The 107,673-nt window shown below is 37.0% G+C and overlaps 12 protein-coding genes, 1 long non-coding RNA gene, 1 other non-coding gene and 1 pseudogene across 24 annotated transcripts; 5 read left to right on the top strand and 10 right to left on the bottom strand.

The window, feature by feature from the left end:
* Window positions 1–776: 776 nt before the first annotated feature.
* Window positions 777–848, bottom strand: TRNAN-GUU (transfer RNA asparagine (anticodon GUU)). Its single transcript has one exon. It is a non-coding gene; the product is annotated as a tRNA-Asn (tRNA).
* A 9,502-nt stretch (window positions 849–10,350) lies between these two features.
* Window positions 10,351–12,240, top strand: LOC113724716 (GDSL esterase/lipase At4g01130-like; annotated as a pseudogene).
* A 633-nt stretch (window positions 12,241–12,873) lies between these two features.
* On the bottom strand, window positions 12,874–16,223 carry LOC113728160 (uncharacterized). 4 transcript variants are annotated; one of them, XR_003457982.2, is made up of 5 exons: window positions 15,674–16,205; window positions 15,437–15,582; window positions 15,141–15,216; window positions 14,561–14,644; window positions 12,874–13,538 (listed from the first exon to the last, which is right to left on the bottom strand). It is a non-coding gene; the product is annotated as an uncharacterized lncRNA (long non-coding RNA). The 4 variants fall into 4 exon arrangements; XR_011839684.1 differs by having other exon boundaries at window positions 14,229–14,644; window positions 15,437–16,223; XR_011839685.1 differs by having other exon boundaries at window positions 15,141–15,235; window positions 15,437–16,213.
* A 1,427-nt stretch (window positions 16,224–17,650) lies between these two features.
* On the top strand, window positions 17,651–20,610 carry LOC113728159 (GDSL esterase/lipase At4g01130-like). The gene is made up of 5 exons (XM_027252690.2): window positions 17,651–18,013; window positions 19,037–19,255; window positions 19,461–19,615; window positions 19,836–20,106; window positions 20,205–20,610. Exons 1-5 carry the CDS (start codon window positions 17,758–17,760, stop codon window positions 20,471–20,473), a joined length of 1,170 nt encoding a protein of 389 aa, XP_027108491.1. The 5' UTR covers window positions 17,651–17,757; the 3' UTR covers window positions 20,474–20,610.
* An 858-nt stretch (window positions 20,611–21,468) lies between these two features.
* LOC140035792 (uncharacterized) lies at window positions 21,469–22,843 on the bottom strand. Its single transcript, XM_072077191.1, has 3 exons — window positions 21,992–22,843; window positions 21,747–21,882; window positions 21,469–21,662 (listed from the first exon to the last, which is right to left on the bottom strand). Exons 1-3 carry the CDS (start codon window positions 22,841–22,843, stop codon window positions 21,469–21,471), a joined length of 1,182 nt encoding a protein of 393 aa, XP_071933292.1.
* Window positions 22,844–33,621: 10,778 nt separating this feature from the next.
* On the top strand, window positions 33,622–36,951 carry LOC113728157 (protein CURVATURE THYLAKOID 1A, chloroplastic). The gene is made up of 5 exons (XM_027252688.2): window positions 33,622–33,951; window positions 35,647–35,735; window positions 36,025–36,132; window positions 36,320–36,391; window positions 36,596–36,951. The coding sequence occupies exons 1-5, from the start codon at window positions 33,786–33,788 to the stop codon at window positions 36,659–36,661; spliced, it is 501 nt and encodes a 166-aa protein (XP_027108489.1). The 5' UTR covers window positions 33,622–33,785; the 3' UTR covers window positions 36,662–36,951.
* Window positions 36,952–37,959: 1,008 nt separating this feature from the next.
* On the top strand, window positions 37,960–38,981 carry LOC113728156 (uncharacterized). The gene has a single exon (XM_027252687.2). The coding sequence runs from the start codon at window positions 38,103–38,105 to the stop codon at window positions 38,853–38,855; it is 753 nt and encodes a 250-aa protein (XP_027108488.1). The 5' UTR covers window positions 37,960–38,102; the 3' UTR covers window positions 38,856–38,981.
* A 2,357-nt stretch (window positions 38,982–41,338) lies between these two features.
* Window positions 41,339–42,848, bottom strand: LOC113728158 (eukaryotic translation initiation factor 1A). Its single transcript, XM_027252689.2, has 2 exons — window positions 42,455–42,848; window positions 41,339–41,738 (listed from the first exon to the last, which is right to left on the bottom strand). The coding sequence occupies exons 1-2, from the start codon at window positions 42,707–42,709 to the stop codon at window positions 41,556–41,558; spliced, it is 438 nt and encodes a 145-aa protein (XP_027108490.1). The 5' UTR covers window positions 42,710–42,848; the 3' UTR covers window positions 41,339–41,555.
* A 1,461-nt stretch (window positions 42,849–44,309) lies between these two features.
* Window positions 44,310–50,748, bottom strand: LOC113728155 (BTB/POZ domain-containing protein POB1-like). 3 transcript variants are annotated; one of them, XM_027252686.2, is made up of 6 exons: window positions 50,182–50,748; window positions 47,532–47,657; window positions 46,453–46,574; window positions 46,304–46,367; window positions 45,808–46,087; window positions 44,310–45,404 (listed from the first exon to the last, which is right to left on the bottom strand). In XM_027252686.2, the coding sequence occupies exons 1-6, from the start codon at window positions 50,438–50,440 to the stop codon at window positions 44,591–44,593; spliced, it is 1,665 nt and encodes a 554-aa protein (XP_027108487.1). In that variant the 5' UTR covers window positions 50,441–50,748; the 3' UTR covers window positions 44,310–44,590. The 3 variants fall into 3 exon arrangements, with proteins under 3 accessions (XP_027108487.1, XP_027108485.1, XP_071932707.1); XM_027252684.2 differs by having other exon boundaries at window positions 44,372–45,404; window positions 47,532–47,678; window positions 50,182–50,580; XM_072076606.1 differs by lacking the exon at window positions 50,182–50,748 and adding an exon at window positions 49,779–49,910 and having other exon boundaries at window positions 44,372–45,404.
* Window positions 50,749–55,530: 4,782 nt separating this feature from the next.
* Window positions 55,531–59,158, bottom strand: LOC113728154 (uncharacterized protein At5g41620-like). Its single transcript, XM_027252683.2, has 3 exons — window positions 58,553–59,158; window positions 57,882–58,004; window positions 55,531–57,196 (listed from the first exon to the last, which is right to left on the bottom strand). Exons 1-3 carry the CDS (start codon window positions 58,934–58,936, stop codon window positions 55,766–55,768), a joined length of 1,938 nt encoding a protein of 645 aa, XP_027108484.1. The 5' UTR covers window positions 58,937–59,158; the 3' UTR covers window positions 55,531–55,765.
* Window positions 59,159–64,534: 5,376 nt separating this feature from the next.
* On the bottom strand, window positions 64,535–67,177 carry LOC113728153 (F-box/kelch-repeat protein At3g61590-like). Its single transcript, XM_027252682.2, has 2 exons — window positions 67,039–67,177; window positions 64,535–65,963 (listed from the first exon to the last, which is right to left on the bottom strand). The coding sequence occupies exon 2, from the start codon at window positions 65,945–65,947 to the stop codon at window positions 64,733–64,735; it is 1,215 nt and encodes a 404-aa protein (XP_027108483.1). The 5' UTR covers window positions 65,948–65,963; window positions 67,039–67,177; the 3' UTR covers window positions 64,535–64,732.
* A 12,384-nt stretch (window positions 67,178–79,561) lies between these two features.
* LOC113728150 (uncharacterized) lies at window positions 79,562–82,484 on the bottom strand. Of its 2 annotated transcripts, XR_003457981.2 has the most exons (10): window positions 82,209–82,484; window positions 82,048–82,113; window positions 81,823–81,928; window positions 81,161–81,203; window positions 80,926–80,998; window positions 80,428–80,515; window positions 80,126–80,182; window positions 79,961–80,039; window positions 79,741–79,858; window positions 79,562–79,633 (listed from the first exon to the last, which is right to left on the bottom strand). XR_003457981.2 is itself a non-coding variant. In XM_027252680.2 (9 exons), the coding sequence occupies exons 1-9, from the start codon at window positions 82,277–82,279 to the stop codon at window positions 79,845–79,847; spliced, it is 597 nt and encodes a 198-aa protein (XP_027108481.1). In that variant the 5' UTR covers window positions 82,280–82,484; the 3' UTR covers window positions 79,562–79,844. The 2 variants fall into 2 exon arrangements, 1 of the variants encoding a protein (XP_027108481.1); XM_027252680.2 differs by having other exon boundaries at window positions 79,562–79,858.
* A 2,671-nt stretch (window positions 82,485–85,155) lies between these two features.
* Window positions 85,156–90,967, top strand: LOC113728149 (uncharacterized). 3 transcript variants are annotated; one of them, XM_072076603.1, is made up of 4 exons: window positions 85,156–85,423; window positions 85,544–85,576; window positions 86,356–88,419; window positions 88,949–90,967. In XM_072076603.1, exons 2-4 carry the CDS (start codon window positions 85,556–85,558, stop codon window positions 90,773–90,775), a joined length of 3,912 nt encoding a protein of 1,303 aa, XP_071932704.1. In that variant the 5' UTR covers window positions 85,156–85,423; window positions 85,544–85,555; the 3' UTR covers window positions 90,776–90,967. The 3 variants fall into 3 exon arrangements, with proteins under 3 accessions (XP_071932704.1, XP_027108480.1, XP_071932705.1); XM_027252679.2 differs by lacking the exon at window positions 85,544–85,576; XM_072076604.1 differs by lacking the exon at window positions 85,544–85,576 and having other exon boundaries at window positions 86,339–88,419.
* Window positions 90,968–91,433: 466 nt separating this feature from the next.
* Window positions 91,434–93,333, bottom strand: LOC113724715 (mediator of RNA polymerase II transcription subunit 21-like). Its single transcript, XM_027247589.2, has 3 exons — window positions 93,246–93,333; window positions 93,090–93,174; window positions 91,434–91,959 (listed from the first exon to the last, which is right to left on the bottom strand). The coding sequence occupies exons 1-3, from the start codon at window positions 93,331–93,333 to the stop codon at window positions 91,521–91,523; spliced, it is 612 nt and encodes a 203-aa protein (XP_027103390.1). The 3' UTR covers window positions 91,434–91,520.
* Window positions 93,334–93,732: 399 nt separating this feature from the next.
* Window positions 93,733–105,515, bottom strand: LOC113728148 (uncharacterized). Of its 3 annotated transcripts, XM_072076602.1 has the most exons (15): window positions 104,465–104,499; window positions 104,129–104,215; window positions 102,895–102,977; window positions 102,011–102,120; window positions 101,631–101,681; window positions 100,675–100,846; window positions 99,800–100,117; window positions 99,462–99,665; window positions 98,190–98,675; window positions 97,883–98,092; window positions 97,079–97,267; window positions 96,201–96,373; window positions 95,402–95,554; window positions 95,192–95,270; window positions 93,733–94,574 (listed from the first exon to the last, which is right to left on the bottom strand). In XM_072076602.1, the coding sequence occupies exons 4-15, from the start codon at window positions 102,034–102,036 to the stop codon at window positions 94,122–94,124; spliced, it is 2,514 nt and encodes an 837-aa protein (XP_071932703.1). In that variant the 5' UTR covers window positions 102,037–102,120; window positions 102,895–102,977; window positions 104,129–104,215; window positions 104,465–104,499; the 3' UTR covers window positions 93,733–94,121. The 3 variants fall into 3 exon arrangements, with proteins under 3 accessions (XP_071932703.1, XP_027108478.1, XP_027108479.1); XM_027252677.2 differs by lacking the exon at window positions 102,895–102,977 and having other exon boundaries at window positions 104,465–105,515; XM_027252678.2 differs by lacking the exon at window positions 102,895–102,977 and having other exon boundaries at window positions 96,201–96,364; window positions 104,465–105,513.
* Between the last annotated feature and the right edge of the window lie 2,158 nt (window positions 105,516–107,673).

The raw sequence follows: 107,673 nt of genomic DNA, 5'->3' as shown, positions 1-107,673 counted from the left end.
AAAGTAATGAAAATTAATTGGATTGGATAGGGCCTTTCAGATCCGGCGTGGGCCAGTCAGTCATGAGTCACCAACGAGTTTTTGTCCTTTTAAGGTCTGTTTGGTAGGGAGACCTTTCCCCCTCGTCATTTCAGTAGTATCTTTTTCTAACGATTCAAACATAAAGTCAATTATGCCCTTGTTAAGAATTCTTTTGACGGGCCAATGGAAATCGGTCCTGCAGGTGACAATTGGTGGGCTTCTCTTTGTCTCTTCGTGGGGTTACGGCACATCCGGGGCTTGATCTTATACCCCTTTTTTCTTTCCTCTCTTCTTCCGTGGAAAAAATCTACCGGGTGTTTCGGTGGCTTGAGAATCTAAATTTAGAACTTCTAATTTTTAGAATGTCAACTTTAGATCCGTTGTGTATTAGAGGAACTTCTAATCCGTTGTATCCTAGGAAACAGATCACAAGTACAAGTATTAGTAGCAGAACAAAAAAGCCTTCTTATATCTCGCGGCAATTGTGACCTCTCGGGAGAATCGATGACTGCATCAAAGATGCAGTGCTAGTACTAGTACATCTTAGAATTCTTAATTGTCTAGTTGTAAATAGCCCCAGGACTATGGAACAAAGGATTATCCCGGACCTACACCGAGGTATTAATGGTGATTTTCAAATCTCGCAGAATGTGATATGATGAGATAGAATGCATAGACAATGAACGGGTTACCTACTCTTAACGGACAAAGCGAGCCCCTTTATTCTGAATTAAAGAATTCAGAATAAATCAAATATCTCCAAGTAGGATTCGAACCTACGACCAATCAGTTAACAGCCGACCGCTCTACCACTGAGCTACTGAGGAACAATGGGAGATTAGATCTCATAGAGTTCAATTCCTGTTCTCAACCCATGACCAATATGAGCTAGAAGCTTCCTTCGTAACCCCCGGAACTTCTTCGTAGTGGCTCCTTTACGTGCCTCATTTCAAAGGGAAACTCAAAGTGGCTATAGCCTACTTAACCTCGAGCGCTCTACCTGTAGGGGATAAATCTGTTTTAAGGAAATCATGCTCACAAGTCTCGAATTGTTATTTTCATCTCCACCTATTTCTTTCTTTTCATTTTATATTTATTCTTTCCTATATTATACCAGCCTAATTTTGATAACATATGCCAACCTTTACAATTATTGAATAATGTGGCAAATAAAAATTAGTCGTGCCCTGCTTTTTATTTTTGTTTTATTCCTCATTTCTTAACAATTTTATTTGTTGGATGGGTGTGGTCTCTACGTTTGTATACAACTCGGACCCGTTAAAGGCTATCCAACACTTAGCACTTGAGTTGAATGGTTGAACTTACCATTTATCAGTTTGAACTACCTCTAATTATAAATCAATCCGAGCCGTACTCTTCCTTAACCTTGTCAATGTAGCGCTGGAAGCGCATTTGGAGCAAAATATCAACCTTCGTTCGATGTTGGTCCCTTGAATTTTGGTTACATAAAAAACTGTTTGGATTGTGAATTATTAGAGATATTTTTACTGTAGAACTTTTTGTGATGTGATGTATGTGAGATAAAAAGATAATTGGGAAAGTAAAATGGTGTATTGGAAATTGTAATGATGATGTAAGCAAATAAATTTTGAGAAATAAAGCCCAATCCAAACAAAGTATTACACTTGTTCCAAATAAATGTCATTGGTTATATGCTACGACAACCTGGTCTTACACTTGTTCCAAATGATTCCGCGGACAGTGGATTTTGGACCACGACAATTGTCAAAACATTACCATAGATGCAGAAAACTGCATAAAAATATTAAGGCTGTATATAAGTCAACATAAACATAAGTATTAAGGCATTGTTTGGATTGTGATTTTTAAAAAAAAATTTATATTTTTTGTGAACATATTTTTTTTACTTTACATATGTTAAATTATTATAGTATATATATATATATATTTATAAAATTTTAGAAAATAACAATTCAAATAGACATATAAAAATATTACAATATTTAATAAATAAATCTTTTATGTATTAACATGTTGAAATTCAAATTCAAATGAAACGATATTTATCCAAACCTATCAATGGATACACTGGGAAAGGATTAATCCATCTTGGGTTAATCCTGTGTAGAACTAGAAGTGGCATTCTACAATTAACCCATTCAATCTTTTTTTTTTTTTTTTTTTGATATATTATCTCATTCAATCTCGAAAACAAACTGAAACGGATAGCTACCCCATGATTGCTGAGATACCTCAGTCCCAGTCTGACTGGTTGTCTGGGACCGAGGAGGGTAATTAAGGTAATTTGAAGATACCACTTATTCCAACGCAGAGAGCACTCCGTGTCAGACACATACCGATTTGACTAGGACTCTCAGCCTAGCCAGGTCGAATCACCACCGTTGATTGTCGTGTTTCTGTAAGTATATCACTGCCCAAATTCTTTCCCACTCGTGTCACAGAGGACCACGTGTAAACGCAGGGATCCCATAACCCTGTAGATTAACACACTCAACAAATCCACCAGGCACCCCACCATCTCCTCTTTCTGAATCCAACCGCGGACGGAGGTTCAATCCTACGGCCACACTCCACCCACGCCACCCAGGCTAGCATCTCTGCCAAGCCAACCACGTCCGAAAAGCATCTTTGGTCATGTGGCCTTGCTTGCAAAGCCATTTTTCATCCAAAAAAAATTATTTTTTGTACGTTTTCGATAAACATAATTTTTTAATATAAATATATCAAATCGTTATAATATATTTTTTACAAAAATTTTAAAAAGTTACAATCCAAACATTTTAGTTTGTTCAGGTGATAATAAGTTTTTTTTTTTTTATAATCACACATCTAATTTAATCTATTTCTACTTCTACTCGATCCAACTGAGTCGAAAAAATCGACAGGAACTAAATTACCAAATCGGACAAATGCATCATGCACCCGTGTAGATTTAGAAAAAATCACATATATAGTGACACATTGATGAGAAATAAAGTTTAAATCATTGAACTTTCACCCCACAACTTATGTGTTGGCTAACTCCTCCAGAGAAAGTTGGATAATAAGTTCGAGTCACCTTTTTTTATAATTTGTTTAATTAATAAGATTAGATTAATTTACTTTCCTAATAAAAAGTATATTGTATAGGACTTCTATGTAAAAGTTGCGTTAGCAAATCATTTGTTGGAAGAAATCAAACTTAGGGTACATTTCATAAACCTGAAATTTGAAATGTAAATTATGATTCTTGATTTTATTAATTTATTAAATTGTTAAGTATTAAATTTGATACATTTAAATATATATTACATTAAAAAATGGGTGAATAACTTATCGCTTATTAATTTAGTACGATTTAATTAATTTAAATATTCTATTTTTTGTTATCAAATGCATATAAACATATTATGATCTGAATCCAGCATATGAACATATTAAAAATCTAAACCCATTAAATTTTACTGTTGAATTAAATTATCAAATATGTGTTGAATTATATTATTAAATAAGTATGGCTTTCTTTGGAAAGCAATTTTTTCAAAGAAAAAGTTAATACGTTTTTCATGAATGCATTTTTTAATTATATTTTTATTTCATATATATCAAATTATTATAGTAAATTTTTTATAAAAAAATTCAGAAAAATGCAATCTAAATAAAGCCTATTGATTTCTCCGAATAGTTTGTCATGACCGGTGGTGATCTAAGTCAAATTTATCAAATTTTTTTTTTCAACAAAAATTTAAAAGTTTTTTTTTTTTTTTTTAAGAAGAAACTAAACATAGTGGACGCACAAAGCTTTTTGCTATGTCGGTGAAATGGTGGTCCGACGACTAAAGGGTGGCCCGACGACTGACGTGTCCCGTGCACAACGGTTGTGATGGGTGGGCCCCTCGCCGCATCCCAGTAATGCGCAGGCCAGCTCACGAGGTCACGACTCACGACCTTCTAGATAGGATAGAGAGGAGGAGGCAAGGAAGGGGTTGGCCCACGTGTCATCACTCTAGCTCCACGTGGGCTCCTCCACGTGCTTGTCAATTATTGGTTAAGCCTTCCGTACGATATTCATTAGATTAATGCACGAGACAGGTAAGCTCAGTGGCGAAGGAGGCGTGACGTCAGGGTGGGTGTACCACGTCAGGCCAATCGTGGCCGTCGGAGGAGGGGCTCGTGATGGACGGAGATGCGTGTTTGGCGGTTGATGGAGAAAGCGACATGTAAATCGAAGCGGTCTGACGTGGTACCTTTTTTTTTTGGATCGTTCCGACAGGTTGACGTGTCTTGAAGGCACATGGGTTTACTTAAGGAAAGCATGGTGTGGGCCCTCGTTGACGTGGACCGTAAGCAAATGTTTGGATCCGATCTTTGACAAATGACAATGGTTTAGCGTGGACAGCGGACAGTGGACAGTGGCCTAGAATTTCATTTTCCGTTTGCCGATTCATCCGATTTATTATTCTCAAATGGCGTGAAATTTCAGGTTCGTTTGAAGCAATTAGATATTTTATTTTTTCAAATGTTACAATCCGCCGCAATCGCTGACCAACTATGGTGCAATCGAATCGAAGAGAACTCAACTTTGTTTTGCATTACTTAATCTTGTGTTTGTCGAACTCAATCGAACTTAATTTAAATTCAATTGAATTTAATCGAATCTAATTGAATTTAGTAAATATAAATTTATATTTTATATAATTTGAACCATTAATAAATAGGCATTTTATACTAATAAGTAAAAAATTATATATGTATGTGTGTTAGGCCTGTCAATCGGACCTAATGAACCGGGTTTTGATGAGTTCAAGCTCAGCTCATTTAATTTGAAATATTTTCAAGATTCGGGCTATGAGTTTCGGGTTCGTAAATGTGAAGCTCATACTCAACTAACATAATATTTGGGTTGAGAGCCTTAATCGGGTTTAGCCCATGCTCACTTATTACTCCTTAATTTTCTTAATATAATTACTATAACTATTAAGTTGTAAAACTAATTTAACATTTACAAGACTATAATATTAAAACTAAACATGAACAAATAATAGTTCTTAAAAAGTATATAAACCAAAAAATTTTTCAACAATATTTATATTTAATCCATTTAAAATGCATGAAAAATAGTAATAAAACATGCGATCACAAGCCAATACATTTTTAAAAATTGAAACTTTTTTTTATAATCTTGTGATTTAAATCCAAATATGCTTGATGATTTTTGTGTTTGTAGACCAAAAGAAAATCAACCAATAATATGCTAATACAAAAATTTACTCAACCAATAAGAAAAATTAGAGATTTAGTTATGCATTACTAATATTGGCTCTCATGAAAAAGTCTTTAGATGTATTTTTGTGTTTTGTAATTTATATATATATTTAGTATTTAGTAAAAATATATTTGGATATATAATTATACATAATATCAAAATATAAATATTATATATATATGTAATTAAAGGGCCGGGCCTATATCGGGTTTGAGCCTAATAAGGCCCAAGCTCGGCTCACATTTAATTCGGACCTAATTTTTAGATTCAAACTCAGACCGGCTCACTAAATGATCGGGCTCATCGGGCTTTCTGTCGGGCTGAACGAGTCGAGTTCGGGCTGGCCCAACCCCATTGACAGTCCTAATGTGTGTGTATGTGAAACTCAATTAAGATCAATAAGTTTTTTAACTTTATATATTAAACTTGAGTTTGACTTGTAAAATAAATCAAATTATTCAAGCTCATGTTTGAACTCAGTCAACTTGAGTCTTGATCAAGTGAGTTCCCGACTCATTTATACCAGTAATTCTATAATTTTGGCAATGTTTAAGGCTTGTTCAAGTTGCCATTTTCAAGAGAGTTTTGTTTCTTAAATGTTTTTAATGTTTTATAATCATTTTTTATCTTATATGTATCACGTCTTAAAAAGTATTACAGTAATTTTTTCTTCAAAAACTCCTCGAAACATGGAATCCAGATAGGCTTTTAAGAGCTCCATTGTTTGCTTTTCCTTGTCTATCAACATATTTGGCGCATCGCTTGTGTTATTCCCTCTGTCTCAAAATTTTTTGCTACATTTTGAGCTTTTAAATTTTTTAATAATATTTGCTTGATTGTGATATTAATGTTTTTGTGATAGACTTTCCCTCTAAAATTAAAATTTTAAATTTGAATATAGCACGAAACATATGTAAAAGTGTGGATGATATTTAAAGTGTTAAATGCACTAAACCCTAGTGAACTATGCCTCCTATTTCACCTTACCCCTTAACTTCTTTAATATGCATTTTATCAATTTTTTATTTTTTTGAACAAAAGTACCCTTGCTATATTTTTTTCTCTTCTACTTTATTTTTTTTATACATATTTTTTACCCTTTTTCATGCCACTATTTATTGACAAACTATATGACATTAGAAAATCCTATATCCCTTTCTAATATAATATATATATATATATATAATATGGCAACTTAATTACCTAAACAAATATCAACAAACTAGAGTACATAATTTTTAATATTTAAAACTGAATACCTAATAAATAAAACAACTACAATTTTTATTTATCTTTATTTTTACTAATTGTTAGGAAATGTTAATGGGACTCTCTTATTGTTAAAAAAAAATCATTTAGAAATTTTGATTGTACAAATTAAACAAAAGTACTTCTATCCTTCATTTAATTTTGCATAATTATTTTTGAAAAATAATAATTAAAATAAAAATGCAAACATCTTATTCTCTGGTATGAGTAAAAAAATTCAAGAACAATGTCATTAACAAATAAGGGAGTGCCATTAATATTTTTCTTAGTTTTATTTTGATCTTGTTATTAGTCACTTTTACTATAGAATTGTGATTTCACATAACTAACATATATTTTTTATTTTTACTAATACTAAAAGTTAAACATAAAAAGGAATAAGTTCAGATAAATTAAAAATAATATTCAAATAATAATAATAAAGCAAAAAAAAAAAGAAGATAGTCACGTGAGAGAAAAGAAAATAAAAAAAATGTAGAAAGGGACAACATTAACCAGAAAGAAAAAAGGGGAAAAAGTACTAAAAAAATAATCAATATTGGAAGGACATTTTTGTCCTAAAAATATAAAACATGGAGTGAAATGGATATAAAGAAATTTAGGGGGTAAAGTGCAATTCGCTGGAGTTTTAATGCATTTAACCCAATTTAAAATAAGAGATCAAATGTAATTTTGATTTTGTTAAGATAACAAACATATTGAAGACACCACGCATTAAAAAGCATAATACTTTTAGTGAAACAAAAGATTGTTACAAATATTTTTAGAATTAACATTTGATTAAAAAACATAAGGGGGAAATATGCCTTTCATGAATCATTGCTTCAATTTGTATTTTTTAATGATAATAGTGTTTTATATTATACTCCCTCTATCACATTGAAAATGTCATACTTTTTATTTTGGAATGTTCCAAAATATTTGTTATCTTGCTAAAGTCAAATTTCTTTTTTTTTCAATATTATCCCCACTTATATCTATATTTCATACTAAATTCAATTTTGAAATTTAAAAATTTGTGGATGATTTTAAAAACAAATCCACTGACATCACTATCAATCAATTATTCTTAAAAAAATTGAAATCTCGAAAAACATAGGCAGCAGGTCGGGGTACCTTAAAAAATCTTTCTTACCAAACCTTAACTCGCATATTTAAGTGTTTACCAAACACTATCGGATAACTTATGGATTTTAACTTTCATTACTAAATCCTCTTAATTTCAAGTTTGGATTATTCATTGAATGTCCTCTATCTGCTAATTTGAATGTTTTATAAAAATGTATTAACTATTATCAAACTAAAATTAATATATACATCATATTAAATCAACACATCACATTAATTAACTCTTAGATTAAATTTTAAAATGATAAGAATGGAGAGTTTGAGAATTTGAGGGACCGATCGAGTACCTGCGTGTATCCGATTTTATCTTAACCATTGCCATCCTTAGAAATGTGACAAATATTTTGGGATGGATGGAGTAATTTTTAAAACTATTATCATCTAAGAGCTTAAAACATCGGTTTCATCATATCCGATGAGTTGAGTGTGTGATCGGTACGTGTTTATGATGAGTTCAAACGTCAAGTTTGGTACTAAATATCTCTCCAAAACTCGGAATATCTTTCGGCAAGCCAGCTCACTCACTATGTGAACATGTTATGTTAGTGCCTGTTGATAGTGAAATTGTTGTTACTGCTAAATGCTAAACTGTTTCACGCCGATGATGAGGATTACGTCATGGATGTTCAATCCTTACGTGGAGACTCACGTCATTACCCATTAATGGATCAGTGTAGTAAAACACATTTTTAACTCTTGGTCCGCCTGCATCATGGCCATGCTCTCACCCTATTTTGGTAAAAGCCCAGTCACCTTCGAAATGCAGTCGAATTAATTTCGGAGGCCTATTAAAGATGCCGAAAAGATATTTGGTCTAATAGACAAAAAAGTACATGGGCTGTAGTTTAGCCCACTCAAAAGAGACCATCAACGATTGCAGAGGAAAGACCGCTACGAATTTACCTGCGCGGATGTTGTTGCCATTAGCCAGGATGCGTTTGAGCATGTCACCCGGACTCAAGTTATTATCGGATCCTCCTGATGAAATTCGGGTTTTACTATCCTCAAATTGTATGGGATTGACTCATCGTTGTGTTATTTCTTTGTAATTTTGGCTTTATAGCCTCAAACAGACAAGTTTTTTTTTTTTTTTAAAAAAACCATTATCTACCAGCTCTAAAATAATATATATATATATATATATATATATATATATATATATTTGTAAGTAGGAAGTTGTGAACCCAATACCTTATATTTATCTAAAATAATCTCAAATGACAAGAACACCAGTAACATATTCATGAGGTTTCCATCTGATTCTCAAGACGCCTTACAAGTGAGTAGACATGGGTTAAGTGGTACGGAGAGAGGAAGTATAATTTGATGAAAACTCTATTTCACATATTACAACGACCGCTAATTAACTAGTAGAAATATCAATTTCAGCCCCATTACTAATCAACTAGTAGAAACACGAAACTAGACCCCTCAAACTCAGCACCATTAAAATTAAAATTTTACAGAATGTGACTGCCAATGCATTTTAATGCCTTTAGGCTCCTCTACTGGTGAACTATCTTGATGTATTGTGGATTGGCACGTGTTCGCGTGACTGCTCAAATTATGTTACAGTGAATTTTGTTAACATGACAAGCTCCGCTTTTCATGTCTGTCAAGAATTAATATTGATGGAATTTGTTTTGACTTGAAAAGGGCATTAAAATTGGAAACCTGATAATATCACTAGTGTTGAATTGAGTCGGTGTTTATGTGCTTGAGTATGTGTTACAGTTAGCCTCTCTCTTCTCTTGATTGTGCCGGCGTTGGATGGTCAATGAGACTTTGAGTTAATCTGGAAGTGGTTTGAAATTGGACCTAGTACCACGTTAAAGAGAGTTTTTTTTTTTTTTTTTTTCCTTCTCATTCATTCTTATTACCGTTCAGTTGACTCCCAATACAATGGTAGCAGCAATCAATCAGAGGAAAAGATGAAGAAAGGGTAAACATTCGTTGAAATGAACGTATTATGATCAGATTGCGCCAAACATTAGAGGGCTGCTTTCTTTTCCCCCATATTCGATGCTTATCCAAAGTTGGTATGGTTCGGTTCATTCATGCAAGCTTGCTAGGTGGGACTGCCTCCAATTTTCTTGCTTTCCCATCTACTATAAATAACATCCTGCTATTCCCAAACCAATGCAGCTTGTAAACCTATGGCCAGCTCTGTTATGTTTTAGCAGTCCAACCACAAGCACAGTACTATGGCCACGAATTCGGCTACATCTCGAAAAGTTTTGTTGATTTGGGTGGCGTCAATGGCATTGGCATTGGAGAGTATAGGGAAAGCAAGTAACATAGCGGCTGAGTTATGGGGAATTCTTAAAGGAATGCAGCTGGCTTGGGATAATGGATACAACGAAGTAATTGTAGAGTCGGACTCGAAAGTGGGTTTGGAGTTAATAGAGGATGAAGTGATCACATCGCCTTACCACAATCTGGTGAAACAGATTAGGAACATGAAGAGCAGAGAATGGTCATGCAAGCTGCAACATATGTGGAGGGAAGGAAATCGATGTGCAGATTGGCTAGCGAAGGAAGCAATCCGTTTACTGTCATCAAGCGGACGATTAGAAGAGCCACCGGAAGGACTAAGGGAGTTACTAGGAGCTGATATAATTGGGGTCACAACCCCACGCTTAATACCATGTTAAAAGGCAGTGGCCTCTCCTTTGTATTCAAAAATGGCATTGGCATTGGCATTGCTCATCCCAAAAAGTGATGGCAAATGTTTCTTTGAGGCAATCTTCAACTTTGGGGATTCTAACTCGGATACAGGCGGCTTTTATGCTGCTTTTCCCTCACAACCTTCTCCCAATGGCATGACCTACTTTAAGAGACCAGTTGGTCGGCCTCCTGATGGAAGGCTTTACATAGATTTTCTTGGTAGGCTTCACTACTAACTTCAGCTCCTAATTGATCTTTTTGAATTCCAATTTCCCTTTGCAACTGCAGGAACGAGCTGCTATATTCTTAGCCAAATGTCACCTATCTTCTGAGGCATATTAATTCCATCGTGTCCTGGAAATGCTATTTCGCGTAACAAAGTACTAAATCTATATGATAAGCAATTAAAAGCTCTTGTTAGTTACTGGCTATGCTTTTATTTCTTGGTCATGCAGCTCAGGCTTTGGGCTTACCATTTTTGAGCCCTTTTCTTCAGTCAATCGGATCCGATTACAAACATGGTGTCAACTTTGCTACATCGGCTTCCACCGTACTGCACCCAACTACTTCCTTGTTTGTTAGTGGGACTAGTCCATTTTCGCTCAACGTTCAGCTAAATCAAATGAAGCAATTCAAGTCTAAAGTAGATGAACTTCACTCTTCTGGTGAAGTATATAGTTGCAAGTAGGACTTACTAGTTTTCAAGTGCAAAACTATCTCCCTGATACATCATACAAGGGGGGAAAACAGAAAAAGAAAGTGCTTAACTATCTACATTCTTGAATGCAGTTGTATGGGGAATAATCCTGAAAGTTTGGACTTTTTTTTTCTTTTTTCAGGATCAACCGATCTTCCACAACCTGACATATTTGGAAAATCGCTTTACACATTCTACATTGGCCAGGATGATTTCACCTCCAACTTACCTTCTGGTGGTATAGCAGGAGTGATGCAGTATATGCCGCAAGTGGTTTCCCAAATTTCAAGCACCATTAAGGTTGTAAAACCTTCAAATCATATGGAGCATGCATGACTTAGAGAAGTTGTTTTTAACATACACCACTGCATTAAATTTTTTGAAAAACAACCCCAAAAACATCTAATCCATAATTTTCGCTCCTCTTCTCTGCAATGTTGACTTGTTTCTCTCGCTTCATGGAATTCCCAGGAACTTTATGCACTAGGAGGACGCTACTACTTCGTGCTTAATCTTGCACCAATAGGGTGTTACCCAATGTTAATCTTGCACAAGAATACAATAACATGCTAAAGGAAGCATTGCGCCAAACAAGACAAGATCTCGAAAATGCCAATGTTGTGTACGTTGACACTTATCCAATACTACTAGAGCTCTTCCAGCACCCCAAATCCCATGGTAAATTTGGCTCTCCTTATTGTCTGCGTGATGAAATTAAATAAATTTCTGATCTTTTCTTTGGTTCATCTTGGTCCAGGTCTGCAGTATGGGACCAAAGCTTGCTGTGGAACTGGCGGAGGTGACTATAATGCCAGCCCTCAGGTTTTATGTGGGTACAGCAAAGGAAATTAGTGGAGAGCAAGTCAATGATCCCCAAAACTATGTAAGCTGGGACGGAATACATAACACGGAAGCTGCAAATAAGCTCCTTGTACATTCAATTCTGAATGGATCTCATTTTGATCCTCCTTTTTCTCTTCATCAACTCTGCGATATCCACCCTATTGGTTGAGTGTTGAGAAAATTTTGATACACTGTTTTCAGACTATTATTAACTTTTAATAAACAGAAGTTGAAGCAGTTGTAATTTCGGAACAGATATAGTCATTTCAAGTTTTTGCAACGATATATTATAATTCCCCTGAACCTGATTGTTGTGCTAAACAAAATCTACAATTTAGTTGCCTAGTTTGACAACAGTGACATTACCTCCAACTTAGAAAAATCAACTTGTGTCTCAAGCGGTTCAGGAGATCCTGTGCTCAACCAGCTCTACGCTCATCAGCATTCAATAAAGTAACTCTCAGCTTGGAGTTGATATAGCTGGCTTGCTATTGCAGCACCATTTCATGACTAAAGAAGTACCAACATGAAAGCAAGAACTTAGGACCCACTCAAATGGTTTCGTTCCATAATATGCAAGCTTATCCACCTCTGAATCTGTAAAACGCATCTTGTGGGCTTCAATTTGGATGAGAAAGTTCAAGAGCATTTGTAGTCATGGAAAGTCTCACCGGAGAAATTTTTCACGGCAAGACACTCAACCATTGGGTCTGCACTACTTGGGAAACAAATAAACACGAAGAACTCACTACAAGAAATATGGCTTGTTGCGACGCCAAGAATGTGCCACAAAAAGCCCAAAAAGCGCCGCAAAAAAGCATTTGCGGCGCTTTTGTGGCACAAGTCCTTTGTGCCTCAAAAGTAGCCGTTACAAAAGAAAACGACACTTCGTTTAAATGTGTCGCAAGCATTTGCGGCTCAATTAGTGACACATATTAGTGCCACAAAATATGCAAGCTGTGCCGCAAATAATCATGCGGCACAAAAATTGCGTCACAAATATTAAATAGTCTCCTTCAATAAACAGATGCACTGCAGTGATTTACACTTTTTGCATATTTTATGAATTATTTTTCATGCTTGTAGTACATTTCCCTTTCAAGTAAGTAATTCAATTCACTATCTAAATGGAAACAATCACTGCAAATTTCCAAATTCATCATCATAACCTAATTCTAAAAGTCACAAGTAGTTCCTAATTTCAACCAATTTTGCAAAAGTCATCACGTTTCAATATGGCTAGGCCACATTGAAACATTTTTCGTAATAATTGCAACTTCCTTCCAGAAATGGCATGGCAAATGTAAATAATCCACTGAATTCGGCTCCTACAACTTCCTCTACTAGTGCCATATATAACTGGGCTGCGTCATCAAAACTCAATGAACTCGAGACAGCAAAAACCCGAAGAGTAGCGCAAATGGTCCTTACGGAGGAAATGGTGTTCAGATGCCATCTCCTAGTGTTCCTTGAGTACCTTGCTACAACCGCAACTCAATCCTTCTCCTTTCCAGTCTCCAACAGCTTCATCATCTAACGATCCTCCACAGACTTCACTTGGTGGCTTACCGACCAGAATGCACACGAATTCTGCTAGTTCACCGAACATTGCAATGCAGCAGGCAGCACTTTCTAGTGACACAGATGCAAATGATTCCCAGAGTTCTGTTCAAAAAATCATACATGAAACGATGATGTCAAATCAGCTTGGTGGTGGTATCATGCGCATCAATAATGGCGAATGACATGAAATTAATATCAACAAGCAATAATATGGGTCTAACTAGTAATAACTGCATCGTTGGAGATGGGGTAACCAACACACACTGGCATTAGCGGTTCAGGATATGGGAGCATGACCAATGGACTAACGGAATTTGAGCTGCTTTGGGAAGTAACTCTGTGACCATGAATGGCAGAGTAGGCATGACAATGGGTCTATGACAATGAATGGCAGAGTAGCCATTATTTAAATCAAAAAAATCTTTTTTTCTGAAAAATTTCATTCAAAATAAAGTATAAATAGCAAAAAAATGAAGCCAAAATCCATGCGATAATAAATGCATCATCAAAAGCTAATGATATGAAGTACACTATTGCTGGGAATTAGAAAATTAGCCGAAATCAGAAACTTTGGAATTAAAGTTGAATGCTATTCAAAATTTGATGCTAGATCCCCATTATTTCACCTTAATCACTTTAAATTCCAAAACAACAGAAGGCAAAAACACCATAAAATTCCACATTTAGAACCTATCAACTGCCAACATTGAACAACTTTTAATCATTCTCCATAAATATGATAAAAGGTGCATATAAATAAAAATGAAATGCAGATCATATAAGCTTAATTACCTTGCATCTGGACAACCCAAGCTTATTGAGCACAACCTTCCTACCATTAGTAGTGGTACCCTTATAGATATATTGAGCGCATGAATTGATATAGATCACAGGGTTAAAGGGACATAATTGAAGGAGAAGTTTAGCACTTGTCTTCTACTAAATAGATCCCTAAACTTTCTCGTAAGAAAACAGACCATTTTGCATAAAAACTTCAAAAATTTTGAGTTTATAAGCTTATTTGGGAAGTAGCATGCAAATGAAGACATAAGACAGTGAATTTCCTGTTATAAAACTTCAAAAATTTTGTCAAACCATCTATGAAAAAATAAGCAATAATTTACCAGCCAGTCCAGCCTTCAGTCTGCATCCTGGGTTTATAAGCTTATTTGGGATATAGCCAACTAGAAGCCATTGCATGTATTAATCTGGGCAGAATAACACACACATATAAGAAACTGGAACTCGTAAAAGAATTAACCAAAGTTGCTACAAGTAGTAACACCAAGTTAATAATGAGAGAAGGTGGGCCTAATATTATACCCGTAGAGGCAATCATGCTTAACAATTTTGTGTTACAATATTATCATACCATATCATAGTGTGACGCAAAAATTCTTGTTACCATAAGCAAGTGCATTTTTAAGTAGTTTGTATGCCTTGTAACCATTTTTAAGGATTAAATCAGGAATTACTTGGTCTAAAACAGCAATACTTGATTGCCATTTTCCACTTTCTTGAAATGATTATGCTCCAAAGTTGGGATTTCTCCTAAACTATTTGTGTGTCCCCAGTCTCCAAGAACAGGGAGAGTTGTTTACAGGCATTTATGACAGAATTACAAATAACACCTAATATCAGTAGCATGATAATCGGACAAATATATAAACTAGAGGATGGAGTGCACTAAAGCTTCAAATGTACCTTCTGCCAACGGCTGCTATCTCGTTGTTTCAAGACAACGACTGTATTGAGTTTCTCAGGCGATTCCATTGTCCATCTGCAATATGGGCTGGACTCTTTAAAACGAGAGTAAACTCCTATTATCTCCCCTTAGGTCGCATTAAAAATATTTTAAAGAATTACAAAAAATACATAAAAAATAACCACAAAAGTCTATAAACTCCTGAGCACTAAGGTCATGTAATAAATTCTCTTGATTATACCATAAAATAAATGAATAAAGTGAAAAAATTCGCAAAGGAATTGAGCTTAATTACCTTGCTTTTGAACCAGAATAGCTAGCAAAATTGTTGGGTAAGTTCTCTCAAAGCTAAAATTAGTTCACCGATGATAAAAATTACATGGAGAAGCAAATCCAGCCAGTGAAAACCAATTTATTCACTTTTGGCAAAGTGACCTGAAACTGTTTAACTTCTCAAAATCATGCCAGAAGTCATTAAACCTAAGAACAAACACAAAATTGAGATAATACTATCGTTAGCTATAAATCTCACCATATTCCTTTGAGAATGTGATCGAGTCTTTAGAATTGGAAAGAGACAAAGAAGAAGAGCAACAAAGAGAGATACAACAACAAGGAAGAAACACTGCAATTGGGAATCGACTTCAACTGCTGAGAATTTAAATGGAAGAGGTCCATCTTCCTCGCGTTAAAACCCTAGCTTCAGGCGTCAAAACCAATTAGCAATCAATCTATCTACTCTTCCAGATTTCCTCTGTATCTCAAAGATGAAGGTGGTTGCCGCATATTCGTTGGCCGTATTGGGTGGAAAATGGAGGAGGTGGATTTAGATTTGACCATTTGAGAGAGAGAGAGACAGAAAGCGAGACAAGTTCATTGGGAATTTGGAATCAGAATTTAGAGTTTAGAAGAAAGAAGTGGGGGGTTTTGAAATTAGCGGAGAATGAAGGAGACATTGGAAGTGAAAGGCGTTTTTCCCTTTCTTTTCCCTTTTTCTTTACTTTGGATTTATTAAAACTACGTCATTTTGCCACAAAAATTATGCCCCTTATCAACCTTGCCACACAATTTGAAATGTGCTCTTTATTTGCTGCATTTTCTTCTTGTGCCACAGCGAAAACGTCACAAAAAGCCTATTTTCCTGTAGTGACTTTAATCTTGATCTAGTGAAAAACAAAGGAGATGGTGCATCCTTTGTTCATAACTGTTCCATTTCAACTGCCTAATCAAAGCTTTTTGGCTCTAGGAGACGCTCTGTCACTCTAAAGTAACGTACGTGGTAAAATTTAACAGCACTGGGGAAAAAAGAGGAGAGATAACTACACTGTGTACTATTTTTGGCTCGTGAATGAAGTTCAGCATCACTGCATGAAATGACATAACGTTTGGAGTTCATTCTATTTACCATTAACATGTCTTGGGAGTGTGTTCGCTCATTTTGGCTGATGCAAACAAAAAACGAAGCTCCCAGCTGTTCGTAAAAGAATACCTTACATCAGCATCAGGGGAACCTTAAAACTCTTTAAAGTCATCTTCTCGATTCATTTTAATTACATACAAAGTCTTTCCCAGACTTCTATTCTGAATTTCTATAAAGTTGCGAACACCAGAACTTTTCTGCTCTCCGGCATAACAATAATTCATGGAAGATTAAACTTTAAAGGGTCCCACAATATTTATGTTAACTAACTTACTTCAAGAAGAACATTCTTCATATTTGTCGCCATACAGTGCATTGGGATAACAAATAGGAAACTTATCTCTCATTACCGAATATACAATCAGCATTGCTGAACGGAGAGCACAACAGAACCAATGATATTGACGTATGTCCTGTTCCACTTGAACCACAAAAGGGAATTTTCAAACGTCATCCGTTGTTTTACTTCAGGGATTTTCTCAGTAACGCAAGTACTACTAGTAGTTTATGTTAGTGAAATAATAGAAATAGGCTGATACACTGTAGAGAAGAGTAAATACAACCTAGAAAGAAAGAAATGATCGAAAATAACAATAATAACAATCCGAGACTTGTGAGCACAATTTTCTTAAAACAGATTCGGCGTTTGTCTCCCAGGATACAACGGATTAAAGGTGAATATGTCAGCACCAAACTTTCTTCATCACAGCGAACTCGAACTAGAGCAATATAGAACACTGTAAAAGATGAAGATGCAAGAAGGAAAAATAGAGAGAGCGCTCTTGCTTTTGAAACAAAAAGAGATATTTATAGATGCTGGCCAAGGGTGACCGTTAGAAATTGGCAACAAGTGTTAAATTCCAGATAATTATCTTCGCGTTTATCAAAGCACCACATTCATGTTCATACATGTATCTCAATAAGATAACTCCAAAATCATGTATTAAGTACATGAATTCTATCCAAAATCATGTATCAATAATTAATATACATGAATCCTACGTACATGAATGAATGATAGATAATTATCTTGGATTCTTTCAAGAGTGCCATTATGAGAACAATTTTCTCATTCACTCTACAATGGATATAGCCATTTTTCCAACCGTTTATAAAAAGGTAAAGTATGTTTGCTCCATACTCCTGTCTTGAGTCGCACAATAGATTCTGAGGAAACAACATTAAAGAAGACAAAAATGAGTCTCCAGCCATCCAGAGTTGGTTCCATTCTCAGGCAAATCTTGCTGGTTTGGCTAATTTTGATGGCAGTGTCAGCAAGAAGTGCAGAGGCAAAATGTGCTTTTAAGGCTATCTTCAATTTTGGAGATTCAAACTCTGATACTGGAGGTTTTTGGGCTGCCTTTCCAGCTCAGAGTCCCCCTTTCGGAATGACTTACTTCAAGAGACCAGTTGGTCGGGCTACTGATGGCAGGCTCATTATTGATTTCCTGGGTAATTTACCTACTTTTCAACTGCTTTTGATTCTCTCCCTGCTCTGGAATTCACCATAATTTCGCAATGCAAGCATGCAGGTTGTGGGATAAGCTTAATACTTGAGCTTTAATAGTGCTTGATGGTTGTAATTGGTTCTTGGTAATAATGTACTGCTGCATCTCCGTGATATATCAGTACAGTTTAAGCTTTCCTGAAGTTCATCTTCTTCCTCCTCCTCCTCCTTTGTGGCTTACTCACTCTTTTCCTCTTCTTCCTAGTGCCACCGACCATTCATGTTAGTAAAGTAGTTGTCTGGAGAAAGATGCAAGTATATGACTCCAAAATATTCAGCAAGCTGATAACAGAATTCTGGAAGGAATTTTTATCTTCAGAGGACGTGTGAAATTATTTAGTTTCAGATGTATAAAACAGAAAAGAACAGTACTTGTAAGCTCTTTGTTCATAATTTAGTGGTGTCGGTCGATCTATTACAGAGTCGGACAAAAAGGCCAAAGCTGTAGCTGGAAAGAGATGGTGTTTAATCATTAGTGTACTATTCTGAGAGTCTATAACGACGTATCCAATTTCTTATCCTGAATCTCATGCAGCGCATTTTTCTTTCGGATTTTGGCATGACTTGAATTACTCAAACTGTAAAGGCACAGTTCTCAGTTCTCACCTCCCACAAAAATCTTGGGTCGCCCCACTTTTGTGCTATCTTGTCATCATACCCGCTGACTTCTGGGGTTTCATTACTGTTGCCTTGGAACTTCTTTGGACTAAAGGAGATATTGAACTGATTTTTGCAGCCAATGAGCTGTTTTTGGAAATCACGGCTGTAAGAGATTTCAAAAATTTCAGTCAACATTGTCCATAGATGTTAATTTCTAGATAATATCCTAAGAAGTAATGTGATATTTTAAGTATGCATATTTTCGTTCTTTCCAAAAAGTTATGTTTAACCTCTTGTATCAATAGCTAGGAGATTTAATCATAATTAACCAATGCTGTATTCTTATTGCTTTGACAATTGACATACAGCACAAGCATTAGGCCAGCCATTTCCGAGCCCATATCTGCAATCAATAGGATCTGATTTCAGACATGGTGCCAACTTTGCGACATTGGCATCCACAGTGCTCCTGCCAAATACTTCCTTGTTTGTTACAGGAATCAGTCCCTTTTCTCTGGCCATTCAGCTCAATCAAATGAAGCAATTTAAGGTTGAAGTTGAAAAACATCACAGGACTCACGCCAAAGGTAAATGCCAGGTAGTAATGGGATAGAGTTCTTATGTATTGTTCTTTGGAGTATTATACGGGTGTTTATTGCAATGTCCTTGTTGAACTGCCTCAGCTGAATTGGAGGAGATGATATCAACGTTAGTTAATGTTGTTAAGTACTGTAAAATTATCAACACTACTGATTTTCTAGTTTCTCCTCACTTGAATCTGGCTTGTTACAGGAGCCAAACTTCCTGCACCTAGCATATTTGGAAAATCTCTTTATACGTTCTATATTGGCCAGAATGACTTCACCTCTAATTTGGTATCTCTTGGTATAAGCGGAGTAAAACAATTTCTGCCTCAGGTGGTTTCCCAGATTGCTTATACAATCAAGGTAATTGCATGCATTTTAAGCATCTCATAAGTAGCAACGTTTTAAGTCCGTGGAATTTGCAGAAAAAGTACTATTGCTGTTGTGGGATTACCTTAAGAATTTCATCAAGGAAAAGGTAGTCGGTACATTTTTCCTCCTATGGATGTTTAGGCAGGTTATTTAGTCATTATTCACACTAGTTGGGTTGATATTTAACCCCCTTGCTTTATCGAACTTCCAGGATCTTTATTCCTTAGGGGGGCGAACATTTTTAGTTCTGAACCTTGCTCCTGTAGGGTGCTATCCAGCACTTCTAGTGGAGCTTCCTCACAACAGTGCTGATGTTGATGAATTTGGATGCTTGATTTCTTACAACAATGCTGTTGTGGACTACAACAATATGCTAAAGGAAGCACTGACAAATATTAGGAAAGATCTTCCAAAAGCATCTGTCGTGTATGTGGATACTCATGCAGTACTGCTAGAGCTCTTTCAGCACCCCAAATCTCACGGTATATAAACTTGATCGAATTTAAGCATTGTGGTCATGCATCAAATGCAACTGATCCAAGGTTCTGCTTAATTTCCTTTATGGTTCATTTACTTTCAGGACTAAAGTATGGCACGAAAGCATGTTGTGGATATGGGGGAGGTGCTCACAACTTTAACCAACAAGTTTACTGTGGAAACAACAAACTGATCAATGGACACAACGTTACTGCTACTGCATGTAGCGATCCACAAAATTATGTCAGCTGGGATGGAATCCATGCAACAGAAGCTGCAAACAAGCTCACTGCTCATGCAATTTTAAATGGTTCTTACTCTGATCCTCCTTTTCCACTCCACAAGTTCTGCGATATTCAGCCTATAGGTTGATCAGTGCCTCTTGTACTCAAACGCAACGAAGAATAAACAATCCAATCCTTATTCTGAGAACAGAATACTGATCAAGCTTTATGATTTGAAATTCTGTGGTTGATACAACTGCATTATTAAGCAGATTTCTTCATCACTTCCACTACCTCACCCCCAATTGCAACCTTTATTAAAAAGATATTTAATTGACTTGAGATCATTGCCATGATAGACTTTTGTTAACCCTTGTCCTCGTAAATGTAAAGCACATCAGATTGAGTGCTCAACTCGTGTCAAAAGGACTTAAAGAACACTGACTCATTCGCATTGTCTAAGATTGCATGATGGCCCTGATCAGGAGGGGGCCAGGTCAGTTTTCTAGTTGCACAAGTAGAACAACATACTGTAAAGTGTAAATAGTGAAAGGTTAATAAAGGAGGACAATAATGTGCATCAACTAGATTCTCTTAAAGGTTTTTCTCTCTCAAGATTTTGATAGAGAGAGAGCTGTGCTGGAAAATCCCAGCCACATAGCATCTACAGAAATTGACACCTGTAAAATAACTTGAATCTTGAAAGTGTAATTAGGTCTATGAGCCGATATGTTTGCTTATGACATAAAAGACTTGCATGTCTTCTAATCAGTACATTAGGCATGAAAAGTTGATCTATTTGGCCTTGAGCAGTTCAATTTCCTAATGAAGGAAGCAGCATATGTTAGAAGATATTTCCCATTAGCCATTAGCATACAACTAATTATTTGCTTACAAGAGGCCAATGCCGTCCACACCCCATGAAAATGCACAACTGCATAAGGCAAACGTTTTGACGAGATGACTTTAATGTTCATGATTGAAGCAATCATTTCCAGCCTGGGTGATTAGATTCTCTTATGGAGATTACTTAGATGAGTTACTTTCTATCAAAAGCTTCAATGCACATATATGATATTATCTACATTCTTTTACATCAATGAAAAGGACTGCAGCCTGTTTATGTGGTGAAATAAGCTATGATCAATGATCATACTTCAGTTGATAGTTTGACCTGGGAATCTTCCCATATTTATTCATGTTGTCTTTGTATCTTTTCTTAGAGAAAGCAATGGCGTAACTACCATATTGGCCGATGGATGAAGACATGAAAATCGATGAGACAATTATCAGTACAAGCCAATAAGCTGTGACGCCCCATTGGCTGCTTAAGTTTTCTAGTCAATTAGGTATCATCATTGATTTAACAAGACAATCATGCTTTATTTCTCTTAAACAAAGTATGTAAAGGTGGACTCTACCCCAATCCTTGACAACGGCCGCAATGTCTATTATATTATGATCCCGACTAAGGGCGAAGTCATGCTTAACAATGATGCTGAAACAAACTTCTGAACTAGAATTTGAGCAAGAACATATATCCACCCCTGATGAATTCTATCAACAAATGAATATCCACTTCTAAAAAATGACATGATGAAACCAGTGAGAAAATTGACCGAAAAAAAAAAGGGACAAAATGATACAAGAAAATCTTTCATGGTACATAGCTATTCTCAATGACTGGTTGGGTTCTGATACCCGTAGCTGAAGGCATTCTACTTGGTCCAACCCAAGTTGTACCTAAAACCTCACTTTTTTCCGACTGTCTTTCCATCTTTGCGATTCTCTTCTTTCTAATCAATTTGTACAAAAGAATCACAGACATAACCAACAAAATCAATCCACCAATTCCTACTCCAAATCCTATAACCCACCATTTCCAGTCCCTTTCTTTGCTCTTGTTTGATGGTGACGGCACTGGTGGCTGCAGTGGCTGAGATGGAATGACAATGGAGAAATGGCCTTGACCCCTTGCAATACACTTATTTGCCACGGTCAAATTGCTAAACTCCACTTCCCCATTGGTGCCAAATCTGACACATTTCATTGCGGTTACATTCGTATCACCTACCCCTGAGACCAGAGGAAAATGGACCAAAATAGGATCCCTGGTGATGTTAAACTTAACCATTCTGCTGGTATTTGTATCATAAGCTAATAAGCCAATGACAGGAGTGACAAATGTATGATTTGGGACACTATAATAGAAACCTGACAAATTCCCAAGGTTTTGATAGACAATTAGTAGTCTCCTGGAAAAGGGGTGCGGCAATGTCCTAGGTGGGATGTCAAAGAAACTGAAATTGGCTCCTCTTAGCCATAACCTCGCGGTTCTGAGACGAACAACAGAAACTTGTATACCAGAGTAATTTGCAGGTAGAGAAATATTATACAGAATACCTGTACGCATCCTTCTCATCGCCTTCAACGCATAATCATGAACAAAAGAATCTAAAGAATCACGGTTGAGGCTACTCTGCCCTTGAACATAGGGCAGCAATAACATGTAACACATCACCCAGATGAGGTGCCAAATTTTCTTAGACCCCATCAAACATCACCCGCGGGATGGCCGCTTCATGCCATAGATCATCTAGAATTCACGTGAAGTCTTCCAAGAAATCACTGAAAAACAGGCTGAAAAGAGTGGGAAAACTCACAAACATCAATATGATTAACGCTGTAGCCTTCTCATGATCTCATCAGAATTCCTTTCTTGATATATTCGCAATGCCAAAGGCTGGTCAGGGCAAGACGTTACGCGCCTGAAGCAGGTGTTAAAGAGGATGGTCGGAAAATTTAGTAACACACTAGTATACGAGATAACAAAAGATGAGAAAGGGATCAACATTAACAGCTGGGAATGTTTCAAACACTGCTGGTTAAGAAAGTGTCCATCTCGATCCCCTTGGCATTGCATGAAACGAAGATGGATATGAGATGTATGATTGAAAGTGGAAGCCGGTTATAGAAATACTGATGAATGGAATCTTTGATGATTAGAGGGACTATTGGGTGGTGGTGGTGGTTGCATTCTTCTTCTTCTTAGTGTAGGAAGAGTCGGGGTGGGGTGCAATCTGATGAAAACTCAAATGTGGCAGCACCTCAAAAGAGGAAAAAAAGGGGACCCTTTTGAGTTGTTTGATGGCGTTAACTAAATTGTTTAATCAACATGTTGTTGGTTGGATTAGTTGGACTATTAGAAGCTGTGCGTATATACACACTCACTCATATGTATGTTTGTGTAACACAGATGTAATAGGAAAAATTAGGTAAGAGGACAGACGGTGCCAACGAGGTGCTAACCTTTTAAGGTTGGGGGATAAACATGAACTGGCCGGGGGATGACCGAGCCGTGCGCTCCAAAATGCGCATAAATTGCTCAGTTTAGGGGCAGCTGGTGGCTGGCTGGTGGATTGAAGAGTTCCTTTTTGGCGTTTTTCTTTTCGGCATAATGCGTTGCATGGGAATGGGATTTTGGGTTTTTTTTTTTTTTTTATGGGTGTGGGTCGATTTGTTTATAGTTTACACTAAATTAATTAGCCCACTTCATTCTCGCCACAACAGCAGGGAATTAATATTTGCAAGTCACGTCTCTTTACCTACAGGACAGGAGGGAACCAAAATAATTTTTTTTTTTAAAAAAAGAAAAAAGGTCATAAGTCATCATGTCTCTTTTAATTTAAAGATATGAGACCTTTTTTTCTTTATTTATTTACTTATTTTCTTAGCACACTTAAGAGCGATCTTTATCGAGGCAGCCAGCCTCCAAACTCACAGAAAAGCCTTGTGGGATGCAGCTGTCCTTATACCTCACAAGTAAGAAGAAGATAAGCAGTAGGTATTGTGCAATCTGCATATTCCGCAGTTATTCACTTTGGCTTTTACCTTTTGTGCTCAGAGTAACAGGCGTATATACGCTTTGATAAATCAGTATGTATTTATTTTTTCTTTTCCCTTTAAGGGTTTTTCTGCCTTTCGTTTAAGACTAATCTCTTAAAACTACGTAGAGTCTTGTCTCAAGAATACATAGCGAGACAGCACACGGGGATCAATTACGGAATTTGCTGATAAATACCAGACTACGGAACCAGTCGGACTCGAACTAGCCGCGGGGCATAAATCAGTATGTATTTGGTACTACTAGTTTTTATGGTAACAACTACCAATTTAAATGGTTATGTTTGCATAATATATACACACGTCTTTTAACTTCCACTCTCTACCAGGATACTTCAAGAACTACTCCTTTACAAAAACTATATACCAGAAACATAGAGTGATGTATAAGCTCTTTTACTGTGTGGATCCTGTTTGGTTTGGACAAGCAAAATACTGTTCTAGCATAGCAATTGACCAGTATTCCTCAAGAAGGAAAAAAAGAAAGAAAGAAAGAAAGAATCACATGATGAACCACATGTATGCAATTCTACATGTTTGTATCTTTGTGGGAATAAAAAATGATGATCATCAAAAGGAGCAATTTCTAATAGCTATTTAGTGATGACAGGCAGCCATATATACACCCCATATATACTCTAGATCTTCCATATGGACTTTAAATTAGTGTCTGTCTGCAGATGCTTTTTACTCCCTTCTCTTTGGTGTAAATTTTCTCATCTAATATATACATATACATACATACATATATATATATATATATATATATTTTGCCAGCCGTCTCGATTGAGACCCACCATCTAAAGACTAAAATGTACATACACCTGGAAGGTCTCGTCACTAGTTTACACCTGGAATGTTTCGTCACTTAGTTGAAAACCAAAATCCATTGAGCTGAGTCAACTCATTTCGGACAAAACCAAAAGGAGGATCAAGATTCTTCCGATCAAGTTTTTCCTCTGCATGCATGAACGCCCAAGGCTGAATTCCCTTTATTTGTTTCTTCGATTCATTTTTTGCCGGAGCAACAGTCGATGGACAAGAGATGTACAGCAGCAATTTGGGTTTCAACGTATTGTACGTGCCTGCAGATTTTGTTTCTTTGTAGTTCAATAAATAAATCTGTAGTCTTACTTAATACTACGAGTTATAGTTTAGTCACCTATCCCGACTCTAGTCGAGCTCACATATATTTGATTAAAATTGATTCTTTTACACATCAATACACTTACTTCTACATTTCTGAGGTTGAATATTTTTGTTTCTTCATGCTTGTAAAATTATAGGGAAAATTTGTGAAATGACAGTAGGAAGATTCACTATTCATTATTTGAGGCATAGGTTAATGTTCAAAAATTATAAGTACATGATAGTCATATCACGAATTTACCTTTGTGACCTCATATGGTGCACATTCAAGCATATATATATATGTGTGTGTGTGTGTGTAATTCAACAAAATACACATTTGTATGCGTATATTTGAACATATGCATGGGGCACGTATATTAATTAGTTCAAATCTGCACATTGGTATGTACATCTAATCCACCAAAATTTACATCTATATTCATTGCATTCATTGGTGTGCATATGCCTACGCTCATCATATGTGCACATATCAACTGACAAGTTTACATTTGAATCTCTACTCATTTTTATTTTTTTTATTCGAATCTATACTAGGGTATTTTAGTTATTTGACAATAAATTTATTAGTTATTTGACTTTGCTAGAAATAATCCATGTCCTATCTACCAATTTCCTAAAACTTGCTCCCTCCTATGAATATTAAATCTGTTTTCAAAAGCTTTGCAGCATATCATGCTTATAGACTTGAGACATTAATTATTGAGTTTAAACATTAAATAATATGTTTAATCTTGAATCAACCAATGACCCAACCTGGGAATCGAGTAATTTATTTAATTTATTTTTTTTGTCAACACTCCTATTTCTCTCCATACCCTTCACACTCTTGACTTTCGGATACAAGATTCGAACCATGAATCTAACAGCGCAGAGACTCTAAAAGTCCTATATCTTGATCACTAGGCTGATGCAGTGGTTTCAAGTAGTTTATTTTGAAATCTTTAGACCCTAATTATCATATAATAATTGCAGAGTGGATTCTTTCATTTTGTACTCTAAGGACAAGTGGTAAACCTGACACCTAGTTGCATCTAAAAGTTTAAAATTTTATGCAATTCAAGTAGATGAATGACAATATTTAAATTTTGGTACAGGTCTATTCCCTTTATTTTGCCCTATGACCACTTGAGAAAAAGAGAACCTAAAGTAAAATTTGGCAACATCACGTACAAAGTAAATTTATGGCAACAAGTCCTGAAAGGCTCCACATGTACGCGCATAGCGGGATCGAAATTTGTACAATAACATATTCGCCATTTGGCAACAGGTTATAGACTTGCATCCAGGACCGTGATTCTACGACTCCATCATAGCAGGAGATTTCCGGACCACATTTATAGTTTCATTCAAAAGAGAATAGTAGAGAGACTACAAGATGGACGAATGGTTAGTTTTCTCAGATTTTTTTTTTTTAAATATATATAAAGAAGGTTGCATCCAAAAAACTAAATTTTTTTTCATTCACTCCTTCCAAAGAAGTGCTAGGGTTGACAATTTCTAACCGCATATTACCAAACCGCCTAATTTCTGTACAATTCGCGGAACGATTAAACTCAATGCGCCGCCTTGCTAATTGGTAAATGGAGCGATGACGACAAGAGTAATAAAATACCCGGTTGGAGATGGGCATGGCATGGTGCCATGTTGTTATTAGGTGATAACAAATGTAATGTAGACTATGAAAACCAGCACTATATGTATTTCGGCCTTGTACAATTTTTCAGAGGGTTAGATGTGAAATAAATTAACGGTTAACTCCTAGGGATTGCTATGAAAAAAGTGCATAATCCTACTAAACCAATTTGAAAGAGTAAAGGCTCATAAACTATCATTGTTGTCCACACTTTGACCCCTGATTTATTTTCTGTTCTCGACTGGCTCTTGAACAATTAAAAGTGTATAGTTTAAAATTTTCTAGCCATTTTAAACTGTTTAGTTGGAATCAGAGGCCATTTTTGTCCAACCTTAACCAAAAGTATTGAGAATTCAATAAAAAGTATTGAGATCACAAAGGTCTTGAAAGAGAGAAAGCCCTTCATTTTTTCATAAGCTCGTCATCAGATTTCTCTACAAAAGTCTCAAATTCATTAATTTCATATCTCAGTGACCAAAGTTTCAATGAATTTGAAAATTTTGTAGAGAAATCTGACGAAGAGTTTAAGGAAAATGAAAGGTTTTCTCTTCTTAGAATCTCTACTCCTATTCTCGATACTTTTGATTAATGTTGGACAAAAATGCCCTTGAGTTCTGACCGGACTTGTGTCTAAATTGGTCAGAAGTCCCTAAACCATATATTTTTAATTGTTCAGGGGTTAGTTAGAGACAAAAAAAAATAAATTAGAGGTCAAAAGTGGTTAACGACATTAGTTTAGGGACAATAGTTGTGACAGCCCCACCTTATCCTAAGGTGAATCCAAAGGTTTGTCGGACCGCCTGCTCAACTTTCGCCGGAACTACGGGTCCGGAACAAACGTAAACACTACCAACCGCTCAAAAGAACTTCGAAAAGGTAACATTCAGAACCAAATTGAGCCAAATTAAAAGATACAATCAATCTTTGGTACAACATTCCCACAAAATAAAAAACGAAATGGAAGAGCCGCTGCCACGTCACAATCCAACCAAGTACAGGTAAATTTTGCCTAACATAAAAGAATGTACATTCCCAAAGATATGTCACATAAACATGAGGAAATACTTTAATATATATACATATTAGTAAGTTTACAAACCCAAAAGGAAACATTGTATTAAGATACATTTAGGGTTTCCAACTTCCAAGGAGTTATACAAAACGGTATTTATACAAGCTCTATTCATTCTTCAAAATGATCATGTGTCCAAAAAATGATTCCCTGTAAAGAAAACAAGAATAACGGGACGGGGTGAGTTAGAAACTCAATGAGGTACCAAAATTATAAACAATAAAAATCATGAGAAATCACTTTTAAGGCACTTATTCACATCAAATACGAGAAATGAATGAACACCACAATGTAAAGGATATAGGTGGCTCTCAAGAGCCAAATTTCCGTTGCAATACTTGATCCAGTCCCGTTGACCCTCCGTCAACGTTCAAATAAAGGGACCAGTCCAGTAGAGCATCACTTTAACGCTAAAATCCCGTTCACCAAACATACCCCTTACCGGGTCCGAATGCCAAACAGGAACAGGAATGGTAATACTCGAGTATACCGGAAATTTAGAGTCTCCAATACCCAAAGATTTTCCAAGAACATGCACCCATGGATTGTCAAATTTTCTCGACCAAACCCTTGTTGGCTCGATCCAATTGACTCCCCATGAGATTGAACTCAAATTTAATAAGAAAGTCATTGGATGCACTTCCAAACGACATTATAACAGGCGCAGGTAACAGATTCAAGTATATACAGGAAACAAATCACACGGCCAGAGAGCGAGTGTGATAAAGTACACCCTCGTCTCGCACAAAATAAACAGTCGGGAAAGACATTCAAATAGCAATTTGCAAGTACAGATATCCAATTTAGCAATAATTCAGGGGAGTGGTACACTCACCGGTTCAAGTACAGATACTTCAAAAGTTTTCACGTCGAAGTGGCTTTAATTGCCAAGAAACCCTAAAATAATCAAAGTAAAACAATTGAAAGTTTCATATCCAAAATCGAGTAAACGGAATGCACAAGTGAGACTCGACTACTAGTCGTATGTCTCGCCAAATAATTACTAATGTAAGGGTGTAAAACATGATTTTTGGGAATGAAAGGTAACATGAAAACCTAGGGCTCAAACAACCCGAAAAGCTTTTCTTATATATATCCCAAATCAAACTAAACTCGAAGAAATCCCACATTCCCAAAATTTGGACAGCATGTCCCCTACATTTTCTTACTTTTCCATCCTACAATCAACACCAATTCATCTCAAATCAACCACATACAAATCATAGATTATAAAACACACCTTTCGGCACAATAAGCACAACTGAAGCTACACTTATCGGATTGAAACGAATCTTATGGCGTTTCGAAGCCAAAACATAAACCTACATTTCTTATGAAGACCTCCAAAATCAAATCATGCATTTTCATGGTCAAAAATGAAAAACTCCACGAAAACAGAAATCTGTCCGCGAAACAGGGTTCATGGGCAGTCAAGGGTATTTCAGTCATTTTACATGCTACAGCACTCCGATTGAGTTGAAATTTTGCAGGCAGCTAGTTAACACCATTTGCTACAACTTTCATGTTTTAATCTAAGTCTGATTCGACCTCTAACATGCACTAATAAAGCCGGTCAGAACAGTGTAAATTGGAACCCTAACACTGAAATTTTTCACAAATAACCGCAATTAACGCACAAGGGATCCATTTAACACAATTTAGAGCCATCAATCCAAGGCCAACCATAATCATCATATGAAAACAGAAAATCCCAAAAAAAAAAATCAGAAATTTAGTTAACTTCACTTTAATCCATGAAATCTTCCATAAAATCACCTAGTTAGCTACCATAAGTCACCAATTGACCATTATTAGGAACAAAGAGTGAGTTCCAAACAAAATATCTTAACTCCTCAAGAAAGGTAGTAGTTTAGGGATTTTTTTTCCAAAACAACTCCACCAAGACCTTCAAACTCCCTTAGCAAGTCGCTTTTGTGGACAAATTCAAGATTTAATCGGTTGGTTTGCAAGATCTAAGTAAGAAATAAAGAATAAAAGTTGAAGATTTCTTTCTTTTCTCTCGCTAAGGAGTTCGGCCAAGAGAGATGAAATGAAGATGATTTTTGGATCAAATTGAGGTTTTAGTAAAGTTAAAGAATAGTAGTCAAAGTCCAAACTCGAATAAGAAAGTGACACGTGGCACCTTTTAACTTTAAACTTATCCTTTTGTCACTCCAAAATTAAACAATCTAAATAACCTCTAATTATCTCTTAACACCTAGTAATTAAATCTCTTTATGCACAACTTAACCTAATTGGCCGAATTTCTCTCACTTAACACACTAGCGGGTCCCACGTTCAATATACACTCGTAATTTCTCATGAACTAACTTATACTAAAAAAATTAAAACTATATTTACTTATAAAAATCTCGACAGTTCCACACCACAGCCTTCATTCAGACCTTGGAGCCCCATTTAGGGTGGGCTACACTCCCTCAGCTAACACCATCCAGTCACCACATCCCTCTATAATCTTGCTTCTCTTCCAGTTTTCACCCCATCATGCTCTTCTCCCTCATTCCCACATATTGTCTCCAACTTCCTTTTCCACTCCCCAGTTCCTGTTTCTTCCCTATTAACCTCAATTAAAGGTTGCCTCCTACTCACCTCCAGCACCAATCTTTTCCATGTCTTATTACTCCCCTGACTTCCTTTTGGTCTGTCCCTTGGCCTCCCTGCCTTCTTTACCCCCTTCTCCCTCTTAGAAATTAGACTGTTTCCCTTCACATTCGACTTTCCTGTCACCCCCTTAACCTGTTTGGTCCTCTCCTGCACTCCATCAATCCACATCAGGTCGTATGTTTCTTCCTTACTACCTTCCTTATTCCCCCTTTCTTCCTGCTCCCTCAGAGTTCTACCTATCTCACTCCCTCTTTCCCCAACTGTCACCCCTTCCTCATCCATCCCTCTCCCCATCCCCTCTAGCTTCCCTTCTCCCTGCTTAGTCTCCCTACTCTCCCCGCCTTTATCTCTTCCACTTCACCCCTCCCTCCCCCACTCAACCCCTCCGATCGCATGTCCCCCAGGCCATCCCCAGTCAGCACTCCATCCTCCCCCTTGTGAAACTCATCCGTGTATGTTAACAACAACTTATGTCCACTACTCCTGTCCTCCCTCCTGCTATTGAAGTGGAACCTCACCTCCTCACCTCCTCCCCGCTTCCAGAATCACTCCCATTCCTACTCCTCCTACTAGGACTCCTAGGATAGCTGGCTAGCAGCCAATACCCATATTGAGAGTCCATGCCTGAGCTAATACCCCTTCTACTACAATTTCTTTCACAATGTCCTACCCTTTCACACCCAAAACAGAAGTCAGGGCATTTTTCATATTTAAACTCAATCCACCTCCTCACCCCAGCGCTATTAACCATCACTCCCCTAGGTAGAGCTGCAGTAAGATCAATCTCAACCAGCAATTTCAGATGTTTACCGTCCTTTCCCCCACTCTGCGGTACTAACACTTCACTCACCTTTGGGAAAATACTCCCAATCTTCCTCCCAGCCTCCTTGGTAACCCAATGCAGAGGTAAATTCCATGTCTACACCCAAATCAGAGTTTTACCTAGAATTTCTTCATCCTCTCCCATACCAACTTTCCATTGCACTAGGATGAGTGGCTGGCCATTATAGATCCATGGCCGCTTAGACATCACTATCTCAATATCCGTCTCTTTTTCGAAAATAAATTGGAACAAATTCCCACTAATTTTCACCACCCTCAGATTTCTCACCTGTGACCACATGCTGTTTGCAAAGCTCCTAATTCCCCCAATATGTGCCTGCTTTTTCCCCCAAACCTTTCCAACTAAACTTCGCTTGCAATCCAGCACCCCTTGCTACCTCTTTCTCCTCCAAATTCACACTTCCACTCTCTTCAGCTGATAATTTGAACCTTCGCATCACTTCCTCAATGTTTTCCATAATCTTCTCCTTACCTCTTCCACTAAACCAGATCGCGATCAGTCAAGCATAGATCAGGAATTAGTCCGAGCCTTAACAATGCTTACGATTAGTCCCTTAGTCCAGATGCTCCACTGCAATCATAATCAAACTGCGATTAGAAGCAAAAACAAAAGAAAACAAAACGCTACAAACCTATGGTTCAATTGAAAACGTCCACTCCTAGACCGCAAAGGCTAGAAGAAACAATAATGGCTATCAGTAGTAGATATCCGCACTATGCCAGAGATGGAGTACCGATATCGGTAAGTTTCCTCCTATAGAAAGATTTTACGGTTAGCGCCAGAAATGGCAGTTCAATTTTGGATATTGGGAAAGCAGAGAACACCCACAAAGGGGGGTTTTCTCTCTCTAGAACAGAGAGAAACCTTCTCTCATCCATTGAAGAACAATTGACTTGTAACTTTCTTACATTAATTAGAATTTTCAAGATTTTTCTTTGTGGATTCGATCTTATTTAACTTGGAGTAGATAAAAGTGCTTTGTCTACCACAGGGCATAGGGCCACTAAACAAATTGAATTGTTTGCAAATTCAACTTATATACGTTTGAGTTCAACTCATTGTTTAACTAAATGGGTTGAGTTTAAATACAAAATTATGCTATTTTATTAAATAAGCTGAGCTCAGCCCTCCCGGGCTTGGTCTGGCGGTTGAGATTGTCGAAAATGGAGCCTTAGGTCCCTCCTGGTTCGAACCTTGCTGCCAGTAAGTTGTGGAGGGTGGGAAATAGTCTGCGAGGTCTACTCCCTGCGGGACACCCAAAAAAAATAAAATAAAAATAAGCTGAGCTCGATTTGATTTGCAAATAGTTCATTTAAGTTGATTTGGAGTTGTTTATACATTTGTCAGAGCAAGTACACGCGATCCTTCAATTAATTCACATTAAGATTTTTTTGCAAGTTCTAAGATAAAGCACAAGAATAATGATGCAGATTAAATGACTTAAATTAAAAAGAATATAGATGAGATATAGTTGTTCTTTTCTTCATAATAGATGTAAAACCTTTATTTTGAATTTCTCGGAGATTGTGTATACTTACTTGCTTTGATTGTTTAGAATTTTGCATAGACTTTTTGCCTATAAGGAAGATTTCGTGTTTTACCCCAAAAAAGAGAGGTATCTGAGTACTTTCTTTTAGGGTTAGGGGCATTATAAGTTGTAATTTGTATCTTAATATATTTAGTGTAAATTAATACAATTTTAGTATTTAGTTATATGAGTTGACAATTTTGACTTTATACCCATATTGTATGTGTTTATGCCACAAGATAAATTTTAAAAATTGCACAAACCGATTTAAACCGGACATTACTCAACGCAGGCTGCTGATCGTTTCTTGTGACAGGCCGGTCTAACCAAGCCGACCCATGAATCCGGTCTGATTTACTAAGACATCTCTTTTCCTCCAACCAATAACAAAGAAAATAGAAAACGTACGAAAATAAGAAGACCAAATGCTGGGATTATGAAGATAGGGAATGAACCAATCGGGAATCTCAATTGCACCACGTGGCGCGCAATGAAATCAGACTCTCTTGAATTGAGAGGAAGGGAAAATATTGTGGATAGAGAGACTTTTGAGCAACACGAAAACAAAATACTACCTTTTTGCTAGAAAGAAAGAAAGAAAGAAAGAAAAAAGACTCTCTCTCAATTGAGGAGGATTCTTCCTGCTAGAAGTACAGACTAGAGAGATAAAGAAAGAGGGGCTGGTTATTTTTTGGGCAGCCAAATGGCAGCAGCAGCAGCAGCAGCAGCCTCCACTTCCATGGCGGCCACAGCCGTCTCAACTTCAAGATTCCCGGTCCGCTGGACCACTAGCTGCTCTGCTTTCCCGTATTTACCCCCACGCTTGTCCACTTCCACAGCTTTTTCCACCTCATTCAAGAAACTTTCAGGCACGTATTATTCTTCTGTTATTGAAAAGGGCTTTTGTCAAAATCACTTCTTATATATTTGATCAGATGCTGTGGAATTGGTTGAACTCTCTTGTTGATTAACTTTCTTGGCTATTATGTTTGTGAGATGGGATGCTGCTAGTTTGAATAATTGGAGACTTGTATCTGGTGTTTTCTGTAGCTTAGATCCAAATAACGGACTGGTAAACAAAAAAAAAAAAGATCAGTTGTGAATTGATTCCCAGCTTTTGATTTTGATTCTCCTTACTCCTTACCCTTTTATGTTGTACTTGGATATCAAAATTGGATTAAACGAAGCATCGGCAACGGCAAAAACTCGTAGATGGCTGTCTAGATAATCAAGTCTTGAAATTCATTCTAGGACAAAGACTCCATTAGCAGCCGCAGCCTTACAGGAGCAATACTTGCTGGAATTCCCAACTACTGAATCCTCCTCAGCTGGTATTGCTGTGGTTCAAAATGCACAAGTAGCCTCTAAATATGCAGGGGTGACCCTATATGTGTAAAATGACTTAATTGTGGTAGCTTCATTGCTAGCTTCGAGCTTAAAATGTGACTTGATAACAGCAAGCCTTATTGGTTTGCCTTTGGCTAAAAATGTGATCTTCTGAGATTATGATCCTCTACCAACTAGTATATTTGTTTGAATCTGATGTAGATCTAGGAGTTGCCCTTCGTGAAAGCCATTCTTATCTCAAATATTTACACCTTGTGCACTTTTGTACATACTTGGTCTTAAACCTCTCAAGAATCAGCTGTCTTTTAACCGCATTTAGCACAGTCAGTGTCCAATGGTTCTGGTCATGATGAAATTTCGTGATTTTCAGCTATTCGAGGTTCCAATCAATTCTTGATGCATTAGCTCCAATAACAATTGCTTGGTAACTGAAAATCTATTGGTAATGTGTCTTAACATGCGTGGATGATACATAAAGAAGGCTTTTTAGTTTGAGGAAGGCGTGATTGTGTGATTTCGAGTATGTATGCATACTTGGATGATCTTCTTTGGAGCGGTAACATGCAGATATAAGCTAACGAGTTGCTGGTAATTGAATTCCAAAGTGCTGGGACTATACCTAGAGAAGCCTTTTATGATGACTTTATCCAAGAGCAAATTAAAGTCATTTTAATATGTCAATCCTGAGCTATGATCTAATATACTTGTTTGCATTAATGGTCATCATACTAAGTTATGACTTCCTTGGTTCCTCACTTTGTACAAATTTATGGGAATATTAAAAAAAATTATAGGGAGAATTAGAAAGCTAGAGGTTGATATGACTATTTTTACCATTAAACTAGTTAACAAGGAAAAATGTCTCTTCAACAAGAAGACAAACACACTTACATTCAGTCCTGGTATGCTGACTGTTGGAGATTGCCGATGATTCTTTGTCTATCAGTCAGCAGGATATTAAAACTTGACTGTCAAAAATGCAATGTCGAGACGAGGATTATTTTGACTCTCAATTGTAAAAGGAAAATTTATGAACCATATTTGTTTCCTCAAGACGAAGACTTCCTATCAAACTTACATATAGGTAGAAACAACTCATATACTCGCTATTTCAGTTAGAAACTGGACGAGCTGATGGCTATTATTGCTTTCCCTCATGAATTTTGTACTATAAATTCTCAACTGTTATTGATGTTCCTCATGATGGACAAAAACAGAATCGAGGTCAACTCTGCTCCAAGTCAAAGCATCAGAGGAGTCACCTGCTGTTGACACTACTGAGTTATTATCAGATCTGAAAGAAAAGGTAAGCTTGGTGCCGAAGCACCATACTCTCAGGGAACTCAGCTAGTCTGCTGCTTTGCATGTTCAGTTTTCTACCTTCAGTCTGCATTTTTCACATACTTGTCCACAAAAAAAGAATTGTATTTCATCATGACTTCTCTCGCTGAACTCAATATTGTTGATAGTTTTGCTTGCATAATAGTTACTGCAGTGCTCTTGTTTATAACATTTTCACGGCTCCATGAGACTTCATTCTCCAGTTCTCCATTTATTCAACTTCCCTTTTAGCTTTACTTCTGTGTTTTTCAAAGTGGGATGCAGTTGAAAACAAGTCCACAGTAATTGTTTATGGAGGTGGGGCAATTGTTGGAGTTTGGCTGGCTTCAATTATCATTGGTGCAATCAACTCAGTTCCTTTGGTATGTGATTTAAGATGATTAACACTTGCTTCTTTTTTTTTTTTTTTTTTTCTGTTTTCTTAGTAGTTATATTTGTATTACCTCTTTACTCAAGGAATTTTTAATAGCCATCAAGAAGCTTTATTTTCTTGGGGCATTCGCCTGAATCCTCTATCCTTACCCTGAATGTTTCCTGTTTCCTTGACAGCTCCCAAAGATCCTGGAGTTGGTAGGGCTTGGTTATACAGGATGGTTTGTCTACCGGTACCTTCTATTCAAGGTGTGTAGGAGGACTATTATCTGAACTAAATAACATATCAGTAAGAGCAGATATATCAGCGAACAGAAAGTATCATTTGCTCTAACTGATATGTTATATGATAAACAAGTTCTGCAAGTATGCATATAAGAATATTTTTTGTTTGAACTTATGATACTTGTAGAACTATTCATCTAAAACCTTTTATTGTTGTCGCTTGTACAGTCAAGTAGGAAAGAATTGGCAGAAGATATTGAATCTTTGAAGAAGAAGATCGCTGGGACTGAATAGATCCATGAGATTGGCAGCCAAACTTGCCTTGATAATTCCAACAGCGGCTCAAATTGGTTAATAGATTTTCTGTATAAGAGGCAGTTGGTTTGATTATGTAGAATAGATGTCTCATGTATTGTAACACTGGCATATCTATTAATAATGATTCAGCATTCATTCTAGCTTGTATATTTCTTGTTCAGAGGTATACTTAAACCTCTGCTTCTCAATATCTTCTTCAACCTGTCTGTAGAGTATAGACCAAGCCTGCAGATTAACAGCTTATCAAATGTACCTTTATGGGTTAATCTTGTTTGGATTGTTGTTTTTTGGAGTTTTTGTAGAAAAATATACTATAGTGATTTAATGTATATGATGTAAAATGATGATTAGAAAATGTGTTCATGAATATAAAAAAATTTTTTGATAGAAAATTACAATCCAAACACCAAACATTTTTTTAACTCATGTTCGGGAAAGTGGCCAAATTTGTCCTCAAACTTTTTCAGTAGTGTCTATGTAATGCCAAACTTTTATTTTTAACCAATTTGATTCGTAAACTTATTTTGTAGCTCCAATTAAAGATTTCGATGGTGGCATTACCACCTAAAACGGATTGAACTTCTAATTGACCAACTAAATAAGGATATTTTAGAAACATTACTCACGGAGTTATTATAAATCAAGTAAATCGTGTAAAAAAATCACAAGATTGAACTTTAAAAAAGTTTTATTTGGTGATTTTTTTAAACGATTTAAAAGTCTTATGTAATGGTTTTTTTTTTTACATAATTTACTTGATTTATTACTACTTTGTAAATGACGTTCCCAACATACCCCTGTTTAGTTGGCCAATTAGGAGCCAGATTGCTTTTAGGTGGTGGCGCTGTCATGAAGATTTTTTTCGCAAAATAAGTTCACGTATCAAATTAATTAGCAATAAAAGTTAGGGATTAAATCGACACTAATAAAAAAGTTTAGGGACAAAATTGGCTCTCCCCCGTATTCTATAGTAAGGATGATATACCAACTATTTTCCTGTTTAGATTGATAGTTTAAGAAATTAACATAGTTTTAGTCTCCAGACTATTTTGCTAACACTTCTGCTCTCTTATATTTCCGTGAGAAATATAAATTATGCCAAGATAATTTTGTAAACGGCACACTTTTCTTTTTCTTTTTTTTGACATTAGGGAATTTTGTGTATGCTGAAGCGAAGGAAGGTATTTGCACTGGGGCATTTACAGAATTCCTAAAATATTCGGTCCTCAATAGCAAGGGGTTTATGAAGCTTGAAGGGACTGAAGCGAGGGGTATTATGAAGCGGCAAACTTTTTGCCGAATGGGAAGGGGTTTCGGCTGCCTCAGAGAACCTCGACTCGGTTAACTAAATCGCCGTCCCTCATCCCCTTCGCTGCCGTTAGACCCAGAAAATTGGACCATTTGTAACTGCAAAAGGATGATGCGAATAGCTGAGGCTAGAAAAATGAGATCTTTGGGCTCATCATACGCTTGTCTGGAGTCTTTGAGTTATCAATTTCTGCAAAGATGCTTAGTCAGCGGAACTGCAAAAGGGAAATCTAAAATCAAAGGAGCACAGCCATTGAAGAGATCGAAGGTAACAACCAAGAAAGGAACTGGGTCGGGTGATTCGAATCAGAAAGATGGTGGGCCCAGAAGAAAATCCGAATTTGATGAATTGGTCGACGAGTGCTTGGCTTCGACTTCCCCAATTAGATTCTTGAAGCCTAAGGAAAAAGCTAGGGAAGCCGAGAGAGAAAAGATGGGGCTGAAAAGTAAGGTAATGGAAGAACAGGAGAAGAAATGGAAGAAAATGAAGAATGAATTTGATTCCCCATTTTTTATGGGTACCCCAGGATTGGATTTGATTACGCTGGGCTTGGTTGATGCCGACAAGATTCCTAAATATGAGTTGACTGTTGAGGATGGTAGAAGGCTTGCCAAGGAGTATAGCAGGGTTCTGATGAGGAAGCATAGAGCTAGACAGGCTGCTGAGTCTGCATTCTTGAGGTGTAAGAAAGAAGCTATTGAGGCATTACCTGAGGGTCTGAAGGCTGCTGCTTTGGTCCCGGATTTGACCCCCTTTCCGGCGAATCGATTTATGGCTACTTTGACACCTCCTATTGAAGGGTATCTTGAGAAGGTTAAGGAAGCAGCCAAGAGGAGTTCTGGCAAGGAAAAACTTAGATGATCGCCTGAAATTTTATTTATTACTTAGTAATATTGTTTTTTTTTTCTTTTTGGGTTTCTTTTTACTGCATTTACTGTCTTCTTGCTGAATTTTCTGGTTCTATTTATTTTATGGTGCATTTTCAAATTTCACTTTCTTTACAAATATGTGCATTCTCTTCTTGCTACGAGCGGTCTTTCTGTAATTGAGTTCATTGTGAAGAAGAGTGCCTTTTTAGTCATCTCTGCACTAGTTCATTGTCAGAATGGTTATCAAATTACCTAGAATGCTTTTAATGTGAAGATCCTAAATTGCACCTGAGAGAAACATATGCCTATAAATCTCCGTATGCAGCTCTGTTCGTGCTAGAGAACTGCACTTGCTGAAAGTTGCGTGGCAATGTAACAAAACAACTCCAAACTTTGTCAGTGGGCAAGTTACAGTTGCAATTTGGTTGTGTTCTGCAAATGAAGGGATGGAGAATAGGGCAAATCAGCTTTTGCTTGGTCTCTTCTGGAATACTCAGTTTTTCTGCATTGATCTTTTGTACATAGTATGAATTTACTGTTCTTCCTATTATTATTATTATTACTTCTTGCTTGTTTTTGACTTGTAATGTAAATCAGGTATAATTTTGTTATCCTTTTCCACCAAAAGGAACAGTGAATTTTTTAAGGATTCCAGTCTTTTTGGCATGGAATTTCTGTGGTTTAAGCGGATTAATGCAAGCAAAAGCTTCTAAACATTACCATATCTGCCCTTTTGGTGGTTCTTGATCATTAACCCAATTTGTTTGAGCAATTAGTTGAATTTGCTCATTGCTTACGAATTCTGTTTTGAAAGCAGATGGGAATTCCCTTCTGGTAGTGCCAATGGTTTGCTAAACCAATAATTGGCTTGAGAGAGTATCAAGCCCCATATTCAGCTTTTGTAGGATACCATATTAGTGGCTCTCTGGTGATCAACATTTTTTGAGTTGCTGGTCATTGACATCACTGCTGTTTCTCGTGAACAGGGAGATTATTTCTTTAGTTGTCTTTAATTTGTTGAACTTCCTTATCAGTTGAAAGGTGGATTAAGAAATTTTGTTGATCAGACTACCCTTTTTCTTTTCTTGGTTTCTTAAGTGAATTTGGGGCTCATTGACCTTAATTGCATGAACGCTAGGATTTGTACATAGGACCTGAATTCATTTTACTAGTTCATTGATCCTGATTTGTATCTTGGTCTTCTGTTATTGAAGTAGCTTGAAAATTTCTTGCACTGCATAGTTGTTGGCCCATAATGCAGTTGGTCGTTCTACAACATTTCAGACGCCGATGTCTGGTAGGAATAGCTGCCCGTAGGCCATCCGACAACTTAACACGGGGCTTGTAGCTCATGTGCCAGAACTAGTTTCTTTGCAATCACTGGAATAGTGACTTTTTACTTGAGCCTTCGGGGGAGGCTTCAATGTTTGCTTGAGCTTGACTCCAGCCCTGTCACCCTATTTTTCTTCTTTGGGAGCTCCAGGATTTCCTAAAATGGGCAGCAATTAGGTGCTCTCTTTAGATATCTTCTGGCTTTGCTGCAAAACTTGACCAAAATTGAAGTAGGTAATTGGCTTAGAACTTCCTGCCGCTAACTTTAAATATTTTACTATTTTTTTTTTTTTTGGGGGGGGGTGAAACAATCATATGTCGGAACATCTCTACCACATTCTAATGAATTGGTAATAAGGTTGGTTATCCACTACTTTTTATGTATTAAAATAAATATAAAATTCTAAGTTGTATTAAAATAAATATAAAATTCTAAAAAAAAGAACGAGAAGTTTAGAAGCCGTTGAGAGGGTTTCTGTTAAAAATTCCTTCCTAAATACATACAGATCTAGATGGTTTGGTTCCTGTCTCCAAAAATTTGAGCAACGCACGAGCAGACTCAAGGTTGACATGATTGAACAGGAGCAAGATGAAACTAAATTAACCAAATGAACCTGGTAGAACAATGTCGCATGCAACCCAGCCTACAACTTCTAGAAGGGATCCTAAGAGCTACTACTAGTTGACATCACGAAACACAGGCGACGACAAAACTGTCCTCACCCCACCACAAACAGTTGGCAGAATCAAGTACAATTTCAATGCTAAAACACCCAGCATCCACGTGTATTAAATGTGTAGTACAGCCTTACAGGCAAAATGAGACATCTTTTTCAAATGCAAAAGAAGAAGAAAACATCAAGCATTCAAAGCACTCATTTACCTGCTCATGATAAAGCGAAAGATGTAACCTCCTTTCCTCAAAGTAAACAACTTATGGGTAAATCAAGGCTGAAACCAATTTGGTCTCTGCCAAGATAACCCCTTTAAAGTCCAACCACTGGCAAAAACTACCTCAATAACCAGCAAAAAGTAAATGTGATGCCCACAATCCACCAACAACTGGAAACTACATATGCTTCAATAAGAGGCAAACCCAACCTTAAGCACAAAGGGACACCACACAACAATCACGATAATGGATGAATGTAAATTAACGTGCTATTATTGTAACCAGGCTGCCAAAGCAGAATCTTTGGGTACATGAGCTACAACGCATAGGCACCCTTTTCATTATATCACTTCAAACATTACACAATCAATACCTCTCCTCACAGTTTCTATTAAATAATAATATCCCAAGCTAATTATAATCCAAGGCAAACAAAGGCCTCAGAACAAAGTTGAAGTGGACACGAGTTTAGATTTTGTCGATATCCTCATCCTCAAACTCAATGTAATCATCTCCAGCACCATCATCCTCCTCGTCCAGTCCACCAGCAATACCCTCGTTGAGCCGAGTGCTCTCAGGCAACTCACCATATGCCTTCAACAACCTTGCCTCATCTGGCATGTACTTGAGGATAACATCAGCCTTGTCATCCTGTATATTTTATAAAAACAAGAAGAAGAGTGAGATAACCATCAATAAAAGTCCAGGAATTAAAAAAAAAAAAAGAGTTCACAACCCAATAGATAAATTTCTGACTACATAGGCTTAAAAGACACACACACACAATAAACAATAATAGGATAAGCCCACGCCAAAATATTTAACCACCCTGACGGAAGTAAACTGACCTGCCCGGGTTAGATTGAATTCACTAATTCCTATTTGATTCTAAGCGGAACTCCATGCCTTTGTGCTCAAGAAGCTATCTATGCAGACTCGCATCAAACCAGACATGTTCACTCCAGCTCACCCCAACTTATACATTTTTACTTCAAAGACTTGAATCTTACATCCAATTCGCCAATTTTAGAGTCTAGTACAAAAATTCATGCCGTCTAAAGGAAATAACTTGGGTTTAGTTAATTACGTTGAATTACGAATTATGCAACACCGAAGCTTCACCATGCCACAAGACTTTTTAAAACAAGGGAAAAAAAAGGGCATACCGTCACAAATCAAAACAATTTCGGCAGTCAACTATTGCTGATTTCATATCAAAATCGAGAAAAGTCCAGCAACGGGAACAATTAAAAAATAAAAAACAGTATAGGAAATATTATTATTAAGATCTGAAAACACAAACAAGGAGTAAAGATATTAATCAGATATTAAAAAAAAAAAAGGCCAGGGAAAAGAGAGGAACGTGCCTGGTAGTCACGGAGGCCGACGAGGATGATGTCACCGGCGGCGATCCAGACCTTCTTGTGCATCTTACCACGGATATGACAAAGACGTTTGGTGCCGTCGATACACATAGCTTCACAACGGCCGTTACCGAGCATCCTCAGAACCTGAGCATATTCCTGGCCGTCTTCCTTGAAAACTAGCTCTCTCTTCTCATCATCGGCCTCGTTCTTTCCTCTCTTCCTATTCTTACCTCCCTTACCCTTGTTCTTCGGCATCTTCTTCTTCTTCTTTTTTCTTCTTCTTCTTCTGAAACCCTAGGATTGATGACTACTCTAAGCGATTTGGATAAATAGAAATAGACAAACCCTAAATAGGTCGCGAAGCTGCTGGCCCCTTCTTTTTTTTTAACCCCCCCCCCCCCCCCCCCCCTTATATCTGTGGAAATATTTACTACTGCCAAACTTTTTACGCAGCCTACACGACAGCGAAGTAGAGATAATACCTACTCCTAGCGTTGAAACTACGACTATTATAATATATATATATACACAAACACAAGTGGACGCTCCGCCGCCTTAGATTTTGTTTGTGTAGACAATTATGCCCTTCGGGTATTAAATCTCACCTCCCAAGGGTGATTGATTTTTTCGTATCATGAATGAGAATTTGAGAGCCATGTTTTGGCCTTGCTATAGCTGCAGTCCATTCTTAAGCTCATACTACTGTACTAGCACTAATCCACATGAGTTGTGAGTAAGTTGTCGTATTAATCCCAAATTTTACGATCAGTAAGAATATATTGAAAAGCTATCGCTAATTCTGATCTTTTGAAAAGTTAAAATTAAAATCTAAAGAAGCAACCATCTTGTAACTTTTAATTTCTGACTCTTTTTAGGTTTAGAAAATCTAAATGTTGAAAAAAAAAACAATTGAGAAAATTATGTTTTAAAATTAAAAGTTAAAAGCATGTCTAGAAAATAAATTGAAAATTGGCCAAAAAGTTATGAGATGTGCGTCACTAATGACGTAGGTGAAAACAAAATACATAATTTTGGTGATCAAACATGCTTGTCAAACATGGGTAGTTAAGTCTCCTGAGTCGTCGTCAAAAGTTGCCGGCTTTTGACGATTGGTCTGAAATTTATGTTTGATTTACGTATCTCTCTTGGTGTTTTCCAAGGAGTTGAAAGAAAAAAAAAACATGCTTGTCTTAAAATACCTTTTAACATTTGTTCTTGCTTTCTATTTGTTGTTAAAGAATAAATATTTCTATTGCTAATGATGTAAAAATCTACTACCTCTTTTTTTTTTTTTTTTTTTGGGTGGTCAATCGTGAATTCCTAGCCCCATTCTTACTATTAGAATTACCTTTACTTCAATATGAAAGATACCAAGTGACACACACGTTGAAACACAGTGGAGAGGGAAGGAAGCAGAAAGGATTCCTTCCAGCCAACGAACCATTAATAGTAGTTCAACTTCGACTAGATAGGCACAAAAGATTCCGCTCATGATATGTTGGAATATGCTACCCAATCTGAAGAATAAGATTCAAGGGCAACGAATTTTCCAATTTTGCATACCTTTCTTATATGCATCTGTCTCTCCATTTTACTGAAGAAATAAAAAAAATAAAAAAAAAAGAGCATCACCTGCCCTCAGCCTTAACAGTCAAAGCTACTAAACGGCCATTATATACCTACCAGGCAAAGGACATTGCCAGCATCAAGAAGAATGTTACGGCCTCGGCGGCTGCTGCTGCTGCTGCTAGACACAGAATATGTAAAAGCAAGCGACCCAAAATCACCCTCTCTCTCAAAATGTTTTATCAGCTTCGGCAAATAAAAAACAAGAACAAGAACGCATCACGCAAACTAATCACAAAATTCACGGTTAGGCTGTGTATTTCTTAAAAAGCGTTCTTAACAGGTCAGACGAGACATTCCAAGTTCCAGAAATATCATTTACAACCTTCACCTATAGCCTGGCTCATAACGAGTGCTTACAATGTCATCCAAAAACTGATTCAGAGAAATGTTAGTGGTGCCAACTTTGCACAATCTTCTTTGCCCCCTCCAATCCCTCTGACTAATTGAAGTCTAGATCGTCCTGAGAGGCAAAAGTGCAGCTCTTTCTTGAATGCATAGGATTAGGAGTCATCGCCTCATGGTAAGCTCAGCCCTAAGATGGAGTATACCATTGATAAAATAGAGACTGTCTTCGGCCATGAAAGAAGTCCATGGCACACCAAATAAATTCCGGTACCCAACAGCTTTTCCCCCAGTAAAAGTGTAATTACCCTTATATTTGCTCATGTACTCCTCTGTTGGTTTTAATCTTGCAGAAAATTCATAATCTACAGCGAATGTCACTGAACCTTTTTCTTGCATCCCCAGAAACAGACCAAAACAATGGAAAGAACTCTGTTGATCCATGTTGCAGTGTGCAGACAGAAAAAAACCTTGCCCACCCAAGTGAAATGCCTGTGAATATACTCGACCAGAAGGAAACAAGTTCGTGCACTCCTCCCGCTTAAGATCCAAGTAGACAACACACTGCTGGCGGGGAAGTTCAAACTCAACCACCTTTACAGGACGGTACTTGTAAGCCCGCTCCACATAACGACGATTACTTGAGGCGGAATCCTCCGCTGCCTGAATGCGCTGGCGATGTGGTGCCTCAGCCTTAAAAAAGAGGGCCTCAAGAACAAACTTGGAAGCAAGTTCATGCTCAAAGTCACTGCAATTCAGAACCTTCCTAAGCTTTCGGCAGGTCATGTAAGGGAAGCGGATGTAGCGGCTAAGACGAGAGCCAACAATTTCCTGCCGCTCCTCTAGCTTGGGATAATGAGCTCTGGCCCACTTCAATACAAAGTCATAAACAGCATCCTCTGATGCCACCTGGAGATCATCACTGGCCAAAATTGCCTCAATTCCAGCCAGAGGCAAGTTCATAACATCATCTTGAAACCTAACCAAGGTGATCCACGTCAAAAAATAAAAGTTAAAACCGGACAATTTACTTCATCAGTTTATTCATATGATGTCAGTCCACTATCTACGTTAAGAAACACAACTTAACAAATATATCCAGCTTATTTGACATGCAGGCAAGGAAACCCTTTTCTTTTTAGCCAACATATGTCAGTAAGCATTAGCTGCAATAGCAAACTCATATAGAGTGAAAATCCTCAAGTTTTGTGCTTAACATTGCTACAAAAGGAAACCATGTGAAAACGGTAGGAGATCACAAAAAGTCACAACAAAAGAACATGTTAAAAAGTGACACAAACATTTTTGTTCTTTTCTCCACTATTTTTTTTTTCCCATTTGCGCGGGAGGGAAGTTACAGGTGTATTGACCAGGTGACTTACTTTGTTATATCTTTGTAGCGAATAGCTAAGAACTGTTTTGCTGCATCAGTCAAGGGCTGTACTGCTTCAGCCATCAAGACACTAGATGGAAGCTCCAGATATAGCAATGCAGATTCTGGTGTCATCGGCAAATTACGCAAAAGACGGCCACAATACCTCATACATGACGCAACTTCAAATTTGTCGGCGGCCATCAGCACATCCAGCAAAGCAGGTGCTGTGGTTGTACTTAAGCTATTGCTATACATGAAATTCAGGAGCTCCATAAGGGCAGCTTCCTCTGCAACGCAACATGGAGAAACAAATAGACGGTAGTATTAATCAGAAAATAGTCACAATCTATATATATTCCACTATATATACTCCATTCAAAACACATGCAGTTATCCTTTGCAACCATTCCAAAGAAAGAAAAAGGAATATGACTACTTTTACTCTGATAAGAACCCAAAACAAACATGATTCAGCTATTAAAAATGCCAAATTACAACAATACCTGAGGCATTAATTCGCAGGGTTACATGTCTCTGCTCCGACTCCCTCATCCCATTCGAAAAGAGCTACATGTACTCAAAAGCAAATTACCGATCATCCACCAATTGTAAAGCAATAACAAATGCAGCAAAGAACAAAGGCAATGGTTACCTTATAGAAAAAAGGACTTTTAGCAGCCAAAATGGGCGAGCTAATATGCAGTGTCTTAACTCTTAAAATTCTTGAAGAGTCCATGTCACAACTTGAATCATCACTATTTGCAGCCTCATCTCCTATACAAGCAGCATGAAGCTTCAGACTTAATGGGCAGACCACTTTGCAATACAGAACTATTCTAGCTACATGAACAGAGACTTCAGAACATTTTGCAAGTTAAAAATAGGTAGCACTTGCACCACTAAGAGAGCATTTTGCAAGTTAGAAATAGGTAGCACTTGCATCACTACGAGAACATTTTGCAACATTGAACAAAATATCCTAGCAAATGAGCAACGACATCTATCCAGGACAAATTTATTCTTATGAAAGTCTAACATGAACAGCAAATCTTAAACCATTTTCTTGCATGTGATACCATTAGTTTTTGAATATACTGCAAGAAAAAGTAGAAACTTTTAACTCAAATACATCTTCAGAAAGCAGCCGTAAACTGCAGCTCTCCATTCACTTGAGCAACAAGCTGCACCAAGTGCACAAAGCAACGTCATTACAGTACCTAAAGACATTTAAGTTGTTTCACAGAAGTCATAAAACTAGTATTTCTTCTTCCTCCTTAACATGAATTACATCTACAACGGATCCCAGCCAATTATCAGACTTATAGTGAAATTTCTAAGCAGGAAGACTGATGGATATTTCCTGGGGGTAGCCCTTACTTGTGGTATGCCTTTCACTTAAAACAATAGGATTTGTGTGTGTGTATACATATATAAGCATACACGTGTATGCAAGTAAACCTCTGAAAAACAGCACTTAAGACCAAACTCTCCACGGTCTGCCACAGGAACTATAGACAGGACAAGGCAGCAATTACTTAACTTATTATTATGTGTTCTAACTTCTATATTTGAAATTTAACAACTAAATGCAAGATTTCTGTCTCCATAAGTGGATAAAGAAGGTGAAAAACATAATTTAAAAAAAATCAAAATGTCATTTACTAAATGGAAAGAATAACAGTCCTAAGATATTAAGGAAAAGAAAATGTGGAATTTCAGTGCATGTAAGACCTGAGGGTGATTCTTCAATCATTGCAAATTCTTCTTCATCCTGATTTTCGCCTCGTATTACATCGTCAGCATCAGGCTGATCACAGTTAAGAACCTGCTCCTCAGGACACACGGTGATATCCAAAGCTGCAAATGAGTGGCACATGTCTGATTAAATCAGCAAAACCCATACCAGCATAAGAAACGGTGGAAGTCTAAGCAATCTTATGCAGAATTAAAACGAAACAAAAGCACATTCAAAACCCAATATCTGATGAATTAATGAGTCTATTTGTCTAAAGATTCCAACTGGAGACAAACAAGTCAAAGAAAAGATAATATAAGTTAAACATCCAAAACTTCTAGCTCTGATGCACTCACCAAGCAATCTAATGTTAATATCAATACCACATTCAGAAGGATAAGCATTCAACACGTGTTAGCAAAGAATCCAGCCATTAAGAGAAATAAGCAAACTGTATTTACATTATTGCCTCATACAGTCTTACATGTTCAACATCTGTCATCAAATCATTCAGCCACTGAAAGTAACAATGACATTCTTTGAATTAACACATTAAATAGTGTTAGACATGCATTCAATATATTTTATCAAATCATCCAACCTGGAAAAGGGGAAAAAGAAAAAGTTCTTCTTTTTATAGCATCAAACATTGCCAGACATCAGTTTAATATGACCAAAGGATGTAGTGTACAACTCTTATTCAAAAGAAATACGTCATTCTCAATATCTTCATACTATCAAGTTTCTATATACTTCAAATGCATTCTCGACAGAGTTTGGAGAATACATATATCTAGAAGGGGCAATTTGGATCCATATCCAGTTATCCATCCAATTAAACATAGCTTAAATGGATTTGGATGAGTAAGAAACCCTAAATGATTTTAAATGGATAACCATTTAAACCCACCTAAGTTAGTGGATTTAAATGGATTATACATGTCATCCATGTAAAACCAATAATCGAAAAAACAAACCCAGTAGCATAAAAGTCCTGCTACTCAGCCATGCTAGCACACACATTCACACACTCAAATACTAACCCACACACTACACACTCATTCACACAGTCAAACATGTAATAATCGCAACTGCTCAAATTTTAGCCATTCAACCCGTTTGGAAACCCGGGTCTTTGAAATTCCAATTGCTCCTGTGGGAATGTCTAAGCTGCTGCTCTTTTGGCCACTACAACCATGTACATGACTTTGCTAAGCTTTTATATCTGAATTTTACATTTGTTTTAGTTTTCAACTCCAATTCAGGAATTAATGAGGGCAAGTTTTTGAATCAGCTTGGATGAGGTATTAGCTTTGATGATGATGATAATTGCAAAGCTGAGGCTACATGAAGCTTGTAAGTTGCAAAACGAGTGCAATCAGTTGGGGGAATGCAAAGTTAACTTGATTTAGTCGGGTTTGTAATCCGCCTGAAAAAGTGTTTGGACATGGTCATTTTCATATGCCGCAATATAAGGGGAAGAAGATCTCTCGGAGGGGTGAACCAGAAATTAAATCATAGCCAGACGTGCAAAACAGAAAGAAGAAAGGGGCTTAATGGTGACGACCAGCGAGTGGCAAGAGAGGTGAGTTGGGTTGAGTTTGACTCGGTGAAAGAAGAAGTAAAGAGCTAAATAGGCAACACAGAAGCTAGAGCTTGTTGGTGAACAAGCTAGAAGAGGACCACACTTTGGCCGGCTTTTGAGTCATTGAACGCAAACTTGAGACTAAAACAGAAGCTGCAGGCAGAAATGATATGGATCACTTGACTGAGTTAAAAAAACTAAAGGCATCTAAATTGGTATGGCTGAAGGAGGATGAATAAATTTAGTTGTAAGAGAATAAAATGGTTAACTAGATCGCTTAGATCCATTTTTCAACGGGTTGTAATTGGATTGGATTGATTTCATCCACAATCCATTTAAGTAAAACCATTAACTAACCAGTTATCCATTTTGCCACCTCTACATATATCCAAAACACGGTAGTCCTGCACTCTTGCTAGTCTCTAGTTACAGCAGCCTCACAAGTCAAAGGTAACGTCCAACCATGTAAATATCTGGTGTCGTAACCACCAGTAAACATGAGCAACTCAGCAACATCAAAATTTCACGAAATAGTTATTTATTCTTTGACACCAACAGATTAAAAGGTCAAAAAATAAAAAAGTTCAAAAAGAACGGTAACCCTTCTTTCAAGTCATTTAATAATCAGTTTGCGTGATGAGTGATCCCTCAATACAACCTTGCAGAGTCATATTTTCACTCCAAATATCGAGAACAGAACAGAGCATAACGAACGGTGAAAGGCCTGCTTCCTCGGCTTAAACAAGGATTCAATTGTAGCTTTCGCAATCCTCTTCCAGCTTCTTGTTCCACCCATCCCCTTCTTTTATTTATATATTTGAAAAAAAAAAAAGCCACAACGACCGAAACCATCATCCCAAACTTGCATTTCTGTGGTACTTTCGCTAAGTTTCTCAGAGCCAAAATCCCCTAATCGGAAGTCCACGGTATCATGAGCAAGTTTCAATAAGAAAAGCATAGTGTTAACTTAACCATCATCGCCAGCAACAAGAGCCTAATTAATCAGAAAATACTAGATGTAAACACAATATATTTAGGGCAAAGACAACAAGAGAGAATACCATTTTGCCTTTTGATGTCTTCTCTAGGGCGCTTACGATAGCGAGCCCAATCGGCAAGACTCTGGCAGGCGGCGGCGGCGGAAAAAGAGTCGGGTGAATCGTCGGCCAAGACCTCGATCCGGAGAATCCTGTCGGAAAAATTGCTGTCGTTGAAAGCGAACCCAAAATCCGGGTCGAGGCTGCTGCTGGTGGGAGAGTAAACGGAGCTGTCCATCACAGCCGTCCTTGGGTCAAATAAATCCAAATTCGCATCCCTCATGATAATCAAATGAGAACAATTACTGACCTTATGTTTTCTTACAAAATAATAAATTTCTTAGCTAACTTGTCTCTCTCTCCCCCCCACCCCCAAAACCCTAGGTTTGGAAGAGATTTTTTGAACTATAAATATCAGGTGGTAATACACTAGGAAACTGGGGAGAAGGAGGAACAGGCACTGAATTGTGGAAATATGGAGAGGGAATGAGTCAAATGTAAGACTGCGTATTCGATATTCCATTTATTGGACTCTGATTTAAATAAGTAATTGAGATTACAACTTTACAAAGAAAATAAGGAATAGGGAATGCAATTTGCCTAACCTGGAAATAGGGAAAACACAGAATACAACTATAGAAATGTTTTGTTAATTGTTAATGAGGAGCCTGCCCAATTTGAAATTGCTTTACTTCCCTTGAATTTTAAAAATTTTGCAGCTGGAGTTTTACATTTTTGTTGTTAGCTTATGAGTAGAATTAGTAGTTTCACAGTAGTTTGAGAGACATAGAAAGAGGTTATTAGAGTGCAAAATTTACTAGTTTAAATTTTTGGATCAAAGTTCGGTTATTGACTTCTATATTAAGTCTCTATGGCCTTTTGTTAGTAATATTGTTGCATTTTATGTATGCATCTCATCTCAATTTGAATTTAAATTAAATTTTATGTTATTCACAAGAAAATATGGATTGAGATTTATTTTATACATAAGCAGGTATAGATAAATGTCACCGAATTTCAATTTAAATTTAAATTGAAATTCTTGTACATGCAACAATGTTTGCTAGTATGTACTCTATGAATGTATACAAGATTAAATTCTTTTTGGGGTTACAGTACTTTTAATAAAAAAAATATAATTTTGTGTGCTAAAAATATTTTAGCAACAGCTAAAATTTGGTGCATTTAAAATAGTTTTTGTGTTTTAAAAAATAAAACATTAAATTTATTCATTTTATGTTATATTATGAACAAAATGAAGAGATTTATAAATTTAAAAATTTTCAAATTACATATTATCCAATGTAATAAGTACTTAGGATGCATTTGATAAACACGAAGTTTGAAAACTGAAATTTGCAATCTAAATTTACATTGGAGTGTACATCATATTAAACAATAAATAAATAGCATAGTATAACTTATTTTTTTGGAGTAACTTCAGCCTAAAAGATTCAGTGAGTGTTTATCACTAAACGATGAGTAAATAGTTTATCACTTATTCTTTGGAGTAAGTTGTGCCTAAAAAATTCAATGCTATTTAAACAATTCAGATATTCCATTTTTTGTTATTACATGCGTCCAAAGATGTAAAAATGTGCACGCATTAAATTTAAGTGCTGAATTGAGTTATTAAATCAAGACTTATTAAACTCTGTATCGAAAAAATATATTTAAAAAAAGTGCTTTTATTAAAAATTCATTAGGTGAAGTACTTTTCAATAATTACCACAACCTGAAACTGGCCCTAATTCATTTGAGAAATTGCTAAGTTGGATCTTTGGCCTTTCTTCTCAATTGATTATCAAGATTTAATTTAAAAAAGAAAAAAAAAACTATTTTATTGTGTTCTTTTAGAACATTAATTTTGAATTTTTTGAGTCAAAAAAAAGTTGAAAATAAAAAAATATTTATTTTGAATTTTGATTTTCTAAAATCTACTTTTATGCAACCAGAAGCAAGTTGAGAACAAGACAAAATATTTAAACGGGTCTGAAAACTCGACATAAGGGAAAAGAAAAGGGATTAAGGGTCTGTTTGGTTGGAAGTAAAATGTTTTCCTTGGGAAAATATTTTCCGTGGAAGTAATTTTCCATGAAAATCATTTCCCTTTCATCATTTTCAGATGTTTGGTTAGCTTATTGAAAATATTTTCTTACTTCATTTTTCTGGTGTTTGTTTAACTTTTGAAATATTTTCACTTTTATTTCTATCTTTACTTTCTATACATTATAACTACATACTTCTTCCCATGCAAAATAAGAAAATTTATCTCATTGTTTAACTTTAAAAAATCTTGGAGAAATGTATATATGAATAAAAAATATCTCCTTAAACAATAAATAAATTGCTGTCCATTTAGTGTCAAATATCAATCACGTGCAATGCTTATTGTGACATATATCTTGCACTCTCACTGCTGAAAGTTTCTCTAGAAAAGAATGTTCCTATTATATATAATTAATTACTAGCATAGGATGAGCAGGATGTGATTTTTTTTATTTTGAATATACTAGGGGGAGGGTTGGGTTGGGTTGGGTTGGGTGGTACGGGGGAGGGAGTGTAAGGAAGAGATCTTGAATTCGAATCCTCCTGTTTACACTAAAAAAAAAAAAACATATTACAAGATGTTTTCAATAAATTTGGAACATACTACAGGCGGGATGCATGCATTTAGGAAAACAACTTCAGTAAGTTTGGAAGAGAAGTTGTTTTCCATAAGATGAGTGAAAATATTTTACATAAGAAAATGTTTTCAGTAACTTTTGTGCAACCAAACACGGAAAATTAGGAAAATATTTTCCTGGAAAACATTTTCACCCGAAACAAACGAACCCTAACACGATGTCAAACTCCAACTTACGTGTTTAATAGTGCAAACAAGAACTGAAAAATGGCTTAGTTTCAAAGTGACAATATTATATATTAAATGACCAACGAAGAATTGAACCGACAAACCTCCACCCATTCTAGGTAAAAGTCAAGGTGATTTCGTCCCGGCAGCCAAAATTCAGTTCAATCTTCTCCCTGTTTTTCATTATAATTTTTTTCGAAAGACAGCCAGGATTGCGAAAAACTTGTGTGTGGTGTGTGTGAGGTAACGTGCAATTCTTGTGTGACTTGTTCCAAAGAAGATAGTTCCAATTATGAAAAACAAAAGTGGCAGCGGAAATGACTAAGAAAGAGGACCACATTCTCCACGAACAACTTTGGAATCAATCAAAGAGTGGCATGTTTAGCTGGCCGCATCAACGCTGGGAGGATATGCTACTGCTAGTAGTTCGCGTTGAGGATTCTAAACTAATCATTTATTGGTCTATTTTGCTACACATATCTTTTTGTCTTTTTTTTTTTTCCAAACGATAAAAGAATATCTTTTTGTCTATTTATTCGCAGCCAAATTTTGCAATCTCGTGAAAGACTTTAAATCGTTGACCAGAACGTGATTACCTTAATTTAGCTTCTATAAAAAAAAAAAAAAAAAAATAGAAAGCAAGAGGGCATTGTGAGTTGTGAAGAGAACGAGAAGCCTTGTAACACTTGAGAGCTGAGTATGAGTCACGGGTTACAACTTTTAACGAGTCGAGTCGAGTCGAATCGAATAGAATAGAATATTTGGTGTTTAGGCATTGGTCATATATTATATAAACAATCGAATATTTTGTTTTTATTTTTTAGGGGTATCCATTTTATGAGTATTTTCTGTAATGAATATATCGTTTCTTTCCTCCAGTCCTAAGACAAGCCTACCAGGGAATCTTATTGTTAGTTCCGCCGTCCCGACCGGCGAATCATTAGTGGATTCCGCAGACTATTCCCCACCCTCCACGACTTGCTGGCAGCAACAAAGTTCGAATTGAATTGATGAGTGCTGATAACAGTTAGTAGTGTTTTCGATGCACTTTTTTTTTTAAAGCACCGTTTAGTACATTATTATTTGTTTAACAAAAAATAAAGACCTGTAACAGTGTATAAATGTCGGTTGGGAGTTGGGAGATTGGGTGGGTTGATGATCGGGGCTCAAACCTAAAGTCAGCCGAGATTATTATATATGTTTGATTCTTTGTTAATATCGATTCTTCCATCAATTAATACCCTAGTTCAGTTCCTATGTGATTACAAGAAGGTTCTCTGCATTGTACAATTTCTGCGAAACTGCAGTCTTCAATTTGTGTTTTTACCCTCAGATCCGATGCTCTAATTTAAATAGTCCTAAGGTTCCGTTCCACGAGCTGAATCCAAAGGTACTTTGTCGTTGCAATAAAACGTGGGAAAGCTTCTCTCTTCTTTCGAACAAAAGCTTGCTCTTTCTTTCGTGTAAGAAACCGACCAAACCACTTTCGATGTAGTAGCGTGTGTTTCACATACTGCAAATTATACACCCAGAAATTGTGTGATTCGTAAGGATAGGAAATTGCATATCACACGGGTACGTTTGATCAGCTAATGCTTTTCTCCAACAAATTTCGGCCCAATTTTCACGAGGGATTCGAAAACAACTACTACTCCTATCCTAATCCACCTATATTAGAGATTTTTTTTTTTTTTGCCTGATTGTGCTTAATCGGTCAACCAACGCAAGCCACCTAATTGGCTGGCTATCCCCAAGAAATTGTGCTATATCATCGAGCAGAAGTATCACGAGAAGAGAACTAAATGCTGCTCCAGTATTATAAAATAAGACTACAAATTAACGAGTAAATCCATTCTTTAAAAGCAGGAAATTTGATCTCCAGATGTGAATTAAGGGACATTTTAAGCAGAAGAACAAGCAAAACATGAAGACAAAATGTATCAATAGTTTCAGGATCTAGAAGGGACGTTTTAAGCAAAACACGAAGAAGAATGTATGATAGCTTCAGGGATGTTTGGGTAGATACCGAAACATGGTGAACAACTCCGATGCTTCATGAGACTCGAGGTCAATATGCCTCAACACAAACCCCTTGCAACACAACACGTAAGAGGACGATGCCCTCCAAACAGGCACCCCCTTTTCTCTTGAAGCCAACAAGTTTTATACAGATTATAAGAACAAAGTCGAAAAGCACAAATTAAATCCAAGAACTCAAAAATGCACAAGAGAGTTTGCGGACAGTTATAGTTGGATCACCAATTAAAAGAAGTTGCTAGTCAAATACTGGATAAAATGATTATAGAAGCACTGAAATAGCTGTCTACAAGGAAAATATTTAGTAACTTCAATGGAATTATAAAATCCACAATTATTCCTTACTGCTCTCCTAAATATAGGAACAGGAATCTATCTTCACAAGAGCAATAACCAATAGAAGTTAGAAGGTTCCTTGAAGTAAAAATTTTATGCTCGTTTCTAAGGATACAAGTTGCACATACATATCAGAAAGAACTATATCCAAAGTGGTCTGTCTAAGATCCACATATCACTTTATAATTAGAGGACAAGGTTTCTCACATATCTGCTAAAAGACGTACATTTCCCATTTACATCACCGCAAACCTAAAGTTACAAAGTAACCAATGTACGAGCTGTGTCTAATATCTGCATCTAAAAGAAGGATGAACTCAATATTGATGATGAGACGTTTTAGGGTCTAAGTTCAATTTGTACCTTTCGAATTTTCATGAACTAAAGCACTTTGGAAGCTCTGGAGCGGGACTGGCGACTTTCGAGCCTTGCTTCAAGAAGCTTTGCCTTCAAAGTATTTTCTTTAATACCTTGATGCTGTGAAGAAGATTCAGGTGCTTCAAGATCTACAGCTTGTACTTTGGACGTCCACTTTTCCACTGGGCTGGCGGGACCAGTAAATAATGATGGATCAAAAGAATTTTCTGCATGATTATTCTCCTGGTGTTGTTTAGCATTGCAGGACAAGCAAGGTTCACTTGCTGCATTCATTTCAACAGGGTTCCCCATCCTTCTTGGTGCTGGTTCCTTGTTCACAGGTTGGGTCCCATTCTTGTTGCATGACAAATCACCTAAACTTTGTTCTTTAGACTGTAGTTCAGGGTGTAAATGATCAGAATCATCCATATGTTCCTGTGAAAGAAGCTTTTTCTTGATATGATTTGATTTGACAATCCTTGAAAGATGACCAGCTGGAGCATTTTCACTTTGTTTCTTGGAGGAGCAATTGCTCTCTTTCTTACTTGAACCTCTTTTCAATTGAGAACAATATAAACCACTATCAACATAATCTTCTTCATCCGCATTCAGAGGAGCACTTCCAGGCTCATTCAAGTGAAAGGACTCTAAAGAATACCTACGTAAGTGACTTCCAGCAGGTATCTTTGATGACAACATATCATCATTTGTAGAAGAAACAGATTTTTTAGTTTGAAGGAAGGTTTCAATTTCTATGCTTAGCTTATCCACAATTGTTCTCTTATCTGCAAGACCACAGCGAGTTTCCACCAGCTTCATCTGCATTCGTTCATCAAGCCAAGCCTCAGAAATGTGAAGAATCAATCGATCAGCATGCTCCTGTAAGGTCCAATCCTTTTCAGATCTTTTCTTTATGAGTCGGATCTCTTGTTCGTAATCTCTTATTCCCTTGGCAAACTCATCACACAAGTCTTCCAGCAGTATCCGTGCTTTCCTTTCTCTTTCAAGTTCTTTCACAGCATTTGAGAAGGAGGACTTGACATCTGCTAATTCTCGAGTTGACTTACGATGAAGGCTTTCTGAATGCTTTCTCAATTTTCTTTCATCTTCAATTTCATTTCTCATAGACTGGAAAGTATCTTCAACATCATCTTCCTCCTTATGTTTCCTTATCAATTTATCTTCAGTCAGCTGTCTCATCATATCTTCCATTTCCCTACGGTGTCTTTTCTTCTCCTGTAATAATTCTTTAATTTTTGCACGTGCATGATCAAGTTCCTTCTTCATTGCTCTTAGCAATGAAATATTTGAACTGTGCTGTTCTTCAAGGCTCCAAATCCTATTGAGTACTTTAAGTAACTCTGTGGATGTCTTGAGGTTGTAGCTTGATTCTCTGAGTCGACCTTTAAGGTGCAGAGCACCAGTTGGCGTGATATCCGGTCTATAAGGAGTCATCTGGCGGAAGTAAACAAGAAACATTGAACAGCTTGGTGTTACCGTAATCAGGTGAAGAAGATCATACTCAATGAATCTAAAAAAGACATCACGTCCATATTTAACACAATCTTTTTCTCTTGAATATGCTATAGACAGCTACTAAATTTTCCTTCATATCCTCAGACTATATACTTCCTGAGACGCCGCATGAGAGGTGGTCCAGGAAAATAACCAAGTGGTTGAATTTTCAGTAACTATCACAAGATCAGCAGCAAATGTGTGTGTGTGTGAGAGAGAGAGAGAGAGAGAGAGAGAAAGAGAGATTCATAGCTTGATTCAAGAAAAAGTTGCAACAAGAAGAAACACAAGTTGAATGAACTGAGACTTTAAATAGTGTACAAGGGTCTCAGTAATACTGTCAACATATTTGATTCTCAGTTGTAAATGTGGATTACATCAGTTGGTTGATTCCGATGACAGAATCCTATTTGAGAGGGTTGTAATCCTTTCTTACAGGCCTATGTTGTCACTCTACTTCTATCCACTACAGATCTTAGTTGGATGTATAAAACCCTTCCTTTCCCTGATCATATTAAGGGAACGATTCCTCTTAATTATATGTCTTTTTCCAGAGGTTTTGTCTTCAGAGCAATTACAAGATAAAAAAAATATGTAAAAACGTGCAAGAAGTAAAAAAAAATACCTCCTTAGAGCTACTACTTCCAGGAGTCTCTGGTGGTAAAGCACGCCCATTTCTTTCAGCTGAGTGATCGTGTTGCATCAATGCCTTCGTAAAACGTTTCTTTAGCTCACTTTCAGTTGGTGGCTGCCAAAATGCAGATCCGAGGACCAGAACTAAAGCATTAAACTCTTAAATAATTCTCAAGATCAGCATAATCACGGAATGGTCAATCCTAAACAATAATGTGCAGATATAGATGCATTTAAAAGTAAAACCTAGTTCCTCATAAAGCAAAATTTTCTAACGCCATTTCCTCTACTTAACCTGACCATGAACCCTGCTCTTGTCGAAACATTTGGATCTTTTAAGAGACACTTGAAAGAGAGATCACTGGTTAAGTGGCCTAATTAAACACTACCTTAAATGATATTCTTCTGTGAACACCAAAGTTTCAAGTAAAGTACCGCATATGAGTAAAGATCAATTTTTTCTCAAAGCAAATCCTAACTAGTAGTAGTAGTAGGCTTTAAGAAAAAGGATAATCTGGTAAAACTAAAAAAGCCCTGGCAAAAATAGCATGGACCCATAAAATCTAAGAAAATCCAAGGCCATCATAACTGAAATAAACAGGAAAAGATGGAAGAAAAGGACGGGGTTTGATTTTGGTTGGGGGGGAGTGGGAGCAGTTTTACCTGATGTTGGGGGCTGTGAGGAGGCTGATCAAAGTGGGTCTTGGGAAGCTCAAAGCCCTTGTCCTTAACCTTGTTTTTGTGACGTAGAAGAGGCCTAGCAGCACCTTTACTCATCTCGACCACTTCCATATGAGGCTGGACTTCCCACAAGTTGGCACCAAGCTGTCTGGCAGAAATGTTGGCAGGGAAATTGGAGGGAAAGCTGAAATCTTGAAGTCTAGAACCCTCAGCAGCCTGAGATTGAGTCAAACCATCGTATCTCCATGTAGGCGAAGGAGTAGTATTACCCCCTCTTTTCCCCACCAACATCCCGCGTTTCAACTTTAATCCTAAAAATTCTTCCTTTTTCACATCCCTCTCTCTACCTTTTTCTTCTTTCTCCATGCCCCTGTGTCTCTCTCTTTCTGTCGAATTTTCAAAATTTCGGTGCTTTGTCTCACTCACACATCTCTGTCTTTCTTACCCTCGATTCAAGCTGAAATTTCAAACTCATTCAATGCTCTGTCTGGAACCCATATGCTGTTTCTTGCCTTTCTTTTCAGCAAACACCACCCTTTCTCCTCTTCTTTTTCGGAGTAATAGAGAGTAGTACTAGTGTACCACTCACTCACTCACTCATTCATTAACCTCGTTACTTTTTATGGTGTACAAGCTTTGTACTAGTATACTACTACTACTCTCCATGCTCTCTCTCTCCATATCTCTTTTAGCAGAGTGTGTTGGTAGTTGCATTGGTGGCAGCTGTCATTCATGCGCATCAGTTCAGGTATACTACTAGTTTACTGGACCAGGGTGTTGTGGTTCCACACAATTTTATAACGAATGCAATTCACGGATGAGAGGGTACGTCGGATTTTATCAATAAATATCGAATGCCAACATTAGAAATATTTAGCAAGTGTTGTGCATGTTTAACGTTAATAATTTAGAGCCCTTTTGAATTGCCATTTTTTCAAGTTTTTTTAGAAAAATATATTATAAAAATTTAGTGTATGTGATGTAAAAAGATAATTAAAAAATATGTTTACGAAAAACGTAAATATTTTTTTTAAGAAAAATGAGAATTCATACGAGGCTTTAATGCGTTTTTTAAAAAAACTGTATGTACTAATCTTTCTTATACTATATGCGCTAACACATCTAGATAATTTGTTCGTTCGTGTATACTCTGTCACAATTAATTATATTTCAATAATAATAATAATGCCGGTTGAGATTCCATTCCTACTTAATATCCTCTTCATTTTTTTTCCCTCTTTAATAATGTAAGAGTTTGATTCTCATTGCTTTAATTATTTATGCTTTCTAGCCTGAAGTAGATCGTTTTTGACATGTCTAACCTGTAGATCCAAAACACCTATATTGCCATTGTGCTGGTTTCAGATATCAGCAGTACTTTCTCTAGTCCTCAAAAGAGTCGGCTAGCATGTACCGGTAGCTACTAATAAAGGTGAGTCGGGGAGGATTTTGACGGAAGCTGCAGTATATTTGGGGAAGAATGAAAATCTTCAAAGAGATTAAACTTTTTTAATCATGCGGTTTATGGAAGAGTGTGACAACATCGATCGTACACTCTCAAATGGTTAGGGAAAATCACGCCACCATTCTTCTTTTAAGAACTAATAATTACATATATATAGATTCCGTGACCAGGTTAAGAACGAGTGGCCCTTTAGCTTCTATTCTGATTTCTGAAGAAGTGAACACCTAAAATCTTGAAGTCTCCCTTCTTTCTTTTATTAAAAAAAAAAAGAGTGTTGGATATCTCTACGCTCTAATCAATTTTAATTAAAATGCAAAGCTGCTCTAGTAACGTCGCGTTACTAAAAATTAATTAACACATGATACCTTCTTGACAAAACAAAAATAACTAATGATAATCAGCACCTATACTACAGTCTATCAATAGAAGAGGTTAATAGTTTGAGTAAATCTTATATACACTCACGGTCTATATACTATCACCGTTGGCTTAATGACATGTGTGTAAAAGTTGAATTCCAAATTCAAATTTTGTATAGTTCTCATTCATCCAATGCTGACAGCTAGCGTATACACTGTCTGTCAGTGCAGAAAAAGATTAATTCTAATAATTTTCTATTTTTTTTTTAGGAAATCTTGCTTCGTGGTGCAATTGGGCCGTACGATCTATATGCATGAAAACACATGCGCACGTACTGTGATTAATGATAACTCCCTTCTCTCGTGCCAAAAAATTAACCCGTCTGCCGTCCTTCCCGTGACAAATGATATAAATGATAATGGACCATACGTATGCCCTAAATGACACTTGATGAGGAGTTTTTTTGGTACAACATTTTGAGTGTTGCAGTGACACAATGCATGCATTTTAGCAACTAAATAACTAATCTATGTCCTCTTTATGATCATGATAGCTTGATGGGGTATTCATTATTATTGTAGAAAGGAGGGGCTGGGAATCAAAGGAGGAAACGGGGACCCGTTGGACTGGTGGGCTACTGAGTGCCTGCTGTTCCTCGATGTAAGTTGAAACTTATGAATCTTTCTGTCTCTCTTCAAAACCTTTTTGCACTCTTCTTGTTCTCTTTAGCCAGTTTTGACTCGTTGGATGGTGAACTGCTTTTAAGTTAAAGCCAAAACTTGCATGTAAGGAACTAAAAGCTCAAAAAGAATAGCTTGTGGTCCACAGCCTACTGCGGTAGATGCAGTGTGGTCAGCATCATTGTTGCTCCTCAAGATACATTTGGCCAGAAACCCTTCAAATCTTCTTCACCCAATTTAAGGGGGTGAATGTTTTAATTGGTAGTAAAAAGTAGTTTAAGAAGAGAGGGTAATCACCTTACTTCTGTATCAAGACATGTCACGAATGCATCAGGCAACTTACAAATTGATTCTTGTTTCTCACATGTTGCTTATCAATGGTGATTTAGCTGGCAACACTTGTATTTCATTTGGTTTGAGGAAGTAAGGGCTAAGGGTGATATGAGAGGAGAGAGAGAATTATAACTAAATCCACACAACAAATTACACTCTTTTTTTTTTCCCCCTTTTTAACTTTGCCTTTCATTTCAAGTTTATTTACTATCAAAAAAGAAAGAAAGTGTTGGTGGTCACCTGGGCATATTTGTCAAGACAATCACAGTCACAAAATTTCATTCGATGTACACTACACCTACTACTTTTCAGTACATTGTACGTTAAAAAAATAAAGCTCTAACTAGGGGTGAAATCCAGTCAAATGGAGCTCGAGTAGTATGTTAAAAAACTTGGCCTCGAACTTATCCAACTCTTAAAAGTCAAGCTCGAGTTCGATTTTATTTTGTCTTACTCGAACTCGTGTAAATCGAGATCGGCTGAGCTTAATCGAGTTTAATAAATATAAATTTGTATTCTATATAATTTTAAATAACGGACAATATAGATATTGCATACTAATAAATAAACAAATTATATGTGTATGTATATGTGAAGTTCGAGCTTCACATATTATACTCAAGTTTCGAACTCTTTAAGCCACTCGAGTTGTTCAAACTTAATTAATTTTGACGAACCAAACTCGTGAGCGATTCGATTGAGTTCGACATGTTTGCAACCTTAACTCCGACCACGTCTGAGTTCCAATTGAGCTCTTAAGAATATTAATCAAGGATGATAAAAAAAAAAAAAAGATTATTAGTCGAGCAGTTGTAAGGTCTATAATACGATACTCAAACCTTTCCCTTTCCTATCCGGAGCGTCCCTAGGGGGGAAAAACATCTCCGCCAACCTTTTGCTTTTGAATTTTTTGCGTTTAAGGTGGAGAATTTTGGATAGGGAGGCTTGCAAATGCAACAGCGTAGAGATCTTTGGGTTTGCAACAGTGACTACCTGTTGTAGCTGAGGGCTCGAGGCCCATAGGCCCTCCTACGCTTGGACTCTCAAAGGAAACAAATTGTCGTAATACAAACCGTTGCGCATAATGGTATGGCCTTTTTTCACTGTAAACATTGGACCCAACGATGGCCCATTTCTCTTGGTATCTTAACGTTGTTACAATTTTTTTTTAAAATGTAAGTAGAATGACTTAAACCCCGAAACTTCTTACTTATATTTCGTCCTTCCCCAGTAGTGTTGCTGCAACCATATACTTAAAATCATTCTTCAATTAGTTTTTCCTTTTCCAACAAAAGATGGTATCCCAGTTTAGCTACATTAATCTACCTCCGAGCTTGCAAGTACAATACCATAGCGGGATTCGAACCAGTGATTTATGGGATATTACTGCATGTGATTACCAGCCGAACTCCCTGTTGGGAGCATTAATCTACAATTTGTGGGAAACAGTAAAGCAAAGTCCAGTAAAACTGCGCAACTCAATGTCATTTTTGGCATGTCATTTTTTTTTTCTTTTATACTGATAAAACACAGGATAGTTTCATTAACGAAATCTGCATCAATCTAAAATTGAGGTTGTTTTGCCTTGGCATTTTCATTAAAGTGATGATGGAAGATGTATGAAGTACTTACTACATTGCTACACAAGTCATTTCCCAATAATTTGCGAAAAGTGGGTAGAAACAAATAGAGAATCATATTCTCAAAGCCGGCTGCTGAAGTTTACTGGGACAGAACCACAACTTTATCCGCTAAATAGAGGGTGGTGCAAATTAATAACAAAGTACCGTTTTGTTCTAACTACACATCCTTAGCTTTTTTGACCACTTTTTAGCACATTATCATTTACACATCATCCTCAGCAGCAAACAACATGTGACAGGAATCTATTCTATTCATGAAGCAGTTTCAAAGTGAAACTAATGGTTTTTATCTACAATGCCCTCTCTTTCTGTCTTGTCTCATTTTCATTATTTTATTACTCTTATTATTATCATTTGGGTCTAATAAGGTAATCCCGGAACTGCCAAAAAAAAAAAGAAAAAAAGAGAGTAGTGTAATTAAATCCGTGTTCATCTGGTGTAGCAAATAAGACATTAAAGTGGGGAACTCAGGCTACTGAGTCTGCATTACTGCAATTAACAAAGCCAGTGTAGGCATTAAAGACGTACAGCCCATGAACCTGACCATCCAATGGGAACTAATGCAATCTTGGCGTAAAGCTACGGCAACAACTCAGTCCATTCAATTCTCTATGTGGAATGTGTGCTGGCATATAAAACAATCTCAGTTTAATTATAGCTGCGGTCCAAACCAAGCCACTCTTCAAAGAAAAGGGACACATGCTTTTCAAAGAAAAGGGATTAGCATTAGCATTAGCATTAGCATGTCTTCCCCCCCCCCCCCCCCCCCCCCCCCCCGGGCATCGAACCCCATCCTCTAACTTTTGACTCCAGGTCCTAATTTACAAAAGCATATCCCTGTCTAGGGAAAGAGAACAGCAACCGTAATCCACATTTTGGTATTCAATGACAGCAAGGGTTGCTAAATCAAGAAAGCGAACAGGAAATATATCATCCCACGCCTTACCCTGAAGAAAATTGAAAGAGACATCTAGCCCAATTGCGGAATCGGTCAGACTCATTCATCTGGAGTTGAGTGATCTCAGACTAAAGATACATTACACAACCAGTAGTTAAACCTGGGACCTTCGACTTGGATCAGTAACAAATTTACAGTTCCTAAAGGGATACACATACATGATGTACACGACCACATATGGTTGTGTCGAAAACCACTGTACTTCAATCCAACGACTGACTCCCAACAATTTTTTTGGAAACCACAAAAAGTGAGGTACTATCAAAGCTATTAAGCCAGAGAAAGGAAATCTTTAAGCAGAAGGCTACTCATCCTAAAGCTAATAAATATAGAGCGCTGCATACAAAGAGTGGTGCAACTTGCAGAGACCAATTTTCATGCTTAAGTAGTCTTTTAACCAATAATCCCTAACAGGATCAAAGATGTAAAACATGTTCTGTTCCAGTGACCAGATGCAAAAGGCAGTGATGATTGAGGCATAACTCAGTGAAAACAGAAGTATTATGACTGTACTAACTAGCAGGATAAAGAATAAGGACAATTCCATTTCAGTGAACAGCCTCTCTCGCTCGTGCATCTATAAACCTTTCTGCATACAGAGATCTGCAGAATTTAGAGAAATGCCCAAAGATTGAAACAAAAAAAGTAGGGAAAACCAATATAAATGGCACATGAACAAAAGATTGCCCTTGAAGCTAGGCAATTCCTATCAGGATAACAAAATCAGGGCACAATTTCAAGCCTTGGTTCAAAACAAAAACCAGTAAAGAGCTGGAGCGGAAACCTTTTTGTCACAGGGCATTTCTGTGCCCATCTCCATTGTTTCTGGTTCACATCAAAGACAAGAAGAGCAGGGGCTCCATAACTCTGGATATATATGAGGTCATCCGTACCACTGCTGGCAAAAACATCATCAAACTCACCAAAACCTTGAAAGAACTTGTGTGGCATACGCGCAATTTCATGCCAACCCTTTCCCTCGAGAGCCCAAATTCCAATCCCTTTAATAATATCAGATCGATCTTGTTTCCCGATTCCACCCACCATTATCAACTTTTCCTTAATGTTCATGAGGCGTCCACACGTAAGAGAACATGGAGCTGGGATGAAACTCCTCATTAACAAACCATGAGACGATCGGCTACAGAGGTTATAGGTGACTAAGCCATGACGACTTTCAGAAGCACCACCCCCAGTAGAGTATATCAAGAAGTACAGAATCCCATCACATATTATACTCTCATCACCACCTCTCCAACCAGTCAAAACCTCTGTCAATGGGGTAGCCCACATCATTGTCTCTGAATCATAGATGTGGACTGAGAGATCCCACTGGAAGAAGTTTCCCGGCACTTGTTTGGATTTGACAATCGAAACACTGTAATTGTGAGAAACCCGGTTTACAGAAATAGCCAGTGCACTATAATCAGAGAATTTCAGCCCTGGGGGCTCTAAAAGCTTCTTGCATTCCTTCATAATAGGGTTGCAAACATATAACTGACTTCTACTGTCGTTGTCCATGAAGCAAACCAAGCCACATGATGAAGCAATAAACCAATTGGATGTCTCAATGTATGGGAGTTCAATGCCATACCACTTGCGAAGAATAGGATCAAAAGCATACCCAACAGGTTCATCAGAGCTTGTAAACATGAAATACCAAGGCTTTTGTGTCAGGACGTGTGACAAGTTCCATATAAACCTTCTTGAACTTACAATCTCGTGCCACCTTCTACAAACGGACCCTGCCCTGAAAATGCTAGCAATTGGTAGGTAGGACAATATTCGTTCTAACAGATCATCGGGGAGTATCAGGTCCAGAGAAACAGAAGCTGCTTCCCTATTGCCTTCATCAGCGACCTCAAAAAATGCATCAAACTCGAATCCTCGGTGGACGTTGTTGAGGCCGTGACTGACCCATGATGTTTCCCCTTCCATGAAGAGTTGCCCAAACCTGGATTTAAAACAGATAAATCATATCAGACTAGAGGTACAAAATTTCCTATCCATCTCATCAAACAGAATCTTTAGGAAACATCAGAAGAAAGCTGATTAATCTAAATATAAATTATAGTAACCGAGGAAAAAAAAAACAAACTAAAAAATGCATATAATCAGACAATATTACCAGCAGAAATTGAACATGAAAGAAATGGGGGAAAAGCAAGAATTTTTATACATCTGCACGTAACATAACCATTCTAATCTTATCATGCTACTGGGGTGCTTGATTTTCAATATTATTGAAGTTGTGTACATTCTGCTGTCCCATTTATGTTTCCAAAAGGAATGTTCAAAACTATATCTTTGAACAACGATGAATACATGACTTGTGAGATCAGTTACCAAGAAGAAATAAAGCCCTTGACAATTCTGTTAAAGAATAACCTTCAGCAATTCATACCATTCGAAAGATAGTACCTGTAAATCTCAAAGTAGAATTGAATTAAAAAAATTAAAGCTTCAGAATTCAAAAAAAAGAAATCAATGACCAGGAGGAGAAGCGGAAACTAAAAAAATATATATATATACGAGACTAGCCAAATAAGCATCAACATACCCTTTTATGCATTCGAGACCTTCATTCTGTATACAAAGAACATTGGACTGCCATTCAAAGCAAAATGCAAATAAGCTAGCTCTTACCACAAAAGGCTTTTACAGAAAATGCATAAAAATATGGCATTTCTAACCAAGGGAAATGTATGCATCAAGGTATTGGAGTAAATCGAGAGTAGGAAAAATGAAGAACAAAAACCATTCTTTTCCTTCTTTTTTTTTTTGGTTTTTACTTGGACAATAACCAATTGCAAACATTGGCACATCAAGCCTTAAATGAACCATCAGAGGAGAGATTTATAAAACTCAAATGTTAGGTAAAAACCCATTAAAAAAACACAAAAAAGACCAGATATAGCCATCAATCAAACATCAAACACGCCCGACGGCTGACAGAAATCAATAGCAACACAAACAGAAAGTAGATCTTCAACGTCAAAATTCATATCTCAAATAGAAAAACATCATACCTTTATTACAAAAACCCCTTCTTCACTGAAACAGTGAACAAAAGGGCCTTTCCCAGATTGCTCAGAATCCGCAAGATTTAGCAGAGAAAATGTCCAAGGAAACGGACATAATTTATAAAAATGGATTGTTGAAACAGGGTTATTGTTGCTTGATGGGAAGGGGGGAAAAATTGGCTTTTGGGTATGGGATTATTAGGTGACTTAAAACTACTACTACTAATAAATAAGGCGCATGTTACAAAGACGGAGAGGCTAAGAACTAAGAAAAAGAAGAGGAAGAAGAGAGTGACAGGTGGGGGATGGATGAATTGGAACTTGGAGGGGTGGTTTCCTTCCACCCCCTTTTTTTTTTCTTTTTTCTTTTATGTTTTTTAGCTTTTGGGATTGGGGGGGTTTCTTTAGCTTGACGTTCTCTCGATGCCAGGAAGAAACGACAGGCAAGAGAAGAATGAAGGGGAGGAGAAGGGCGCTTTTTTAATATGAACAGGGCTTTGTTAGAATACTGCTACTACTAACTAATATACCACTACTAGTTGGTACTTGGTACTGCCATTCTTCTCCCACAAAGATAAAATAAAAGGAAGAGGTTTTTAATTGAGAGATTTTTATCGTGGTGAAGGAAAAAACATGGGATTTTGGCCACAATCAAAAAGCATATAATGCTCTGTCTTGCTCATCAGACAGAGCTTTCAATTGGTGTTTCTTTTCCTTTCTCCTTTTTTCCTTTTCCTTGGTCTAAAATAAATGCAGGGAAAAAGAGGTTGCTTTGGGCTGAGCTTGGAGGAGGGAGGGTGGCAGTTTTCTGTGATCCATCTAGAAACATGCTTCATCTTCTACTACATAAAATCTATCCTATGTGGTATGAATAATTTTTTTGTCCTAAAGTGTGGGGAAATGCAAGCTTTTGTGTTTGGATTGCATTTTTTGTCATTTTTCATGGAAAAATTACTGTAATGATTTGATATATGCGAGGGAAAAAGGTAACAGGGAGATGTGATCACGAAAAATGATAATATTTTCCAACGGAAACAAGTAATCCAAACAAGGCTATATCAAAAGTGATTCTTGTTTGTGCCCTCTTAGTGACTTTGCTTACTCATTTGCACTAACTCAAAAATGAATTTATTATATCTTCTATGTCTACATTTTCAAGGTATTCCTTTCATTGTTCAATTCAAATCCAAATTAATGACAGGAAAGCCGTTTTAAAATGTTTTCATTTCAATTTTTGATTCTCGAGTCTTAACGCATATTCTCAGGCTTTTTCTAATTTTTGCTTTTAAGACACAAAGCTAGCACATAAAAAAGTCAACAAAAATTTTTGGCTTTTCACAATTGTTATACAAGAGCAAGTCATCCGACAATAAGTAAAAGCGTTAAATCACCACATCAAAAATAAATAAATAATTACGGAAGCAAAAAAAAAGAAGAAGAAGAAGAAGAATTAAGAGAGGAGGAGGAGAGAAAAAGCTTCGGGACAGAAATACGAGTTCAGCAACTCACTTCTGCTTTTGTTTGTGGAATTTAGAATGGAATAATGGGGGTCTTTTTATTTTATTTTTTTTGGTTGGTTAAAAAGGCATTTCCTCCTCCAATACGGCTGCTTTACCTAACCTATACTATATGTTGTGTTTGTGGGTTTTTATTTTAATCTTTTTTTATTATTATTATTATTATTATACGTATAACAGCTGAAAAGCACGTTTTGCATTTTATATTAAGTGACGTACAATGAGGTCTTGAAACCTTCTACATATTTATAAGACAATAATAGGCAAAATCAATTAATCTTCAATCACATATCCAAGCTCTCTGAAAAGAAGGACGAAAAATGTGTGTTTTTAAAATATTCGATCATATTTTAAGCAAGATATACACGCAATTAAGCTTATTGAATTTTTCATCATAAATCCTAATTTTACATTTTTTTAATTATTTTTTTATTTCACGTACATCACGTTACAGAAAATATTACAGTAATTATTTCAAATATTACAGTAATTATTTCGAAGCACACGTATTACACCAAAATGGACCGACGTATCTGTAAAATCTTTTAATTATGTCTACCTCACGCGAATTGACTTTGCTAGATTATATTTAATGTAGAAATTAACTCTTTATTACACTCGCTGATGCATCATCTTGTCTGCAATTTCAGAGCAAAGAATAGCAGTAGCAGCAGTCTCATTGAAAGCAACAATTAATGGAGGGCCTCAAGGTTAGGGCATGTTAAGTTATAGTCCTCTAGGGTCGGACAGCAATAGAAAATGTCCAAGTGCAGGTGAAATTGTGCGCTTGATGATGCTGCAACTAGCTTACATAAAAGCGACAGTACTGGTACTGGGGATTGTGCGGTTGTTTTCCCCCTCTGAGTCCCATAGATGCACAAGTACGATAGTCAGTAGCACAGCCGTCTTAAAAGAAGGTCCTCTCTGATCATCTGGCTGGCTGCTGCTTAAACATATAATTTTATGCAGTTCAATGCCTAATTGCAAGCTAAAGCTACTGCAGAAAGATTCGGGATTGGAAACCATTGGGTATTCATCTAATGGCATGGCAGCCTCTAAGAGCTTTTTCATGCACCAGATCGGAGTTTTAAATCCCGCCTCCTGATGCATTATTAAGGGGAAGTATGGTACTTTTTTTCGTAAAAAAATTCACCCCGTAGCATAATAGAAGTAGAGTAGATTGTTGATGTTATACCCAAAAAAAAAAAAAAAGATTCAGTTTTGTGAAATTGACCAGTAGGAGTTCAAAGTTAAGATGTTGTGGGGGATGATTTTTCTTTCTTTCTTTCTTTCTTTTTGTGGGAAATATAATAAAAGGTTGTCTAAGTTAGGTGTGAATTGGAATTGCTAAAAGAGAGAATGGTAAGACTTTTGGTATTATTAAGCAAAAATTAAACATTGTCATAACGAGTAGGTTTCAGTACAAAAATTAAACTTAAGAGTAAAGAGGGAAAAGCAGCTGGTGCAGTTGCAATTCCATTAAACTTATTTCAAACATCAACTATTCTTTAACTCCATCGACCTCGAGTCGAGCTCGAGCTGGTCGAGTCAAAATCGAGCTCGAGCTCGAGCTCAAAACATTATTTTAAGCTAGTTAGACTCGCGAGCTCGAATACATGTTAGAAAGTGAGTAATAAAGTGAGTAATGTGGACTCACCTACTTCATTTTAAGGATTTTAAACACCGGGGTATGCATATCGATTTGGTGGAAAATTTTCACATCAATTCCACAATCACTGTGTGTATGGCTTGTTCGATTTAAGGTCTGCATTGATACGCATGCAGGTTTGCAAGTTCTAATATGAGAGAACATTAAATTAGCCATCCATACCATCATGTTGTTTTGATAGGAGAATTTAAATTTGACCTCAAACTTTAAAATTTTGAGCATATGACAGAGCTATTAGTATATAAACCGTATCAATGTAGAAAAAATTAATTAGAAGAGAATCTCATGTAACATCACAAATACGCTATTTGGTGTTCGGGCAAAGTAGAAGGGGAGGAGATGCATACAAGTGCTTATAAAATTTAATACAGAGAAGTAAGTAGTGTATAAGTCACTGCCGATTTCCTTCCCACTGAAGACTAGTGATATGTCGACCATCATTAGATAGGCACAAAATGACACAAATCATGATGCTCAAAATCACAAAGTTCAAAAGTAATGTGTACGCAATGCAACATTATTCCTTTTTCTTTTTTCCCCCGTTAGTAGTTCTTCTTCTTTTGTTGTTTGCGGTATCCCTTTCTCCCCTATGTTCAGTTTACCCGGCGTCTCCTTGTTTCTCTTTCTTGGAAGGTCGGATGAAAGGGGGAAAAAGAAACAAGAAAGAAAGGGAAAAAAAAGAACCCTCTTGGCAACAAAACAAGAAGGAAGGATTAGAACATACGGGTTTTGGCTGGAATATGCCATCCAATGCGAGTCTTGACAAGCACACGTATCACCAATATAATGTACATAGAAGCCATGACAATAATGTTTAATCGATTTGAATCATGCACCACCAGAAAAGCAAGTAAATGGTTCCTACTTTCTTGCTTGTCGCTAGTGGAAAATGTGAAGAGCAAATTGCAATTTTACTTTAGGTGAATTAATTATGATTTTCGTCCGGTGGTGGTTACGGTTGAAATTTTAAAAATTGGAGATTTCAATTTCAATTCTCACTTTTCTCTCGCCACCTCTTAAATCTCGTCATTTTCCATTTTCCTGTGTAATAGTCTATAAGATATTAGATTAGAAGAAGCGTAATTTATTTGCAAGAGTAATTTGTGCCCAACAACAGCTAAACAGTTGGGTCAACACATCACATGAGACGGCCAAGGTCGAACGATCATATTCATGGGGCATTGACCTTACAAGCTTTACTTTTGCATCAATGTGTAATTGTTTATGCACAAAAAGGAAGAGATTGGTAGTGAGTGGAAAAGCCACTAGGCAGCTGCAGCAGCCACAACACTAAAACCCCTCTCTTTCCAGCCAGTCATGACTCATGTGTCACTTCTTAATATTTTGTTTATAAATTCAAGTGTTGTTCCCTCCCAAGCAACTTCAAAATATTGCATCGCGCCCTGTCTTGTTATAGTATGTACTGTGTACTAACTAATAACAACAGAAGGTCTACTACTCACACTGACATTCTCAACTCCAACAGGGACTCATATTTGATCGATTTTGCCTTTTCTTGATGATACAGTAGTGCTTGCTGATATATATATATATACACTTTACTATTGGTTCCCCGGTCCAGGGTTGGATTGGTTCAACAGCTTGGCTAGGTTTAGATGAACTCTCAATTTCGGGTTTTGACTTTCAAGATGGTTTTTCTGGGGATGGTTTAACAATAATACATGATTAAGCTTTTGTTAAGCATAAATGTTGAACCTAAACCATGTTTTGCCATGCGCTCCATCACTTAAAAGGGTTCCATGATTTACTTATTTTCCCTTAATGACTATGGGTGCGTCTGATAAAACTGAAGTCTAAAAATCTGAAATTTGAATATATTAAGTTATTGAATTGTTAAGTATTAAATCTAATACATTTGGGGAGCATATTACATTTAGTGACAAAGTGAATAACTTATCACTAAATTTTGGAAACAAGTTCAGTGCCGCTTAATTAATTCAGATGTTCAATTTTTGATTATCAAATGATTTGAATCCATTAAATTTAAGTGCTGAACTGGGTTTTCGGACAGAGCCCAAGCGAAACAATTCTGGTACTTCATACGAAACTAGACGGGGTCTTAAGTCGTCGAGTGACAGTGCCATCAAACAAATTGCGCATATAAAATTCTGTGTCGTTGGTTAATTAGCCTCTTTGCCCCTAGTTGTACTAATTTTCAAAAATTTTGAAAAAAAAAAAAAAATCTTACCCAAACTGACATTGATGATGTTCTTAAAACGGTTTAATTGAGTATGAACCCAACATTGATGATCCAACATATAGCAAATTATTTTTCTTAACAGGACCAAAATGCTTTCAGAGCAAGGTCCCCCGATAAATTTTCAGTCAGGACTTGTCAGAAGGTCCAACTAATTGCCAGAGCGATTGAAAAAAAAATACTCCATTTGTTCTTAGACAAAAATCTGAAACTTCAATTAGAATGGACCTCTCATGTCTGCTTATTCTTTAACTAATACCTGTCCAAGTCCAAGTAAAATTGCTTATCGCTGTAGTCTTTTAAATATTTTGCATGCAGCTGTCAAGATTTTGTAGACAAAAAAACCTTGAATATGGCGTCGTATATAGTAGTAAATTAATCCACTCCATCTCCATCCTAGTTGAAAATGACGAGATTAGTTTATAATTAGTGTCGACGCCAATCATGGGGAGACGGACGGACGGACGGACAGACAATGCAATGGCTGAATGCCTGAAGACAGAAGCCATTTTTAATTTGATTACACAATTAAATATCAGATGGTATTATGAGTTGTTATTGGATAGATATGTGCAAAACCTTGCCACGGGAGAGTCTTTTCCCAAATGAGAAATTAAACAACTGATTGAAAGAAACCATTGCATTCACTTCTCAACCTCCCCTAAGATACATAATTGCATCTATTATTTATCCGAACACAAATTAAAATGCAGAGAAAATACAAACCTAAATATGGGCCATTTTGGCAAACAAGTTTTTGACCAAGTTTGTTTACTATAAGTTTTTTTAACAACTTTAACCACGGTAATCTCAAAAAATTTCTTAAAAAAATTTTTCTATAACTTCTACGGTAATGTTTTAAACGAATACCAAAAAAATTCAATTGCCAAACGGGAACTATAGCGAAAATACGGGTAGTTGTGTACAAAGTGTAGGCTAATGCTGTACAAAACAATTGTCATGGCAATATTATATATACCAAAGGATAGAAAAGGTAGCAGACGGTGGTTGCGATTTGCGGGGTCTATGTAAAGATTCATCACATCCAACTTAGAGTATCATCACAATTTGTGCTTTTTGGTACCCATTCGAATCAATTCGTTTCTTTCTTCTTCAGATGATGCTCCACAAGCATTTGTGCCTCTTCTCTGTACTTGTTCCTGATGTGGTTTGTCTTTGGCTGCTTCACTTTTCTTTTTCCCCTTCTCAAAAGTTATATTTTCTTGGATTCGACAAGTTGCTTCTAGTTGAAGTAGTTTTAAAGAATGATGGATCTCGATTTCTAGCCATACGATACGAAACGAAACCTCGTAGGTGGACTTCACTGGTTTGTGTTTTGAGGTTGCGTTTCTATTCGCCGCAAGAAAATAAGCTTCGATTCATGGCCTTTCCAGTTGTATAATCCATGTACTATAACATTCATTATAAACTAATACTGTACAATATTGGTGTGTGAAAGTAAATTTAGAATTGAGTTGGTACAAAAATCATGATTACACCGAAAGTTCACCGACTTGTATCAAAATGATACTACTGTCAATCAATTTACATTATTGAGCAAAAGTCCAAATACAAAGGCCCGAGATCCTTAAGCAGATGTTCCAGGAATCTAGCGGGCTTATAGAAATGAATGTACATCACCAAACTCTTAGAATGTTACAATATTTTTTTACAAAATTGTCTTAAATAATTTACTATCCAAACACAGACTTCTTCGGTTAGCAGATTTCACTAGGGCGCCTTTATCATTAGAACGAATAACAAGCAACTTTGCCATCTTTAGTCCTTATCTTGCTTTTTTTCTTTTTATCTAACAGCCCTGCATCTTTCCAGGCTTACATGTTTTCGATTCTAAAGGTATTCGAGGGTAATTGACGATACAAGAAAAGTACATCGTATCATCATAAAATACCAGAGCAGATAACTGTAGCCAATTTGCTCCCGTGTGAATGATCCAGCGGCAGCACCTCTCACCAGTGAATCTTGGGTCACAAATTCGAGTCTCCGCTCCACTGGATTCCTCGGCGCACTTAACGTGTTCAGGCTGAGTTGGGGCGCCGGGTCCGGACCGCAGGGGATTAGTCGGGCCCCGTAAGGATTGACCCGGACATCCCTATGTCGCCAAAAAAAAAAAAAGATAACTGTAGCCAATTCAGATAAATGTAAAGCCAATATAAAAAGTTTGAGGGGTTAATAAAATTGTAGACCTTTGTGCTTAAAAAGTGTCGGGTTAATGCCAAGACATGAAGAAGACACCACCAACTCATTAGTAGTTTCATCCTTTGATGAGTTAAAAGAGTCGGCAGCAGTAACCTGCAGTACTACTAACTTCCTACTAAGGTGGAAGGAGTATTTACTTGGCAGGAAAGGCAAATAAGTGTATAGCCAATCCTGGGTGATGATATGGGAAGTGGAGCCTGTGCCAACTGCCAACTGCCAACTGCCAAGCCGAGGATCGAAGCAGTAACCAGCAAATAAAACAGATGCAGATTTGCATTTGATCCGATCAGACATAAAATCCAAATCACAACAGCAGGGTTCAAGTCAAACAGATGCAGACTTGCATTTGATCTGATCCAGATTTACATCGCAACAGCAGGGTTCAAAGTCTTGAATAGACCAAGAAATGACCCCTCTGCATTGTTTGTGCTACTTCCTAGAAGCCTTAGATGATGTATAATTCATTCGGGCCCTGCTCTTTGATTCTTGATGGATGGGAGTTGTCGGGATTGGTTTCCTTTTGTATTGTGTTTAACGTTTGCTCCATCTCCGTCCACCAAATCACACGGTACTCTATCACAGACGTGTCTAAATTCCATTGAAGTCCTGAAATTTTGACCCCTAGGGTCTGGACATGTGCCAAAGACTCATCATCATATCTACTTTCGCCCGAGCACATTTGGAATTTCGGATTTTCAGTTTGGTGATAAAGGTCATGTCAAATGTCAAAGACGATCTACTAGTGGTAGCAGGAGTAGTAAATCCACAGCATTAGATCAGGATGGAACTCGGCTCCAGTCCACAGTGCATACATACATAAAGGCTGCTTGTTGGGGGAAGAGGGGGAACAAATAGATCCCCATGCCACAGGCGTAGCGTTAGGTCATGGTGATTTGATAAAGATTATTAGATAGACAGAATAAAAAAAAAACAAGAATATGTCTTTCACATACTCATGAGGGGAATTTCACCATTTCGCTCCCTAAACATTTTCGCTAAAATCATATTTGTTCATTCGTTATGATTTATTTTAATCAATTTAGCCCTCCGAATAATCAACAAGTTTAATCACTTATTAATCAACAAATCTTTCTCGTGTCAATCACTTGTTTCAAATTTAATCACTGCACCCTCAGATAACTAGCGATCCAAACATCACTTTAGTGTGGCTGATACTGTGTAATTGTTGAAATCTTGTGGCATAGTCCGTACAGTTTTAATTCTTCAACAAAATTTGACTTTGTCAATTGACTAGACCAGGGCATTGAAAAAATGAAAACTGTGATCGATCCTCGTGAAAGAAATGCTGCAGCGCTGGCACGTCTATTATTCTATTACTGACTATTTTTGAAGCGGCTTTTGGCAAACAATTTATTACTACTAAGTACGTAGAAAGGGAAGAGCATGACTGTCTTTTCACTAGCGGTTAAGTTTCTAAAATTGCTAATGTAATTGAGCTCCTTAGATCAGCGTATTCTGAATGGATGTGCCCATTCGGCCATTTCTAAAACCACACAAAGCTTATGGCATAGCAGCAGATGCTGTCAATTAACTGTGGCTAAATTGGATTGTTAAAAGTGATGATGTTCTCAGAGTAATTAATGTCCACTCTAAGGCTGCAGCTACATTCTCTTCTCTTGGGGCATCATATCACACGCAAAGCTGCAGCACGAGTTCGGCTAGCAACTACCACAATCCAATTAGAAGAGAGCTTCTTCTTCTTGTGGCCATGGGGCAAGAAGTAACAAGAGCCCTCCTTGTAAGAAGTAATCCTGCATCAAGCCCATAACAAATCCCTGGACAAATTTTAAGGTCACACCTATTAAAGATCCCCGTACACAGGCACAAAAGCCCAAGAACTTTAATCTCAATCCCGCCCCACGGCCTCCCAAAAAGCTGAAAAATGAACAAAGAGACAGATAAAGCCAAGATCAGCATGGCATCTCAATTATACTATAGCATATCAGGTGAATCGAAAATTGCAGGTCTGACATCTAAGCTCCTCCCATGGAAAATTCGTCTGCGGTGTATCTTTCTGAACTCTAATGCGAATGTCCAAACGAGATGAACTAAACAACACTGCTACTACTACTACTACTACTACTATTGCTACTAATTTTCTTTATGCCAAGGAAAAAAATTCTAGTTCCAGTCAAAAAAGTTCCCTAATTTCGCCATTATCCCGCTTAATACTGCTCCCAGGAAAACTCCAGACCACCCACCTATCAAAATTTCCCCAACAAATCGCCAACAGGAGGTGAGAACTGGCAAAAGCTTCTTTTTTTTTTTTTTTTTTTTGTGGAAAAAGAACTAGCAAAAGCTCAAGTTGATTTATCTGCCAAAAAAAGAAAGGGGATCTTCTGCAAAATCGTAGCCATCAACATTCAAAACCAACAGCCCACCAGAAATCCACCGCATCATCAGGCTTCCTAACTTTCCAACGACTCTTCCCAGAAACGCAAATTTTGATCCGACTGGCAAAAACGAACCCTCCTCTGGAGCATAAGTCCACACAGTAATCCTTCTCCACCACCCTTGTTTTTCATTTCCTTGAGTTTCTGGGCCACCTCCGTCCTCACTCCATTCCATTCTTTCAAAGCATTAGAAGCAGTCGATGAAGACGACGTCGTTGATTCAGCACCGTCCGACGATAAGTCCAACGAGGAAAAGTCAAAGTCACAAGATTCTCCGCCGGATGACCGCACGCTACTACTCGACCCTATGCGGCTCAGCCTTCGCCGTTGCCGGCGGTCAACCTCCTTTTCTTTCTCAAGCTCAGCACCCACGAGATCACGGAAACTAATTGCCAACGCGCCGCTGAATATTTCAAAATCGGAACAGGCGCTGCTGCAAACCGAAGCGGCGATGTTGAGGACTCCGTGAAACCTACCGGAAGGACGCTGGATTTGGACCGCAGTGAACGCCGGAGTACCAATTGCGATTGCGTCGGCTGAAGAGGGGAATTTGCCGAGGCAACTACTCAGCAGAAAACGCACGGTGCCGATGAGATAATCTCTGATATAGCCGACGGCGTAGATCTCGACAGTGACGCCGGAGGTTTCGCAGGCAAGGAAGTGAGAAGAAACCCGAAACAGGAACTTATCATTCCAAGTAGGGTTTTCGGCTCCGACACGGTCGGTTCGGGTCCGGAGCTTGGCTGTGGGGTCAACCCAAGCGAGCGCGTAGGTGTGCATCCGGCGACGACTTCCGGACGGCGTCTTTAAACCTTGGGCCGAGATCAAGTTAATCTCCAGAATCTGATCCCCCTCTTGGTCCTCCCGCTCCATGGATGAATTCCTCTTTTCTCTCTCTCTATACATTGCTTGTTTCTCTCTCTACAATCGATTGGCTCGGCTGTCAGGAATTCGTCTTTACTATTTTGATTAACTTTTACTGGAAATAAATCATCTCAGAAACTCAAAACCCAAGCAAGAAGAAGGGGAGAGGGAGATCGATCGCGAGAGAGAGAGAGAGGGTTTCTAAATTTCTTGGAACGAACGAACCAGTGGCGTTTATAAAAAGACCATCGTAACCTTATAAGAATCAAGCTGGTTTTAAGCTCTTTATCTGGGCCAATTTGGTTATGGGCCAGTTTCTAGCGTATGGGAAACCGGCATGGTTAGGGCTTGGACTTGTAGCGTTCTTGGACTTCCTCCCAATTAGGTTAGGTTAGGTTAAAAAGATGAAGAGGGCCGCTGAGCTTTTATTTTTTTTTTTGGCTTTCCCTCCCTCCTTTAGCTACTAAATTAAAAAAAAGAAAGAAAAAAAAAAGAAAAGGTCTGTTCCTTCCTTCACATATATACATTGGGAGGATCAACAATTCAGCCCCTTCAATATAAATAGTGGATATGCTCGTACTCCAATACACATTATTGTTTTTCTTCTATGTACAGTAAATCTCAACTAATAAGTACGAGTGTATTTGGGTAGAAAGAATATTTAAAAAAAAAAAATATTATTGTAGCATTGTTTTTGTAGCATTTGTGGGAGGCACAGGCAAAACACATCCCCAGGGATCCTTTTTCTTTTTGGCGGCTTCTCGCAGCTGCTGCATCCTGAATTCTTCAATTCCATAGCTAAATTTCGCCACTTAAACCTTGCCAACGAATGTTACACACTTTTCCTGCTTGGCTTTCTGCAAAATCATACTTCCAACTTTCTTGGAATCTCTACAAATCGAATAAGACTTGCTCGCTCTCCCACAGAGGTTCACCTGATGCGGGCAGTACTTGTCCCATGCAACAATAGAGACATTCAGCGTTCCAACCACGGACGAGTCTTTGAGAATCGGGATACCGGCCGACGCTTTTAATTCGTAGGTCTCCTTTACTCGTAGTTCAGCCTCTGCTCCATCATCATCATCATCATCATCATCCGTATCAATGTAATAATCGACGATGTCCTCAAGGTCATCATGGTTTTCTTCCGTCATCAGGCTTCAGATTTCATATTTCAATTTTATCAAATCACGGCCTCTGAAAAATATGTAGATGCCGCCATGCTCTGGAGCAGGAAGTACGAAGCAGAGACTTCGCAGAGCTCCGCCATCAAACGTTCTTTGGTTGTGGTCTCTCCCCAGAGCGTAACGTCTACCCCGCCGCCAATAAAATGCTTTAGGTAATATTTAGCGGATCCCATCGTCTACTTTCTCTGGTAATAACTGAAAGATGGATCCCCTTAGTTAGTGTCAGTTTCTTTTATCTTTCCAGAGTCATGCATTCTATCGGAATTGACTTCATGAAAATCTCAACCCAAGGATGTACTAAAATTCACTTCTTCGATGGCTCAGAAGAAGAGAACGCCTTTTCATTAGCTTGCTTACTGTTCAACCTTCAAACACACTTGGCAACATCTAGTATGGTATTTAAGCTATAGAAGCTACGTTATTGTTAACATCACCGTAGCTGTTCTTCAAGCTCGCTCCTCAAATATCCTTGCATCACTGATATAAAATTTGTTTTGCGAGTACATGGAAACCTAAAAACAACATTTCAAAAGTAAATTAAGCAACATAAAAGGAGAAACATTTACAAAAGTTCTGACAGGCGACATAAATAACTCGGATCAGCCACAAACAGGACCACCTCAGAGAGAGATTACAGAATGACTTCAACAGAACCTTGCCCCAATGCCATCGACGAGAAACTCCACATTCTGGGAGCAAGTTCCTATTAACTCAACTGTTGCATCAAATTCGTGGAGCTGCATTGCCATTCAACAGATTCAAATATTAGGACGGAAGGCAATCACAAAAAACAAATTATAATTAGCCTGGGACTAATTTCAGCATTATAATTAGCTTACCTCCACCAATTGTAGCTTCAGGCAGCCGTTCAATGGAGTACTTGTGCTGTGTAATATACATGATCGGAACACCAGGGACCTACTTGTAAACCAAATCCATCAGTCACATTCCAATTATTAAATGTACAAAAATGAATTGAAATTGAATGATCAGGCGTATCACACCTTTCGTATCCTTCGCTTTAAATCTCGATCACATGTTGCAACAATGTAACACTTGTGCTGTTATTAAGAGAATTTATAACCAGGAACAATGAGAAATAAGCCAACAGCTTAATCGCCAGATTATGCACAATATTCCACTTACACGAAGTACATATCAGACAGCATGACCATTTTGGAGATAAATCTATGCTTAGGAAGTTATTCATTGTGCGACAAAATTTTTTTGAGGAAATTAAAAAAAAAAAATCAGACTATTCTTACTTGGGAAGCATGACAAAATGCAACATATATCCAGAAGATACCTGGGTGACCCTGTCTACGATGCAATCATCAGCATAGGTTCCTTTATGTGTACATGGCAGCCTTTCAAATCGAGGATCCTTAGCAATTCTGGTTAAAGGGAAAAGGAAAAAAGAACAGGTGCTGAAGTATGAAAATCTAATTATGCATAAAACAAGCAGGAATCTCAAAGTGAGCATATCTTACTTAGAAAGTTTGCATACTCTTCTGTTACCTTTACAAAATCAGCAAGGACCTAATTATTACCCTTACTGTAGTGGCAAACAGACTATCGGGACTATACAACTTGCATTAAACCAGATTACACAAAATAAATGGTATTATTCATTTAAGACTTCCTTTCGTGAAAACCATATAAGTTGTACTACTATCTATGACGTTCTTGCCCAAAAACATATGTAATGACTTTTTGTTCCCTTTCAGCCTATTCAAACAACAAAAGAACAGAGAAAGTTATCAGAACGTAAGTCCAGTAAAAACTAAAAAGGGAAGAACTATACCTTAAAGCGACCCGATATTTTTGACCCAATTTCTCAAGCTCAGCCATTACACAGTCTGTGACACAAGGAGTACCTGTACAAAGGTAAACAAGTAAAATCATAAGCAGGATGAGTTGTGGCTAGTAATTGATACAACATATGGCATAAGAGAGCAGTCATAGATGTGCAGCACAGATCCAACCAACTTAATAAAACGACAAAATGGCTGAAGCGGCAGTAATTTACTTCGACTTACATTTTGCATACAAGCAATCCATCATTCCTTTCTGCAAATCCAACTACAAACAAAGTTTCAAAACATAGACAAAAGTCAGTATCCTACTTGATATGTCGTCAAAAAAAGGAGATGATCATATCTCTTCTGATATGACAAAATAAAGCCAGAAAAAGTAATCATCTTGATATGTCGTCAAAAAAGGGAGATGATCGTATCTCTTCTGATATGACAAAATAAAGCCAGAAAGAGTAATCATCTTCCAATAAGAATGAAAACCAAAGATTGTGGATCAAAATGTGGCAGAAAATTGACCTATTTCTAAAGACAAATTTTGAAACGTCTGCTACACATTGTGCCGATTTAGCAACCAATTATGACTAGTATAGAAGGTCTCAAGGAGAGAAGAGAATAAGGTTCCACAACAACCAGCTACTTGAGTTTCATCTATCTGATTCAACCACATCCTAATGATGATAACTTTCCAAAGGTTAGAAACGGGAAGGAAGAAGTAGGCATGGGGCTGGGGACAATTAGAATTAAACTCCATTCTAAGACTAGGAAGAAGAAAAAGCCTTACTCACTAGTCTGTGTCTGATCATTCAAAAAACCATGAGAAAAAAGGGTAGACAAGTTCAGAAGGATAAATGAAAACACCAAGCAACTAATTTACAAGAGCACACCTTATTTTGAATAGAGAAGTTGATAAAGTTAGTATCAACCAATATCATATATGGCGGACCCAAAGCAGTATTGTGCTTGAAGAAGAGTGCAGACGATACATTTGGCCTGAAATCAGTTAGGAGGGAAAAAAGACAAAAGGCACAGAATTTTGTGAATAAAACACTTCACGAGTTACAGACAAATTCATGTAGAACAGTACAAGAATACAGTGATTAGTAACATACACGTTTCTAGGGAGCTTCTCTTTAGTTAAATCTTTTTTGTTAGGATTCAAAACCTCCTCTTTATGCCTGAAAGTACCCCAAGGGAAAAAAAATCAACACAATGAAGAGTGTATAAATTAATGAACTAACAGGTGGGAACAAGAAGAGAAGAGGGGCCATACTGTTTAATGGCTTTGGAAGTGACCATTTTCTTCATTACTGCGAATTTAGGAGCTTTTTTGGCTTTACCCATTGTGCTTTCGATCGGGGATTGATTGTACAAGGGAACTATTAAGTAGCAGAGGATGTATGGAATCCAAATTCTTCACCTACGGAACCTGGAAATTAACTAAAACCCTTCCAATATTTGACAATTTTAGGCCGGTGAAGATGAAGACCGCTCCTCTGCCACATTCAGAAAGAGGCGGTCGCGCCGCGTTGGGAATATATTACTCCATACCAGTTGCGTAATCGGGGTTCCCATGATAGGCTCTTGTGGGCTTATTAGCGGCCCGTATGATACAGTATGCCTCTTGACAGGCTCCTTGTCCGTCACATGGGCCTAGTGTGTGTAGGAAACTAGGAATATAAGATTTGGTGAAAGAAAAAATGTTCAAATCAAAACAGCATATTTTATAAAATAATTTTTTTCGTTCCTCACTTTTAAAAAAGTATAATTTTATATCTCTTATAAATTTTCATTTATTAAATTTGATCCCTACCTAAATTTTAAACTAGTTTTTTTTTTGTCAAAATCCACTATGTGCCTAATATGTGATCATTTTTTAGGGGCAAATTTCTCAAATCAAATTATACATAATTCGATTCATAATTCTTCACATTTTTCACAAAATGAATTTTTTATCCTTCACATTTCATGAAATGAATTTTTCATTCTTCATTAGGCATGTGTACGAATAGCATTTTTTAAACCCATGTATATATTTATTTAATTTCACTTGAACAGTACAAATAGTATATAATATATATATATATATATATATATATATATATATATATATATTTTAGTGTAACCTGAAACCTTTCACTTACACTATCTCTTCCGTACCACCCAACCAGTTTGTTTAAATGAAATCAAATAGAGATATGTTACATGCTATTTGTATTATTCAGGTGAAATCAAATAGACATTTATTTGGATTTTCATAAAATGAGAAAAAACATATTCACACGCATGACACAAAATAAAATTTTCATTCCTCATTAATCATGTGTACGAGTAATTTTTTTTTCTAAACTCATGTATATATCTATTTGATTTCACCTGAATAGTATGAATAACATATAATATACCTCTATTTAATTCACCTACAACTACAATTAACTTGTTCAAGTGAAATCAAATAGAGATATATTACTTGTTATTATAATGTTCAAATGAAACCAAAAAACCATGTATATGGATTTTCAAAAACAAGAAAAAGCTATTTGTACACATGATCAATAAGAAATGAAATTTTTTATTTTGTAAAATATGAGGGATAACAAAATTCATTTTGTGAAATGCAACGGACAAAAAAATTTCATTTTTTGAAATGTGAGGGATTATTGATCAAATTATGTAAATGTAATTTGATAATTTTGCCCCTTTAAAAATGATCACGTGCATGGCACATGGTGAATTTCGGCAAAAAAACTAGTCAAAAACCTAAATATAAATCAAATTTGATTGATGTGAATTTGTAAGAGACGTAAAATTATACTTTTAAAAGCGAGAAAAATAAGGTAGTTTTATAAAATATGAGGGATGTTTTGAATGATTTTTTCTTAATGAAATGTCATTTTGCACAAAATATTCCATGCAACATAGGCAAATGTTCTTCAAATGATACTGCAAGAAAAATTTGTCACAAAACTAGAGTGTTCGTGGATTATCCCTACTTAAAGTCACCGCATTGGCGACTATGTAAAAATTCTGTCAGTCGCCAAAACTAAGTTTTTTTTTTTTTTTTTAAAGAATTTGTGGCGACGCCAACAAAACAAATTTTTTTTCACAGTCAGGCTATTGACAGCCTTCAATTCTGTTACTTTTTCTCATTCTTTCCACCAATTCTATTGAATTTATTATATTTGTACGGGTTCGAAATGTTACATGGATACCACAAGTGCCTCAGCCACTAGATTACTTGTTTCGGACTAAGAAAAATTCACCACAGTTTCCATCAATGGCAACTGGCTAACTTTTGAAGTACTAAATTTAGACAATTCTTATACATTTAAATGTCCCGACTTAAAATATCACAAACTTTTCATTCATATATGTTAGACAACTTTAATTAGACATTAATTACTAAACTCTTACAAATAATAGCCATAATTATCTAAAATAAAATTACTTACACAAAATATTAGTCCATGCACGTCCTTTGGTCCTATTTTTATTTACAAATATTAAGTCTTCAACTGAGATGACAAATTACATGCAAAAGCAAAAAATTCGAGAAGACATGTATTCTTGTCTTAACCATCCGCGAGCGGATTCAAAGGGATCTATCCATGAATTTATATCATGGATCTGACTCATGAATAATTCAATCTAGTCGTCCGTTAAAAAAATATATATATATTTTCCCCCAGGAAAAATAATATGAGTCTATACTTCGATAATCTGGGTCGAAGCATCTATTAAAAAAAAAATTCTGATAAAATCTGTGTCACTATAAAATAAAGTTGTGTTTGGATTGCATTTTCCGTCATTTTTCATGGAAAAATTACTGTAGCGATTTGATATATGTGAGAGAAAAAGGTGATAGAGAAATATAATCACGGAAAACGATAATATTTTTCGACGGAAACAAGCAATCCAGTTTATTTGGATTGTTTCATATTTCTCCAATTTTATTTGCTTACATCATCTTTACAATTTTCAATACACCTTTTTATCTTCCCAATATCTTTTTATCTCACATACATCACATTACAAAAAATGCTACAGTAAAAATATCTCAAATAATCCCAAATAACTTACAATCCAAACAGAGCTAATTTCCTATGTGAGTGAGGGTCAACCTCAGGTGCATTACCAAGCTGATCTAAGCTCTCCCACATCCGATCATTACTCCTGTCCCTTGACCATGTATCCATTAAAACACGTGGCAGCGAAACATCCCGAAGTTCCGACAAAGCCAACCGTTGAGGAAACGCGCGAAACATCTCGAAAGCCGTAGAATTAGTTTTTCAAGTCTTTAACTAAATCGTTGGGACTATAAATACTAGTGGAATTGAAAGACACTATCCACTCGGAAGGCTAAACTGATAAGGGTTAATCAAGAGATCTCCGCTCTCTAAGCTTTAATTATCGTTTCTTATTGGGTTGGTGGATCGATCTGCTCCCTTTGGAGAGAGTCTTTTTCTTCGGTATTTTCGTCTGAAAATTGTAAGCGTCATTTCCAAAGCCTCTCTTAGTATGTGAAATGCATCTTGTTTGAATTTGGTAGTTTCTGGTAGTGGGTTCTAGTTATTGATATTTCCCTGTTCTTGGTTGGCATTGAAATAGGCTTCTGCAGAAATGCTTGTGAATCCATTGCTGGTATAAGCAAATTCTTTACCTGCTGCGTTGCTTTTGTAAAGCAATGACGTTTGGCCGCACGGGGCGCTGCGGTTGTTTTCAGTCTAGAACTTTCTGAACCCGATTATTTTCTTTTCAAGTTTAAAATCTTTTGTCACCTGGATTTTTTTTTCTGGTGTTTTTACTTTAGTTCATCTAGCTCTAGATTAATTTTCACGTTCTTGGTGATCAGCATTAAGTAGGGAACAAAGAATACTAGTTGCAGACCTGTGATTAGTGGTATCAAATTTAGTATGTTTTGTTACATGAAGCATTTAACGTTGATCTTACTTGGATTACAACGTCTTATTGTTTGCTGATGGAAGTGGCATTCTCCATTATTTTAGATATGGCCTCTACTACACCTAATTAAACCCTTTTAGACCAGAGAAGATTTACAGTTCACAGCTTGCTATTGACGGAACGCAGACTTTCAAGATACGGTTGTTGTACTCATATCTTGAATTATGTAGTCACCGTATGTTCACTAAATACTTGACAGAGGGATGAAGTAACTGATTATTACAGAACAGGATATTTTATTATTTCTGCTTGACTTGATTGATGCTTTAAGCAGTGGCTTTACCTCTGAGGCCTTGCAACTTTATTTTTCAGTTTTTTAAGGAGTAAACACGGATCTTGTTTCATTTTAAGTTGCGTCAGTTGATATGTAATGGCGTTGTCTTACATTTCTTTTCTGCAAGCACTTTCTGTTTTTGCTTCTTCTTCTTGATTCCAGATTAGTGCTGCCATCCTTGTAGGGTTTATTGGCCAAATGCATTATTTGCAACCAAATCTGGTTGTTCATTCTGGGATTAAGAGATTTCGGAACTAGGCGACCAGGTTGTTTTTCTTGGATAAGTATGTATTCTGATTATCCGTTCATGGACTGTTACCCTCATCAGACGAATCAAATGCCGTCTCCACCCCATCACAGTCATCATCATCACCCAAGATTTGAGCCTATTCCTGGTCACATGAAAGCAGATTTTGAAATTTGTCCTCCACACTATCAATCTTGGCTTTCTGGGGGAAACTATGCCTACCCATATCCTGCACAATGTCATAGCTGCTGTGACCATAACTACTTTCCAGCCTACTGTGCTCTGAGGCCTCCTTATGCCCATGCTCCACCTCTTTACTGCCATGGCAATTATACTATACCTCCAGCGTCCTATCCTGCTCACTACATTCCTCCTCCTAATAATACAATGGAACCACCACGTTATAAGTACCATAGTGAGATGCATGGAGAGAGTCGTTGCTGTGGTTGTCCAAATCATACACACAATTCAACACCAGGAAAGAATGTCAAGATTGAGGAAGAAGATCCTGATATAGAAAAGAAGGCAAATAATGCCGTGGTTCCTTTTGACTTGAAGAGTTATCCATATCCAGTTATGTGGATTCCACCAAGTTATATGATGAATGAAGCAATTAATAAGGCAAATGAAGCACAACCTGAAGTGAAGGAAAAGTATTCTGGTGTTGCTAGAGCTGATGAGTCATCAAAACCTTCAGGACAGCAGCAAAAGTGGCTAAATGGATGGTTCCCTTTTGACATGGAAAACTCTAACTTGGCAAAGCAAGGCAATGACTCAACCTGGAAGCAACAACATCAAGATGAAAGTAAGCGTCAATTGTCTTTTCCTTTATTCTGGATGCCTTGGAGTCCGGAAGAAATGAAAAAGAAGGACAGTGGCAAAACCAATTTTGGTGAAGAATCTGCAGAGGGAGTATCTCCCCAGTTGGAGGTCACTCCAGTGATGATTCCTGATGCTGATGAGAAGGCAAGTAAACCGGATGTCACTAAGGAAATTCATAATCGCGAATGCTCGAAAGCTCCAGAGAAAAACGGTGGTCAAAAGACGGTTCCAGTCAAGTCAGCAGAACCTACTAAGGAAAAGAAAAACCTGGAAAACAATAAGGAGAAAGTAAAAAGTTCATTGGCAAAAAATCTGAATGTTATTGATGAAAGAATATCGTCTCAAACTTCTCCTACAAGCCAGTCATCTTCTCCAATGAAGTCATCAAAATTACCTCCTATTTGTCTGAGAGTCGATCCTTTGCGTAAGAAGAATAAAAATAATGGAGGTTCAGGGTCCCCTAGTCCTCCTGGTGACGAAGGGAAATTGCGCAAGTTGTCTAAGGACAGCTCTCAGCTACCTAGCTCATCCACTACGAAGGAAAGTACTGAGAAAGACATGACAGTGGGAAAGAGTATGCCAGAAACAGCCAAGAATCTGGAGCAAAGTAAGCAGAGAGTGAAAATGATTGAAGTAACTGACAGACAAAACAGACAAGAGCCGGCTGAATATTTGAGCATTTCTGGTCCTCATGGGAGAAGTTTGTCAGCTAATTCCCATGATGCAGAACTGGTACACCAAACCAATGATAATTCTGAAGAACTATTCCCTGATGTGGCTGCCAGTGAGGTGGATTTGAAGAGTTCAGCTGAGAGCAAAAATGATCGAGGAGCAGTACAGGTTAAATCATTTGATTCCATATGTCAGTCCGATGAGGATAAAGAAAACTCCAAGGTGCATGAGAGTTCTGCTGACGAACCAAAGGGGTTTGCAAAAATTAGGTTGTCAGAAGTTGAAGCAGCTCTTATTATACAGTCAGCTTATCGTGGGTATGAAGTGCGTAGACGGGAACCATTAAAAAAGTTGAAACAAATTGCCAATATCAAGGAGGAGGTTTTTACTTTGAACAATCGCATAAAGGCCTTGGAGTCGTGTTCTGATACTGGGGAAAATGACAAGTTGAGAACCATGCTTGGAGAGACTATAATGAACCTTCTGCTAAAGCTAGATGCAATTCAGGTAAGCATAAAAACTGTGCAAGTTATATATTAATAGGTTTACAACATTTGCTTGCTGTGCAATTTATATCGAGTTTTCTGTCTAAATGTCATTTTGTGACGTCTTGGACATTTTCCAGAAATGTCTATATGTTGAAGTTTCATTGACATTTTCTTAAGGTATTGGTGCTGATTTTTATTCGTAATGCAACATGTTTTGCACAAGTATAAAGGGGCCCATGCCGCCTTAAGCTGGTACAGAAGGGGTGAGGCAAATCCTTGATAAGATAATAAGCTTTATGGTTACATAAGCACTGTCATTGGATATGTGTGTCAAGAAATGTATGCTGACATGATTGCTTTGTGAAAAGTTGTAGGAGTAAGTGAACGAGTCTAGATTGTTTGGTTAGGTAATTTTTAGTTCTCCTTGGAGATTCATCCATTTCACACCATTTTACCTTGCTACTCACACCTTGTTTCCTGGTTGTTCATTAGTCGTTAATGTGGTTGAATTTTGTAAATCAGTAACTCACTTAATCTTTCTATTTCAGGGCTTGCACCCAAGCATTAGAGATGTTAGGAAATCAGTGGTGCGAGAACTTGTGAGCCTACAGGAGAAGCTTGATCATGTAAGCCTCGAGAGATCTGAAAGTGCACATAAGCTAAGTTCAAGTGCTCAGCCTTATGAAGATATGCAATTAATTGATAATCGATGCTTCCAAGAAGGAGAAGAAGCAGAAAAAGCTTTCCTCGAAAGTAGTCTATCCAAAGCTGAAGATGTGCATGAGATTTATCCAGAAGAGCTCTGTAAAGGTGTGGCCCCTCCAGTGCTGGACATTGCATCCGACACTAGAAATTTGGAGATCCCAGAGACGGTAATGAATAAGGAGGATTTGAACAATGGTGCGCAGGTACCCATTACAGATTTATTAAAGATTGATACAACACAAAAAAGTGAAGCAGGATGCCTACCAGACAATAGGGCTAGAGATGATTCGCTGAATCTGGTATGCAATGACGGTGAAAGACGGTCCTCTGAGTTTCAACCTCAACCTTTTTCCGAAGAGGTGAACCATCCTTGGGTTGGAGGAGGAGGAGCCTTCGTGACAGATGAGGTTCCCAATATCAAGCAACTAGCAGAGTTGCCGAAAGGAGTACTCGAGTCTGATTCTAAGTCACAAGACGATAGTCTTCTGCTGTCCGAAGCAGTGGATGACAAAGCTCTGCAAGATGGAGAGGTAATGGAGGATAATTTACGTGTAAAGGAGTTAACAGAGTTGCCACAAGCAGTGCCTGATGATGACGTTGACAAGTCCCGAAAGCACGTGATTCTTGACAAGGAGGATGACAAATTCGTGAAAGATGACGTGACCAGGGATATTAATGCAGAGGTGCCTGATGATGAGGTTCTAAATATGGATCAAGCAGAGCGGTGGCAGCAGCCTGTGGTCAAGAAGACAGTCACTTCCAAATCTAATGTAACTTTGGCATGTCATGAAAATCTGGCCAACAACATGGAGCTCTGTAAGAAGGTGGATTTGAAATCACAGGAATTTTCAGTGCAAGCTCTAGAAGAGGACAAGGGCTGTGTTTCTGAACTGGGGGATATCTCTGAGATGCATGATCAAGTTGTATTAGAGATGGATGCCAATGTTTTAGGTAGTTACATGAATGACTTGCATATATGCTCTGCAGAGGTGGAAAGGGAAGAGCTCACTGCTTCAACTAAACCTGTAGAAGTTTATAAAGCTGAGGAAGAGGTTCTGCAGGAGCTTGCTACCATGGAAACTGAAGCTGAAACTGAAAATGAGTCTTCAAAGGAAAATGGGGTTGCTGAAAACTACTACTCTTCAAGTTGCGAAGCTGCAATAGTTGTAGCTCAAGTGTGTGATGCTCCTAAGGTATTTACCAAATCATGGAATGATGCAAGTACTGAACAGAAGCTGCTAGATGAGAGAATTGGTATGGAGGCATCTGGATTAGGTACGGTAGATAACAAATTCTTTGCGCAGGATTGTGACTCTGCTGCTTTGGAACAAGATCTTGTGGATCAGATGATGTCTGTTCCACCGGATGCAAAGGAAACAGAGGCAGGAGAGGTTCTTCCATCATCGCCAACTGCCAGCCAGATTTCTCTTGGGAGTAATGCATCCACAGAACATGATAGAAAGCTGGTTGAAGAAAATGACAAGCTGCGGGAGATGATGCAGAAACTAATTGAAGCAGGACAACAGCAATTGACTGCAATTTCCAACCTTTCTGGAAGAGTCAAAGATCTGGAGAAGAAATTGTCTAGGAAAAAGAAATGGAAGATGAGACGACATGGTACAACTCGATATACATCTGGACCATCTGGACCGTCTTGTTTGAAACCATAAAATGATCCTTTGAATGAGAAAGCTGTCCCGCTTGCAATGTAGATGTGGTTCATGCGAAGTCAGTAGAGTGGCAATTACTGTATTTGAATTCTGTGTAAAGTTCATATATCAAGTACAACAAAGCCGGCGTTTTGCTTTTTCTACTAATCTTGAAGTCTATACTATGATACCACCCAATTCCCTGGTCTTGAAGTTTTCAGGTTCTCTTAGTAGCAAGTTTTTTCCAAGGTCAATTCTAGTTCTAATTCACACACACAATAGAAATCGAATTGTAATTTTACTTGCAATTTCTACCGCCATGGGAAACAGAAACACCTTAAGAAACAAATTAGTAACTCAGCGCATTGGGGCTGGTTTAAGGAGGAGGAAGATTCTGGGATAATATTCTTTAAGCTCATGGTTGAAGAAAAAAAATATTATCCAATTTGGCATGCAGTTGCCTTAAGTTCCTCATATCAAATTTAATTAAAGTAACAAAGACAACGGATAAGATCTGAAAGCTGAAATAAATTGCTTATGAAGCAATGAAATTGCGTATTGAAATGTCTGTAAATAACCATCTTCCATTCCTTCACATACTGAACCTCAAAATCAAAGGACAATATCAGCAAGATACTAGGAAATGGCTTCTCGGATGAGATTTTGCAGTGCTAAAAGCATCTATTTGAGCACGTTACCAAACATATTACTGCAACATACTCATCAAAATTATGCTAAAAAATTGCCTAGCCTTCAATCCGGTTTCTTAAAAGTTCAAGCAGTCGTCTGTTGCTTGCCTGAACAACTCCTGCACTTGCTTTAATTCCTTTTCCGCAGCTTCCAGTTGTTTTAGTAGTTCTTGGCCTACGACATCATTTTCAGCCAGAAGTTTGGCAATTCTTTTCAGCTGAGCTTCTTTACCTCCCTCAGCCAGCGGAAGGGCAACTACCAACGAGTCAAACTGCTTGGCAGCCTTGACAAGTCCTGCACTCATGTTCTTTGTTTGCTCAGCAAGATTAGTAGCATCCTCTGCAGCACTAGCAGGAGTAGCAGGAGGTTCTGGAAAATTAGTAGACAACCTAACTGGAGGAGCATCCCTCTGAAGCAACCCAAAGGTATTAAAGGCAGGACCTGCAAATGTATTCACCCGTTCTAGCAGCTGGGATGTTATATCCGCAAGAATGACCAGGTCCTTGTTTATGGTGCTAGAAGAGTTGCAATAGGATGATGATTACCCATAATTCTGTATGGCTGGATACTAACTCCAGTTGCATTCAATTTTTAAAGGGACTTATAGGTGGGTTAAGGGACCCTGAATGCTGAAGGTATTGCATGGGATCATTTAAAGAAGGCGATCAACGCCATTTGCATGACTTACTGGAAATGTAGCGAGCCAAACTGATACACAAGTTTCTTTAGCCAATTTCGTGGCAATGACAAGTCTGACTCCACAATCCTTTGTCAATGCCATTATCGCAGTTGTAATATGTTTACAGGAACTGTATTTGACCAAAAAAAAAAGGTTTGGGCAACCGGTTTTTTATTAGACGTGAACTGCAGCATTTGCTGTGTGAAAAGCTATTTTCCCCAAGTTGCCAAACATGTAGAAGGATGTTCTTACTTTTCTTCTTGTGTTTACTGCATTATGAAGCAAATTTTCTTTTGAAGAATCCCTTTAGCATTTTCATCAAGCAATAGAAATTAAAAAAAAAAATTAAAGTAGGAGGTTAACGAAGCTTAAACTAAAGAAAGAGCTCAGCTTGGGCACTTAGGCTGAGTTCGCTTCGTTATTTGATCCATTCGACTACATAAACACATGCACTTAGGCTTGGGCATAATTTGGAATTCAGACATAACGTTTCAATGCTGAGCTATATGCGTGGTCATAATACCTACAGAATCTTTGATGGATGGTAGAAAAGAAATTAGATCATTGGGCTCAACAAAGCCACTCTCAGCTGACACAGGCGATGCAGGCAATCCCAAATACATCTTGGGGACGAATATGTTTGCCGCCCATAATCGCTACAATTTCCTTATATTTTCCCAGTTCTCAGAATACTCACAAGATTTATCGTTGTAAAATCGAACCCCAAACATAATCAAAGTAAACATTTTGAAGAGTGGCACTCAGCCATTGATCTGGCCATGGAAAAGCAATATAAAATTGAATGAGACATGAGAAACGAAATAGATTCAACCCTTAACTAGTTTGCTAGTGTATCTTCTTTAAACTCCATCTTGATAAAGTTTCAGAAGTAAAATGGTGGCAAATAGTTGGTGTAATTAGTGGTATCGTAGCATGTGTTGTGGTTTAAAGTTGATTCAAGCTTGCCTGGCATTGTCAGCAGAGTAAAGATGGTAGCCATCTCCAGGGCCGCCAATTGAAAGTAGCACCTTAACTCCTATTAACTTGTAAACTTTAATGAGACAAAAACGCGAGGCTTATAATTCCATACAGGCCTGGTTTTGCAAGTTTCAAGAAGACTACCTTCATCATCACCATGTGAGCCCTTTGGTATGGCAAGAAGGAAGAAGCTCGTGACAGTATCAGCGATGTTTGATGAGCCATAGTGCATTGTGACTTCGAATTTGAAGTTTTAATTTATGATAGTGGTGAAAATGGCTCGACTTTCCTATTTGAATCCATGAAAACGGCAGATCAAATGAGATACAAGTATCAAAACCAACTTCAGGAATTCAACCAGTCTTATATGTTGTCCGAGGAATTTCATTCCAGTTATCATCAAAACGAACTTTCTGATGTCAGAATGAATTGACTAGCAACTGAAGAAAAGTGCTCGGTTATTTTACTGTTAAAGTGGGAATGCTGCGATTCTGTGATAGATAATGCAATCACATACAAACCAAACAAAAAGTGATAAATGAAAGATTTATTCCTCCATAAGACATCCGTTCTGAAAAGAAGCAACAGCATATTTATCTGTCATTGCAATTTTGTACTCAACTCGCCGCGCTTTCTATAACAAAGTACTCTCTCTATAGATCACTTCTGAAGTTACAATGATATCATCATTCACAGATGCTCAGCACATTGTTGCCAGTTAGATTACAAGGAAATGTGCCTGCTTCCCTTATCAATGTCTCAAAGAAAGAAGTCAGGAAGACAAGACACCAAAAAGGTGGGGGAAGTACGAAAACAAATGAATTTGTATACATTTTCAGGACCTGAGCGGCAAATATCAGAAGGATGCCATATACTTACAAGACCTCAAATGAAATACATGAAACCTAGGCACCCTTTCTAAACAAAAATGAAACAATGGTAGGGTGAATTTTGAGGCAAAATAATTGTAATATACCAAACTAAACTACTCTTACAGACACTAAGTACGCTAAGAGAATGCTACCTTAAGAGCTTGGTTTTCATTGTTGTTGAGTTTGACTTCTCCATTTCTTCTGGTGGAGGCTTTACATATTTTCCTATTGTCTTCTGACGAGTCCTTCTGCGAATTCGAGAAATTTTATCCTTACTTTGTTGCCTCCTCTTTTCTTTCTCTCGACTTCTTAGATTCCTCTCCTTTTCATATACACCTTGCCAGAAAACCTCACCTGTCAATGGCCACAGCCATCGTCTTTTTGGGTGGTCTGAATCTGCCTCCTCAGCTAGGTCCTCATCCATGCTCTTGAGAGTGTTATATTGGAACCACTTGACCCACATTTGACCTCTTCTGTTCTTAAGCCTGTGCAGCTCTTGCATCACGCCGGTCTCTGGATTCACATAAACCATTCGCCTTGCACTATGATAGGCCCAAACATTTACAAGTAACTCAAGCACCCGTGAATAGCAATGTTTGTCCTGCCAAGATGGAAAGAGTGAAGAAACGGTCAATCACCTCATCCCAAAAGAAAGACCAATGATTGAATGAAATCCAATGAAAAAGATGTAATTCTACATGTTGGCAGATTTACTTAAGACCTGGGCTAGGTTTTCCTTCCTTCCTTTCCTTTTTTAATACCCCCAGGGCATGATATCTAAATTGCCCTGGTCCATATGTACCATCACCCAAAAGCCTTTATTTTCTCTTGATGCACAAGGAAAGATGATAGCATCTTATACGTGCTGGGATATTTATAGATATTTGGATATCTGGTCTCATTGCCCCTCACCCTTCTTGATGGTTAGAAACCATTTAAATGTCGAGTCTTTGTTCGACGAAATATGTGCCAAATTGTCCTGATGCATAATTTCGGCAAAATAAAACCTTTGGTGACAATATTGACTACACATGACCAACTCATTGTTTCGTCAAGGAAGATGCGCCAACTGGTCACCCAATTCAAACAGTTACAGAAGTCAATGTCCACCAAAAAATTAATGTATATGCTTCAATTTCAAGCCCTACTGAAATTAGGTTGGAAATAATGTTGTGCACGAACCAGTTCCTGTTGGAAATTAATGACTGCAAGACTTACTTTTGTTAAACTCAAATAACAATGTCCATTTGGATGGTGCTCCTCATAAAATTGTTCATCAAGCGCATCTACAAACATCCTGCATTTACAAAAGCAATTACATTGGTATATCAACTCCCATACTCAGGAAAGGGAATAGCAGGAAAATGGAAAATAAGAAAGATATTGAATATTGGGTGCATATTAATCATAGAACATAATTGTTCAAACCTTGAGAACATAACAAACTCCAAAAAGGACCTAGTTGGCAAAATCCAACTATGCATGACAGACCATGTGTCTCCATCTGTAGGCATTGGAGGTAGAGAACTCAAGTTATGCTTTACGCCGTACATCTTCTTTAGAGCCTCAGAGAATGCAAACCTTCAAATTGGTACAGAAGTAAGAGAAAATTCAAGTCCATGCAGAGAATCTAGAACAAAAGTACATAAGAAAATTGGCTATAAGTCCTATTGGAGTATTAGGGAACATCAAGTCCCATAAAACATTTTTCTTTTCCTTTCATTATGACAATTACATACTATATCTTTCAAATAGTCAGAAAAGTCCTAAAACTAGTAATAGGAACTGATTGGCTATTGACCCTTCCACGCTTAAATTATCTTTCTTCACATCTTTATGATGATATAAGGGTCTATTTGTTGGAGAATACAGGTCCAGTAATTGGAAACCAGCCTTGTGCATTCAAGAGAACAATTTGTGCAATAAAATCAGCAATTGACGTTCAAAGGATGTGGAAGAGAAAAATTATCAACCTTATATATGTAGATTTAACCCTATGCTAAATCATCAACCTTAATTTTTAAAGACAAAATAGAAGGAAAGGCTGCATAGACTTAAGATGCTTACGACTTGACATTTTTCAATATCTATGTGCGTAGTATGTATTATGTGTAGTCAGTTTGCACGTCTATATGCACGTGTTTATGTAACGTGAATATATATATATATATATATATATATATATATATATATTCATGGAAGAGAAGCTACTAAGAAGCAGCCTTACCGGCAATTCCCAGCATTTATAGCATCACAAAATGTCCAAAAATCATGTTTCAGAGGGTTTCTCGGATCCATGTCCATGCAAGCCCAAAAGTACAGTGCATCACCATGTCTTCGAGTTTGGATGGCATCTAACAGTGAAATTTCTGCAGTCCTTGACAGAGATTCCTGTGAAGCCTGTTCTTAGTACTCAAGCACAAGATGGAAAGACCATATATTGTACTCATTATAGTATAGGAAAACAATGACAGGAAATCAGGTTGACTGCGGAATTCAGATTTTCTTTTCTTTTCTATTTTTTTTTTCGGAATTTCATTAATACATTACCGAACACACTAACAAAAATATACAAATTCAATTTTGAACTTAGTAACAGAAATAAGATGCAACCAAAGAACAGAAATCAATTTCGGTGAAATTTAAGGGTTTTTGCATGTCCGACACTAGATGAGTAGATTGTATTTGAGATGCAAGCTCCAACAAGTTACTGAAGCACTGTAAGGCGATCGAATCAACTTCATTTCATGTATCTAAAGAAAAGAAGATAAGAGTAGTTTCAGAAAGCTATAGCTGCCTACCAGATATTGAATAATCAAATTTCATCCACCATGTTAAGATATAATAAAATCCTGATTGCAGCTATAGTGGAACGGACTTCTTCAACATTTTAACAACCAAATTAATTTCATTCACCATGTTAAGATATAGTTTCACTTCAAGAAACAGAGAGGACTGTAGAGATCACTTTTGAAGAATTAGTATCCAAAACTGTTCCATCAGCAAGCAAATGAACCCCTTTCCTAAAAGATTGACGAAATAAGACACCATGAGACATTCAAATGGACTATCATCAAGAAGACAGAATCAGAATCAAGAAAGTACCTTCCTTGCAGTTACTCTCCAAGACTGGAAGCCTATCCAAGCATTTTTATGTAGGCGATCAATCCGGTTTGCAATTGCAAAATAGGCTCCACATTCACCAAGCACATCTCGATAATACGGGTTATGTAGAAGAGGAAGCCGAGAAGGTGCATCAACATCATCAGCCCCGCTTCGCCGACCTCTAGTAGACTACAATCATCAATTCCATGTGTCAAATCAGATATGAAAAATCAGTGTCCATTATATAACAAATTAGGCAGCATACTACTCACAATACCTTCCAAGTTCTAAAACATTTAACTTAAAGCTGATTAACAAATTGACAGTCACACCTTATGCTGTCATGTAATTCTAGAATCAGGCAACTAAAATAAAGCCTAAGACTTCTCAAATGAAGCTGGATCAACTAACTTCTAGCCAACAAGGGAAACAAATTTTTGTGAACTAGGCTGTAATATCACCCTCCATTCTACCCACAGCAGGATTCTCCTAGCAATAATTAGCTTTCACTTATTAGAACAACAACATTAAAACAAGAAAAAAAAAACAACAACAGCAGCCAATGTACATGGCTGTATACAGATTAAAAATCTAAATCCCATGAGCATATGAACTCATTGGCATACGCAGTTAACATTCTGCACTTTGGACAGAAACCACAAGTCAGGAAGTTACTATAATTAAGAATAAAAAGAAAAATGTTCTTGGGATTTACTAACATTGAGTAAGTTTTCAGCTCAAATAAAATAGACGGTAAAAAATGGAAAAAATATGTCATTTTAATGTGTAATCACAAAAAATTACCATTCCAACGCCCCGATAGAGTGAAGTGCGATGCAGAAAAGGCCAAGTTCCTTCCCCAAAATATGGTTCATAGATAGTTAATGGCTGTCCTGTCCTTTCAAGCTCTCCTTCATCCCTTTCATGCAGTTCATTCTTAATGCGATCAGCCTTTCTAGCATTACGATATACATCCTCCCAAGTCCCCCGAGGTTGATCAGTTCTATCCTTTAACTGTATCAAATTCCAAAGGGTGTCAGGATCCTTCGAGAAGTAGCTGGCTAGATTTCAGAAAATGCAAAAGCAAGACTATGTTAAACATGTTGCTTACCTCAGCATCTTCTCTCCTCTTCCTCATGTAAGCAACCTGAATAGATTTTTCTTCCTCCCAGATACTGTAAACAAAATTTTCACCTGTCAGAGCTGCAGGTAGAGAACCATCTCTTTGAGTATGATTCCACTGCCTTTCAAACTTGTCTAAGAATCTATTAATCCTCTTTGTTTTATTGTGCTCGCTTAAATTTCTGATATGTTCAAAAGGATGCCATAGCCATGAAGCTTTCAGATTGGAAGGTATCTCAAGAACAGACTGTACACTTGCAACCTCAGATGGAAATTTGAGAACATTTTCCAATAGTGAAACATAGCCGTCAATGCTTTCTGAAACCATAAGGTTCTTTGCAGTTTGTCTTCCAATCGCAGCAGCATTTAAAGCTAGAAGAGATAATTTCCCATTTGAGACCACTTGCATTACTATTTGTGACAGCACTCTGATATTCTCTTTTGGAAACAAAAAGCCATTCACTCTGTCATCAACCTAACAAGTTTTCAAAAGCCAGCAAGCAGTAAACACAGAGGAAAACAAAATTAACAAGAAATAAAGGTAGCCTTAGAAGTCATCAAAGGAAATTTATAACCTCATATAAGACATCTCCACTTACCTAATCTACCATTGAGACTTCTAATGAACAAATTTTTGGTAAAGGCTCAAATTTCAAGGATACCAGACAGATTAACAAGTTCTAGTTTTCCTTCTACTTTTATGAACTACAATATTTTTCTTTGAAAATTTTCCAGTTCCACAAGCTTATGTAGCATTAAAGCATTTAGATCTCCACATGAGCTTATTCTTAAGCTTGAATTATGTAAATTAATTAGGAAAAATTAACGTTGATTTAAACTAAATGTAAATTAAGTAGGAAAAATTACGCTTGATTTAAACTAAGTAATGTTCTACCCAAAAACTAAATTTCTGCATAAATCATCTACGTCATTAGTTCATGTCTTCCAATTACAAACCCTACTGTCCAAGAAAAGGATAAAGGCCACAAATTTTATCACTGAAAAAAGTTTCAAAACCATGACTTTCAATAATTTGAAATCAGCAGAGACATGAAGCACGCAAACATGAGAACTCACATCCTTTCCTAAGCCCATTAGTCTGGGATATTCAACCAGTATGGTGAACAAATGAGATTAGTATTAGGTAAGCTGAACCAATCAAAGAATAAAGGAAGCTTTACAACATAAATCATGATATAAGTTGAGAATGTAAATGCAGGACATGGAAGCTTTGAATAGATTGTAGAGGTTGAATGCCTACATATTTCCTGATGATAAATATATCTGGTGCTATTACTGGTTTCTCAAAGCACATGGCTCTTAGCAATATGTTTGGAAAAGATGGCTCATCACGGAAGGATGCATATATGACAAGATCAGCTGTACTAAGAATTTTGTCTGCATTTTCATCAAATGCCACGTGCTTCACCATTCCATCTGGGTAAGTCAAATTTGCAGCAATGGTCTGTAAAACAAACAGTATCAAAAATGTATTTGTAGAGAAACTACAAGCATCACGAACTTTTAATAATAATCTTGATAAATTTGTCTTACTTTACAAAATTACTAAGAACAAATATGGGATACCAGGCCCATTACCTCCACAACCGCACTGTAGTTGCTATTCGAATCCCCAACTACGAAAATGATCTTAAAATGAGTATCTATACTGCTCTCACTGCGAAATTCCTTAACGACTGGTAGTAATGCCTTTAATACCAGGGCATGCTCCAGCCATAGACCTTTATACAAAAGTTGACATCCCACAATCAAAATATTGAAGTCAGTGGACCTCTTTTCGATCTTTACATGCATGTTACTTTTGTCAACAGAAAGCATATTAGCTGCATCCCATGCTTCTTCAGGAGTACCCGGAATGACGAAGTAGTTTCCAGCATCACATGCCGAATAAATCATCTACAAGATGAATCCATAAGAAAACTAGCCTTCAGGAAAGTCTATTAATCTTTAGTCATACATATGGTTTAAACATGGCATTTAAAATGTCAATCAGAGTTAAAACAAGTCAAAATCTCTATAGACAAGATAATTTCAACTCTCAGTATTCTTTAGGAGCAGAAGCATAGAAAGAAAAAGTGAAGAAGGTAGACTCAAGGTTATCAGATAAAAAATGTTAGGATTAAGAATTGAAAGCAACATCATTGTTTTACTTCATGATTTTCCAACTATTCCTCAAGGAAAAGAAATCAAAGGGATAGCACAACAATACACATTTGTACAGCAAAATCATATGCACAATGCACAAATTACTCCAAAAAGAGCTACTAAAATCTGTGTGGGTTGGAATTAAATTTGTGGAGGCTATACCCAACTTTAATTGCAATATAGATTCGAATACTTAGGAAGAACTAGAAACCATTTCCCAAGTCTCTTTAGCAAGTTCATATAAGATAAGACAGATAACTTTGATTTGACCAGGGGGTTTGGTGAGTCAAGAAGCAAAGAAAAAATACCGGCAGAGCATAGTTATGGAAGATAACCACTGTCGCACGGCTGAAGACTTTTCTCCAACTTTCAACAATCTCATTCTGCCCAGTAAGAGCATAGTTTCTCAAACGATCAGCAAGTGTTTGTTCATGGATGGTCCATATAAGGGGAACATATTTAAAAGGTTCCTGCATTAGGCTGACACAAGTAAAATCATTCATTTCTCTTTGAGAATAATCATAAGATGTAATAATGGGCCAGCACTCGAGGGGAACAAGATGTATTCAAGAAATATAAATCATGTCTATTTGTATCTTTGTTTCATGAATTAAATGCATTTAAAGATGCATCTCCCATGAAAATTCAAAAAAAAAAAAAAACATCAGGAGAGGCAAGAAAGGGAAAATTAACCAGAATGTTGTAATTTAAACTTATACATGAGATTCAAGATTCTAAGGTGCACTTTATGTACCCTTAGGTCAACTAAAACATTAAATATTTGATTCAACTATTAATCGAATGCCAAAAATAGCTTCTAGTCTAGGATCTACACTAAAAGTAATTATACGACAGTAGAACCAGATGCTTTCTTTCTTGACTGGAGAAAACATAAAAGTAAAGGATAACAAACATATAACATATATTTCTACAAGCAGGAGCTCAAACAAGGTTCAAGATTATGTCTTATTGAAGTTGCAAAACATGTCTATAGGAAATTTCAACTGATCCCAATCGATTTATGAACCACAGCAAAATCGTAATAATCATCAAAAAGTTCCAAAAGTGTATCAAAGCTACTGATCAACAGATGTTATTATTGATAAATCTTTATAGGACTTTGAAGAGTAAATTTTTGAGCATCATGAAATTGATTCTTCATCTGTGACAGCCAGCAATGTACGCAACCACAGAGCAAAAGAACAAAAGAGAACAGAAGATATAGAAATTGAGAATTTGTGCTTTACAAGACTATGATGCTTACCAAGAGAAAATCCCCAAAGATTCAAGAGAGTTCAAAAGTATCCCATCGTAGCTGCAGCCAAACACAGAGCCAAAATCAAAGAAATTTCGATATTTCATCATTTACTAGTACATCCAAGTGTTTGACAAAGTTGGAGAATTGTTTTATCTTTATTAGGAAGGAATCTGCAAGCCAGCTGAACAAAAGCCATGAAAAAAATTGACCTCAACTAATCAAAACCACATCCTATGTAGTAAATAAGGTAAAAATCAGAAAATAAAAGGTATTTTTTGTACTAACCACAGGGAAAATCATCACCTAACAAATAACTTACACCAGCTCAAGTCTTATAATCACTTAAATTTTACATAATCTCAAAGAAATTGAAATAACAAGCATACTTCAGCCAATCAACAGCTATCTTCATGGTCTCATTGACTTCAATGACATGGAGTGGAAAGCCATAATCTCTCCAAATAGCATGTACAGGACCATCATCAAGGGAGAACACCTGCAAATGTTTAAGACAAACACCGGTAAGGCCAGCAGACATGTGATTAAAAGGTAAAGCTTCAAATAAGACACTCATTTTTCAGAAGAAAGTTTAAAATTGACATCTAACAAGAAGAAAACTAATGCCTGCCCGAAATTTTTTCTTTTTTTTTGTGTGTGTGGAGGGGGGGGGGGGAGGGGGAGTGGGTCCATTTGAGATTGCTTCAAATGCACACATTTGGGCTTAGAAAATCAAGATGGAATTGAAATACTGAAGCCTACAAGTGGGTATAGGGAAGTGTCCTTTTAGGATAGCTTCAAATGCACATTCGGGCTTGGAAAATCAAGACAAAATTGAAATGTTGAAGCCTGCATCCAAACTTCCACTCACATCCTACCGTACATGCAGTTGTGTTGCTCAACTGATATTCGGATTCTGTAGTAGGTTAGTTGAGAAAGATTCTCAAATAACATACTGAAGCTTAATAGCAAAGGACGATGGAAAAATTTAAGGAAAGAGAACATAAGGAATGGAAGTACTTTATGCTCTCATTTTGTTGAACTATGTTGGCAATGGGGTTTAGGTGATAGAGAATCAGTCTCTGTACAGGCTAATAGACAGGTTGTTGGAAAAAAGTGCCCAAATAAAATGAATAAAGCTTCAGGAAAAAGCAGTCTACTAAAGGAAATTAGTCATATAAGCATGGAAAGAGAGCCAAATATAATGAATGAAGCCCCAGGAAAGCAACCAACTACAGGAGATTAGTTATGCATTCTGAGAAAAGGTTCAAACTCAAAGGTCTTGAAAAGGATTGCTCATCATAAAGACCACACTAGCACTCATTCCCATTTAGGTTCTCCTGTAGCATTGGGGTTCTGCATGATTGTAGAGGTGCACAATGTCAGCATTTTTGTTGTCTAAAGTTGACTGGTAATAACAAGTGGATAACTACTCAAAATGGAATCCAGGTTTCAGTTAGAGAGAATATTTAAGCAACAGTAAAGGGTATGAGCACAGCTTTTCATGTTTTTTTACGAACTTACAGGCTTGAGAGCTGAAATAAAAGCACTCAAGTATTGGATCCATCCATCATTCCGAGGGCTTTCAAAAACTTATTATTCAGCCTAACTCTTGAAGTCTGGTCTCCATTTACAAGTTAGTAACAGCCACCCTTGGGAGAGGATAATGACTATCACAAATTTACACAGTGATTTTAGAGAAGAAAATTTAACGTGTTGATGCTTGGTCCATAGATGGCTGGAGGGATGGCAAAACTCAGGCATAACCTAGTATTATAGAACTGCCAAGAAATGTAAGAAGTCTTTGTCTTTCAAATTTACACTGGTAAAGTTTTCAGTCTTTCTAGTCAATTAAATTTCTATTGTTAAAACTGGTAGAGTCTATGTCCAATCTTCCGCCACACCAAGATAGCTTGCAAGAGAGATTAGCAAACCATTCTTTTTTTTTTGGGGGTTCAAGAGGACATTGAAAACCTTACAAGGGAGAATGGGCGATTAGCAATTAGCAAATGTCGAACTAGGGACCATGGTCACTGGCTAATGTCCCTACCAGCTAAGCTGGGTCCTGGAGACAATTAGCAAATCATTCTGTTAGACCGTGCCAAATAAAAACAACTTACAATTGTTAAGATTAAATTTGTCTCATACTGTCGGTGGGTAACAAATTATTATTTCATAAGGCTGCCCCTAGCTTAGAAAGTGACTGACAAACTGAAGTTAAACAAAGTAAACCATGATGCAGGGGTTTCTGCAGCTACCGTACCAAGAGTAAGGTAGTAAATGGTGCTCAATATCCCAGGGAAAATCCATGCTTTGAAGTAGAAGATGAGCAGATTGTTTAGAAGAACCAAAATGATAATATAAAATGACATTCAGAAATTCAAGCAACAGGAAAGCTAAACCCTGAACTTGTTACATGAATTAACCAAACCGGTTATCTGTGCATCATGGACGAAATGAAATTCAGAACATGCTATACATTTCATTTGCGAAGTCAGCATATTTACCTCAATTTCATATCCTACTCTCCGCAATACAGCTGCAATAGTAACCATTTGTATTTGATAGGGATCAACCAAAAGATTGGCAAAGACCTATGTGGACAAGTCAAAATAAGAAAAGAGTATTATGCAACTAAGAGAAGGCCCCAAGACAGAAGGAGCAACAACTAACGAGCTATTTACCCCAAAAAAAAAACACTTGAAACAGGAAAATCCTTAAAGTGTGTAACGATCTGCAGCTGATAACAACTAACTAAATAATTGAATCTATTGTAAAGAACGTTGAGATTATAAGAACTTAAATTCTTCAGAAGTTAAAACAATACAAGAAAGAGCTCTCACCACAGCAAGCTTGGGTTTTCTATAACCAAATGTCAGATGATTCCTTGAAACAACAGTTCCATTAGCCAGTATAGCATCATTCCGAAACTTGGCCAATAGCTTTGATGGCTCAAACTTGATATCTTCACCAAAATCCAATCCACCAAACCCTTTCAACAATGCCAAATCTACATCACCAACTCCGTCATTCACTCTCAAGAAAGTCTCAGATTTCTCCATAATTGAGCCGAGCAAGAACATTTGGAAAAGTACAAGAAAGAAAAGAAACACAGCTACCGTACAAATCCATATCAGATAATCAAACTTCTTGAAGAAAAACAATCTTGCAAATCTTGATCTAGCAGCCTGCTGCCTCTGATTAAAGCTCCTCCCTGTAGTAGATGAAGACCGAAGTAAATCCTGATCTCTCTTCAATGGAAGGCCACTTTCAAGAGAACCCATTTACAATCCCATCAATTCAATGCCAAAAAGGTACTTCAACCACTAGTTTCGACCCTTCAATCCCGTACAAGCATTAAGAAAGAGAAAAAGGATGGGTTTCTTGAGATGCCTGGAGCAATGCGATTCTTTAATATACTTACTTATGATCAAGGGAACCCTTTTCGAATCCCCAAAGCCCGAAAAGTACTTAAGACAATAGTTTTCCGCACTTCAAATATCCATTAAACTAAGCACTGATCGATATAAAAAGAAAAAATAACAAAAAAGAAAGCTATCTTGAGGAGTCTGGCCGGAGTAGAGGGATTTACTGGTATCTAATACTTGAATGTAAGTACCAAACGAGAGAAAGAAAGCAAAGGTGATGATGATCGAACAGGTGGATTGATAAGATTAACAGAGTTTGTCTGGTTCTTACACCATTAAAGAAATCAATTAGCAGCAGGATAAGATGGCTTGTGAGACGTTTCTCCTTTTATAAGCTGCTCAAGACAACTCAATATTCCGTACGCAGCTAAAAAGGTAAGAGAGGAGGAATTGGAAAGAGCTTAAAAAAGGGGAAAAAAAAAGAAAATTTGAATAATTAGAGGGGATGGAGAGATGCCAGCGGCAGAGGCTGCGGAGAGGTGTCCCCTTTCGTCAATAAGGTAGCAATGGTCGTCATCCAGTATGATGAGTCAACGACATCTACAGTGTATTATTTACTGCTACTACTTACAAACTACTGCAAATAGTTTCGGAAAAAAAAAATACAAACTACTATGTGTTGTGTGTGAGCAGCAGTCAGACTTGAAAAGACGCGAGATTTTTGGTGGGGGATCGTGAGATATTGGGAGTTGGGACTTCTGAGACTACGAGAGTAGGAAAATCGTTCAAAGATTTTTCACATTTTATAAAGTTAAATTTTTTCATCTCCCACTTTGAAAAAGTATAATTTTATGTCTCTTACATATTCATTTTGATCAAATTTAGTTCTTATCTAATTTTTTGACTAATTTTTCATTGAAATCCATCAGGTGCGTTGAACGTGATCAAATTAATTTTTTTCATCCCTAACATCTTACAAAATGAATCTTTTCATCCCCCATTGATCATGTGTATGAATGTCTTATTCGTACACATGATCAATATGGGGTAAAAAATTTTATTTTGTGAAATATGAGAGATTATGGATCGAATTATGTAAAATATAATTTGACAAATTTGCTCCTAAAAAATGATCATATGTAAGGCATGTCGTAGAATTCGATAAAAAAAAAATTAGTCGAAAATTTAGATAGGAATCAAATTTAACTAATATAAATTTGTAAAAAACGTAAAATTGCACATTTAAAATATAAGAAATGAAAAAAAAATTATTTACAAAATGTGAGAGACGTTTCGAACGATTTTTCCTCATGGGAATCTAATTAATGAATGGATTTCCTCATTAATGTCAAAAAGGGTTTGTTTGTCAAAATTAAAGTTTGAATGTTTTATCTTGTGACAACTTTGGTATGGGATCGTGAGATATTGGGAGTTATGAGACTATGAGGGAAGAGAGAGGGAAAATCGTTCAAAAAATCTCTCGTATTTTACAAAATATTTTTTTTATTTTTCATTTTTAAAAGTGTAATTTCACGTCTTTACAAAATTATATTGATCAAATTTAATTCCTATCTAGTTTTCAATTAGTTTTTTTTTTTTGTTGAAATCCATCACATGCGTTGAACATGATCATTTTTTATGACACAAAATATATAATGTATAAAAATATATAAATATTCGATTAACCTTGTCGAATAATACTCTAATATTTACTTCTGATACTCAAACTTGACTCGTTACATATAACAAGCAACTCGAAATTTGAACTCGATCGAATTTTGATTCGATCCAAGTCGCTCGCAAACTACTCGCGAGTGATTTGACTTGATAGTACCCCTAGTTCTCATATTTTACAAAATAAATCTTTTTATCCCCTGCATCTCACAAAATTATTATTTTTTATCCCTCACATCTCATAAAATGAATTTTTTCATCCCTCATTGATTATGTCTATGAATAGTTTTTTGGGTACACCTGATCAATGAGTAATGAAAAAATTCATTTTGTGAAATATAAGGGATTATGGATCGAATTATGTGAAATATAATTGGACAAATTTGCTCATAAAAAATGATTACGGGTAAGGCACGTGGTGATTTTCGATAAAAAAACTAATCGAAAATCTAAGTAGAAACCAAATTTGACTAATATGAATTTATAAAAAAAAAATGTAAAATTATACTTTTAAAAATAAGAAATAAAAAATAAAATCATTTTAGAAAATATGAAGAACATTTTGAATGATCTTCCCTCGTGAGAATCTAATTAATGAATGGATTTCCTCGTTAATGTCAAAAGGGTTTGTTTCTCAAAATTTGTCTAGTAAATTTTGAATGTTTATCTCGCCACAATTTTGAAGGTTGATGGTGATTTAGGTGACCTTGGCTTAAAGGGTTTTGACTTTGGTGCCCAGCCAAATACGCATTGGAGGCTTCGGCTATTTCTATGTTTCTTCCTTCTCTCTTTTTTTTTTTTTTTATTTCCTCTTTTTGTTGCAATATCACCCATGAAAGTGCTGAGATTTTGCGCGGGACAAATAAACAATCCTCTAGCATACCAAACGAGTCAAGCATTAAATCAGGAGTAAAATATCTTGAAAGATGGTTTAAATCAGCAGTATGCCTAAAATTGTTTGATTATTCAATTTCGTCTGTGATTGATTGATAATATGGGAATAATAATGC

This window comes from Coffea arabica, chromosome 2c (assembly GCF_036785885.1).
Source record: "Coffea arabica cultivar ET-39 chromosome 2c, Coffea Arabica ET-39 HiFi, whole genome shotgun sequence".
NCBI classification, from domain to species: Eukaryota; Viridiplantae; Streptophyta; class Magnoliopsida; order Gentianales; family Rubiaceae; genus Coffea; species Coffea arabica.
The sequence above is the reverse complement of the archived record's forward strand: the minus strand, read 5'-3'. Positions and strand labels throughout refer to the sequence as shown.

Coding starts and splice junctions, on each gene's coding strand:
- LOC113728153 (XM_027252682.2), bottom strand. CDS start 65,947: ATGGAAGGGGAAACATCATGGGTCAGTCACGGCCTCAACAACGTCCAC.
- LOC140035792 (XM_072077191.1), bottom strand. CDS start 22,843: ATGTGTTACATGTTATTGCTGCCCTATGTTCAAGGGCAGAGTAGCCTC. Junction 21,883..21,991: donor CAGTCATTGAGAATAGCTAT/GTACCATGAAAG, acceptor ATTTGTTGATAG/AATTCATCAGGGGTGGATAT. Junction 21,663..21,746: donor GGCCGTTGTCAAGGATTGGG/GTAGAGTCCACC, acceptor CTAATTGACTAG/AAAACTTAAGCAGCCAATGG.
- LOC113728159 (XM_027252690.2), top strand. CDS start 17,758: ATGAGTCTCCAGCCATCCAGAGTTGGTTCCATTCTCAGGCAAATCTTG. Junction 18,014..19,036: donor GCTCATTATTGATTTCCTGG/GTAATTTACCTA, acceptor ATTGACATACAG/CACAAGCATTAGGCCAGCCA. Junction 19,616..19,835: donor AGATTGCTTATACAATCAAG/GTAATTGCATGC, acceptor TCGAACTTCCAG/GATCTTTATTCCTTAGGGGG.
- LOC113728149 (XM_072076603.1), top strand. CDS start 85,556: ATGCTTGTGAATCCATTGCTG. Junction 85,577..86,355: donor TGCTTGTGAATCCATTGCTG/GTATAAGCAAAT, acceptor CCATCCTTGTAG/GGTTTATTGGCCAAATGCAT. Junction 88,420..88,948: donor TAAAGCTAGATGCAATTCAG/GTAAGCATAAAA, acceptor TTTCTATTTCAG/GGCTTGCACCCAAGCATTAG.
- LOC113724715 (XM_027247589.2), bottom strand. CDS start 93,333: ATGCACTATGGCTCATCAAACATCGCTGATACTGTCACGAGCTTCTTC. Junction 93,175..93,245: donor CTCACATGGTGATGATGAAG/GTAGTCTTCTTG, acceptor GTCTCATTAAAG/TTTACAAGTTAATAGGAGTT. Junction 91,960..93,089: donor TACTCTGCTGACAATGCCAG/GCAAGCTTGAAT, acceptor CAACTCTTCTAG/CACCATAAACAAGGACCTGG.
- LOC113728154 (XM_027252683.2), bottom strand. CDS start 58,936: ATGGAGAAAGAAGAAAAAGGTAGAGAGAGGGATGTGAAAAAGGAAGAA. Junction 58,005..58,552: donor CTCACAGCCCCCAACATCAG/GTAAAACTGCTC, acceptor GCATTTTGGCAG/CCACCAACTGAAAGTGAGCT. Junction 57,197..57,881: donor GAAGTAGTAGCTCTAAGGAG/GTATTTTTTTTT, acceptor TACTTCCGCCAG/ATGACTCCTTATAGACCGGA.
- LOC113728156 (XM_027252687.2), top strand. CDS start 38,103: ATGATGCGAATAGCTGAGGCTAGAAAAATGAGATCTTTGGGCTCATCA.
- LOC113728150 (XM_027252680.2), bottom strand. CDS start 82,279: ATGGGTAAAGCCAAAAAAGCTCCTAAATTCGCAGTAATGAAGAAAATG. Junction 80,516..80,925: donor AAATATCGGGTCGCTTTAAG/GTATAGTTCTTC, acceptor CCCTTTAACCAG/AATTGCTAAGGATCCTCGAT. Junction 80,040..80,125: donor TAAAGCGAAGGATACGAAAG/GTGTGATACGCC, acceptor GTTTACAAGTAG/GTCCCTGGTGTTCCGATCAT.
- LOC113728155 (XM_027252684.2), bottom strand. CDS start 50,440: ATGAGGGATGCGAATTTGGATTTATTTGACCCAAGGACGGCTGTGATG. Junction 47,679..50,181: donor AGACATCAAAAGGCAAAATG/GTATTCTCTCTT, acceptor TGATTTAATCAG/ACATGTGCCACTCATTTGCA. Junction 46,088..46,303: donor CCTGCGAATTAATGCCTCAG/GTATTGTTGTAA, acceptor GTTGCGTTGCAG/AGGAAGCTGCCCTTATGGAG.
- LOC113728157 (XM_027252688.2), top strand. CDS start 33,786: ATGGCAGCAGCAGCAGCAGCAGCAGCCTCCACTTCCATGGCGGCCACA. Junction 35,736..36,024: donor TATCAGATCTGAAAGAAAAG/GTAAGCTTGGTG, acceptor TGTTTTTCAAAG/TGGGATGCAGTTGAAAACAA. Junction 36,133..36,319: donor CAATCAACTCAGTTCCTTTG/GTATGTGATTTA, acceptor TTTCCTTGACAG/CTCCCAAAGATCCTGGAGTT.
- LOC113728158 (XM_027252689.2), bottom strand. CDS start 42,709: ATGCCGAAGAACAAGGGTAAGGGAGGTAAGAATAGGAAGAGAGGAAAG. Junction 41,739..42,454: donor TCGGCCTCCGTGACTACCAG/GCACGTTCCTCT, acceptor TAAAATATACAG/GATGACAAGGCTGATGTTAT.
- LOC113728148 (XM_027252677.2), bottom strand. CDS start 104,905: ATGGGTTCTCTTGAAAGTGGCCTTCCATTGAAGAGAGATCAGGATTTA. Junction 100,118..100,674: donor TCCATAACTATGCTCTGCCG/GTATTTTTTCTT, acceptor TTCATCTTGTAG/ATGATTTATTCGGCATGTGA. Junction 96,374..97,078: donor GGAGAGTAACTGCAAGGAAG/GTACTTTCTTGA, acceptor TACTAAGAACAG/GCTTCACAGGAATCTCTGTC.